Consider the following 144,179-nt stretch of genomic DNA (forward strand, 5'->3'; position numbering starts at 1 on the left):
AATATTAATTATTTTATCTGTATGTTTGTCTCTCCTATGAGTCGTCAGGTTTTAATTATTCGGTATCAGACGCTTGACAATGGCTTTTTCGTAAAGGCAATGTTACTCGTAGTTGACCGTGAAATAAAACTGAAATAATCGGACTTCGTAATTAAATCGTTTCCAAAGACTGCTGCGGTAGGTGCGGACTCATAATCTAAATCTCAATATTACAATAATTTGCCAGCCATGCCAAAACGTCGTACAGAGGTGATTGTATACTAAACAAAAAATTACACAGTTAGTTAAATCAGATATATTCAATGAATAAGCCTACAGTTCATAATCCTACTTACTTTTATAAATATAAATTCTTTACAGTATCGAGTGCCTAGTATGGTTGCAACTCGCAGTAATTTTTTATAACATGAAATATGGCGGTGTGCCAGACAATAAACTAAATACGTGCTTCTCGCACCACTTCAACCAGAGCTCTCCTATCTTAATCAAACATACGAGTAACGTAATTGTGCTTTTGTTTTATCAGCGACACAGCGCTGCAGTTGTGTGCCATAGGCTTTATTTATTTGTCACTGATTATTTATTTAATTAATATCTCGCGTTTCCGAGGAAACTCACGCTCGGCATGCAAATGTGCCTTTATATTGCCCCCTGAATTGCGAGGCGAAAGGACACACCTGCAGGCGAGCAATTCACCTAAAGGCACAAGAAAATCTAAGTTATCTACAACTATTTACATGACCTACATTATACACATTATATACAACTTTGAATGACGCGGGTGCGCCGTAAAAGTTCTTATGTTGGCAGATAGAGTGCGCGCATGCGCAGAAGCGTCTGTGTGACTGCCGTTATGTCGTACAGTTAGATCACGCGGCACAGTATTGCAGTTCATATTGTTCGTGTGCGCGCGTTTCTCAGTCGTTGCACAAAGAAAATTTTCAACCAAGATTACATATGAAGACTACATTCTATGACAGGTAACTTAGTTTTAAATTTACAATATTCGTTATAACACAATACAACTTAGATTGTTGAATGTTCTTAGTTACATAGTATTGTTTTGAAATACTTCAAAGAAAAATGTCCGTATTTTTCAGGTGCATTGACCTACACACATCGTGTCGTTTTACACTTCATATTCATCAGCTGCACAATAATTTTTTACAGGTTAGTATCGTCGTGGTAAAGTTTTTTGATCGCAGTAACATCGTTGTATAACAACGTGATTAATACATAAGCGTGTCCATTTCCTATTTCCATTATAGTCGTTGTGATGCAGTTCGTAGTGAGTAAAAGCATTGCTTATTACAGATCAGACGTGACCCGTCGAGTAATTGGTCCACGTGCAGTTCGTTTTTTACATTCCGTGGAAGCTTGGTTGCAGAACCTCGGACGGCACATAGCTGGCGTCGATCCTTGGACAGTCCAGGTAAGAGTGTCCGTTACATTTCGAGAACATTTCATTCCCTGAAGTTCCAACCAAAATTCTTCCACCCGTCGTGTTGATTTCTGGTCAGGCACTTTGTGTCCATTTAATCCAGTTAACATCTTGAAGTTAGGTACTGTAGTAATGTCACTAGACGATGCACGAATTATTCACTTCACATTTTCAGTTTTTTGCTGAATATAGCTCACCCAAATGTTCGTAGTTATTAATCAAGGAAATCGTTCATCGCGTTTACATAGGTACGATGCATAATGAATGGCATTAACCGTTTCCTTCACATAGGTTTCTGCGTAGTTGCAGAGTTAGTAATGTTCGTTAATGTCCGTGAACAGAGGTTCACTATGCAATGTCTTTTTGGCACTCGTTTTGTTCAAATCTTTACATGATACATCAGTTAAAAAAATAAGTAATTATACATACACACGTCACATATTTTCTTAGCATAAACATAATACAGTTGCACATAAACATGTTTACATCATCATTACATAGCTATAGGTTATTACATTGTGTCACATTTGATTACATGAATTGCAGATATTTACATCCTCTTTAGCGGTTTTGCTGGGATATTATCGATGTTTTTTGTGATGTCATCTGAAATTAAGATAGGTTAGACACAACATTCATTACATCAGTAGGCAAGACCAGGCGTTTTCACTACTCAATAAATATTCAAAATAGTAAGAGAGAGAAAATGTTCGATTCCTCGCGTTTTGTGCGTGTGTGTAGAGTGTCTGTGTGGCCTTGACTACTGATAGATGCTTTTCGTGTTGAGAGATGTGCGTCTAATCTATTTCTCAAAGTAAAAGATCGCTTCACAGATGACGTCTGTCAGTTCGTCAGGTGTCATACCAAGTCAGTGGTACCTACAATAACAAATGTTCCGTGAAAAATTAATATGTCATTCACTGCTACGTAATCATATATTTTACTTTAATATTCAGTCTTCTCGGTGGAGCCGCGGCGTTGAAAGAAAAGTTCTTCTGTCTTCAACTGCGACTCTGGAACGCTGAAATGAAAATTTCTATACTACTTATTATCTGTGTTGTAGCAACAGAGTTTTTCGAGTTGCTTAGCAATATTTTGATGGGTATGACTTTGACATTATTCAGCATGAAATGCTCTAAGATCTCGGTGTGCGTATAGCCCAATAATTTTGTTAGTTCTACGATGTTGTAACAGATACGCACCAGGGTGCGGTATGTTAACAATTATATAAGGTCCTTCATATAGCAGACGCCACTTAGCGTTGCGTCGTTTGAGTGCAACAGATTTATGATGAGTACGAAGTAGTACAAGCATTCCTACCTCGAATTTTTGTTTTCTTTTTATTATGTTTCTGTGATGTTTGTTTCGTATTTGTGCGTGATGTGTCAATGTAGTCAATACTTCTTTTATTTTCTGTTCAGGTGTGATTTCCTTGTCTGACAACTTAGGTAATGGTTCTATCCACTGATCGTTCTGTTTGCAATTGAACATGATCTCGTTAGGTGTGTAATTTGTATCGTAAATATTTAAGTTATTGTGTACATCTTCGAAAAGACTTAGGTAGGACACCCAATTAGTATGTTTTGATGAAATATAGGTCCTCATGAAACGGTTTAATTCTCGGAAAAGTCTCTCGGTCGCGTTACATTGTGGACTAAACCTCGAAATAAATATACTTTTAATGTTATTGTCCTTCAAGAAATTTCTCCATTTGTACCCAGAATAGTATGCTGCATTATCTGATAGAATTGCTTTAGGTTTTCCCACGTGCGTCAGGTAATCACTTGAGAATCTTCGTATTATAGCACTTGCAGTGGCGGATTTTAAAGCATAAAGTTTAACATGTTTAGAAAATATATCGTAAAAAGCTAAGATATATTTGACGCCTCCAGAGCTTGCTGGATGCGGTCCACTGATGTCAGTACACAGAATTTCCAGGGGTTTACTAGGTAAAATAGAATGTAAATCTGTTTTTGTGGATAAATTCTGAGGTTTTGATTTTTGACATATGACACATGTTTTCAGTTCCCTGTAAATTTTTCTTCTCATATTGCTAAAATAACAGTATGTACTGAGCTTCGATAAACACTTATTTGTCCCATAATGACCCCATACTAAGTGTGTGTGCCAAATTAGATTACGTTCAGACTCTTTGGGAATGCATACACACCAGTTAGTAGCATTTGGATGTCGGCGGTAAAATAACACATCATTGTGTAACTTGTAATACTTAGTCAAAGGATGATTGTGTTTTTCTACCAGTAATGTTATTATTTTATACCAGTGAGGATCAGATTTTTGTAATTCAGCCATGTTTCTGCACATATCAATATAATATTGGTGATACTGCTTGTCTTGCATTAAGAGAATCCTGTAGTCATTTATATTTTCTAAGTCACTGTTGGTATCATTCATACCTTGTGGAAGTCTAGACAAAGTGTCTGCAATGGTGTTGTCCTTACCTCTTATGTACTTAATTTCAAAAGAGTAGTTCTGAAGTGTAACTGCCCATCGTGATAGTCTAGGATGTACAAGTTTACAAGTTAACAAAAATGTCAGGGCCTGGTGATCGGTGTAAATTACTGTATGTTTTCCAAATAAATAATAATTGAATTTCTTGAATGCCCATACTATGGAAAGTGTTTCTAACTCAGTAGTAGAGTATGTACGCTCACATTCAGTTAGAGTGCGACTCGCAAACCCAATAATTCTTATCTGTTCCTCCTCTTTATTCTTTACAACTTGAAATAAGCAACAGCCCAAGCCAGTACGTGAAGCGTCACAAGTCATACAAAAATCTAAATTGAAATCTGGATGGCTCAATATGTTAGCATTCACTAAAGCATGTTTAATTGTATTAAAGTCATTCTGGCACTGTTCCGACCAGATCCAAACTTGATTCTTTCTGAGTAGATTTAGCAGATGTTTACTGTTCAAAAGTGGTTGTGGCAAAAAACGTCTGAAAAATGAACATAGCCCAAGGAATGATTTTAACTGCTTTTTAGTTCGAGGGCTAGGAAAGTTTCTGATAGCATCTAATTTACTGGGATCCGGACGTATGCCCTGTGAATTAATGATATGTCCTAAATACTTTATCTCACTGCAAACAAACTTTGATTTTCTAAGATTGGCTGTGACTCCAGCTTGTGCAAATTTTTCTAAAATTCCTTGAAGTGTGTCAACGTGTTCATTCCAAGATTGTGTAGCTATCAGTATATCATCTACATAGTGTGTGACTGTCTCAACTAAATCGTCGCCAAGCACGGTATCCAGGGCTGTAATGAATACCCCAGAGCTGACATTCAGTCCGAAGGGTAGAACACAAAACTGATAGGTTCGCCCCCCGAACATAAATGCAGTATATTTCCGAGAATCAGGAGTGATACCCACCTGCCAAAACGAATTAGCGAGATCTATTGTGGAAAAATATTTTGCATCTAGAAATTTCTGTAATTGCTCTTCTAAATTTTCAGGTTTTGTGTGAACCGGTAAAATTATTTCATTAATAGCTCGTGCGTCTAACACTAACCTAATGCTTCCATTTGATTTTTTGACAACAAGTAGAGGACTACAGTAAGGTGAGGTGGATGGTTCAATGACCTTCCAGTCTAACATTTGTTTTAATTCTTGCCACACAGCAGGTCGTTGAGATAACGGTACGTTATATGTCTTATGGTAGAAGATCTTGTGAGGCTTAACTTCAATCTTGTACACATACGTGTTGATAACACCTAATCGTTTGGTAAAAACTTGTAAATATTTGGATAACACTTGCTGTAGTTTTATACGTTCATGTACACTGAGAGCTGTAGCTTCACTTATCTTATGATCAAGCAATGTTTTCAAGTCCATTAGCTCTGCGTCAGATGAGTGTGTTTGCATGTCTTGAATGTCTTTGTCAAGTACTAACTGAACCTTGTACCCAGTACAGTGTTTGTCATGCTTTAGAGTTCTCCTGTCCAAATCAATAATAATTACCCTGCTTTTATCATTTAAAATACATTTACCTTTGGAGAAGTCTATAATGCAGTCCTTCTCGCTCATAATATCTATTCCTAATATGCAATTAGTCACAAGGTTTTGTACAACCAGGAATGGCCATTGTACGGTTCCATTACCTATTTTAACGTTTACAAAAACTTGCTTCGTAACCCTACATGACTTATTACCTAGTGCAGTAGTTATTTTACAGTTTTGGGCAGGAAACTCAGGCACAGGTTCCAATTCACACATCTTTTTATAAAAATTAAAAGATAAAACGCTCACAGCTGCACCTGTATCTAGGATAATAGTTGGAATCCCACCTACTACACCAGTAGTGGATGCTAAAACGATTTCATTTGTGTTTAAACGACATTGTGTACTGTCTTGTAAAAGTTCATCTGATATATTGTTATTGTGGTTGTATCTTATAAATAAAACAGGTAGTTTTTGTTTAGAATTACTCGGCATATCATTATTCCGTTGTTCAAGTGTGATGTCAAATAACTGATTAACATTGAAGCCGCCCCCCAAGGATTCTTCAGCCACGACCTGGGGCAAAGTAGTGACTGTTTCTAGTTTGTTGGATTAGCATTTGTACTAGGTACTGACACAGATTGAGGTTGTGCATCAGGTGTCATTTCTATTATATTCACATTCGGATATTGCCTATTATGATCTCTAAACTTTTGCGGTTGTTGTTGCTGTTGCGCATTATAACTTACCTGTCGGTCGTAAGGTATGCTCCAATTTTGACCTGGTGGCTGTTGTGGTAAAGTAGAGTTTGAATGAAAGTACTGATCGTTACGAGTCCAACCTTGATGCTGTCTTGGCTCGTAGTTATTATTATTTCTATTTCTGTTTGTGTTTTTGTTATTACCTTTGTATCCGTTGTTACCGTTGTAGTTATTACCGCGGTGCCTTTTGTATGGATTGCCGCATGAAATGTTATTACTGTTGTAACTATTGTTTGTATTGGAATACGCGTGTTGATTTTGATTTCCGTACTGAGACGGCATGTGAGTTTGCTGTTTTTGTCGTACCGCGTATCCAACTGTGGGCGCGCCAGAATTGTGTTGGCAAGCCTGCATGTTTTGCATACCACTAGTGTAAACATTGTGGCTGCTGTTTTGCCGCGCGAAGCGCTGATCTTCAAGTAACATGTCAACCGAATCTAAAGCTGTTAAAAAATAATCTGAATCGTCATCCGGGATATGTAGGAGTTTTTCTTTAATGTTGAAAGGCAATTTGGCCTTCAACGCACGGAGTATATCTCGCGTTGCGACTGGTTCGTCTAAAAAGTGTCCCATGTTCAAGTATTTTTCAAAATATCTGCGTAAGTTACCATTTTTACTGTTAAAAGTTTCAGGTTCTAAAATTTGTCTTCTGAGTCGCTCCTGAACGGATTGCGACCAGAATTTGTTCAGAAAAGCACGCTCAAACTCACTGTACGTGGTACATACGTCAGCTTGACTGTATGCCCAGACAGCTGCATCGCCTTGGATGTAACCGACAATATATGAAATCTTTTTTCGGTCACTCCAAGTGCGTGGAAATGCGTTACTAAAGGATTTGAGAAAAATCACCGGATGAATGGTTCGTTTTTCTGGGATAAAAATCTGAAATTGCCTGTGTTTCATTAAGCTTTCGTCTTCCTTTGCATTATGATATGGATTTGTCCCACTGTAATTACTGCCATGTCCAGCTGGCGAGTAATTACGATAATGTTGCTGTGGTTTACCATGATAATAGCTTGTGTTTGTGTTTGCACATCGTGGTATGTGTTGTAGTTGTGGTGTGTTTTGTTCTTGTGTGTTTGTCGTGTGCGGTATGTGTGCGTCATACTCGAATGTATATTGGTTCCTGAACTGTGCATTTTGACTGATATTTTCGTTACTTTCAGACTGTGGTCGATCGGTGAATTGTCCCATGGGTGCAGTGACGGATTGTACTGCGTCACTGATCAGCTGGTTGTTATTAGTAATGTATTGCGCTACGGAGTCGTGCACCATTGTTGGTAAATTTTCACGTAAGCATCTATCAAAATGTTTGTCTTTGTTGACTACCCAATCATGAAATTCTTTATTAATATTTTGAAAATGAGCTGTGGCATCAGATTGTAAGATGTCAGTCAGGTGTTGTTCAACATTGTCAAATTTATTCTGTACGTCAGTAATTCGTTTTTCAAGGTTGTCATGTACTGAAGGATATGTTTGAATTTGTTCAGTAAGAACTTCACACGTGACATTAAGGTTTTTTACTTGTGTCTGTAAAAGTGCTACGTCAGTTGTAGTCTTTTCTTGTCTCGTATTAAGCTGGGAAAATTTAGCACTGAGTTCAGTCATCTGTTTGGTCAGTGTGGCGTCTATAAGTTCCACACGCTTACATAAAGTGTCATTACCTGTCTTGAGTGCTATGAGATCAGATTTGATTCCGTCATTTTGTGTCTTTAACTGTTCATTTTGCGTCTGTAAGGTTGCCATGTTTTCCGCGTTCTGTTTCATTAGCATTTGTAACATGTTGACAATGTTTACTGTTTGCAAGGTCTCTGCCCCCGCCGCGTCATTAGACGTGACGTCATGTATTAACATGGGCTCTGACTGAGACTTTGAAATTTTTGTGGTGGACGGCCTATTGTCAAAATTTCCGTTAACACTTGGGTCAATATTTGATGAATCATCACTACCGGTTGCTGTCGTAAAGTCATTTTCTAACATTTGTCTCTCGTCCGAGTCGGATTGCGTCTGAATAGTATGGCTTTGCTGTTCCATCTTTGCGTATTGTTTTCTAGTTATGACCATGCCACACGTGATATATGTTTCAAGAAAATATTTGACACTGATTTTAAAATAAAATGCAGTTGAGCATGAATCGGTCGTAGCAACAATGGCTGTCTGTTAATTTAAAAATATAAACTGAATTTGAGATTATTGGTAATGGCTGCTGGCCATGTTACATGATATCGTACAGAAGTCGGCCATATTGTACACTCGTGTATTGGTATTGTTGCATACGTTATTGTTTAAGGAAAAATACTGAGAATGGAATTTATCACTGAAACTGTTATGCGGAAAAGAAACACTACAGAATTTTACTGAAAAGCTAATACACTGAATTATACGTCTGGTCAAGCCTGCTAATGCAAAGATGCTGGAAGCTTCTTTGCGTCTTCCCGCAAAATTTTATAATTGGCAAATATCTTTTGATTTTTGTTATTTCTCATATAGTGAAGTCCAGGTCCAGAAAGTTGATTTTTCACATGAAACAAAGAGAACAATGTAACAAATGACAAAATAACAAATCCGACACGCAGTCGCCAATATAAAATAAATAAAATAAAATAAAATAAAATATTAATTATTTTATCTGTATGTTTGTCTCTCCTATGAGTCGTCAGGTTTTAATTATTCGGTATCAGACGCTTGACAATGGCTTTTTCGTAAAGGCAATGTTACTCGTAGTTGACCGTGAAATAAAACTGAAATAATCGGACTTCGTAATTAAATCGTTTCCAAAGACTGCTGCGGTAGGTGCGGACTCATAATCTAAATCTCAATATTACAATAATTTGCCAGCCATGCCAAAACGTCGTACAGAGGTGATTGTCTACTAAACAAAAAATTACACAGTTAAATCAGATATATTCAATGAATAAGCCTACAGTTCATAATCCTACTTACTTTTATAAATATAAATTCTTTACAGTATCGAGTGCCTAGTATGGTTGCAACTCGCAGTAATTTTTTATAACATGAAATATGGCGGTGTGCCAGACAATAAACTAAATACGTGCTTCTCGCACCACTTCAACCAGAGCTCTCCTATCTTAATCAAACATACGAGTAACGTAATTGTGCTTTTGTTTTATCAGCGACACAGCGCTGCAGTTGTGTGCCATAGGCTTTATTTATTTGTCACTGATTATTTATTTAATTAATATCTCGCGTTTCCGAGGAAACTCACGCTTGGCATGCAAATGTGCCTTTATAAACAGGATACGGATGCGAACATCGCACACTGTACCCGGCTCTCACAACTGACGCGCTCAGACGGTGCCCTCTGCCTCGGACTCGTTCCCAGGGAGCGCCGGCAGGAAACCAGATCATCTGCCTGGGGAGCGCTGGAGCTGGAGTGGATGGGCGTCCCGGGACGCAGGTGGCGTAAACACGACTACTTTACGGCCGGCCGTCGCTGATTGTTTACGTAATGCCTCCGGGAGGGCGGGCAGTAGGAGGAAGTCTGGAGGGGGGGGGGGGGGGGGGGAGGCGAGGAAGGCCTGCAGGTGAGGAATGAATAATAGCGGCGGGACCCGCTCTGTCCCGGTCGCGATACGCGCCGGATACGCCTCTTGTATACGAAGTGTCTCGTAAGCCACAACAGTCGCATATTTTGCGATGGTAACGCACTACGACACGATTCCTCCGGTTACAAGTACATTCATTTTGACTGTATCACCAGCGTTCAATTTTGGTTGCTGTGAAACGCTTCCTTGCCATCGTATCAGGTTTTCACGATCGAGGTCTATTGGCACTTGACCGAACGGAACCGAAACGTTCCACAGTGGTTGGTGTTATTTCACCCATTAGAAAGTGTTCGTCAAAGCCTGCGACTATAAACACAACTGTTTTGTTTAATGCGAAATAAAAAAAAACTGATTATTATGCAAACTGGTTGTCACCACGAGTGGTATCCGTGTACCGGCCGGCACGGTAGCTCAGCACGTTCGGTCACAGGCCTGCTTACTCCCTGTAATAAAGAAACTGAGTAAAGGAATCAACGATTAAATTCAAGGGATGTCTTGTGATGTCCACCCAGACCAAACGCAAAAAAAAAGGTCGCTAGCGTTGCTGCCTCTGGATCAGGGGTTCGATTTCCGGTCGGGTTGGGGATTTTCTCTGCCCAGGGACTGGGTGTTTGTGTTGTTCTCATCTTTTAATCATCATCATCATTCGTGACAGTGGCTAGATTGGACTTTATACAAAGATTGGGCTGTGTAAAAATTGGGACTTTGTACGGGTGCTGATGAACCCGCAGTTGAGGGCCCCACAAACCAAACATCATCATCGTCAGCTGCTTACTTCAGTTACGATTTACCATAGAATTTAAAAAAGCTTCCGTTTTTTGCAACTCAAATTTATTCTTGAATAGCACGTATTTTTCATCTATTCATATTATGCATCACCAGTGTTCTATAATACATAAAAAATTATTTAATACTTGGCAGTTTATTTAAATGTAGCTACTTCTATTAACAATTAGTTGTGTGTCCTGTTGTGCAGCCATTTGTTGTTTTATATATGTTAAATGCACATAGTATAGGTTTTTTCCAGTAAATATTTATTTCTACATAACCCAACCTATAATAAACTGCACATGCTCACACTGCTCTTGACTTTATTTTGTGTTCGATAGATTTCGGGAAATAATTCACATTAGCAACTATGTTTCTCGCGTATTATTCTAGGAGCCTTAATGATAATATAAACACCTGCAGTTCTGTAATTACTGGTGTATCTTTCACTGGGGTTGTTGTGGTCTTCAGTCCAGAGACTGGTTTGATGCAACTCTACATGCATCTTTCACTATAGATAATGAAAAATTTGTAAATAGCTTTTACTAGCAGATTTCTAGTTGTCCTCTTATTCACAAAACTACACACATTATACATTAATTATACAGCTGACAGTCCGTAGAACACGTTACAAATATGCTCTGCACTTAAAGATAGTTGACGATCTGTAGTATCATATCTTTGTAGACAGTACCTAACATATTTTTCTGACTACATGTTACTGTTTATTTCCGTTTTTAACGTGTGTAGTGTACTGTCAGCTGTGTTAGTGATATATACATCAACTTACAAGCCAAATTCTTGTCATTTGCAGGAAGTTTTAATTTTCAGCTTTAAAATGAAGAAATCGGCGTCTGAGGCTCACAAAATGCTGGATAACACCTACTGTGAGGCACCTATTAATGACAGAACGTGGAGACAGTGGTTTCACTGCTTCAAGCACGGTCACTTTGGCGTAGAAGATTGACATGACGATGAAGAGAGATTATTTTCGAAGTTACTGAAACCGACGGATACAATCACAGGAAATTGTTATCAAAAACAACTGATGCATCTGAGAAGAACACTGAAAGACAAACGGGCACACTATAGTAATTGACATGAAAAGGTTATTTTCAGCATGATGGTGCTCGACCGCATGCCGCAAAACCCATCACAACATACTTGGAAACACTGAAATGAGAAGTTCTAACCCGACCACCGTATTCTCCAGACATAGCTCCCTCTTGTTACCACCCTTTTCGATCAATGGCACACGGCCTGGCTGACTAGCACTTCCGGCCATATGAACGAGTGCAAAATTGGATCGATTCATGGACCTTCTCGAAAGACGCCCATTTCTTCCACGGAGGGACTCGTATGTTGCCCGAAAGATGGGAGAACGTAGTCCCAGTGATGGCCAGTACTTTGAATCGTAAGGGTTTTGTACTTGTTTCACTATGAAGCCTCGAACTTCGAGGAAGAAACTGCATAAACAAAGCTGTAGACCAAATAAATAAACGTTATTATAACCAGTAATACAAATTGTGCGTGTTTATATTGCAGCAAAGGTGTGTGAAGATTTTATTGATTTAAAGAAAACACTTAACAATGTGGATTGGTATAATATGATACAAATTTGGATGTGCATTAAGTGTGATCACTGACGAAGGAAACCAATCAAAATGGTTCAAATGGTTCTGAGCACTATGGGACTTAACTGCTGAGGTCATCAGTCCCCTAGAACTTAGAACTACTTAAACGTAACTAACCTAAGGACGTCACACACATCCATGCCTGAGATAGGATTCGAACTTGCGACCGTAGCGGTCGCACCGTTCCAGACTGTAGCGCCTAGAACCGCTCGGCCACCCCGGCCGGCAAGGAAACCAATCCAGCAGTTTCACTGACATCAGATAGCGTTTTGTCAAAATAAGACACTGATGCAATATTTGAAAGCGTAAACAAAAGTGTTCGGTGGGGATGCAACGTTTCCCCATTCCACTTCAATATACATACTGAGGATGCAATTAACGAATTTAAAAATACGTATGTTGAAAAAATAAACATATATCGAGGAAAGGTAAAAATGCTCAGATTTGTAAATAGTATAGCAATGTCAGCTGAATCTGAAAATAGTTTGAAAAAGACTGTAGAATCCATGAACAAAGCACAAAATGGAAATAAATAAGAAGAAAACCAAAATCCATTTATCTGGCAACCGTCTAATATTGCAGATAAAAACCTACGCCAGGACGGAGAGAATCTGAAGCAAGTCAGCAGCTTTAAGCACGTGGATAGTACTATAACAGACGAAGGTAGATCACGTAAGAAAATTAAATACAGAGTTTCACAAGCTGAAACAGCATTCAGCTGAAAAAAGAAGCTAACGACACCGAAAAATTTTAATTTAAATATCAGAAAACAGTTTGTAAATACTTTTTGTTTGGAGCGATGCACTTTATGACTCTAGGGACAATAGAGGAGACAGAACGCAAAAAAAAAACACCGACTTGTAAAACCTAGTTTTGGAGAAGTCCTGAAGATTTCATGGATAGAAAGAATCACCAATGAAGGTGTGTTCAACAACATGCAATTTTTAACGATTATCAAGGAACTGAGTCTCTAGTGCATGGACAAACATTTAGCTACGGTTGGAGTGTTTTTCCTCTAGTTACATATAATTCCTGCGGAGACTGGTTCCCCGACAGTTAATCCAGAACTGTGGATTTATGTCATTCCGCGCTGCAGCAAGCTATCTCTCGTTCAAACAAGTTGTTTTTAATGGGCTATATACATTTAATCCATTGATTTATTGCTTGTCTTTTGAATGTTTGTGGCGTTCCCAGTGTCCCTTATTATATAACTTCTTCTGGCAGAAACAGCTGCTGTAGGGGTGATCTCCGATTTGTCACTGTGAAGGACAGAGATCTGCGAGTAAGGTATCTTAGTCTGCTGATAGGACTGTTGAAACAGATAGGGCATATAATTGTACGTAACTCTCCTCGTCTTCGACCTCATCAATTTTGTGCACGCTACAAGAAGTATCGGCGGAACGAGAGTTTTATAAGCAATCCCTTCCGAGAATAAATTACGTTTCCTTTTCCTTCTCGGACATCCAACTTTATACAGTTCTTCCATTTCACGTCGATGTGTTATCCGTGACTGATAACTAATCGCTTGATGGAATAATGATGGGCAACAACTAATGGCAAGGTAAACTAGTGGCTTAGAGTTACTAATTACCACTTGACTACAGTACGTTGCGTACCAACACCTTAATTTGCCATATTTTCCCGTTTAGCGAGAAAAATACTAATCGCTTCCATTGCAGCTCCTAAACTTCAACATTATTCTCAACAGTCAGAGCTACATGTTCTTTTTAAATGGTTGCGATGATCATACTTACTACAGACGTCATTTGTGTTGTAATAAATTGACACAGTAATTTTGAACGTCTTTACGTGTTCTGAGTTCATTAATGCCTGTCTGTAAGTTCCATCAAGGAGGATTTTCTGCTATTTACGAAAGGCAATGGACTTTGAGCGTTGCTTTAGAACACTTCACAACCGAAATCTCACAACTCCGTGTTCAATGCCTCGTTCTTGTAATATCATATGTTTTAAATTGTTACTTCCACGTTTATGATGTCTTATTGTGTTGCTTTGTATGGTAGAAATGAGATTTGAGCTATCAGTGGGAGAGTTGGTAGTTGATTAGGGGAAGAGGAAGAGGAGGGTACTTGGATGGTCCATTTGGTGGCTGTTTGGTTGTCATGGATTACCACATGTCATTATGCTCCAGAATGAAAAACTTGTAGCTGCTTCAAGTAACAGTTAGTTCTAGGGACCGTAATGTGACCCGACGGAGATCAGTGCCAACAATAACCTTAAGATACAGGGCGTTTCAACTACGATGAAATTGCATGCTGTAACGCCGCAAAGACAGAAAACCCCGATTAACAAACTTTGTGGAAATTAAAGTAAGGAAGTGAGTCATCCTGACGGTGACGGCAACTATTGACGATAAAATCTACACTGGTAATATTTTTATTAACAGCTATACCATTCAAATACTGAGAATAGCATACAAAAAGAGGAGATAAAAGGAAAGGATTATCATAGATTCTTTATCAAACATCAATAGAATAAATTCAAAATCATATGAACGAAGGTTAAATCCAAGAAAGTAATTCAAAGATAATATTTACCATGGAAGAGAGTTGTAGCAGCATCGAAAAGGAAATTCAATGCTACTACAATGAAACTCGGATATGGAAATGTTCAGTTAGTTAGTTGCTCTTGAGTCGCTCTAGAGTACTTTTGCAATAGTTGTCTGGACGCAAACGCTATTAGATTGTTTCAGTTTTGGAAGTTTGATAATTCGTGAGGTAGAAACTGAAGTATTGCTCAGTCATTCGACTGATGAACGTTAATCTTTACCGTACTCAACGCGTCGGTATAGTAAGACGAGTGTTAGAATTCGATTGAGTGATTTGGTTTATAGGACTTAGCCTTCGTACTGATGAACACTTACAAACCTTGACAGCAATGGATCAACGACAGAAAAACAATTCGTAGTCTTGAGTATGACACAATAAAACGAAGACACGAAGAAAGACAAGTACCCCGATTAGTAACAAGTTGTCGTCAGCCTCACGTTTACTGAACTGAAGTTAATCTTGAATGACATATCGGTGTGCGTGTGTTGTGGGGACAACCGATTAATTACAGAAAGAATAATAAAATCTGAGTCAAAAGGTAAATCTTACGTGTCGCCTAACTCTTTAAATATTTTAAGTGACTAAGTGAATACATGAATAATGGACGGAGAAGAGTGATTGGCTTAAACCAGTATTACGGTGTATAAAAAAAAAAAGAAAATTACTCCAACATAAGTTATCTCTGGAGTTACTTCGGACAGTTGTTAATAACTGGACGTAGCAACGGCATAGCAGAGGAATAGTAGACAGGAAATTTTCATCCTCGCTATGTATGATTTGAAAAACGACCGTAATGATTAAATCAAGACTCAAGATTTTATTTCATCACGGAACTAACCGGGCATAAAAATAAACGATTGCAGTTTACCAGTTCGCTCAAATTCAGAAGACTGTTGCGGACAGATAACAATGTTTCTAAACCACGTGATGAGTTGTGTTCTGATGAGAGTTATAGGTGCTGTTCCATGTCACTCCGATGGAGATGAACATCGGTACGAGTCGCGTCTCTTCCCGGCGAGTGAAGGAGGGAAGGGACGTCACAAAGCCCATGGTTCGCATGGGATGCACACCAGTAAATGCCCTCCGAAACTGTCGCACGACTAAATGCTCCCACATACCCATTTATAGGACACATGTTGGTTGTTGTTATTGTGGTCTTCAATCCTGAGACTGGTTTGATGCAGCTCTCCATGCTACTTTATCCTGTGCAAGCTTCTTCATCTCCCAGTACCTACTGCAACCTACATCCTTCTGAATCTGCTTAGTGTATTCATCTCTTGGTCTCCCCCTACGATTTTTACCCTCCACGCTGCCCTCCAATACTAAATTGGTGATCCCTTGATGCCTCAGAACATACCCTACCAACCGATCCCTTCTTCTGGTCAAGTTGTGCCACAAACTTCTCCCCAATCCCATTCAATACTTCCTCATTAGTTATGTGATCTACTCATCTGATCTTCAGCATTGTTCTGTAGCACCACATTTCGAAAGCTTCTATTCTCTTCTTGTCCAAACTATTTACCGTCCATGTTTCACTTTCATACATGGCTACACTCCATACAAAAACTTTCAGAAATGACTTCCTGACACTTAAATCTATACTCGATGTTAACAAATTTCTCTTCTTCAGAAACGCTTTCCTTGCCATTGCCAGTCAACATTTTATATCCTCTCTACTTCGACCATCATCAGTTATTTTGCTCCCCAAATAGCAGAACTCCTTTACTACTTTGTCTCATTTCCTAATCTAATACCCTCAACATCACCCGACTTAATTCGACTACATTCCATTATCCTCGTTTTGCTTTTGTTGATGTTCATCTTATATCCTCCCTTCAAGACACCATCCATTCCGTTCAACTGCTCTTCCAAGTTGTGGTGTCACCGCCGGACACCACACTTGGTAGGTGGTAGTCTTTAAATCGGCCGCGGTCCGCTAGTATACGTCGGACCCGCGTGTCGCCACTATCAGTGATTGCAGACCGAGCGCCGCCACACGGCAGGTCTAGAGAGACGTCCTAGCACTCGCCCCAGTTGTACAGCCGACTTTGATAGCGATGGTTCACTGACAAATTACGCTCTCAAGTGCCGAGACGATAGTTAGCAAAGCCTTCAGCTACGTCATTTGCTACGACCTAGCAAGGCGCCATTATCGTTTGCTATTAATCTTGTGATGCATGTACCGTCAGACCGATGTTCACCAATTATGGATTAAAGTTAAGTATTCCAGAAACTACGTACTTATTTTACTAGTCTCAATTCCTTTAACTGTTCCAGACATCACGCCAGCCTGCGTGAGTTTAAACGCGTGCCTTTCGGCTTCACCTCATAGTGGCTTGACTGTCTTGCCAAGTCACAACACAAGTCCTTTGCTGTCTAACAGAATTACAATGTCATCGGCGAACCTCAAAGTTTTTATTTCTTCTCCATGGATTTTAATACCTACTCCGAATTTTTCTTTTGTTTCCTTTACTGTTTGCTCAATATACAGATTGAATAACATCGGGGAGAGGCTATAACCCTGTCTTAGTCCCTTCCCAACCACTGCTTCCCTTTCACGTCCCTCGACTCTTATAACTGCCATCTGGTTTCTGTACAAATTGTAAATAGCCTTTCGCTCCCTGTATTTTACCCCTGCCACCTTTAGAATTTGAAAGAGAGTATTCCAGTCAACATTGTCAAAAGCTTTCTCTAAGTCTACAAATGCTAGAAACGTAGGTTAGCCTTTCCTTAAACTTTCTTCTAAGATAAGTCGTATGGTCAGTATTGCCTCACGTGTTCCAGTATTTCTACGGAATCCAAACTGATCTTCCCCGAGGTCGGCTTCTACTAGTTTTTCCATTCGTCTGTAAAGAAATCGTGTTAGTATTTTGCAGCTGTGGCTTATTAAACTGATTGTTCGGTAATTTTCACATCTGTCAACACCTGCTTTCTTTGGGATTAGAATTATTATACTCTTCTTGAAGTCTGAGGGTATTTCGCCTGTTTCATATATCTTGCTCACCAGATGTTAGAGTTTTGTCAGGACTGGCTCTCCCAAGGCCGTCAGTAGTTCCAATGGAATGTTGCCTACTCCGGGGGCCTTGTTTCCACTCAGGCCTTTCAGTGCTCTGTCAAACTCTTCACGCAGTATCGTATCTCCCATTTCATCTTCATCTACATCCTCTTCCATTTCCATAATATTGTCCTCAAGTACATCGCCCTTGTATAGACCCTCTATATACTCCTTCCACCTTTCTGCTTTCCCTTCTTTGCTTAGAACTGGGTTTCCATCTGAGCTCTTGATGTTCATACAAGTGGTTCTCTTATCTCCAAAGGTCTCTTTAATTGTCCTGTAGGCAGTAACTATCTTACCCCTAGTGAGATAAGCCTCTACATCCTTGCATTTGTCCTCTAGCCATCCCTGCTTAGCCATTTTGCACTTCCTGTCGATCGCATTTTTGAGACGTTTGTATTCCATTTTGCCTGCTTCATTTACTGCATTTTTATATTTTCTCCTTTCATCAATTAAATTCAATATTTCTTCTGTTACCCAAGAATTTCTACTAGCCCTCGTCTTTTTACCTACTTGATCCTCTGCTGCCTTCACTACTTCATCCCTCAAAGCTACCAATTCTACTTCTACTGTATTTCTTTCCTCCATTCCTGTCAATTGTTCCCTTATGCTCTCCCTGAAACTCTGTACAACCTCTAGTTCTTTCAGTTTATCCAGGTCCCATCTCCTTAAATTCCCACCTTTTTGCAGTTTCTTCAGTGGTCAGAGTCCGCATCTGCCCCTGGAAATGTCTTACAATTTAAAACCTGGTTCATAAATCTCTGTCTTACCATTTTATAATCTATCTGATACCTTGTAGTATCTCCAGGGTTCTTCCATGTATACAACCTTCTATCATGATTCTTAAACCAAGTGTTTGCTATGATTAAGTTGTGCTCTGTGCAAAATTCTACCAGGCGGCTTTCTCTTTCATTTCTTAGCCCCAATCCATATTCACTTACTATGTTTCCTTCTCTCCCTTTTCCTACACTCGAATTCCAGTCACCCGTGACTATTAAATTTTCGTCTCCCTTCACTATCTGAATAATTTCTTTTATTTCATCATACATTTCTTCAATTTCTTCGTCATCTGCAGAGCTAGTTGGCATATAAACTTGTACTACTGTAGCAGGTTTGGGCTTCGTATCTATCTTGGCCACAATAATGCGTTCACCATGCTGTTTGTAGTAGCTTAGCCGCATTCCTATTTTCCTATTCATTATTAAACCTACTCCTGCATTACCCCTATTTGACTTTGTGTTTATAACCCTGTATTCACCTGACCAGAAGTCTTGTTCCTCCTGCCACCGACCGTCACTAATTCGCACTATATCTAACTTTAACCTATCCATTTCCCTTTTTAAATTTTCTAACCTACCTGCCCGATTAAGGGATCTGACATTCCACGCTCCGGTCCGTAGAACGCCAGTTTTCTTTCCCCTGATAGCAACACCCTCTTGAGTAGTCTCCGCCCGAAGATCCGAATGGGGGACTATTTTACCTCCGGAATATTTTACCCAAGAGGACGCCATCATCATTTAATCATACAGTAAAGCTGCATGCCCTCGGGAAAAATTACGGCCGTAGTTTCCCCTTGCTTTCAGCCGTTCGCAGTAGCAGCACTGCAAGGCCGTTTTGGTTATTGTTACAAGGCCAGATCAGTCAATCATCCAGACTGTTGCCCTTGCAACTACTGAAAAGGCTGCTGCCCCTCTTCAGGAACCACACGTTTGTCTGGCCTCTCAACAGATACCCCTCCGTTGTGGTTGTACCTACGGTACGGCTATCTGTATCACTGAGGCACGCAAGCCTCCCCACCAACGGCAAGGTCCGTGGTTCATGGGGGGTAATATTCTAAAATAATTGCAATGCACAAGAAAATTTCTCCTCTTCGACCTCATCAGTTTCGTTCATGTTACAACAAGAATGTGTGCAACGAGAGTTTCATGAGCAGTCTCCTCCAAACGTGAATTACATTTGCTTTTCCTTCTCTAACAACTACCTTTCCTTAATTCGGTACACAAGTGATAGCACACAGCAGATTCATTACGTAAGAGACATGCAGATTCCAGACACAGTCCCTCTCCTCTCATTTGATCTACAGAACATTATTCTAATAAACCAATAACAGAAACGATGAACATGGATGAAAATCATAAGACACAGTACATTTCATGCTGTTAGAGTTTATAATAAAGCAGAACAACTTCCAGTTTAGTAATGAATTCTATTTACAAAGTGAAGGATTATCATGGGATCCCCTGTGTCAGAAACCATAACACACATAATTATGAACCGTTTTTAACATGTCATATTTATCAAAATAGTGCCAGACAGGTGAAACATCCTGTACTGGGCTAAATATATGGATAATATACTGTGCCTGGTAGGTGAACCAAGCGTAAAAATTGACCAGATTCTGTTCGTGATACAATAAATTTTACAATGAAAACAGAGCAAAGTGGGTAGTTTAATTTCTTTGAAATTACCGTAAAGATTCGAACAGCCAACACATCTTCTTTGTTAAAAAACATCGATCTTGTTGTATACCATGAGTTGTACACAACATATGTGACTGCTAGACCGGTACTGGACAAGCTGCCCATCATCAGTGGCATATATCATCTATGTCTCAATCAACTGATATGTGTGTTGAGGACGAAATCATTATGATGTTAAAATTGATATGGATTTCTGTGAGACAGTGTTATATGCGAATGTTATAGCTGTCAAACGCTGTATGTCCATACTTCTTGGTCATGGTGTCAAATTCTAACGATCACACTTCTTGGTCGCATTGTCCAATATGATCAAGAAGTGTGGCCATTTTACAGCTATAACATGTAAACATGACAGCCTCTAAACCACAGACATCCACATAAATTTCAACATTATGATCAGTTGATATAGACTTCGATGTAATGCAACTGATCAGTGATTTTCCTAAATCACCTCAGGCTAATGGCGGGGTGGTTCCTGTGATAAGGCAAGGCCAATTTCCTTCCCCATCCATCCCCAAATAGAGTTTGTGCTCCCTCTCTAATGATCTCGTTATCAATGAGACGTTAATCACTAACCTCCTCCTCCAACTAATGAATGGCTATTCACCCGAATACCGGTCTGGCAATTAAATATTTTACCTCAGCTAATGGTGTACTGTAATATGTTTTTTTAAGTCATACACGCTTCAGAGCAACAAATATGCAAGCTTTTCGCAACACATATTTGACCCGTGCCGAAAACCCACGAAAGCGGGCGCAGTAATACACCAGCTTTAAAACTCCCCAAACCTATACAAATAAGCAGCATTTAGAGGCACATTCCACAGAGTAAAAACAGTGACACTAAACACAGATAATTAGCAAAAAAAAGTACCATGGCACAAATAACCACAAACGAGGTTATAAAGAAAACTTAGTAACATAATTGAACAATAAACTCAAAAAACGCAAGAAATTCAACACCCAGCAATCACCAATGGAAGGACAGAACCCCACATAACGAAACAGACAGAGCTCAAGAGCAGGAACAACATCACAGAATATCTAATACTTTCAGAAAACAAGGCATAAAAATTTCTTACCTAACCAACAGCTCAATTTAAAAATATTTTCTAAGCGCAATATAAAACACAGATTAGTACCGACGAAAAGAAATTAGTATACCTGAAAGACGTCGATTTTGATCTGATGATGGCATATGCCACCTGGAGAGTAGTAGATACACTGATAAATGGTTTCAATGCCGCCCGCCAACAGATAGCGTAGTGGTGTAGCTTCCAGAGCGGCATCTGTGTCTACCCTTAAAGAGGGAACGCTCACAGCCAGGAGACTAATGTGGTCCAAAAGGCAGCATGATCCTTTCGGAGATTTTCCACTAAAGCTGGATACACTGTATCAGTTGTTCACCGATGCTCGTATCTGTGGTCACGTTAACATTCTCACACCTGCAGAAGAGTGGACATCCATGAAACACAGACACCCGCCAGAATCATGGTATTGTAAGGGCAGCAGTGGCAGATGGTACAAAAACAAATAAGAGGTCTTGTGAGCCCAGACGTCATAGCACGAATTGTTGCGAACTGGTTATTATCATCAGTAGCTGTGAGATTATGGGTACGCACACCTCTCGCACGTCTTTCACTCACGCCACGGAATCGGCGAGCGCGGCGGCGCGACCGGTGCTGTCGTCAATGGATCACCCGAAAGATGGAAGGGCGCGCCGTCGTCTTCAGCGGTGAAAGCAGACTCTGCCTGTACGCAAATGATGGTCCTTAGCGCGTGAGACGTAGACCTGGTGAGCACTGTCTGGTAGATGGTTCAGATGGCTCTAAGCACTACGGGACTTTAACATCTGAGGTCATCAGTCCCCTAGGCTTAGAACTACTTAAACCTAACTGACATAAGGACATCACACACATCCATGTCCGAGGCAGGATTCGAACCTGCGACCGTAGCAGCAGCATGGTTCCGGAATGAAGCGCCTAGAACCGCTCGGCCACAGCGGCCGGCTTGTCTGGTAGAGTGCACTCGACCAAGACTCACTGGCCCCACCCAAGCTTTATGGTCTGGATGCTAACCAGCGCTCCCTTCTTTCGCCACTCTTGAAACAGGAAGGTGATGTGTTGTTCCAACAGGATAATGCTCGCCTGTACACTGCTCGTGAAACTCAAAGTGCTCTGCAAGACGTGCAGCAGTATCCCTGTCCAACAAGATTTCCTGACTTGTCTGAAATTGAGCATGTGTGGGATGTGATGTGAAGGGAGTCATGTGTCTTACAGAACTACGTGAACAGGTCGAGTAGGCATGGTACAGGGTATCCCTGGACAATATTCGCCATCTATCCGTTCGACTGGATGCCAGAGTCAACCTCTGCATTGCCGCCTGTGAAGGCTACACCTCCCTTATCACCAATATGGGCGTTTCAGCATGGGTCGATAGCTGAGACCTCAGACCCGCTTATGCTATTGATCTGTAAACGTTCATGTACTCACTTTTGCAACAATAAATTGTGAGTGAATTGGAAACCTCTAAAAGGGTGTACTCATTTTTTCCCCTGCGGTTTCTATCAGAATTCAGGAATGTAGCAACTAAAACGTAATACACTACTGACATCGTCAGCTTGGGGCCGATGAACACTGAATAAATTCTCAACTACCAAGACCGCTAAAATCATTTATTCATATAGATGACCGGTTTCGGCGATTCTCTGTAGCCATATTCGGATCTATGTTTACATCACAGGGGTTAATGGTTCAAATGGCTCTGAACACTACGGGACTTAACTGCTGAGGTCATCAGTCCCCTAGTACTTAGAACTACTTAAACCTAACTAGCCTAAGGACATCACACACATCCATGCCCGAAGCAGGATTCGAACCTGCGACCGTAGCGGTCACGCGGTTCCAGACTGTAGCGCCTAGAACCGCTCGGCCACTCCGGCCGGCCCAGGGGATTATGTAATGATCTAAACATAGATCCGAATATGGCAACAGAGAATTGCCGAGACCGGACTTCTGCATGAATAAATCATTTTAGCAATCTTGGCAGCTGAGAATTTATTAAGTGTTCACAAAACGTGAAACATGAGATGGGTAAAATACAGGCAAACCAGAAAAAATTTGACACTTGATACAAAGAGGATGAAGAGCATAGTAATACAGGACAAACCATTTCACTTTTGCCGAACATTGACACTAGCACCAAAGCAAAATTACTGCCGGAGACACAGACTTGAAAATCTCAAAGATAAATAACAAAAAACACTTTCTTACTCTACGAGAAACTACCACATTCATAAAACCACAACAGAAAGGAAACAACTCGCAGACGAACAGACCAACGTGGGAAAGACACTTTTAGATTTAATAGACCTCTTAGTAATGAAAGGTGCCTGGTTTTTGTTCTTCTCTTTCATCTTTTTTAATAGCCCTAATATTTATTTTATAACTGTCTCGGAGATATCGACTTAACCAGCTTCATTGCACGCCGATTCTGGTACGTTTTTAAGCGTATACCATATACTTTTGGTTCGAAAAGGAAGTCAGACGTCATTATAGCGGCATTTCTTGTTGTTCATAGTCGGATTCCTTTATCTTGCAATGACGAAGTGCTTTGTATTTGAAGGAACAGAGTGGTGCGATGAAAGTAATTTTCCATATGGAGAGCTATGATGTTCGATTCCTGTATGATACATCAGCTTACCAGTAAGACAGTTCCAAGTTAATTTATTTTGGGTGGCCGGCCGCGGTGGCCGAGCGGTTCTAGGCGCTTCAGTCCGGAACAGCGCTTCTACTACGGTCGCAGGTTCGAATCCTGGCTCGGGCATGGATGTGTGTGATGTCCTTAGGTTAGTTAGGTTTGAGTAGTTCTAAGTTCTAGGGGACTGATGATCTCAGATGTAAAGTCACATCGCGCTCAGAGCCATTTGAACTTTTTTTTTTATTTTGGCGAATTCTGTGCCACACTGTGAGGTAAAAAGTAGTCTGAGGTTTGATATCTTTCCGCTTGGCAGTTCTCACATAAGCCTGTTCCACATGCTGTGGTCTAGACTACGACACAGTGCGAATAATCAAATATCGAGCAGCTGGTGGCTGCATCATTTTCCAAGTTTATTTAATTCTGTTTGTGTGTTCTATTTTTCCACCGTATGTTATATGAGAACGACAAGGTTGGCTTATACATGAAATGGGTTAATATGGTTGTCCGCCAGATTTGAAACGTTGTTTTACAAGGTTAAATATAATCACGATTCTCACTGCGGAACTATAATATTATCAAAATGAATTTTTCAATCTGCAGCGGAGTGTGTGCTGATATGTAGCTTCCTTACAGATTAAAACTGTGTGCCGGATCGAGAATCGAAATTTGGACCTTTGCTTTCTGCGGACAAGTGCTGTACCGACTCAGTCACCCAAGCACGACTCCCGATGCCTCCTAACAGCTTTACTTCGGCTAGCACCTCATCCACCTTCCTAACTTCACAGAACTTCTCCTTCGAAGGAAAACTTTTTTGAAGTTTGAAGGAGATGAGGTACTGAGGAAACTAAAACTATGGGGAGGCGTCGTGAATCGTGCTTGGGTAGCGCAGTCTGTACAGCAGAAAGCAAAGGTCCAAATTTCGAGTCTCGCTCAGGCAGACAGTTTTAATCTTTCGGGAAGTTTCGTTTCTGTAATATTATGTTTCGTTTCGTTTAAAATCAATATATTCATTTCAGTTATATGTGTTGAACAGTCATTTCTAGTTAGATGAGATGTAAATTACTTGTGATGATTAGAATAACATGTCATTAAACAAGGGTAGAAACGTACATTACAATGTGGAACAATTTATCCTCTTATGAGTTGGTCATTTTCAGCCATCTGTTAAGCCAAGGCTATAATGGTTGCTGTTGGTGGACACAGGACTGCTACATGTGGTAGCACTAAATCACAGTATCATATTCGTTTTACGTACTTGAAATGTGTAAGTGGAATTGATTCGTTCTTATGTAAATGCTTAATTATTGCATTGATTATAAGTAGATGAATACCTATTGGGGAGACAGCCCCAGTGTAGTACGTATCGCTAAAGCACGAAGCGTGTTGTTTTCATACATCTATTTATGCACATATTATGTTCTGTACCGTGAATTGTTGGCACTTAACTAACCCTTGCGACCAGTTTTATGAAAGTACTCGTATGTGCTGTGTGGCTACTCTTAAAGCTTTATTTCGAGTCAGATAGTGTTAATAATATTTTCATGGCCGTAATCATATTCTTTACGAACTTCACTATAAGATCAGTGCTTGATCGTCGTTACCTCTGAGAAGGATAGATACTTTCAAAAACACAAACGCATCTTTCCGTAAAGTATGAAATATGGCCACATCTCAATGTATGTCACCTTCTCACTACCGTTCTGACCCTCACATCCCAACTCACTTCTGATTCCCACCACTATCTCCTTCGTCAGAGGTCTGTTGAACATCTAGCCCACCTTCTCTAATTTACCTTCACTCAAACAAAACTGTATGCACAAAGTTGGCAATACTCACATTCTACAGAAAAAAACACATGAATCATCATAAACGCTGTGCTGAGCGCGGAACACATGAAAACTACAGTGCTGGTTCTCTTCAGAAGGTTAAGAAGTGCAAAAAAGCAGCATAAGAAAAACCGAGTTAATAAAAGCCGAAAAATTACAAAATGTCAATGTGCAACCACTTTTTCTTTATTTGAACCTGTGGTATCAACGTTCGATACGACACTTGTTACGGGTTGCAGATATCGACCGCGGTCCGTAATAGATATCGCTGGTTCCGCGAGTCGCGGCTACCGCCTCTCCGCGGCTTCTGACAAGTATCTGGCGAGCTCTCGTCCACTCTTGCTCGAGAAGTCAACTAGGGATGTAGCATAGCCTTCTGCTGATAGGAAGCAACCTCTAACAAGGCGCTTAGTTAAGTATGGCATAAGTAATGCCTCTCTAGAAATCTGTTTGTAATTACATTATGCAGCATATGAAGAAGCCTGTAACACAAGTTAAGTACAGTATATATTATTTTTTACCAACGACTACTAATCATTTTAGACGTTGCAGATACAGACTATGCAGCCAGCTCCTTATGTATTTCACTGCCAAACCTGCAGTATATGTTTCTATTTAGCATTGGCCACCAGTCATCATAACAACTGACGACGAGAATCATAACATAACCTACGCTGACAATGAAGGAGAAAGAGCAAGGCATTATAACATTTAACAAGAGTCAAAAACACCGTAATTACACGTAAGTTTTATAAACAAGTACTGTTTTTAATACAATATAAAAATACCAAAGAGAGAGACATATTATGTGTACGGTACTGTATTTCCAGAATGAGCACAGAAGCGAAACCCCTGTGGTTAAAAATATTGTTTAATTGCAGTAAGCTTAAGGCGGAGAAACCAATAATAGTTTATTTCGATAGCTGCTATAGAAGAGGGTCATGCAGACAAACATATCATACAGAGAAGTAGTTCTAAGTTCTAGAGGACTGATGACCTCAGAAGTTAAGTCCCATAGTGCTCAGAGCCATTTGAACCACTCCGCGCAGCATTCTCTCTCTCTCTCTGTCTCCGTCTACCTCTCCCTCCCTCCCTTTTTACTTAAATTCTGGTTTTCCCTAAGCTTCATAATGTTCTTTAGTGCTTAGCTGTACTGAGCTCACTAAGAATCCGAGGACCAAGACATCTGTCGACCAGGAGGGTGTCTTTCATCACCTCAAGGAAAATACTAAGAGGTTATGACTGTTTTATTAGTGATAGGTCTCTACTATTAAGAAGAACCGCAGTCTTAAAAGGAAAACTAGAACTTGGCGTTTAGTGTACATGGCTTGTGTGAACGAGATAACATGCCAATGTAGGTAAAAACTGTTACAGTACACACAATTTCTATAATTTAAGATCATCTGCAGAAACGGAACGGTTATTTGACTGTCAGTGGATACTCAGAATTTAAAAAAAAAAAAAAAAAATACTGTTTGATGACACATTCCTGAGGATGAATATATGAACTGAACTCGGTGGATATTACTCTGAAGTCTTAAATCAAAGCCGCGAGGGATTAGCCGAGCGGTTTAAGGCGCTGCAGTCATGGACTGTGCGGCTGGTCCCGGCGGAGGTTCGAGTCCTCCTTCGGGCATGGGTGTGTGTGTTTGTCCTTAGGATAATTTAGGTTAAGTAGTGTGTAAGCTTAGGGACTGATGACCTTAGCAGTTAAGTCCCATAAGATTTCACACACACGCATGTCTTAAATCAAACACCCCTTAGATTGCAGAAGTACTCTGCTGCTTTTGGCCTCTCTGCTTGAATAATTTTATAACAAATTATTGCCTCTCATTTTTAACGACATGTTGACACCGAATTTACAAATTTTGTTTCGTAAGCTACTGGCGCTGTTTTATCCGATACCACAAACAGGAATCAGGTTCAGCAAAGCGGACATGGATGTAGTATACCTTCCATGAAGTGTATCATAATGATTATCTTCTATCATAGAGAGGCCGATGATGGTGTAACAGAAAACAAACTGATTACAATAAAAATTAAACTTATAAATATAGCGGGAGGTGTCATACCTACTACATGAAAATGAGTCTGAATCTGCAGGCAGAACGGTTTGCCACCATGGACGTTTCCAGGGCTGTCAGCGATTATACTACACTAGGAACAGTTTTAATGATTTCTTTCGTGAGTGATAATGTGGATATGTATGCTGAAACGGGAAGCCGTCCAAGGGTGTTACTATCGGCTGTTTCGGAATGACAAAATCTGGCCAGCGTAGAGAGCTCGATGGACTACTAAAGATGATCGAAGTGAATAGAAGACATCATAATCATAGTCATCACCACCGTCATCATGACTGCCTGTAGACTTTTCCATGCATTTTCAGGTAAACGCATTCATGTAGCTCCTACTGTTTTTCAGACACCATTTACCCAGCTTCCAGATGTCTCCTTTTCTCACTTCGTGGAAACCACTGGAGAACTTTCCTTGTCCACCTACCGCCCATTCGCCTGACTACTAGCACCACCCACTTCCCTTTCATCATATTACCGTCATAATTACGTCTCGGACTCCAGTTCGTTTTTCTGACTGTTTTAGCACTTGCCAACATGGGTCCCTTCATTGTCCGCTCATCTATCCTCAGTTCTTGTCTGGTTCTCCTACAAACCACCCGTGTCACACTGTCGTTAAACTGAAACTGTTGTACAAATCGACTGTAAGCTTCTATTTTCAGACGCATCAGATGCTTAGTTTTGGAAACCCTACTAGCTTGACAAAAGCACACTTCATTTTAACTTCTGCATTATTTTGTACTCATTGTACATTATTTCAGTCTTATCATAATCTATATTCTGCCCAACGTTCAAACAGTCTATCTCACTTTTATGTTACCCAGTGTTGTTGGTCAGCACTTGAGGCAAACATTACTATGTCCTCAGCAAAACGGCAGGTGAGTCCCACTGAAACATGTTCGTTGTTTGGCTTCCCAATTAAAGAATTTGTGATTTTTCCCTTGCGACATCTGAGAATAGTTTTGGTGATATAAAGTTTTCTTGTTCGCCTCCTCTTCTGTTATTCATTTCATTCAACAGGTCTTGTAATTCTTTGTCACTTTCATTGAGGATAGACACGTCATCGGCGAATCTATTCACTGAGATTTCTGTTTTAATCTCAGTTATCAACATTTCTTTTATTCTCGTCATTCTTAATCACTCATGCAGGTTGGGCACCTAAGGAGAAACCCGGCATCCCTGCCTAACACATTTTCTAATCTGATCACTTTTCTTTCGGTCTTTCAATCTTATTTTTCCGTCTCGATTGTTGCACATATTGTAAACAACTAACCTTTTCCATTGCTTATACCCATTTTTATCACATTTCAATTTGGACAGTATAGCGAATGCATTGTCCATCGTCATAACTAAAATACATAAAAGTCAATAGCCATTACAGTAGTACACGCTTGTATGACTACCAGCACCACAAACGACGAAGAGATTGAAAGAATGTGTAATGGGATAAAATAAATTAAAGGAAAGGAATGGAAGATGAAACAGTAGCACAACATGGAATGGAGGAAAGAAATGAAAGGGCGGCCGCCTGGTAGAATATTATACAGTGCTCAGTTTAATCATTTGTAACACTTGGTTTAAGAATAATAAGACGGTTTTAAACGTGAGTGGGACGTGGAGACACCTAATGGTTTTAGACGAGTTACTTATTAGTAAGATACTGAGCTCTAAACCAGATTTATAAAGTGTAATGTTTTCAGGAGTATATGTGAGCTCTGGCCACAATTTATTCGTTCTGAACTGCAGATTTAAACCTGACAAACTATATAGATATCTTTGTAGACGTCTATAAAAGAAGGTACGGTTTAGAATTCACGACTTCTAGGAACATACGGCCCAGCACGCCAGTATCGTTTATTTTTGAGAGATGCATATGGGGCTTGTATATGGCATAATGGAATGCCGAAACTGGTAGTAAAAATAAAATAACATCTGAACTGCAGGTTTTTTGGCGAATTTTATTGTTAAAACATGACAAAATGTTATTGATTAGAGGAGAAACACAAAGCTGTTGCTGTGATATACGTACCGTCTGCAGGAAACACAAACAAATCTTTGGAGAAAAAGCAAGCAGATGAATGAATTTCAGGAGCTCAGATGGAAAACTAAAACTAAGGTGTGAAGAAAGGCTGAAAAATGAAATAAATGTATAGAAGGACTAGACAAACGAAACTAAATTGAGAACAATACTATAGGAAGGGAAGAGGAAGTAGATGAAGACGGTGAGGAAGCGGTATATCTCGAAAGCGAAAGCACGTACGTGATACCTCTTGCATTGATTTTTAATGCCAGAAAAACCTGGTGTTATCAGATTGATCCTATGAGTTAAAGTTGATACTTCCCTTTCGCATTAGCAGGAAACCGTGCTGCTGACGCCTTGTGAGTTAATAACTAAAAACCAACATTATACGTGGATAACATAGACAAAGCTGGAAACTGCAGCTGTGCGGTCTAATAATGACACCTATCTGTTTGTTGCTTTGAATGCAACTGTTCTTTTTTATTTTTGCCTATATTGCAAAGGGACGCATAAATACAAGTCAGCTACTACCTTTCACTTCGATGCCACAGACTGTTTAGAAATTAAGATGAACATATAACAGTTGAGGACATCAATACTGAATAGTGCTTAAGCTTGTAAGAATAAGTAAGTACTCTGAACCACTGAATCATGTGTCGGAAAGCGCATCAAGTAGCTACAAGGGTAAGGGAATTATCTTCGCCTAAACCTTGTGCAGAGACAACTACGAGGGAAGAGGAACTGGTAACCGCCCGTCATATTACCTCCTGAAGATTCGGATGTTGTGGCCAAAACTTGGCTTGCACTCCCTCGAGCAGCGCCCAGTGGAGTAAACGACGATGAATTAGAATTCATTCCGATTGAATGCCTTCGAATAGATCTGGATATTCCTAACTCTGCGGAACACCAAGAGCTGGGTGCTGTACTCCGTGCTAGCACGAAATCACATCTGCAGAATTCTTGTGATTGGCCCGTGAGAGAGACTTGAGGTAAGTCTAAGCTAACTAAACGAAACGAACTAAATAAGAATGGATCACGTCTGATTTGTTCTTTTATTAGATCAGTTTGGGAGGAGTGACGTAAGCAGTCATCCCTTTCACATAGTCCTGATGTCAGCACAACGGACGAATGGTAACAAGTGAGATCTTTTTGCTGGGGTAGGGGGCTGAGTCTACTTTCTAATGTTGGTAGGAACCAAAAACGTGTACCATGAGGCCTTGGAAGCATGTTTGTTAAGGGGACTCAGTCCACTTCTTTCTAACGGAATTCTGCCACAAACCTTCGCACGACCGTCATTGCAGCTTGTTCAAGGACGACAAGGTTTTTAAATGAGCTTTTCCGCGTCTCAGTAAATCTCTTAAATAGTAGGGTATAATAATTGCTCAAATAGCTCTACCTCTCCTAACCTATTAACAAGTAAGGGGCAGTCAAATGAAGAAGAGACATATAGAAGAAAGTAAATTAGCTACTTATTATTTCTGAAGTAATTGTCATAACTTTTACTACATTTATCCTACTGCGGGACGAACCAAGGTTGTACCCAGGCGTGCACATCTTCGAAGAAAACGACGGCCATGATTGTGTTTCTTGAGTGCTCCAAAAGTATGGAAATCGCATAGGCAGAGATCGGATCTGTATGGAGGATATGTAAGGGCTTCCCAGTGAAACTTCTGCAGCGTAGACGTGTGGACCGGTATTATCCTGAAACTGAATGGTGCCGTCTGTCAACATTCCTGGACGTCTGGACTATGCTGCTGAAGTTTCGCTGGAAAGCCTTTACACAACCTCCGTACAGTCCCCTTGTCTCCCCAAGCGATTTACATAGTTTTGGAGCCCTGAAGAAAGGCACTTGTGCCCGTCGATGTGCTTCGGGCGAAGAGCTATACTCTTAGGTACAATCATGGTTCAGTAGGCAACAGCAAACATTTTTCCATGAAGGAACTTACGATCTTGTCTCATCGTAGTATACTTTTGAAATAGTAAACAATTTACTTACCTTTTTTCCATGTCTCGTTTTCATTTCACGGCCCTTATACAGGGTGAGTCACGTAAGACGTAAAATCCCTTTTATTTCGTGAAGGAGTACACATATCGAAAGGCGGTTTCCAGAAAATGTTAGAGCGTCAGGGCCACGTGTCTTTTTGTTTGTTTAATGCTTTTAGCGCTCGTATCAACGAAAATACTGAAGCAAGTACGTTTTTTTAAAAATGAAACAGTATCCTTTTTATAACTGCATTCGATAAGTCTTCAGAAAACAATTATAGTCATTAGTGTTTGTTCATGTTGACGTTGAAACCTTTCGTAAAAAAATTCGAGAAATGTGATAGATTTCGAGAGCCCGGTGGCCGAAATCAGCATTAGCGGTGCAAAAACTACCAAGCAGAGAGCTCGTGCTACGCTGTGTCAGAATATCAACACATTTGCCTGTTTACTTGTCTGCACTTCGGGCGGCTTATTTCTGCTTAAGTATTCGTTCCATGCAGGCATTTACACCAAAGAGGAGTGGTTGGATATACTACTTTTATGTGGCGAACGATACAGGACCATCTATCCGGATCGCCAATGTCCGATGGGCCATGCAATTCACGAATTGTTAAGACGCTAGTGCGGACAGGCTGCTTGAAGACAGAAAGAATCAAAAAAGAAAACTGCAACCGTAGAGAAGACGAAGAAGTTATTCTGGCTGAGACGCTAATGAATCCACACAGTGGTACGAGGCATATTGCTAAGGAATGTGGAATCAGCCTACGAGTGTCATTCGCATCCTGCATCGACAGAAATTTCGTCTGTCAATACATCAGACACTCGGCAGCCACGATTTCGAACGTCGTACAGAATTTTGTCGGCTTGCCCTTCAGCAGCTGAGAGCCCTTGTTTTTCCAACGTCTGCTCTTTCCAGATGAAGCACTGTTTACTAATCACGCTAAAGTTAATTTCCATAACTTGCACTACTGGGCGGCCGAAAATCCACACTTGTTTCGACAGGTGCAACATTCACGGTCTTGGAGCGTAAACATATAGTGCGGCACCATAGCAAATTACATTGTGGGGACCTCAGGCATTCTAAATTGACATTCGTACGCATACTTTCTGACGAACATTCTGCCGGTTCTTCTAGAAGAGGTACCACTGGTTATTCGATAGTGTATGTGACTCCAATACGACTGCTCATCTACATCTACATCTACATCCATACTTCGCAAGCCACCTGACGGTGTGTGGCGGAGGGTACCCTGAGTACCTCTATCGGTTCTCCCTTCTATTCCAGTCTCCTATTGTTCGTGGAAAGAAGGATTATCTGTGTGATTCTCTGTGGGCTCTAATCTCTCTGATTTTATCCTCATGGTCTCTTCGCGAGATATACGTAGGAGGGAGCAATATACTGCTGGACTCTTCGGTGAAGGTATGTTCTCGAAACTTTAACAAAAGCCCGTACCGAGCTACTGAGCATCTCTCCTGCAGAGTCTTCCACTGGAGTTTATTCATCATCTCCGTAACGCTTTCGCGATTACTAAATGATCCTGTAACGAAGCGCGCTGCTCTCCGTTAGATCTTCCCTATCTCTTCTATCAACCCTATCTGGTACAGATCCCACACCGCTGTGCAGTATTCAAGCAGTGGGCGAACAAGCGTACTGTAACCTACTTCCTTTGTTTTCGGATTGCATTCCCTTAGGATTCTTCCAATGAATCTCAGTCTGGCATCTGCTTCACCGACCATCAACTTTATATGATCATTCCATTTTAAATCACTCCTAATGCGTACTCCCAGATAATTTATGGAATTAATTGCTTCCAGTTGCTGACCTGCTATTTTGTTGCTAAATGATAAGGGATCTATCTTTCTATGTATTCGCAGCACATTACATTTGTCTACATTGAGATTCAATTGCCATTCCCTGCAGATCCTCCTGCATTTCAGTACAATTATCCATTGTTACAACCTCTCGATACACCACAGCATCATCTGCAAAAAGCCTCAGTGAACTTCCGATGTCATCCACCAGGTCATTTATGTATATTGTGAACAGCAACGGTCCCATGACACTCCCCTGTGGCACACCTGAAATCACTCTTACTTCGGAAGACTTCTCTCCACTGAGAATGACATGCTGCGTTCTGTTATCTAGGAACTCCTCAATCCAATCACACAATTGTTCTGATAGTCCATATGCTCTTACTTTGTTCATTAAACGACTGTGGGGAACTGTATCAAACGCCTTGCGGAAGTCAAGAAACACGGCATCTACCTGTGAACCAGTGTCTATGGCCCTCTGAGTCTCGTGGACGAATAGCGCGAGATGGGTTTCACACGACCGTCTTTTTCGAAACTCATGCTGATTCCTACAGAGTAGGTTTCTAGTCTCCAGGAAAGTCATTATACTCGAACATAATACGTGTTCCAAAATTCTACAACTGATCGACGTTAGGTCTATAGTTCTGCACATCTGTTCGACGTCCCTTCTTGAAAACGGGGATGACCTGTGCCCTTTTCCAATCCATTGGAACGCTACGCTCTTCTAGAGACCTACGGTACACCGCTGCAAGAAGGGGGGCAAGTTCCTTCGCGTACTCTGTGTAAAATAGAACTGGTATCCCATCAGGTCCAGCGGCCTTTCCTCTTTTGAGCGATTTTAATTGTTTCTCTATCCCTCTGTCGTCTATTTCGATAGTATTTCGGCCTTTAGTCTGTCATCCTCTGTTTCAGTACCATTTTGGTCACAGAGTGTCTGGACATTTTGTTTTGATCCACCTACCGCTTTGACATAAGACCAGAATTTCTTAGGATTTTCTGCCAAGTCAATACGTAGAACTTTACTTTCGAATTCATTGAACGCCTCTCGCATAGCCCTCCTCACACTACATTTCGCTTCGCGTAATTTTTGTTTGTCTGCAAGGCTTTGGCTATGTTTATGTTTGCTGTAAAGTTCCCTTTGCTTCCGCAGCAATTTTCTAACTCGGTTGTTGTACCACGGTGGCTCTTTTCCATCTCTTACGATCTTGCTTGGCACATACTCGTCTAACGCAAATTGTACGATGGTTTTGAACTTTGTCCACTGATCCTCAGCACTATATGTACTTGAGACAAAACTTTTGTGTTGAGCCGTCAGGTACTCTGTAATCTGCTTTTTGTCACTTTTGCTAAATAGAAAAATCTTCCTACCTTTTTTTAATATTTCTATTTACGGCTGAAATCATCGATGCCGTAACCGCTTTATAATCGCTGATTCCCTGTTCTGCGTTAACTGTTTCAAATAGTTCGGGTCTGTTTGTCACCAGAAGGTCTAATATGTTATCTGCACGAGTCGGTTCTCTGCTTAACTGTTCAAGGTAGTTTTCAGATAAAGCACTTAAAAAAATTTCACTGGATACTTTGTCCCTGCCACCCGTTATGAACGTTTGAGTCTCCCAGTCTGTATCCGGCAAACTAAAATCTCCACCCAGAACTATAACATGGTGGGAAAAACTACTCGAAATATTTTCCAAATTATCCTTCAGGTGCTCAGCCACAACAGCTGCTGAGCCAGGGGGCCTATAAAGACATCCAATTACCATGTCTGAGCCTGCTTTAACCGTGACGTTCACCCAAATCATTTCACATTTCGGATCTCCGTCAATTTCCTTCGATACTATTGCACTTCTTATCGCTATAAACACGCCTCCCCCTTCACTGTCCAGCCTGTCTCTGCGGTATACATTCCAATCTGAGTTTAGGATTTCATTACTGTTTACGTCTGGTTTCAGCCAACTTTCTGTCCCTAGTACTATATGGGCATTGTGACCGTTTATTAATGAGAGCAGGTCTGGGACCTGTCCAGCTCACTCGTCCCGTGTAACGCAGATGCTGAATACGAACTTTCCTTGACCTTGGATAGGATAAAATTCTGTTGTCAAATGGCCTGCGAGGTCCCCCGATTTGACTCCTCGATTTCTTTCTTTGGTGAGCATTCAAAGGGGCAGTCTATGACGAAGCACCATGAACACCAGACGATAAGTGTCGTCTAATCGCCATTGCATTATCTTAACTTATCGTCCATTGTAATGACATCTGTTCATCGTCCATTAGAACGGCAATTGCAAATGTGCCTTTCAGTCTATGGTCAATAGTTCGAACACATGCTTAAATAAAGGATGAAGCTATTTTCCTAGCAGATTAAAACTGTACCGTACCGAGAGTCGAACTCGGGGCCTTTGCCGTTCGCGGGCAAGTGCTCTACCACTGAGCTACCCAAGCACAACTTACGACTTTTCCTCACAGCTTCACTTCCGACAAAACCTCGTCTCCTACCTTCCAAACATCACAGAAGCTCTCCTGCGAACCTTGCAAGACTAACGCTTCCGGAGGAAAGGATATTGCGGAGACATGGCTTAGCCACAGCGCGGTGGACGTCACCAGAACGAAATTTTCACTCTGCAGCGGAGTGTGCGCTGTTATGAATCTTTATGGCAGATTAAAACTGGAGGAGAGCTCTCGCAGGAGAACTTCTGTGGAGTCTGGAAGGTAGGGGGCGATGTACTGGCGGAAGTAAAACTGTTAGGAGTGGGCGTGAATCATGCTTGGGTAGCTCAGTGGAAGACTGAGAAAGACAAAGTTCCCGAGCTCGAGTCTCGGTCGGGCACACAGTTTTAATCTGCCAGGAAATTGCATATCAGCGCACACTCTGCTACAGAGTGAAAATTTCATTCTGGAAAAATTTATGTTTTATGATTTGTGTGGATAGCAAATCATTATTAGTAAATTGTTTATTTCATTTACGTGACTACTGCAACGTCATACAAGTCGACAACGTGTACTGCACGTAGCTGGCAGCACCGTCTTTACGCGCTAACGTTCAGCATGAAACGACGTTTCATTAACAAGAATATTTATTTTGAGGGGTACAGGTGGTCACCAAAGTATTTTTAATAAAATGTGTAGCTCAACGAATGTATCCCAAATGATATAATTTAGAGCAGCGAAGATAGAGACAGCTGTCCGACAGTATGCACTTTACCTCTAAAAAGCACACAGCCACGTGCAGGAGAAGATAGGTCAAATCTTCCTTCCAACATTTAATTTGATACAGTAGTTGCTTTTTGCAGCGTATAAGACCACTTTATTTTTGAAGAAGGAACATCATCAGATTTCTCTGTTTCGTCTCACGTAAATATGGCAGGATAAAAAGACCTTTGGAGAAAAGAGATCCACTTGTATGAACATCAAGAGCTCAGATGGAAAACCAATTCTAAGCAAAGAAGGGAAAGCAGAAAGGTGGAAGGAGTATACAGAGGGTCTATACAAGGGCGATGTTCTTGAGGACAATATTTTAGAAATGGAAGAGAATGTAGATGAAATGGGAGATATGATACTGCGTGAAAAGTTTGACAGAGCGCTGAAAGACTTAATTCGAAACAAGACCCCTGGAGTAGACAACATTCCATTAGAAGTACTCACAGCCTTGGGAGAGCCAGGCCTAACAAAACTCTACCATGTAGTGAGCAAGATGTATGAGACAGGCGAAATATCCTCAGACTTCAAGAAGAATATAATAATTCCAATCCCAAAGAAAGCAGGTGTTGACAGATGAGAAAATTACCGAACTATCAGTTTAATAAGTCACGGCTGCAAAATATTAACACGAATTCTTTACAGACGAATGGAAAAACTGGTAGAAGCCGACCTCGGGGAAGATCAGTTTGGATTCCGTAGAAATGTTGGAACACGTGAGGCAATACTGACCCTACGGCTTATCTTAGAAAATAGATTAAGGAAAGGCAAACCTACGTTTCTAGCATTTGTAGACTTAGAGAAAGCTTTTGACAATGTTGACTGGAATACTCTCTTTCAAATTCTGAAGGTGGCAGGGTTAAAATACAGGGAGCGAAAGGCTATTTACAATTTGTACAGAAAGCAGATGGCAGTTATAAGAGTCGAGGGGCATGAAAGGGAAGCAGTGGTTGGGAAGGGAGTGAGACAGGGTTGTAGCCTATTCCCGATGATATTCAATCTGTATATTGAGCAAGCAGTAAAGGAAACAAAAGAAAAATTCGGAGTAGGTATTAAAATCCACGGAGAAGAAATAAAAACTTTGAGGTTCGCCTATGACATTGTAATTCTGTCAGAGACAGCATATGGCCTGGAAGAGCAGCTGAACGGAATGGTCTGTGTCTTGAAAGGAGGATATAAGATGAACATCAACAAAAGCTAAACGAGAGTAATGGAATGTAGTCGAATTAAATCGGGTGATGCTGCGGGAATTAGATTAGGAAATGAGACGCTTAAAGTAGTAAATGAGTTTTGCTATTTTGGGAGCAAAATAACTGATGATGGTCGGAGTAGAGAGGACATTAAAAGTAGACTGGCAATGGCAAGGAAAGCGTTTCTGAAGAAGAGAAATTTGTTAACATCGAGTATAGATTTAAGTTTCAGGAAGTCGTTTCTGAAAGTATTTGTATGGAGTGTAGCCCTGTATGGAAATAAAGAGGGAAGGGAAATTTGTGGCACAACTTGACTAGAAGAAGGGATCAGTTGGTAGGGCATATTCTGAGGCATCAAGGGATCACAAATTTAGTATTGGAGGGCAGCGTGGAGGGTAAAAATCGTAGAGGGAGATCAAGAGATGAATACACTAAACAGTTTCAGAATGATGTAGGCTGCAGTGGATACTGGGAGATAAAGAAGCTTGCACAGGATAGAGTAGCATGGAAAGCTGCATCAAACCAGTCTCTGGACTGAAGACCACAACAACAACACGAATGTGAAATAGTTTTCCGAAGTCCTTTGTCATACGCTAGATTGTAACCTATGTCTTATTTCCATATGCAACATTCGCAGGTAATCCTGCATCTAGGTCGTAAAACGGTTCAAGGGGAAGTGAAACTTGATTTCGTAACTCAGGCCTACCCTAAGGTATACAACTACGCAGCCTGATCCGAGGCGTCTGCTTGGCAGTGTTTGCACCGCAAGTGCCGTTTCCAGCCACATTCTAGGACATTTCCCGAATTTTTTACGACAGGTTTCAAGGTCAACTTTAACAAACCCTATATCATTGTAACTGTCATCTCAAGAGCTATCGAAAGAGCAGTTGTAAAAAATATACGGTTCCGTAAGAAAAGTACTTTCTTTAATATTCCCGTTGATACCAGCGTTAAAAACACTAACCAAAGAAAAACATACGTGCCCCTCGACAATGATCTAACGTTTGTCGTATACCGCGTTTCGATATGTGTAACTGTTCACGAAATTAAAGGGATGTTACGTCTTACATGACGCAACCTGTATATGAATTACTAATTAAGAACACTATCAAAACTTTTGAAAAATGATCTCTTCCGCTTGAAAGACAATTTCATTTTCCATCTTATATGCTATGGAATCAATGTCATTTATCTCAGACGATCAACTGATTCCGGCGCTGTGGCATTTTCCAATTGGCGCTCCTCCATAGAGAGCAAATATATTATATTTTAAAAAGGGTGACGGGTTTCGGTCAATGTTTAGTCATCCTCTGGCTGTTACTATGTAAATGTTGAAAATTGTTAGAGAAGACATGAAGACGAACACAACACTAAAGGATGATATAACCACAGAATAAGTGGAAGAAGACGTAGCCTTGATGTCTGCTGTAGCAGGTGGTACGGAGCACGAACTGCTCGCTGCTGGTGTGAAAAGTAACCGCTGCATGAGGCGCAGTTGCCGTCGCACGAACAGAGAGAGCTCCACTCACCATCTCCAGCATTACGTCGACGATGGTCAATGGCCGTGAAATACAAATAAAATCAGTAAAAATATAATTGTGGAATGAAATATTTAGATCACGATAACATTCATGTAAAAATAAAAATAGATTTGCACGAACTAGAACAAAAGAATATGTAAAAGAAGCATAATAGAGAAATAAACCATTAACATTCGAACTAGATCTAAGGTGATTTGTGTGAAGACTCATGTGTAACCTATGTACAGCAAAGATGTCTCACAAGGATGCTACCAGTAACCGTAACAACGGTATGGAGATCGATACGTTACTATTTCAAGACAAAGATACAGAAAGATGGCTTACAATTTTTTACTCGGAACGTAATCAGAATTGTATACAGAAGAAACACAACAGAAACAGTGCCAATGATACTAAAAAAAATATACAAGAATGACCAAAGAAAATAAACCATTGACATTAAAATTAGGTGGTGTAGACTGTGTTTGTTATATTTTTAAAAGAATAGAGGCTTTTGAAATTCGGTGTTACGAAATAATGCAGAAGTTAAAATGGGTAGCTCGAATAACTACCGAAGAGGTAGACTTCAGTTAAGTAAGTGATTGCTTGATGAGAGACATCCTAGGGGGTTCAGTAAATTGGTAGCTTGGTAATGGAGCATAGTGGGTGTGAGGAGGGAGTACAAATTTTCGAGGGTGAGCAGGGCAATAAACAGGTTCAAATCTCTGTAGGTTGCATCCGTTGCGCAGAGATAAGGATACTTTGCACATGGTAGACCAACGGCGACAACTGCATCAAACCAGCCTTGGGAGTGAAAGCCATAACAAAACAACTCAGTTTTGAACAGTTTAAGGTCATAATAATATAGTTCAAAACATAGACTCGGCACTCGTTTGTGCAGCGTGGAGGATGCCCGTGGCTCCCCGGCCTCCGCAGCGCCAGCAGCAAGAAGCGGCTACCGCACGCCCAGCTTCTCCTCCTCCCAGCCATTAATCCAGATCACACGCGCTCCTGCGCTCCAGGCGTGAGCCGGTCTCTGATCTAATCGCGCGGTAGGTTATCCACGAATTTATGGCGTATCGCGGTGACGCGCCGTACTAACAGGTGTTTTTCATCGTCAGCGTTCGTGTGTTGACAGGAAAATTGATTATAAAAGGAAGTGTGTCAATCAATAGCAGCAGGTTAGCGGATCCTAGTTTGATTTCTGTGGTGGGAAGTGGGGAGTGGGGGAAAAGGGGGTCGGAGTCACTGATTCTTACTTCCCCTCTGCCTCCCTACCCCTTTCCGACAACTAAACCTTGCCTTGAACCGCACTTTCAATGTAACATAGTTGTCTAAGATTTAATAATAATTACGACAAAAAAGGAGAATTATCCAAATAGGACCATTACTCCCGATTGTCGGATTATATGGCGGGCGACAGACGGGCTCTACATCCAGGAATGACGGTCTGGGGTGCGATATCATATCGTAGCAGGACCTCTTTGATTATAATGGGAAGCACCCTTGCAGCACAGCGGTTCGTCGACAATGTTCTACGGTACGTTTTGTTGCCGAACAAGGCACGCCATACATTTCAGCAAGATAATGCCCGCCCGCACACGGAGAGAGCTTCTGCTGCTTGTCTTCGTTCTTGCCAAACCCTACCGTGGCCAGCAAGTTCCCCGGATCTCTCCCCACTTGAGTATGTCTCGAGCACTAACGGCAAGGATCTCCAACCATTTCAAGATTTTAACGATCTAACGCTCCAATTGGACAGAATTTAGCACGATATTCCTCAGGAGGACATCCAAAAACTCTATCAATTAACGCCAAGTCGAATAACTACTTGCATAAGGACCAGAGATGGACCAAAGCATTATTGACTTGCTCAATTCGTGGAGCTCTTTCTCCTGAATAAGTCATCTATTTTTTCTGAAATTGTAATTATTTGTTTGGACACGTACGCCACGTTTACCGATTTTCGTCCCATTCGGATAATTCACTCCTGGTGCATCGCCTTTTTTTTGTCTTACAATGTATAGTATTAATTGGTTTACGTTATTGCCTAGTAAATCACTTTAGCGTGTGTCGTGCTGTTGATTTATAAATTATAACTCACAACTTTGACAACACACGATGCAAAATTCAAGTGATCACTCACTGTTATCAATTTTGTTATCTCGAACACAGGTCTGCGTGTTGTGGCTGCGTTGAGCAAATACTATTTCCGACTTTAATATCCACACCCGTTTCGGTGAAGTTTCACCATCCCTTTAAATCCATTTCATTTTCTTAATATCACATCCTGATGTTTGTATAGCTGTCTGTCAGATGCAGTACGAGTGAGCACAATAACAGTTCTACTGCAAACAGCGGATCGCTACAAGAGTAATGGAATGTTGTCAGATTAAATAAAGTCATTTTGAGAGAATTACATCAGCAAATCTGACACTGCAAATAGTAGAAGAATTTTGCTATTCGGACAGCCAAATAACTGATGATAGCCGAAGTAGAGAAGATATAAAATGCAGACCTGGCAATAGCAAGAAAAACATTTCTGAGAAAGAAAAATTTGTGAGCATATAATACTATTTCAAGAGTGAGGAAGTTTTTTGTGAAGGTATCGGTCTGAAGTTCAGCCTTGTATGGATGTGAATCGTGGACAACAAGCAGTTCAAGAAAGAAGACAATAGAAGCTTTCGAAATGTGATTCTACATAAGGATACTGAAAATTAGACAGGTTGGCGAAGTAACTAACGGCGATATACGGAACTGAAATGGGGAAAAAAGAAATTTATGGTAAAAATTGACTAAAAGAAAGGATCGGATGATAAAATCCATCCTGAGGCTTAAAGAAATCGTCAATTTGATAATGGAGGAACTGGGGGGGGGGGGGGGGGGAAGGAGAGAGGAGGGAGGTAAGATTGCAGAGGGTGACCAAGAGAAAACTGCAATAAGCAGGTTCAAATGGGTGTAGCTTGTATTGGCTAATCAGAGATGAAGAGAATTGTACAGGATAGGCTAGCATGGAGAAGTCCACCATATCGGTCCTCGGACTGAACACCACCACTACCACCACCACCATCACCATAACGACAGCACGTGAATCAAAATACAGAAGATTTTACATATTCTGTGACGTTGAAATCACAACATATGCAGCAGAAATCAGAAAAAATTCACTGATTCTGTGACGTTGGCATCGCAACGGTCTTTCGAGCAAACAGAAGCTCTGAAGATGAATCAGTGCTACGGAATATACGTTCAAGAATAAAACTCGCTGTTGACACAGGACAGTTTTCAAAAATAGCCATCTGTTTAAGAGATTGCATTCTCTCCAGCAAATCGCACTGGCAGCCCGTTACGTATTTCACTTTAGTACCACGGCCACTTTTTTCTAGAACCATTCCCATTTCACTTTCTCTCGTCTAGATATCCTTGTTTAATGCCAATCCTATCGCAGCGTACACAGTATTCCTTACTCCGCCACCCCCTCCACTCGCTCCCCGTCATAATTACAGATTATCGCTTCCAATTATCCCAACTCCCAACGGTCAAACTGCATATGCTTGGGAAAAACTCACTTCCAACTCCCCACTCTGTCTAGTCCCCAAGCATATCTGGCATCTTTTTACGTCCCATAATTCCATTCAGTCAGAGGTTTTTTACTCATATCTGGTAATCAAGTTTACATCAGCAGCATTACAACACCAGCTCCATCACCATAGCAGATGCACATCTCCACATGACCATTATCTGATTTAATCGATTAAATTCGGAAACTTTTATCATCATTTTACGTTTTCGTATTCACCTTTATTGTAATCAATTCTTGCACGGTTTGTGAGTACACTACTGGCCATTAAAATTCCTACACCAAGAAGAAATGTAGATGATAAACGGGTATTCATTGGACAAATATATTATACTAGAACTGACATGTGATTACATTTTCACGCAGTTTGGGTGCATAGATCCTGAGAAATCAGTACCCCGAACAACTACCTCTGGCCGTAATAACGGCCATGATACGCCTGGGCATTGAGTCAAACAGAGCTTGTATGGCGTGTATGGCGTGTACAGGTACAGTTGCCCATGCACCTTCAACACCAGACCACAGTTCATCAAGAGTAGTGACTGGCGTATTGTGACGAGCCAGATGCTCGGCCACCATTGACCAGACGTTTTCAACTGGTGAGAGATCTGGAGAATGTGCTGGCCAGGGCAGCAGTCGAACATTTTCTGTATCCAGAAAGGCCCATACAGGACTTGCAACATGCGGTCGTGCATTATCCTGCTCAAATGTAGGGTTTCGTACGGATCGTATGAAGGGTAGAGCCACGGGTTGTAACACATCTGAAATGTGACGTCCACTGTTCAAAGTGCCGTCAGTGCGAACAAGTGGTGACCGAGACGTCTAACCAATGGCACACCATACCATCACGCCGGGTGATACGCCAGTATGGCGATGACGAATACACGCTTCCAATGTGCGTTCACCGCGATGTCGCCAAACACTGACGCGACCATCATGATGCTGTAAACAGAACCTGGATTCATCCGAAAAAATGACGTTTTGCCATTCGTGAACCCAGGTTCGTCGTTGAGTACACCATCGCAGGCGCTCCTGTCTGTGATGCAGCGTCAAGGGTAGCCGCAGCCATGGTCCCCGAGCTGATAGTCCATGCTGCTGCAAACGTGGTGGAACTGCTCATGTAGATAGTTGTTGTCTTGCAAACGTCCCCATCTGTTCAAATGGCTCTGAGCACTATGGGACTCAACTGCTGTGGTCATAAGTCCCCTAGAACTTAGAACTACTTAAACCTAACTAACCTAAGGACAGCACACAACACCCAGCCATCACGAGGCAGAGAAAATCCCTGACCCCGCCGGGAATCGAACCCGGGAACCCGGGCGTGGGAAGCGAGAACGCTACCGCACGACCCCCATCTGTTGACTCAGGGATCGAGACGTGGCTGCACGATCCTTTACAGCCATGCGGATTAGATGCCTGTCATCTCGACTGCTAGTGATACGAGGCCGTTTGGGATCCAGCACGGCGTTCTGTGTTACCCTCCTGAACCCACCGATTCCGTATTCTGCTAACAGTCATTGGATCTCGACCAATGCGATCAGCAATATCGCTATACGATAAACCGCTATCGCGATAGGCTACAATCCGACCTTTATCAAAGTCGGAAACGTGATGGTACGCATTTCTCCTCACACGAGGCATCACAACAACTTTTCACGAGGCAACGCTGGTCAACTGCCGTTTGTGTATGAGAAATCGGTTGGAAGCTTTCCTCATGTCAGCAAGTTGTAGGTGTCGCCACCGGCGCCAACCTGGTGTGAATGCTCTGAAAAGCTAATCATTTGCATATCACAGCATTTTCTTTCTGTCGGTTAAATTTCTCGTATGTAACACGCCATCTTCGTGGTGTAGCAATTTTAACTGCCAGTAGTGCAGATACTTATCTGCCGCCAGCCCGTTCCTCTTTGTGGGAATGGAACAAAAAATTAACTAAAAGCAACAGCAGCAGCGACAGGTGGTAGCAGAAAAATAGCTTATACACGGTGAGAATTGTAGAGAACGACCTGTATCAACGACAATGCCGGCACCCGACTACGAATCTACGAACCAAAGGTGCCGTATCATCGCCGGCCGCGGTGGCCGTGCGTTTCTGGCGCTGCAGTCCGGAACCGCGGGACTGCTACGGTCGCAGGTTCGAATCCTGCCTCGGGCATGGATGTGTGTGATGTCCTTAGGTTAGTTAGGTTTAAGTAGTTCTAAGTTCTAGGGGACTGATGACCTAAGATGTTAAGTCCCATAGTGCTCAGAGCCATTTTGCCATATCATCGTTGACCTCCGACGACGCTCCCTGTGACCGTTTAGCAAATGCGGATATCACACGATGCCAGCACCAACAACAGTATGTGAAACTGTAAGCATTGACACTTTAAACTGTTATGAAAATTATCAAGATTGACATTAATTCAGTTCATCTGATAATGAAACTAATTGTTCCAAAACTTGTTGCTCATTCAAGAAAATAAAAATGGGATGAGGTTGAGTAAATCGCGGCCGTTTGTAGAAAATTCAAATTCTCGGCTTTTTTTTTCGGAAACACCAATCGCACAAACCTAGCGAGGCTGTGCATCTACACTCCTGGAAATTGAAATAAGAACACTGTGAATTCATTGTCCCAGGAAGGGGAAACTTTATTGACACATTCCTGGGGTCAGATACATCACATGATCACACTGACAGAACCACAGGCACATAGACACAGGCAACAGAGCATGCACAATGTCGGCACTAGTACAGTGTATATCCACCTTTCGCAGCAATGCAAGCTGCTATTCTCCCATGGAGACGATTGTAGAGATGCTGGATGTAGTCTTGTGGAACGGCTTGCCATGCCATTTCCACCTGGCGCCTCAGTTGGACCAACGTTCGTGCTGGACGTGCAGACCGCGTGAGACGACGCTTCATCCAGTCCCAAACATGCTCAATGGGGGACAGATCCGGAGATCTTGCTGGCCAGGGTAGTTCACTTACACCTTCTAGAGCACGTTGGGTGGCACGGGATACATGCGGACGTGCACTGTCCTGTTGGAACAGCAAGTTCCCTTGCCGGTCTAGGAATGGTAGAACGATGGGTTCGATGACGGTTTGGATGTACCGTGCACTATTCAGTGTCCCCTCGACGATCACCAGTGGTGTACGGCCAGTGTAGGAGATCGCTCCCCACACCATGATGCCGGGTGTTGGCCCTGTGTGCCTCGGTCGTATGCAGTCCTGATTGTGGCGCTCACCTGCACGGCGCCAAACACGCATACGGCCATCATTGGCACCAAGGCAGAAGCGACTCTCATCGCTGAAGACGACACGTCTCCATTCGTCCCTCCATTCACGCCTGTCGCGACACCACTGGAGGCGGGCTGCACGATGTTGGGGCGTGAGCGGAAGACGGCCTAACGGTGTGCGGAACCGTAGCCCAGCTTCATGGAGACGGTTGCGAATGGTCCTCGCCGATACCCCAGGAGCAACAGTGTCCCTAATTTGCTGGGAAGTGGCGGTGCGGTCCCCTACGGCACTGCGTAGGATCCTACGGTCTTGGCGTGCATCCGTGCGTCGCTGCGGTCCGGTCCCAGGTCGACGGGCACGTGCACCTTCCGCCGACCACTGGCGACAACATCGATGTACTGTGGAGACCTCACGCCCCACGTGTTGAGCAATTCGGCGGTACGTCCACCCGGCCTCCCGCATGCCCACTATACGCCCTCGCTCAAAGTCCGTCAACTGCACATACGGTTCACGTCCACGCTGTCGCGGCATGCTACCAGTGTTAAAGACTGCGATGGAGCTCCGTATGCCACGGCAAACTGGCTGACACTGACGGCGGCAGTGCACAAATGCTGCGCAGCTAGCGCCATTCGACGGCCAACACCGCGGTTCTGGTGTGTCCGCTGTGCCGTGCGTGTGATCATTGCTTGTACAGCCCTCTCGCAGTGTCCGGAGCAAGTATGGTGGGTCTGACACACCGGTGTCAATGTGTTCTTTTTTCCATTTCCAGGAGTGTATCAAGGCAGAAGTTTAAATCCCTTTCTGACCATTCTACTGTGGGTTTTCCATGGTTTCCTTAAATCGCTCAAGGCAAATACCCGAATGGTTGGTTTGAAAAGAATACGGTTAATTTCTTTCCCCACCCCTCTCCAATACGAATTTTTGCTCCACCTTTTATTCCCTAAACCTTGACGTCTTCTTTTGCGTCTACAACACACAGGGAACAACTGAAGACAACAGAAAAGGTGACCAGTCTCAAAATTGGATGGTACATACACAACAAAAAAGTCCACAAATTAGACTACTTATGAAAATCAGAACCCTTGAGACAGCTAGTGATCAGTTCGCCAACTAATATGCAACTCCTGTCTGTTTCCGCATAGGCAGAAAGTTCAAAACGAAGCATTCTGAACGACTCAGATCCCTAGAAATAAACATGAGACACTACTTTGTTGTTGGAAATATAATAAACCCAAAATTGGGAAGGTGCGAATAGGACTCGCGCACTGAGGGTTCCGTACAAACGTACTTACGGATCAGGGTACATAGACTATAAGAGTAGGCCATTTCGGAGAGTATCTCAGACTGGTCAGTGACGTATTACGTCACTTAGCAACCAGCATTGACACGGTAGCGCAATCGTTCATTGGTAAGGCAAACTGCAAAATAATTTTTCGCGTCTCTTTTCATTCCATTTTTAGCATCTGACTTATGGGGTTCAAAGATGATTCGAAAGAATTAGTTTTTGAAATATTCGAAATGAAATGTTGAGCGGTAAAAGCACTGATGACGCACTTGTTAACACCCAAAGCTAGTTCTAGATGCTCGTCACTAAACCTTACCCTTAAAGAAAACGCTGAATATTTTACAGTCTTACGTGCAACTTTAGTTCAGACATATTTACAGAATATTATGAGAGTGATGCCGAAAGTTACCTAATGATGATGACGTGGAAAATGTAATTCGAAGTTGCTGAAGATGAGGCGGCTCAGAGAACACTTCTTATCGCCGAATAGGCCGGTTCATTGCATGCCATTTGGCTGTTTTATTCAAAAAACTAATGCTAATAAAAGTTTTCGATCTTACATAAAAATCAATAGTATTTTTCCGATGGCGAGAAATCCTGGTTGTACTAGTACTGTTACTGATACCATCAAGCGTCTGCAAGGTGAAATATTTGTTCCATGAAAAAACGCAAAAATAATTTTGAAATCTGACATGTGGAGACGTAAGCCCACCTTTCGAATTTGCACCTATCCAGTCTTGTTCAGCTGTTACTTTTGCGTCGACATGGCGTTTTGCTGTTGTAATTCCTAATGAGCTCTTGATGTTTTAGCACCCGAATGCGATGTATCCTGCCAAGTATTTTAAGGCATCGCGAGTAACATCTTCATTGGAGATCGCTGAATCACTGAGATCGCAATTTCGATGCAAATCTTTCTCATCTGATGTATCGTGACGTGACATGTCAGGTACTTTGAGGCAAAACTCAGTAGAAGAAAAAAATTATTCGGACACTATATCTTCTGCAGAAGTTTACTCTTTGTCCTCTGCAATGGAAGCACCAAGGGACAAAGGGATATTTGTCACACTGCCAGTCGGTATTAGTAGGCGAATTCTATTTTTAACCTCTGATGGCTTTGGATTGTTATAAAATGCAGCAAGACCAAGAAGTCTAGAAAAACAATTTTCGAGACTATTTTGATTTAGGCTGATAGTCAACATGTAGGTGCCCCTGAATTTTTCAAATCTGTGAAAAACCCAAAAAGTGCATTTATTGGTGTAACTAATATTTTTTGAAACGGTAGGAGGCTCTTTTCCCTACTCGCATATTAGAGCAAATTTCCAAAAACCTCTTCAGGCAATTTTCTTAAATTCTGAGGTTGTAACCAAGCGTCCTTCGAGATATTAGCGGAGAATGTATCTCACAGCTTGGGCAGTGTGACATGAAAATAACTGTGCAGGCGTCTAATGCTGTGACGTGCACGTCTACCCACTTTCACCTGAGCTTGCGATAAGTGTTAGGTGATCGAAAGATCACTTGTCTGATGCTGCTGAGACCTTCTGTTACAGTCATTGTACATAAGGTGTAAGTAGGCTGTTTAGGTTTTTTTTATTGGTAACGCCACGTAGCGCTCTGTATGAAAATCACTGGCTGTGCTGTGTGCAGTCTGTGGCTGGTTTGCATTGTTGTTTGCTATTGTAGTATTGGGCAGTTGGATGTGAACAGCGCGTAGCGTTCGCAGTTGGAGGTGAGCCGCCAGCAGTGATGGATGTGGGGAGAGAGATGGTGGAATTTTGAGAGCGGATGATCTGGACGTGTGTCCATTAGAGACAGTAAATTTGTAAGTTCATGACATCCAGTCTTACAAATTTACTGTCTCTAATGGACACACGTTCAGATCATCCGCTCTCAAAATTCCGCCATCTCTCTCCCCACATCCATCACTGCTGGCGGCTCACCTCCAACTGCGAACGCTACGCGCTGTTCACATCCAACTGCCCAATACTACAATAGCAAACAATATATATATATATATATATATATATATATATATATATATATATATATAAAGACCTTTGAACACTTTTAAGCTGTAGTGGCGTTGGCTGTATTGCAGTAGTTCGAGTAACGAAGATTTTTGTGAGGTAAGTGATTTGTGAAAGGTATAGGTTAATGTTAGTCAGGGCCATTCTTTTGTAGGTATTATTAAAAGTCAGATTGCGTTGCGCTAAAAATATTGTGTGCCAATTTAGTGATGATCAGAATAAGTGAAGTGAGAAATGTCTGAGTACGTTCAGTTTTGCTCAGCTGTTTGAAAAGCAAATAATGTAAGGAGTTTATCACCACAGTCACTCATAAATTTTTCTAAGGGGATGTTTCATATGTCGACCCTTAGCCGAGGATACCTCACTGGAATCTTCCGATTTTTTTTTGTAGTTTGTGTAATTAGTGTAGCTTTTGTTTATTGCTAGCGCGTAATTGTAGAGAGAATCTCCTTTGTAGTTGCAGTCTTTCATTGTTGTACAGTAAAACAGTTGAGGCATGCATGTAGATTTGCACCAAGTATTTCGCAGCTGCGCTTGCAATTAACTAGATATTATTTTCAGTGCTATGTTAATGTGTTTTCTTATTTTCCTCTTCAGATCGTGCTTTTCTGTGTTATCGTGTGAAATATTGTGACAATAATAGCGTGTGAAAAACGTAACACTAGGCTCCAAAGTAAACTGAGAAATAATAGAGACGACGAAAGCAGTGTGTTAGCGACACCGTGTAATGAATTAACTAATGTTCAAAGTAGTAATTTGGTAATTGTGCATAGGGAAATGGAGCGGGCTGCAAATAATAGTGTAGGCAGTGAAACAATTAGTGAACAGGGAAGCATTATCTATCGATCGGTCGGCCATAGCTTGCCTCAGGAATCCGAAATGACAGGACACAATCTTGCGAATACTGTAGATTCAGGTTTTGCGTCCTCGCCGTTTTCTCAAATAAGTCAAAACACATTTTCTGCTTTTCAAAATGCGAATATTGCCGGTTCAAATGCACTGCCGAATAGCACTGAGGAACATGTTTCAGACACCAGTGCATTGTTATTACAATTAATGCAACAAATGGGACAAAAAACTTCAAAACTTAGACACAATGGAACAAAATCTTCAAAAGTTAGACACAATGCAACAAAACCAGAGACAAACACAACAAAAGTTTGACACAATGGAACAAAATCTTCAAAAGTTAGACACAATGGAACGAAATCTTCAAAAGTTAGACACCACACTTGAACAAACACGTGAAGATTTCACTACTGAGTTACACAGCATCGAATAGAAATGTCTAAAAGTCTGTAGTGACGTAAAAACACAAATTTGTGAGCCTTTTCAACCTATCTTTTCGAGGCATGAAAATGCATTACAGAATCACGAAGCAGCCATAAAAGAACTGCAAACTATTGTTCATGAAATCACGACACTTTGCGGGCTAAAATTGTCGCAGTTGCATCTACCGATTCGGTTACGCTACTTGCAAAACTTAAAGGACACAGTAGATACTCTGAAAATTGGTTCAGCATGACGCATGGAGGAAATTAGTTCATTATCAGAGAAACTAGTCGAACATTCGGATCAGCTAAATAATTTATCTACGAAGGTAGATGATAATCTGAATGACACAAGACTGGTAGTCTTTAATGATACAGAAGAGTATGAGCACATTAGGAAATTCAAACAAAATCAGAATCAAATTAATACGCAACACCAAAGAAATCCGTGAAGTACAAGATCAGTTGACGCAGGTAATACAAGAATTACATATTTCAGAGGACACTCGCGCTCCAATACGGGGAGAGGGACATAGAAATATGAAACAGCTACAAAATAATAACACAGGGCACTTCGGAAAGTATGAAAGAAATTGGCAAGGTTCATTGAATTTTGAGATGGAGCCGCCGAAACGACGTAACAATGACCGACATGCGACTCGCCGACATGATGATTTTGACTATAAGCTGTTTATTACTACACGTAAATTCAAAACATTTAAGAATTCCGGCAACGACATTCATCCACAAGCGTGGCTTCATCAATTATCTCATTGTTTTCCTCCCAACTGGTCATTAGAGCACAGATTAGAATTTATGTGTGGCTACTTAGAGAATGAACCAGCTGTGAGAATGCGATCGGTCATTCACGATTGTCACAGTGAAGGAGAATTTTATCATGCCTTCCTCTCAGCATATTGGTCTCAAGCTACACAAGACCGAGTAAAACATAGCATCATAATGATGAAACATTTCCCACAATCTGAATTTTCCAGTCTTGTGAAATATTTTGAAGACATGTTGCACAAGAATCAGCACCTGTCAAACCCATACAGCCCTTCAGAACTCATCGGCATTTGCTTAATCAAATTGCCTGAACATTTACGACATATTATTTTAGCAGGACGTTGCAAAGACGACACTGATGTTTTTCAGGGACTCTTACAAGAATTGGAAATCGACACTGACAATCGTGGGATGCGAAAACAGGAACACAACAATTACAGGTCACATCCGTCACAATTCCGCAATGAAAGAAATAATAACTGGACACGACAAGGCTATTCTTACAACATAAATCGTGAGCAAAACAGACACCACTCATATGACAACCGTTGGCACAGTAGTAATAATTACAGAGAAAGATCGCATTTCCATAGTAGTGAATGTGACAGAGACAACCATAGGAACAGACAATATGGAAACCAAAACAATTATTATGAAGGGAGACAGAATAAGTTCAGACACAACGGTCCTCCGCTCAGTTACGACTCAGGGAGAAGTTCTCCACCACGTGATCGACAAGAAATTAATTACAGAAATTACCGACATGACGACAGACGATATAATCATAACGACAGACCTGAATTTCATGAGGACTGGCGAGATTGAAACAGGGCAGGGCCTTCTCGTCATGGTGAATTTGTAGAAGTTAGGTCTCCAAATCCCAATAACGACGCGCGCCAACAAAGAAACAGACAATGATTCACACCGCAGGCAGCCACGTGCGCCAGCTGGCTCAGAGAAAAATAACATAGAGCCTAACCTCGAGAAAAATTCCAGTATTCTTTACCGACGTATACCACATGATAATTCTGTTGAAGCTGGAGCTATGCATAGTAGGAAGAGTAAAGGATTGCACCACATTTCACATGTAAAACCGTTTATTGAAAAATAATCTGCTTTTTAATTTAGTCTTTGCCATAAAATTTTTCACTTCACGCTACTAGTACGCGGTGTCACACTTAGAAACTGTTATAATGCAACTATGTTTTGAAGTTAACTATCCAGTCTAGAAGCTAGGGAACATATTTAGACAGTAATTACCACTGCATTGTGTTAGTGAACAGAGGACACAGTGTTACTGTGTGTGTACATTCTTGCTTGTTAGTTGCATGATTACATAACGACTATAAGGCTTACATACTTAGAACATATACCAGTACTGCTAATGATATTTTACTGCAACAGTTTGGTTTACTTGAAAATACGTTATGGTTTTAAAGTGCTTTCTGAGAGATACCAGATGACACAGTGGTTAGTTTATTTGACAGCTACACAACTATATCATGATGCTACTAATGTGTGACACAATTTACATTATTGCTTTTGCGGTGTATCTGTTTTATATCTGGACAGTTTTTCTGAATGCTTTTGTAAAGGAAAACATGTTTTAGTAGTAACTTTTGTGGTATAGCTACAATGAGACAGCCTTTTCTGTAGCACAACAATACATTAATTACTTTATCATGGCAATAAGCGTAATAACTATGATATCTATAGGCAAAGCAATTCGCTTTGTTTATTACGAGGTAAGTACATTGACTTCTACTTAACTTTGCTTACGGACGACGATAATTATGGTACTTGGCAAATTTTTTACCCTTAAGTAATGACAGAGATTATCTTACAACAAGACGCACATTTAGCGCTACGGGACACGTATTTGAGTGATTAATTTTGTACTTAAAACATTTAGTTTTTAAAGATTTTTGAATTACAGTAATACAAAGGTTTTCCGTAACACATTTCATTCGATTGCTGTAATCTGTAACACCTGATGGTATAATTACATTAATCCTCAGGGGGGTACACACTTATTTTGTGTACCATGTGTTTGGCAAGCACAAGGAGCCCTACTAATATGGTATTTGCTTATACAACTTTACACATCGGTAACATATTTCTCTATCACATAAATTACACAGCTATCTGATCATTTAACTGAGAGAGACAAACATACATTTTACTACATAAGTGACAGATGTTTACGTAATTACAGAGTTGGATAACTTCACACTTATTAAATTGTATTTTGTATGTACTTTGTGAACTGTTCATATATTTTTCGGGACCATTGTGATACTATGAGAGCTTTGAATGATGTATTTGGTATGGGATCATGATTTTTGAAGTACGTTTGAGGTAGATGACTTTATTGAAGGTTTTGAAATTATTGCAGAAAGCTATGACGTTTTTGAGATTTGACTGAGGTGTTATGATGTTATTATTACGATGACGATATGTATTATGCTGTTGAGGTATGTTTATGATCAATAAGCTGTTGCTATATGAGGAATTTATTATGGTGAAATATTGAAGAAGTGTCAACGAATATGTATATGTGTAATAAGGTAAGGAATAATGAGTAGAGGTTAGGGACTTAGATTTGTGAAAACGAATGTTGGAAACCAAGAATCGTACTTTAAGAATTATGAAATGTGTGTACATGCGTGAATGCTTCACAATACCGGCGAAAATTTTTTGGACACTGTTATATTAATAGTATTTTGTTTCTACACATTTGTAATGCAAATTCTTGACCTGTGAAATTTTTTGATATGAGACTGTCACTGTAGTGCAAACTGCTGTCATAAATATTTCGGTAAGAAAGCCAAGTGACCTTGACGTAATGCGTTGTGAGTGGCCAGCTGTGCCAGCTGCCTGGAGAAAAAGCCATTAGGTGGAGAAAAAAAGAGGCCATTAACCTCGCTATTGACATTCCTTTGTAGAAAGCATCGCAAATATGACATGCTATTACTTGGAAACATATGATTATACTGTGGAGTACATGCTTTGCGCTACTTGCTGAAATGCTTATGGATTGATGGGACATATTCTTACACCTGCACACATGATTATGACAAGTGTCTTTCTACGAGACTTGAGAGAATTTCTATTGACTTATAAAATTCCACATGGCTATTGAATGATGTTTTTAGGCTTTGCTTTACATAGTTGCCTATTTCATTTGATATCTGGTTTCCAGCTGTGTTGCAACATTGGTTATATAAAATAAAATTAAATGCATTTGCTAATGTGAACACTTTCTGTCAACAGATCTATTAAATAATAATTTTATGATCCACAATCTTCGAAAAGGGAGCACTTGGAAAAGAAACACCAATAAGAAGGGACTAATAACAGTAACTGCATACATAATTTTCTTTTCAACTATTTGGTAATTTTTTTGGTAGAATAACTTGTTGTGGTGCACCACTTTAATTACATAGACATTGAGATGTGAATAGACATTTCCCTTATCTGCATTGTTGTCTTTAGTGTAATATTTTTTCTGCTAGAGCTTTGCCATGATTAGGTATAAGTTATAGAATTTGCTGCTGCTGTTTGCCAGGCATAGTGTTACTGAATTTGACTTTGTATTACTCTGTTAAGCTAGTTTTGCTACTGATTTATTTTTCTTGTTGCTGCACATTGGCTCATATTCGTTGTAATGTTGCATTTGCTCTGCTAATTTAGATATACTGTTGCTTGCTTTGCCAATTTGCATTTTTTGTCATTGCTGCTTGTGTTAATTGTTTTGTTCTGCTGCATTGCCTCGTCCCTTAGTATATATATCTGAACTCTGTAGATTTAAGTTAGCTTAAGAGGGGATAGACTACATAAAAAACTGACTATTGAGAATAGGGAAAGAGTGCATTGAGAACTTATTTGAAAAAGATTTGGTCCAAAATGAGTATTATACAATGAGAAATAATTATTTTGAAAGAAATATGAATAGAATACAGAAAGGAGGTGTAGATAGGACTTTTTGGGAATAATGATGAATGAAGGGAGATCTCCAAGAAGTAAAGAAAGTTTTGTTTGCAAAATAATGCAGTAAAACAAACCCTGTCCTTTCCTTTTGTATTATTCCGCTATGTGTTTGTGTACCCTTGCGCATTTGTGTTCTTCCTGTCTTTATGTGTTTATCTGATAAGACTTACTTTGTAGAATTTTTCTAATTCTCAGCTACATTGACTATGATGAGGCATACTGTTATCCTCAAATATAATTTGCATTAATAATATGTTATTTACTTTGTAAAGATGTTAAACATTATTTATTCTGTTCTGTTTCAATCCTCTTCTGTAAAATTAATGTTTTGAAAACTATTCTCATTATTTTATTTATTTTCTTATGTCATAATTCCTGTTGCACTGATGCACATGTTTATTTCCATTCTTTTGTAAAGCTTGTATTACTACAAATGTTATCTGTACTATTATGTTCTTTAATGATGTATTTTGTACATTTGTAATTGTATTCTTATGTTGTAAATTTATAATTGGACTTGCTACATTATCCACAAGACTCTTCGATGGTGATTGTGCACCTGCACAGTCGCAACAGATGGCTGCTGGCCATCTCTACAAGGACTGCAGTGGGTCTGCACTTTTGATGGCCCACCAACAGCATTATCTCTACAAGGACTGCAGTGGGTCTGCACCTCTGGTGACCCACCAATACCATTATTTCTACAAGGACTGTACCAGAACTACAGTGGGTCTACTCTGTGATGACCTACCTACCAATATTCTTCAAAACTTCGACTGACTCTGCTGTGGGTTTGCTCTGTTGTGGCCCATTACCTGTCTGCATGTCAAGAGTGAGCACTGTCTTTCCGTTGGAAGGACAACACTACCTCTTCAAGACTTCAAAACTGCATGGAAATCCACTACTTCCGTGTGCATTCTGTTTTACTGCTCAGACTTTGAGAAAAACGCTGCAATTTTACTGTGATGACTGATCAGGACTGTCTTTATGGACTGTGAGAAAATTTTAGCTTTTGACCAACATTGTATCAAGAAGTGTGTGCATTTGATATCTTTGTTACTGTAACTATGAAATTTTTTTCAAATCCGTATTGGCCGTTGCCCAAGACAATTTGTAAAATTTTTTGTGGGGAGCATGGGGACTATGTAAGTAGGCTGTTTAGGTTTTTTCATTGGTAACGCCACGTAGCGCTCTGTATGAAAATCGCTGGCGGTGTTGTGTGCGGTCTGTGGCTGGTTTCCATTGTTGTTTGCTATTGTAGTGTTGGGCAGCTGGATGTGAACAGCGCGTAGCGTTCGCAGTTGGAGGTGAGCCGCCAGCAGTGGTGGATGTGGGGAGAGAGATGGCGGAATTTTGAGAGCGGATGATCTGGACGTGTGTCCATTAAAGACAGTAAATTTGTAAGACTGGATGTCATGAACTGATTATATATAGACCTTTGGACACTATTAAGCTGGCAGTAGTGGCGCTGGCTGTATTGCAGTAGTTCGAGTAACGAAGATTTTTGTGAGGTAAATGATTTGTGAGATGTTAATGTTAGTCAGGGCCATTCTTTTGTAGGTATTATTAAAAGTCAGATTGCGTTGCGCTAAAAATATTGTGTGTCAATTTAGTGATGATCAGAATAAGTAAAGTGAGAAATGTCTGAGTACGTTCAGTTTTGCTCAGCTGTTTGAAAAGCAAATAACGTAAGAGGTTTATCAGCACAGTCATTCATAAATTTTTCTAAGGGGACGTTTCAAAGGGACCGTTGGACCAGCTGATTCCGTCGTCAACAAGGTGATCTCTTAATAATTTTAGGAAATGCGATAAGTCGTAAAAACAACCCTTATGTTATCCGCAGGGTTCAAAAAATAGGTCTTAGCTGTAGATACACAAAGTTGTTTCCAAACGTTTGAATCTTTCGCTCCCATATCAAATTTTCATATAACCACTACAACACGAACCCCCACTACTTCAATGACTGTCTGCAACAAATTGCTTAAGGGGCCTAGTTGACACACAAAATACTCTGTACGTTTTTGGAGTGTTGGTCGGTAGGGCAATGGATAGTTCTTTCTTCTTAGATAAGCATACCCTTTTGAAGACAAAGGTGGCAAAGTAAGAGAGTTTGTAGCGTCTTCCGAACTCCACTTCACATCCTTTTCTTCCCTTCATTACGCACCGAATTTGTTGGTGGGTGAACCACTGAGACAGTACATTTTTAACCTCTTCTCTTACTCTTCCTATATTCTTACTAGCAGGAACAGAAGTTTCTAGAGGTACATTCTATTCCTTACCTTCCTTTATAGCTGCAATTTTTTGCTCCAGTAAAGCGTTTCAGATAGTAAAGCGTTTCAGATCTTCAAAACATCGAACTCTTTCTTCAAGTCCTTAAATTCTTACTCTTTGATTATAACGATAGGAGCAAAAGCAGTTTCTGTGTTAAATGACTTCACCAGTTTTGTTTTCGTGGAAGACAAAACTTCCAGTGTTCTGAGAGCCCTCTTTGACACTGCTTAAAGCTACTATGGCGTTCTCTACCTGTTACGTTGTCTTCTGTGTTGTCATAACCTGCAGCAGTAAGTTTATTTCTATACTAGTTACTTATTTTATGCGATGGAATTACAATTGACTTCAGCGTCTTTCTTGTAGGTAAATCCAATGACTCATTTGGATGTCCCGCTTGTAATCCTGAGGACGAAAGTGTTCAGAACATATCCTTGAATTTTTAATATAGACCTTGTCCTCTTATTTACAGCGAGACAGTCATTCACATTGGGGTTCTAAGTCTTTAGGAAATCAATCAATGATAAAAATGTTCTGGGTTCTACGCCCAGAGTTACTGCCCTTAGTAACAGCACAGTACGACGTGCTTTTGCTCATTCCACTCGAAAAACATTGTGATTACAAAAGATAACGTAGGGCAATAGCTACCTCTTGACGTCACTCGCCGCCCAAGCCGGGTGACGGGAACACGGAATACACCTCCCCTGGTTAGGTGTATAGTCAGTTCATCCATTCCGAGAATAGAGAATCTCGACAATTTTTTCCTCTTATCGACATTGATACTGCAAGCTGTCAGGCCCAGGGTTTCCAACACTTTCCAGAAAGTTTTAATTTCAAGTTTTACGATGATAGGCACGTGACGTGTATCCACAGGACATGTGGCCTGTAATTGAAGAAGTGTCATGATGATCTCTCCATTGGCAAAAGATTCCGGAATAGTCCCCCTATTCGGATCTCCGGGAGGGGACTGCCAAGGGGGAGGTTACCATGAGAAAAAGACTGAATAATCAACGAAAGGATAACGTTCTACGAGTCGGGGCGTGGAATGTCAGAAGCTTGAACGTGGTAGGGAAACTAGAAACTCTGAAAAGGGAAATGCAAAGGCTCAATCTAGATATAGTAGGGGTCAGTGAAGTGAAGTGGAAGGAAGACAAGGATTTCTGGTCAGATGAGTATCGGGTAATATCAACAGCAGCAGAAAATGGTATAACAGGTGTAGGATTCGTTATGAATAGGAAGGTAGGGCAGAGGGTGTGTTACTGTGAACAGTTGAGTGACTGGGTTGTTCTAATCAGAATCGACAGCAGACCAACACCGACAACGATAGTTCAGGTATACATGCCGACGTCGCAAGCTGAAGATGAACAGATAGAGAAAGTGTATGAGGATATTGAAAGGGTAATGCAGTATGTAAAGGGGGACGAAAATTTAATAGTCATGGGCGACTGGAATACAGTTGTAGAGGAAGGAGTAGAAGAAAAGGTTACAGGAGAATATGGGCTTGGGACAAGGAATGAAAGAGGAGAAAGACTAATTGAGTTCTGTAACAAGTTTCAGCTAGTAATAGCGAATACCCCGTTCAAGAATCACAAGAGGTATACTTGGAAAAGGCCGGGAGATACGGGAAGATTTCAATTAGATTACATCATGGTCAGACAGAGATTCCGAAATAAGATACTGGATTGTAAGGCGTACCCAGGAGCAGATATAGACTCAGATCACAATATAGTAGTGATGAAGAGTAGGCTGAAGTTCAAGACATTAGTCAGGAAGAATCAATATGCAAAGAAGTGGGATACGGAAGTACTAAGGAATGACGAGATACGTTTGAAGTTCTCTAACGCTATAGATACAGCAATAAGGAATAGCGCAGTAGGCAGTACAGTTGAAGAGGAATGGACATCTCTAAAAAGGGCCAACACAGAAGTTGGGCAGGAAAACATAGGTACAAAGAAGGTAGCTGCGAAGAAACCATGGGTAACAGAAGAAATACTTCAGTTGATTGATGAAAGGAGGAAGTACAAACATGTTCCGGGAAAATCAGGAATACAGAAATACAAGTCGCTAAGGAATGAAATAAATAGGAAGTGCAGGGAAGCTAAGACGAAATGGCTGCAGGAAAAATGTGAAGACATCGAAAAAGATATGATTGTCGGAAGGACAGACTCAGCATACAGGAAAGTCAAAACAACCTTTGGTGACATTAAAAGCAACGGTTGTAACATTAAGAGTGCAACGGGAATTCCACAGTTAAATGCAGAGGAGAGAGAGCAGATAGGTGGAAAGAATACATTGAAAGCCTCTATGAGGGTGAAGATTTGTCTGATGTGATAGAAGAAGAAATAGGAGTCGAGTTAGAAGAGATAAGGGATCCAGTATTAGAATGGGAATTTAAAAGAGCTTTGGAGGACTTACGGTCAAATAAGGCAGAAGGGATAGATAACATTCCATCAGAATTTCTAAAATCATTGGGGGAAGTGGCAACAAAACGACTATTCACGTTGGTGTGTAGAATATATGAGTCTGGCGATATACCATCTGACTTTCGGAAAAGCATCATCCACATAATTCCGAAGACAGCAAGAGCTGACAAGTGCGAGAATTATCGCACAATCAGCTTAACAGCTCATGCATCGAAGCTGCTTACAAGAATAATATACAGAAGAATGGAAAAGAAAATTGAGAATGCGCTAGGTGACCATCAGTTTGGCTTTAGGAAAATTAAAGGGACGAGAGAGGCAATTCTGACGTTACGGCTAATAATGGAAGCAAGGCTAAAGAAAAATCAAGACACTTTCATAGGATTTGTCGACCTGGAAAAAGCGTTCGACAACATAAAATGGTGCAAGGTGTTCGAGATTCTGAAAAAAGTAGGGGTAAGCTATAGGGAGAGACGGGCCATATACAATATGTACAACAACCAAGAGGGAATAATAAGAGTGGACGATCAAGAACGAAGTGCTCGTATTAAGAAGGGTGTAAGACAAGGCTGTAGCCTTTCGCCCCTACTCTTCGATCTGTACATCGAGGAAGCAATGATGGAAATAAAAGAAAGGTTTAGGAGTGGAATTAAAATACAAGATGAAAGGCTATCAATGATACGATTCGCTGATGACATTGCTATCCTGAGTGAAAGTGAAGAAGAATTAAATGGTCTGCTGAACGGAATGAACAGTCTAATGAGTACGCAGTATGGTTTGAGAGTAAATCGGAGAAAGACGAAGGTAATGAGAAGTAGTAGAAATGAGAACAGCGAGAAACTTAACATCAGGACTGATGGTCACGAAGTCAATGAAGTTAAGGAATTCTGCTACCTAGGCAGTAAAATAACCAATGACGGACGGAGCAAGGAGGACGTCAAAAGCAGACTCGCTATGGCAAAAAAGGCATTTCTGGCCAAGAGAAGTCTACTAATATCAAATACCGGCCTTAATTTGAGGAAGAAATTTCTGAGGATGTACGTCTGGAGTACAGCATTGTATGGTAGTGAAACATGGACAGTGGGAAAACCGAAACAGAAGAGAATCGAAGCATTTGAGATGTGGTGCTATAGACGAATGTTGAAAATTAGGTGGACTGATAAGGTAAGGAATAAGGAGGTTCTACGCAGAATTGAAGCGGAAAGGAATACGTGGAAAACACTGATAAGGAGAAGGGACAGGATGATAGGACATCTGCTAAGACATGAGGGAATGACTTCCATGGTACTAGAGGGAGCTGCGGATGGCAAAAACTGTAGAGGAAGACAAAGATTGGAATACGCCAAGCAAATAATTGAGGACGTAGGTTGCAAGTGATACTCTGAGATGAAGAGGTTAGCACAGGAAAGGAATTCGTGGCGGGCCGCATCAAACCAGTCAGCAGACTTATGACCAAAAAAAAAAAAGCCACGCATTTCTGTTCGCAGTGCTAGACGACGCCTGAGGCTTGAGGTGGTGTAAAGATTGATGCACTGGGCAGTGGATGATTGGAAACGAGTGATATGGAACGATGAATTGACTCATACCCTGTGACAGGAACGGTTTGTGTTTCGCGAATGCCCTGGAGAATGTTACCTGTCGTCATGCGCAGTGCCAACTTTACTCTGAGGTATTTTGGGGTGTCACAATGGGTCAGCTGGTGACTTCTCCAGGTAATTCTCAGTTTCCTCCGAGCCTCTCTGCTCCGTAAGTGGAATGCACACACTTATATTTTTGAAGGGTTTGGTGTCAGGTAGTTACTATCATAATAGTTAGAGTGCCTTAAGACCTGTTGTGAGTTTTTCTTCCACCTTCTCAAAAGTTCTGCCTTGCGCAGCAAGTGCTGTTTCATCTGCGTAAATGAACGATCTTGTCACAGGACTAACTGGCTGGTCATTAATGTAAGTATTGTACATCAGAGGGGCTAGCACACTTCCTTGGGCGATACCATTTCTCTGTCCCCTCCATCGCCTCCTCTTGTTTTTCAGAGTAACAAAGAAACGTCTGTTTTGTAGCAGACATCTCGTAAACTGTGTTAGATGGAAGTCTTTCGTGGTGGAATAGATCTTTGTTAACAGTTTCCTGTTACTGATGGTGTCATATGTGGCATTAAGATCAACAAAAGTGACACCGGTGATCTACCCACGTTCATGTCCGTCTTCTATGTGTTGTGTCAGGTGCAAGATCTGTCAACAACACGACCTCCCGGTGCGGAAACGCAACTGTTCTCTAATCATTGTTTGGTCAACTTGGTCCGAGATTCGATTGAGGATCATTCTCTCTAAAACTTTATATAGATGGCACAGGACTGATATCGGTCGTAATTTTTTTGCAGCTGTTAGCTGTTTACCAGGTTTCAGTTGGGTCACAACTTTGGTTTTCCTCCAGATCTTTGGTATCTGCAATCTTGAGAATAAAGTTGGACCGTTCCCTCACCTTCTAAGACCATTGTACACGTACAAAAATAAAAGTTGTGCCAGGAATAACTTTATTAGAAATCTGACCAGCAACAACTGGGGAGCACATCCACATGTCCTCCGCACATCTGCCCTTTTTTTGAATTTCTCCGCTGCTGAAATGCTACACCTATATGACAGAACTCCATCCATGCCCAACACGTAAATATTGCCATAAGTGAAACAGGACAAATTGTAAGCGGCTGCTTGCGGGCAACCCCTTTTAACAAAATCAACTACCAAATGGGCGTAGCACCTCCAGACATCCGAAGGGGAACGGCAGCTGAAGTAGAAAGAAGGAAGCAGGAGACGGACCGAAGACACCCCCTGTTTGGAAAAGAACATCAGCCACCAAGACTCAGATTGAGAATAAGTTTCCTCCAGACAACGCAACCAATCCAGACAACACCTGCAAACCATACGAAACAACTCTGGCATAGTTCATCATCAAAGAAATATTGGGACAGCCCCAAAGAAACTGATGCAGGTCATCACCTCCCTAGCACAGATGGTTCAAATGGCTCTGAGCACTATGGGATTCAACATCCTAGGTCATAGGTCCCCTAGAACTTAGAACTACTTAAACCTAACTAACCTAAGGACATCACACACACCCATGTCCGAGGCAGGATTCGAACCTGCGACCGTAGCAGTCCCGCAGTTCCGGACTGCAGCGCCAGAACCGCACGGCCACCGCGGCCGGCCCCTAGCACAGACGTGGAAGATTCTCAATAGACTGAGAACTGGAGTATCTCGATTTAAGACGAACATGAAGAAATGGAGATACTTCTCAGGGACGAACTGTATGTTTGTGTGTGTGTGTGTGTGTGTGTGTGTGTGTGTGTGTGTGTGTGTGTGTGTGGTGAACCTCAAGACCCCCAGCACCTACGCAACTGCAGGAAACTTATCAGAACCTGTTTCCATGGACGATCTGGTTGTCGCCAATGACAAGGCAATCAGTGCAGCGGAATTCTGGGCAGCACATGGAATATAAATATGCACACTTACTATGTAAGCCTATGTTCTGTTCTGGACACGTATAAATAAATAAATGTGTAGTGCCAACAGGAAGTACAGAGGACGAGGTGTTACGGTATGGCGATGTTTTTCGTGGTGAGTCTCTGGTGCCTTTATTGCACTTACGGAAAATACGGAAGCTTATTAACACTTTTAACGTTGTATAAACTTTTTACGTCATTAAGTACTGGGTGCAGAGGCGGAACAGTTCGGAGATGATGATTTTTGTATCAGTTCGATATTGCACTGGTCATAAAGCAGCATCTGTGAGCAAATGGTTTGTCGACGGTAGTATTCCTGCAATGGACTGGCTTGCCAAGAGGCCAAACCCGAACCAAACAGAAGACCTTTGGGATGAGTTAGAACGTCGTCACGGTTCCAGAACTCAGCTTCCATCATCATTAACTTCTAGGATCAGTGAGCTGCTGAATTATTATTTTAAAAAAGAAAGTTTTTTCTATTTTGTGTGGCACTCTTTAGTGGTAATTGAAAAATAAATATTGATAAGAGGAAATTAACTGGAGTTCCGTTAGTTAAAAGAAGCAGTCAAGTAAAAACAAAAATTAAATTACCACGCGGCACAGATAAATTTACCACTAAGCGAGAGAAAATTAATAATTCGAGATTTTGTATAATCTACTTTGATACCGTGGAGTGGACTGACCGCACACATCGTTTGTTGGCCGTATGCCGATCATTAATATTACGCGTAACGCACAGAAATGCCACCCGGAAACTGCATTAACAGATCGGCTCAACAGATCTCAGGGACGCACGAGTGGCATCTACAAATCCCAACGTCAATGATGTTAGGCAGTCTTGCAGTTCTCCTAACTAAAAAAAGTTGGCACGCAAGGTTAATGTTATTGGAATGAAAGACTGGTAAACAATAAGAGTTAGTCATATATTGACGTTACTTTTACATGGATGAATACTTTACTCACACAGAAAATATCTTTCAAGTATAAATGGCTGTTACAAAATCATTCGAAAGAGCGATTTATTTACGCATAAAAAGGACCGCTTCACTGCCTTTACTCCACAGAGATTCGGACACGCCACTGAAAGTGACCGCAGCACAGTTCAGACCGTCATAAAGGCGTAGGATGGACATATCCCTCATCAATGTCCAGTAATAGGTGCTGGAAATGAGAGAGATCTACTGTCATATCCTTTGCCTTTTATAAACTATTCGTTACCTTTTGCCATTTGCTAATTGTTTGAAAATATCATCAGTTTGCAAATATCATCAACTCTCATAGAGATGTGCGTGTCATTGTTTTCTTTAGCTTTTACAGTATTTAATAAATTACAGTCTAGGTCCGCACTCCTCATTTCCTCCCTAATCCAACGAATACGTAGATCTAGCCTGACACCAAACGACAAAAAAGGTAAATTAATCAAAAGAGCATGGGAAGATACTGGCGTGCATTTAACTGAATGCAACGTGACTGGGATCTGCTATGGTTCAAATGGCTCTGAGCACTATGGGACTTAACTTCTGAGGTCATCAGTCCCCTAGAACTTAGAACTGCTTAAACCTAACTAACCTAAGGACATCACACACATCCATGCCCGAGGCAGGATTCGAACCTGACCGGAGCGGTCGCGTGGTTCCAGATTGTAGCGCCTAGAGCCGCCCGGCCACTCCGGCCGGCGAATCTGCCTATGATTAAAAGTCAGTTGAGATTGGTTTGCAGTGACTAAAAGTCAGTTATAATTGGTTTCCACCAGCGATTACAACGTGAACAGAGCAGAAAAAATTTCAGCCACCCCCGTAATTAGCTCCTTTTAATAAAATCTAGTTAGACAATTTGATAACACTCACAGCAGGTCGAGAATAAGCAAGTCAGATCTAACTGAAACAACAGTTTTTCGTCTGTATGAACTAGTGTTCGTGCGGGAAACTTTCACATCTATGTCACGCATCCTTCCTCCAAGGCGCCATCGTGGGTCCCTGATGGATAACAGATCTTCAAGTAAAGCAGTCAACGCTGCGCGGAGTGGCCGCACGGTCTAGGACGTCCTGCCACGGGCTGCACGGCCCCTCCCGCAGGAGGTTCGAGTCCTCCCTCGGGCATGGGTGTGTGTGTTGATCTAAGCTTTAGTTACTTTAAGAAGCGTGTAAGTCTAGGGACCGATGACTTATGCTGTTTGGTCCCTTAGGAATTCACACACATTTGAACATTCAACAGTACCGTTGCTTGGAGAGTCATTTTTGAAGTTCGTCAGGTGTTTTTGACGACGTGTTTCAGGCGATATGCATCGCAAACAACACTTTACTGAATGACGGTGGATGCGCACCCTGTGCAAACTTGCTGGCCCCAGCCCCGAAAGACATATCCCAAACTATTGCCCGTTCACAGCCCCATGCATTTACTGACTCTAAGGGTGCTTACAAAAACTGTGGGAAGAGTTTAGACGCTTTCCAAAAATATGCAGGAGAAATGACAATTTGCTCATGTCACATAGGCTAAGGCCGTGCCCAAAAATCTCACTGATACGTAATGTAATTCGACCTGACGCTCATAAGACCAGAGGCGTGACTCTTGTGGAAAATATTCTCTTCTCACGAGCCGTGGTAGGCTCGCATGAGTTTTGGAGGCAGTTATTTTTGTTGAGAACAGGAATTAGGAAAGCGAACGGGAAAGAGGTTTCATAGAGTGGTTGAGTATGGCCGATGTTACTCCGGAGAAAGAGACTGTTTGAGAGTTGTTGGAGTTCCGAGAAGGCAGCTAAGAGCGGTGAGTGTCCTCGCTGACGCACTACGAATTTAATCAAGTTTAATGTTTAGTGAAATTTAGAAACGCTGTTATCCAGTGAGAGCTGGCTCACAATGAAGACATAGTTTTTAACTTTTTATTAATTTGGGATTTAACATTTTTGTTACAGAAAATTTTTAGTGATCATTGACTTGCTCGTTAACTTTTTCAGTGCATGTATTAATTCTGGTGGATCCAACCTACTTTAATGCAGATAGTAGGGCAAAGTGTCTCCTGCCCGAGACTGCACTGTTGCCAAACTTCTGCCCATCCCCCTACCCTCCCCCACCCACTGGAATAGATATGGCAACCCACGTGACATTATGGGTTTTCCGTCTCCCTCACCCCCTGGGAATTCCTCACACATCCCCTTCTCCCACTTCAAACCATCCTCATCACCCACCTGTAATTTGATGGGAAATGCTCAGCCAGCCTCAGTTTAAATGAGATGTGTTCAACTGATGAGATCCTGATGCTGAAAATGGAGGACTTCAAAACTGTTTTACCTGTAAGCATTCAGTTGAGGATTGTATCCATAGCTTTCTACATGGAGAGTGGAAGGAAATGATAAATGAAGTGCATAAGAATTAATCCCCTCCTTCTGGGATCCCCTCAGTCCTCCCCTCCCACGCTTCCCCTCCCCTCCCCATATGGAAACAGACTCAATCTATGTTGGACAGGAAGGACATCACACACAACACAAAATACTAATAAATGTCAGTAGTAGCAATAATAATAATAATAATAAATATATGAATATTCTTTATTTAATCAGTTTGTGGGAGACAGGGCTCCCCCACTTTGAGACAGCTGATGTCTGCCCCAAATTCCCATGACATTACAGCTGTAAGCAAGGAAGAATAGGATGAAGATCGGTATATTAGCCTAGTGTCATAATTACAGATTACAAAACTAAACACCACTGACTATGGACCAGATGTTGGCCTCCTGTGATTTTGTGGCCCAGGAAAGAGCATCAGGTCATGGCATTCAGTTGATCAGGAAATTCCACACTTCCGGTCTCTGTCTCTCTCAAATGGCTACTTCTTGTTTGTGTCTTAACCAACAGCTCCAAACACACAGATGGAGGTTTTCATTCCTCCTCAGGATACTTGTACTGGCTAACGCTGGGGGCAAAGGGAGTGCTGGCAGAAATGGAGTAACAAAAAGGGCAGGAAATAGTTCATTTGCACTGTCCCATAAAATTAGTTGTTTCACAATTTACAGGAGTCAGACATATCTCTTAAAACACTCACCAACGCCTTACGATGATTCTTCTTCATAATAAAACATATTTCCAAATTTTGAGAAGCACACACAGACATTTTGCAAACTAAGTAATTAAATTTTCGGCACAAAGAGATAGTAGCGCTAAATGTATCTGAGTTCTTGTATGCACCAACGTTTGACAACACAAGCACCCTCCTCCACCACCACAATCCATATCTGGCGAAAAAACCATTCCAAGAGCGACTTCACACTGATTGCAGGGCGGATGTGTTGGGAACCACAGCCATGATGTCCGTATCGCATATTCCCACACATGCATGTCGGGAGAGAGGCTCGCACACAGGAAATTTGTAAATTTGTGGTAAGTTATGAGAGCAAACAGTTGAGGTCATTGGCCCCTAGGCTTACACGCTACTTAATGTGACTTAAGCTAACTTACGCTAGGGACAACACACACCCCCATTCCCGAGGGAAGTCTCGAACCTCCGATGTGGAGAGCCATGCGAACCGTGGCAAGGCGCCCCTGACCGCTTGACTACCCCGCACGGCTCCACACACAGGACCAACTCATGTGGCGTGCAGTCCGACAGTCATGCTAATGCCTCAAAAAAGCATCAGGTGTCGGCAAGCCTTTCCGCGGTTGCACTGACAGGTAAGAGATGGCAGGCAGCACTAGCTTTCTGCTGACAAAACATTAGATGTGATGTCCTTCTCTGGTTACAGAGCTACAGAGTGGCGGTGAGAATAAAATATCACAAAAATACATCGCTACTAAGGACCCATCCATCCTATAAAGGTCGTGAAAACCCCATCTAACACTTATACCACAAACAGACTCTATAAAATACGCATCACTAACAGCACTGAGCAGATGCTTGGTGCTAGAAAAATAACTACCTTACTGCACTTCTCTGGGACAGTCGTGACAACACATCTGCTTACCATGGTGTCCAGTAGCCATGTGACAACTAGTCAGTGGTCGCAGTGCCCCAAGTGACATCCGTGGAACTACAGACTGGTAATTGCATCACAAAGACTGGTGTGGTCCATCCTCATGTGTATAGACAGACAAAAGCAAATCAAGTAATTAAATTTCAATAATACTCGCCGAATATGGGGTGGTCTTGCATGCAGAAATGTTTGAGAACACAAGTATACTCAGCTACACTTTACCCATAACCCATGCAATCACAAAGTGAACCAAATGCATGCAGAGCAGCAGGAAATTCGAGACTAATATGAAGATGTTTACCGAGAGACAAGTAGCAGCAGAAGCTCCATCTTTTGTTTATTCTAAAAATAAGAAACAAAATTTCTCTGTAAGCTTTGTTTGCATATAAATGGATGGAGTGTCGTCTTAATAGGTAGACTGAATTTACTTTTACATCTACAGTGTGGGAAAAATAAAAGCGGCCCAGTCGAGTGGACATGATTGGATGTGAATGTATGCGTATAACCACACCCTATGACATGCACACCACGTGTACCCTTGCCACGTCATCCACACTAGTTCAGGGCATAGCGTGGGAACATTTACACAATCTTCACACTGACTGAATTTACTTTACATCTACAGTGTGGGAAAAATAAAAGCGGCCCAGTCGAGTGGACATGATTGGATGTGAATGTATGCGTATAACCACACCCTATGACATGCACACCACGTGTACCCTTGCCACGTCATCCACACTAGTTCAGGGCAGAGCGTGGGAACATTTACACAATCTTCACACCCGACAGAGTTGTTATCGGATATCAGTCTGGTCGTGGCCCTAGCTGGCCACTCAGGTTACTTGATCTGTCAGTGTGTGATTACTTTGTATGGGGAGCTCTCAACTCTAAGGTGTATCGCAAGAACCCTCATAATACTCTATGACTGCAGCAGAACAATTTTGAAGAGCCTGCAGCAATTCCAGCTGGCCAGCGTCGATACGTCCAAGCTGCACCTGCTTGTGTTGCACTGTCTGTGGTCTGCAGCTGACTGGAAGCAGTGGCTTGGTAGCCACTTGAGAGATAGTGGAGGTGGTTTCCCAGAACTAAATATCAAAGGACGCTGACTTTTGCTCTGCAGTCATTAGACTGTCCAAGTGGCAACGCTCGAGATGTGCTCTGGGGTGGTGAATACTGAACTGCTGCTCAGTACACATTTGTTTGACTTTCTGATTCCATGAGTTATGGGCAATGTGTGGATGAGGATTTCTGTGTTCTCAAACGTCTCTGCATACAAGACCTACAATATATGACCAGTGTTATTGAAATTCAATTACTTGATTTGCTTTTGTCTGTGAATGGGGATGGATCACATCAGTCTCTGTGATGAGACCTGAGTCATTAGACTGTCCAAGTGAGTAACATCGGCGCTCCGACATATCGTGTATCCAAGCATCTTGCTTCTCTGTTGAGTCCACAAGTAGGACGGTGTGAACATCATATCAGGAACTCAGCTGATTTTTTACGTCGTTTGGAGGGACTGAGGCTGAATGACTCTGATATTTTAGTGAGTTTCGATGTGGTCTCTCTCTTCACTCGTGTTCCTCTGTCTGATTCGTTGCGGTTAATTGAAGCCAGGTTTGGTGCTGATTTAACTAATCTCTTTAGGCATGTGTTGACATCCACTTACTTTTTATTTAATGACCAGTATTACGAGCAGACAGATGGAGTTGCGATGGGTAGTCCGTTGTCTCCTGTGATCGCAAATTTATTTATGGAAGACTTCGAGGAACGTGCATTGGAGTCGGCGCCTTTAAAACCCGCCTGTTTCTTTAGATACGTTGACGATACCTTCGTTGTTTGGCCTCACGGTAAGGAGAATTTGAATGTCTTTCTAGAACATCTGAACTCGATCCACCCGAACATTCGTTTTACGATGGAGGTGGAAGAGGATGGTTGCCTTCCCTTTCTCGACGTGTTGGTTAGGAGGAAGGATGATGGATCATTGGGACATGCAGTCTACAGGAAACGTACTTACACCGACTTGTACTTACAAGCTAATAGTTATCACCATTCGGCTCAGCGTGAAGGGGTACTTCGTACCTTGGTACACAGGGCACATGTCGTTTCTGACGCCGAGACTTTGCCAGCTGAGCTGTCCCATCTTGAAGTTACATTCCGTCAAAATGGTTATAGTGATAGAGAGATTGAACGTGCGTTGCGCTATCGACCAACTGTACATCGGGTGATTGATGATAATTCTGAGTCAACACCTAAGTCTACTGCCTTTTTGCCTTACGTAGGGAACACGTTCAATGAGATCGGTCGTATTTTACGGAAATACGATGTGAAATGTGTTTTCCGACCTCCATCTAAAATTAGAGCACTTTTGAGTTCCGTTAAGGGTGATCTTGGACTGCGCAAGGGGGGTGTATATCGTATTCCTTGTAGCTGCGGCATGGCATATATTGGTCAAACTATCAGCACCGTGGAGGACAGATGTACTGAGCATAAACGGCACACACGATTACAGCAGCCAAGTAGATCTGCTATTGCCGAACATTGCTTGGATACTGGTCACCCCATGTTATATAATAACACCGAGATATTGGCATGCACGTCCAGCTATTGGGACAGTGTCATTAGGGAGGCAGTTGAGATTAAATTAGCGAGCAACCTCGTTAACAGGGATGGAGGTTTCTGTTTAAACTCTGTTTGGAATCCGGCTCTCTCCCTTGTCAAAAAACAGAGGAACAGAGTCAATGCTGCCTCACCTGCGAATTCATAGTCTCACTATCGATAGCTCTGACTTTGGTCATCTTTGGTGGCACTAGTGTTCAGTGTGTGTGTGTGTGTGTGTGTGTTATCTTTCCTGCTTCTGTCGGAGAACCGAGGTATTAAATTTGCATGAACGCCGCCTGTCCGTTGCAGTTTGCCTTGAAAATGGCGGGGTGTTCTCCCGCCGAAATATCGGCGGTCGCTGAAAGTGTTACCTGGCTGAATTCCCGGAAGTTATTTGAAAGTCTCTGTGATGTCATTACCGGTTGTAGTTCCACCGATGTTGCTTGGGGTGCTGGGACCATTCAGTGGTTGTCTACAGGTCTGGCACATGGCTACTGGACACCAGAGAAGTGCAGTAAGGCAGTCATTTTTCTAGCACCACGCATCTGCTCAGAGCTGTTAGTGACGCATATTTTATGAGTCTATATGAGGTATACGCGTTAGGTGGGGTTTTATGACCTTTTTGGTATGGTTAGGTCCTTATTAGCGATGTTTTATATATATATGATATTCCCATCGCCGGCCTGTACCACTGTAATCAGAGCAGGGCATCATGTCTGATGTTTGTGTCAGCAGAAAGCTAGCACCTCCTACCACTGATGTGATAGAACCGCACAAAGGCTTGCCATCACCTGATGCTTTGTTGAGGCATTAGCATGACTTTTGGACTGCACGCCAAATGAGCCAGCCCTATGTGCAAAACTTTCTCCTGGCCTACATGAGTGGGAATATGTGAGGCGGACATCATGGCTGCGATTCCCAGCTCATCTGCCCTGCAGTCAGAGCAAATTAATGATCGGAAGGTTGTTTTTTTTTCGCCGGATATGGATTGTGGAGGTGGAGGATGGTGCTTGTGTTGTCAAACGTTGGGGCATACAGGAACTCAGATATAATTAGCGCTACAAAATACTTGTGGCAAAAATTTAATTACTTGGTTTGCAAAAGGTCTGTGTGTGGTTCTCAAACGCTGAAAATACGTTTTATTATGAAGAAGAATCATCGTAAGGTGGTGGTGAGTGTAAATTGTGACTCCTGTAAATAGTGAAACAAATTTATGTGACAGTGCAAATGAACTATTTCCTGCCATTTTTGATAACACAATCCACCAGCACTCCCTTTGTCCCTAGCATAAACCAGTAGGAACATAGTATCCTGAGGAGGGGTGAAAACCACCAACTGTGTGTTTGGGGATGTTGGTTCACACACAAATAGGCCATAGCTACTTGACAGAGATAGAGAATTTCCTGATCAACAGAATGCCACCCAATGCTTTGTTCTGGTGTGAGAGATCGAAGTAGGCCGACATCTGGTCCTTGGTCGATGGTATTTAAAGTATCGTGTACTTTAATTATGACATTGGGCGGTCTTTGACCTAAAGCCATGTGCCAACACCTTGTAGATAGAGGATGCCGAAATGCACGCTATCTAACGCAGACGGGCGTGAATTCTGGAACAGGATAAGTAGTGAATGTTAATAAGAAAAGTATGCAGATCCTCGAATACTTAACTTTTATTCCTTCATGTGACTACAGCATTCTTGATGAGACATTTCATACGATAACTATCAAACTATGTAAGGCTAATGGCGCCTTGCTAGGTCGTAGCCATGGACTTAGCTGAAGGCTATTCTGACTGTCTCTCGGCAAATGAGAGAAGGCTTCGTCAGTGTAGTCGCTAGCAAAGTCGTCGTACAACTGGGGCGAGTGCTAGTCCCGTATCTCGAGACCTGCCTTGTGGTGGCGCTCGGTCTGCGATCACACAGTGGCGACACGCGGGTCCGACATGTACTAAATGGACCGCGGCCGATTTAAGCTACCACCTAGCAAGTGTGGTGTCTGGCGGTGACACCACATCGTAGATTGCGTAGCCCCTCCCACAGGAGGTTCGAGTCCTCCCTCACACATGGGTGTGTGTATCGTTCTTAGCGTAAGTTAGTTTAAGTAGTGTGTACGTCTAGGGACCGATGACCTCAGCAGTTTAGTGCATTGGGAATTCACATACATTCGAACATGTTTTTTACCTAAATGGCGGACCCGAATAACAGACATATGTGAGGGCAGCCCTAAACAACGGCTAACATAGCACAGTTAATCACATTCCTAGATGCTTACAGTTATTACATCATAGTAAGTGGGAAATTGAGGATGTGTTGGATGAGGAATAGGGCGGCCTTTGAAAATTTAAAGTCACCGGAGAGGCATTTCTGATGTTGCAGCTGATAATGGAAGCAAGGCTAAACGGAAATCTGTATACATTCATAGGATATGTCGGCCTGGAGAAACTGTTTGACGGTGTCAAATTGTGCAAGATGTTCGAAATTCTGAGAAAAATTGGAGTAAGCTAGGGGGAAAGGTGGGTAATATTCATTACATAAAGAACCAAGAGGCAAAATAAGAGTGGAAGACCAATAATGATGCAGTTGGATTAAGATACATCGAAGAAGCAATGCCGGAAACAAAGGAAAGGTTCAAGAGTGGAGTTAAAATTCAAGGTGAAAGGATACTAATGATAAGATTCACTGTCGATGTAGCTTACGCCAGTGAAAGTGAAGAAGAATTAAAGGATTTGCTGAATGGAATGAACAGTCTAATGAGTGCAGAATATGGTTGAGAGTAAATCGAATTAAGTCGAAGGTAACGAGAAGTAACAGAAATAGAACTGCGAGAAACTTAACATCAGGGTAGATGGTGACGAAGTAGATGAAGTTAAGGAATTCTGCTACCTACACAGCAAAATAATCCATATAAGACGTTGAAGGAGGAAATCAAAAGCAGACTAGCACAGGGAAAGTAGGTCTTAATTTGGGGAAGAAATTTCTGAGTATGAATGTTTGGAGCAGAGCATTGTATAGTAGTGAGACATGGACTGTGGGAGCAGAAGAGAATCGAAGTATTTGAGATGTGGTGCTACAGAAGAATGTTGAAAATTAGGTGGACTGATAAAGTAAGGAATGAGGAGTTTCTCTGCAGAATTGTAGAGGAAAGGAATACACGAAAACACTGGCAAGAAGAAGGGACACAAAGATAGGACATGTGTTAAGACATCAGGGAATAACTTCCGTGGTACTAGAGGGAACTAAGGAGTGTAAAATCTGTTGGTTAAAACAGATACTGGAATACACGCAACAAATAATTGAAGATGTAGGTTGCAAGAGTTACTCTGAGATGGAAAGCTTGTTATATGTGAGAAATTCATGGCAGCCCACACCAAACAAGTCAGAAAACTGACGACCATAAAAAAAAGTCAGATCTACTGAAGTGAGGGAGACCTGTGTCCTGCAGAATGATTAAATAAAAAATATGCACCAGTATATTTTTATTATGATATTAATTTGAATTTCGTGTTGTGAGGTCCTTCCTCTTGAGCACAGACTACATTTTTTACCCACAAACTTTCAGATGCAGGAGTGGAGGGGAAGTGGGATGGAGGAGGGTAGGTTGAGGAATTTCTGAGCAGGGGAGGGGTTAATTCTTACACTCCTCCACTACCATTTCCTTCCTCGACCTATGTAGAAAGCTATGGATACAGTCCTTAACTGAATCAGTGGGGGACATCTGTATTCCCATTATCCCACTGAAACTTGAAGTTCTGACCACCACTAATTGGGCAAGGGGAGTGAAGGATAGGAAGAAGGAGAGGAGAGGTGTGGGGAATTCCCAGGGAATGGGTTTAGGGAAAACCTATGACGTCATCAGTGCGACATCACAACATCTACATCATGGGTTGAGGAGGAGGCTGGGGTGGAAGTTTGGCAACATAGCAGAGTGGGGCAGGAGGCAGCTTGCCTTGCTACTAATGTGGTGTGTGGTGTAATTTTTTTTGCCGAATAATGCACATTACATTCTGTCATTCAGTCACGATCTTTGGAAGTAATGCCTCTTTTCCGCAGTGTTTCCTATTACCTTGTAGAGCCAACATTATAAGCATTAATTGTAACTGAAACTGTTTTTAATGAAGACTATCGCCTTGTTTAGTTAATCCATATTCGTGTATTAATCGAATTCTGTTGAATATCATTTCAGTTACTAGTTGATCCCATATCATTTCAATACACATTGACCACGACCATCAGCCATAAATATGAGTGAAGTCTTTCCTATGACGACTAAGTGGTGCTTATTTCCTTATAAAATTACAGATATCTTTTGATCAGCCTGCAGGCCATGTGAAATATTACTTCATTTTTGTTCTGATCATTGATGCTCGGCATGTGGCGACCCTTGAACTGAATAATCAGAAAAAGCACGTAGCAACAGCTCTCATGGTTCCACTTCCTCCCTCCCCCCCCCCCCCCCTCCCCATCTCGCCCTGACATGTGGTAATTCTCAGGTTTCTTTTAGCTCAACCTACTTAGTTTTCCTTTACATACATGCTATTAGTACAGACATTTAATTCGCCCCCATTCGGGTTGTCCACATAGCCCACCCCCCCCCCCCCCATCCCCCCATTAGCCCCCCACATAGTAGTAGACTCCTGTCAGATACAGTAAAAGATGATGGATACTTTTGATCAGATCCTATATTTGAACATTCCAGTGGCACTGTTCAGATAACTTGTAGGTGTTTGATTTGTATCTTTCTGAGTACTTCGTATATTTCTGTTATTTTCTAAGATAAATAGTATTTAGTTTGAACATGTCTAACTTTCGCGAATCACATCAGCGTCTTGAATTTAGTATTTATTCTTAATTTGTCGCACAACAATGCTTTGACCAGTAACATAAAGTTTTCATCCCTAAAATGGATGCCCAGGACTGAGGAATAACACATAAACATTAGACTTTGAAGGCACTAAGACTTCAGTTTTTTTTATCTAGAGCTCTTTGGTCCATGCTTCAATAAAAAAAAATAGGTTCTACTCACCAGTTTTGACCACAGCTTTCAGGAAATCATCTCTTATGCATTCCCAACTGTGACTTTCTCTGTTCTACTACAACCTTGCACCGATATTGTCTGAAAAGACCCTCACTCTACAATGCTTCACAAATCAGACAAGCTGCTCTGCATGTATGGGTAAAGAATAAAAAATATGAGAAAAATTTAGAAAGGAACAGTATCTGGAACTCGAGGAGATTAGGGACTGTACACAAAGGTACACAGTGAATTTAGAACAATTCAGCGAAAGAAATGGGTTAAGGCAGTAAACTCACTTTAAACAATACGTAAAGAGTGGTAGCTGTAACGATGCGTGACAATACATACACTGAGGTGACGAAAGCCATGCGATACCCCCTAATGTCGTGTCGGACCCCCTTTTGCCCGGTGTAGTGCAGCAAGTCGACGTGACATGGATTCAACAAGTCGTCTGAAGTCCCCAGCAAAATTACTGAGCCATGCTATCTGTATAGCCGTCCACAGCTGCGAAAGTATTGCTGGTGCAGGATTTCGTGCACGAAGTGACTTCTCGATTATGGCTCACAAATGGTCGACGCGATTCATGTAGGACGATCTTGCTGGCAAAATAATTCATTCGGACTGTCCACAACGTTCTTCGAACTGTTCGCCTGATGACATGGCGTATTCCCATCTATAAAAATTCCATAGTTCTTTGGGAACATGAAGTCCTTGAATGGCTGCAAATGGTCTCCAAACTGACCAACTAAAAGCAGGACTTATCGGACCTGGTCAAGCTTTCCCCTTCATCTACGGTCCAACCGATGTCAGAATGCCAGGAGATGCGCTTCAAGTGTTGTCGTGCTGTTAGCAAAGGCAATCGGGTCGGTCGTGTGCTGCCATAGCCCATTAATGGCACATTTCGCAGCACTGCTCTTACAGATGTGTTTGTCCTACATCCGCTTCAGTCCGGAACCGCGCTGCTGCTACGGTCGCAGGTTCGAATCCTGCCTCGGGTTTGGATGTGTGTGATGTCGTTAGGTTAGTTAGGTTTAAGTTCTAAGTCTAGGGGACTGATGACCTCAGATGTAGGTCCCATAGTGCTCAAAGCCATTTGTCCTACATCCCACAATGATATCTGCTGTTATTTCACTCACTGTTGCTTGTCTGTTAGCACTGACAACTTAAGGCGAACGCTACTGCTCTTGGTCATTAAGTGACGGTCCTCGGCCACTGCGTTGTCCATGGTGAGAGGTAATGCCCGAAATTGCGTATTCTCGGCACACTCTTGGCATTGTGAATATGGAAATACTTAATTCCGTAACGATATCTGAAATGGAATGTCCCATGCGTCTAGCACCATCTACAGTTCTCGTTGAAAGAGTGTTAATTCCCATTGTGTTGCCACAATCATGTCAGAAACCTTTTCACATGAATCACCTGAGTACAAATGACAGCTCTAATACTGCACTACCTTTTTATACTTTGTGTACGAAATGCTGTATATGTGCATATCGCTATCCCATTATTTTTGTCAATTCAGTGAATTACTTTAAAAGGGAATTAAGGTTTTTGTTCGTAACATTCGCACTTCACCAATTATTCCGTAGTGTATTAAATTGTGGTAGCTTTATTCCAAGCACTACTCTTCCGTAAGCTTCATCAGTAAGTAGAGTTTCTTTCAAGAACACCTTTCTTTAACGATAGCTATCGTCGATGTAACGGTGAGTTACGGAAGCAGCAGGAGCATTTCGTAACTGCAGATCAGACTGTTTACACACGTCCATCATAAATCTCAGCCGTAATGTACCGAGATTGTGATAGCCGTGGCAATTTACTCGGCTGCCTCGGCAGCTGGCAGAAGCTCCTCGAGCGATAACTGCAGGAAGTGGAGAGGCCTTCTTAGCCTCCTGCTACAAGTGTCACGCGCCCCATCTCGATACTCCCAGCGGGAATTGCGTGCTAATGCCCCTCTGTAAATGGTGCGTTAGCACGCAGCAAAACTGGCATAAAGCACGCACTGTACGGCTGCGGCCGGAAATAAACTCGTCTAATCTTGATGGCTGTCTCTGTCCGCCATCGCTTTCCACAGTAATTAAATGGTAGCATTATTGTCCCAACTGGATGTAGCTTATCGGATTTTGGCAGTACCCCCGTACCTCTACTTGATAGGACAGTGTAATGACGGGCGCAGTAACAGGGACTGCATTGTTAACAAACTTTCAAGTGAGTGCTTCCTGTGCGGTTACCCTTATGACAAATGCTGTAGCGTGAGCATACCATTCATCACGCCTTTCTCCAGACACGTAAGTAGTAAGAGCGGTACTTGGTCTGATGTTAGCTGCTGTCGCTCGCTATTGATTTCAAACACTGAATAAAAATATGAGGAAAATGTTACTTTTCAGGACTGTGGCGTGATCTAATTGTACACTGAAGTGGGATTCCTTCTACAACCGTGTCGGACCTCCTTTTTCTCGGCACAGTGCAGCAACTCGACTTGGCATGGACTCGACAAGTCGTTAGAAGTCCCCTGCAGAAATATTGAGCCATTCTGCATCTATGGCTGTCCATAATTGCGAAAAGTAGCCAATACAGGTTTTTGCACATACATAGATCTTTCGGTTATGTCCTATAAATGTTCGATGACATTAATGTCGGACGATCTGGGTGGCCAAACCATTCGCTCGAGTTGTCCAGAATGTTCTTCAAACCAGTCTCGAATATTTACTAACATTTCAGATTATCACTAACAGGCAGCTCTGTAGGACAGTGAGGTGAGCTTGATATGCCTATTTTCCTGATGGTCGCTATAGTAATTTTAGAAGGCTCTATGGATCTATTATTCGTTTCCACGGCAACACCTCTCGTAGCTACACCACCTGCGAGCACTTATTTCAGCTTTACACTTCTCGTGTAGTTGCTGTATCTGCTCTAGACTATATTTGATGTGTTCGTTGCGCTAAACTTTAGTGTGTAGTATAGCCTCGCTGCTTGTGCAATAGACCAAGTTCCGGCGTCGAAGCGCCAACTGTGGTGCATCAACATGTTTCTATTTTTTTGTGGTCTCTGTTAATTCGTATGCTAATTCGTAGACATTGTTTCAGCTAGTAGAAGTATTAAAATTTTCAGTGGTGGGTGAAGTAGCTCAAATGTTTCAGACGCTGAAACGCAGCGGTTCAGAAACGAAGCGCTGCACGCAGGCGACCTCGGCGCGTGAAAGCTGCGCAAATATTTACTGCCTGTTATGCAGCGCGTGGACCGCTGGGAGCTATCGATGAGCCAACAAGGCCGAGAGTCGCAGCGCTGCAGCACGGCCGGCTTGCGAAAGCGGAACTGCGTAGCGGTAGCGAGCGCGTCTGACAATCCAACGGCGCTGTGTGGGCGGAATTATGTCGGTGAAACCAGGAAATAGCGACAGAAATGACGAGGGTCCCCTAGACTCTTCTTTGTCGGCTTTCCGGACGTACCCATACAGCCATCTCAATAGTGAAATGTCAGGTGAGACAATACGAACGTCACAATAACACAAAACCCAGTCCACAAGTGGAGAAAATCTCCGAACCGGCCGGGAATCGAACCCGGTCCCCTTCGATTAGCAATCCACCACACTGACCGCGCAGCTGCCGAGGGAGCCCGGAAAATTGTTGAGTGAGACATACCGGATAAAATTTTTGGTAAGGACTATGGGACCAAACTGCAGAGGTCATCGGCCTCTAGGTTTACGCACTACTTAATCTAACCTACGCTAAGGACAACACACACACCCATGTCCGAGGGAGGACTCGAACCTCCGACGGGGAGAGCCGCGCGAACCGTGACAAGACGCTTTAGACTGCACGGCTACCCAGAGTGACATACCGGATAACGTGTGAGTTGCCCTAAGCCCAGGTCGCTAATATAGGCTAGTATGATCGAGACCATTCCGATTCCTCGTGCTGTAAGAGATTTTCACTAGCAGTATTTGTCTAGTGAAGGAATGAGCGCTAGATGTGTGCACCTACAGATGAAATACCGAGGCAGACAGAAGTATTCAAATATCAACTGAATGCTACTAAAAGAGAATGTTTAACCACCAAAATATAGTTAAATTAATAACTGTTTTCTATTTCTTCATTTCATTTTTGATTTCACTTGTATTTACTTAAACATTAGACGAAAAAAAGCTCCTATCATAACAAAAACAATGCCAATATGTCCTGCGTAGAGTAACGGATGTGAAACTTATCTGGCAGATTCAATAGCATTTAAATCAAAACATCTTGACATATTCGCGCTTTTTTACTTATTAGTATTCGTATGAATGTCATGTAATTATATGCATCGTGTCACGTAACAAGATACATGACGTTATATCGTATAACATGACACATGCCATCACGTCATCCAACATGGCATTTGTCTATTGTGCAATATGACACAACATGTCATTAAAGTTTACGATGCACACGTCCCCATCCTGGGATACTTCCTATTATAGGGGCATCCCCACTCTCGGATATCTCTTACTGTGTCTACTTGTTCTTACACCCCTCACCACATATTTGAAAGAGTGTTGGTCCCAGATAGCGCACTGTGGTGGGGAAGTAGGGTTAATTTGTAAAAACACGCGAATATGTGATGATCTTTTGATCTACAACTAACTGTCTTTGAAGCCGCCAGGTAAGTCGAAAAGCTAGTTCCGTTCTTTTACCTCCATGACTCTAACCAGGACATATTCGCCTTTTGTTTGCCACAATAAGAATGTTTTTCAATCTGGTTCAAAAATGGCTCTGAGCACTATGGGACTCAACTGCTGAGGTCATTAGTCCCCTAGAACTTAGAACTAGTTAAACCTAACTAACCTAAGGACATCACACACAGCCACGCCCGAGGCAGGATTCGAACCTGCGACCGAAGCGGTCTCGCGGTTCCAGACTGCAGCGCCAGAACCGCGCGGCCACTTCGGCCGGCTTTCAATGTGGTTCCTAACTTTTACTGAACCATGATTTTGACATTGGACCGCCGTAACTTGTAGCACGATGTAGATTTTTGTAGACTCGGACGACGACTCATCTGGTACAGGTTTTTTTTATTATATTTCGAACCATGTTGCTTATATCCTGACAAAGGACAAAGCTTTCACAGAACAACAGGACGCTCATTAAATACATGTATTTGTCTACCTTGCTACAAAATCGGCATCAAATGGCACAAGTATGAAACATAGACGTTATGCGCAAAAGAAAACTCACAAAAAAATATATTTTTTTGCGAGTGAACTCTGAATGAATCTAGATTTATGAAAGTGAGTTTTCAATCTTATTGTAAGAATACATTTGTTATTTATTTGTTTCGCTTTAAACCGTTTCCGCGCCTTAAATTCACGTAAGGACGAATTTTACATGTTACATTTGGCCCGAATTTAAATCATTGTATCTCGACAAATGATAAATATTACTGGATAAAACAATTATTATGACTTTATCCTCTTATCTGCCCTCGTTAAACCCTTGAACCGACTCTTACAAGTTAAATGTATGGAAGTGGTGCACTTCAGAAACCTTCCAGCAAAACTTTTTTTGCACGCAAAATCCAAACGAAGCCAAATTTTTCAAACGAATATAACTTAAGTTAGACTAAGGTCCGAAACATCAATGGACCAAATTTGAACCATCAGTCTCGCTCCAGTTCGGAGTTATTTAAGAGTAACTGTTTTTCCACACAAAATACGAGCGAAGATTGTTTCTGTACGCAAACTTCCAACGGTGCACATACAAATAATGCCACAAAAGGGATCTATGGACCCTCCAGAAAATGTCTAAACCCCCTTCGATCTAAAGACGGAACACAAGTTTTTAAAAACTCGGCATCTATCGGCTCTTATTGGAAAGAGCATTTTGAATAACTTCTGAACAGAGATTCAGAGGTGCGCGAGGACGTTTTTACAAAAATACCACAAAAACCCATTCAAGACCTCCCCTTCAAGAGATTGAAGAAGCTCTCCACCAACTAACGAATGACCAATCCCGTGGACTGGATGGAATCCCGGCTGAACAGTTTAAAAATGGCAGCACGGAATGTTCGAAAAACTTTCACGTCCTTATTACCAAAATATGGAACACTGAGACAATATCTGCAGATCTGCATGACACTGCAGATACGTCCTATTGCGGAAACTACCGAGGAATATCACTACTCTCAACAGCTGGAAAGATCATTGCTAGAAGTTTCTCCAACTGACTACTTCCTCTGGCTGAAAAAACCCTGAAGAACGGAACCAATCCTTGTACATTGTATTCATAGACCTTGTTAAAGCCTTTGAATCTGTTAATCGAGAAGCACTCCGGAAAATTCAGGCATCAAATGGAAGTTCTGGAAAATATATCAAAATACTTAGGCTTCTACATGACAACATGAATGCCACTGTTCTTGCCAACAATGGACCCGGAGAAAGGTTTGAGTTTACCACGGGAGTCAAGCAGGGATGTGTTATTGCACCTGGCCTATTCTCGATGTTTGTGGGAACCATACTTCACCTTGTTAAGGCAAACCTACCGTTGAATGTTGAAATAGCTTATAGGACTAATAGTAAGCTATTCAACCTTCGTAGACTCCGAGCTAAAAGCAAAATAACCACAACAGCTGCCATCGAGCTTCAGTACACTGATGATAAGTTATCTTGGCAGACACAGAGGAGGATCTACAAACTACCCTAAATGCATTCAGTCTGGCATACAAATCCACTGCTCTAGAGATTAACACAGACAAAACGAAAGTCCTCTATCAGCTAGCCGTAAATTCCACTGCTGCAGCTCCAGTTATCACAGTTGATGGAACTCATCTAGAGATTGCAGAGTATTTTCCATACCTTGGAAGCCAGCTTTTGGCAAATTCAAACTTGGATGCACAAATTCAACACCGACTGAAGTGTGCAAGTACTGCATATGGTCGTCTTTTGAAAAGAGTGTTGGATAACCATGGTTCGAGTGTTAAAACTGAGCCTTCAGTCTAGGGGCGTCAGTTCAAGTCCTTAGAAAAATAGCACAAACGCTGCCTAAGGAGAATATTGAAAGTAAAATGGCAGGATCGGTGAACAAAGAACAGCATTTTGGAAGAAACCAACGCCACCAGCATGAAGAAAAAATTGTCATACACCAACTTCGCTGGGCTGGTCATATCATCCACACGCCTAAGCAAATAATGTTCTCCCAATTGAAGGATTGCCAACGCAATCAGGGAGGGCAAACAAAATGATATAAAGATGTCTTCAAGTCAAATATGACAAAATGTCAAATAAACGCAAATGATTGGGGAACTGCAGCCCTATATAGATCCAAATGGAGACAAATTTTTCACAAGGGACACTTAATTTTGAAAAGCAGAGAAAACTGCAGGAGAAAAGGCAGAAAAATCGCAGAAGAGAACAAGAGCTCTTGAGAGGGACAAATCTGTTACACCATTCAGTGAACACCAACTGGGTATGCCATTACTGCTAGGGAATCTGTGGCTCCAGAATAGGACTATTTAGCCACCAAAGAATCCACAGGTAACACTACCAAAAGACATGTATACTCCTCAGTGAGTGAATGCCTATGACGATGATATGAGTGGTGTGTTTTGTCGGACATCTGTGACAAACACACACCATACATTGTAACAATGTATATGTGCCTTGACGGTACTGATAACTTCAGTGCATGTGCACATTATGTCCGAAATCTTGTGCCAATCCGGTAAAGCTGCGAGAAATGAGGATAATGGACAGTGAATGCTATATATATAGTTTGCGAGAAGTTGAGAGTTTCGTTTAGCAGAGAAACATCTCCGCATAGCCGGAGCACGTAAGGCGACTGCTCGCGTTAAACGGGTAATCCATGTTAGCGTCCCGGTTGAGGAACAAATCCTTACTTGTCACCATTGAATTTAATTCAATGCGCAATTGCGGTTGAGTCCTGTATTTCTCTTAAAACGCTTGGAATGCTATATTTCACCCTATTCTGATGACATTTCATTGTAGGACACTTTTCTCAAACATAAATGTAAGTGAATCAAGACAAAATACGCACAGATGAGCCAAAACCTCACCACCGCTGCCCACCGCGAGATTGGTGGCTATACGGGCGCGTCATGCGATAAGGGAAGTGTATAGGCGGAGCAGAGGCAAATGGGGATACATCCTAGCTATAATACGGATAGCAAGAGGAGAAATTCACTGACGTAACTGACTCTGAATAAGTCTGCACTTTTATGGCCTGAAGCTTGGGTAAAACATCTCGGCGAAACTTGTAGGCTATTCATGCGCTACTGTCAGAAATGTCTAAAAAAACTGGTTCAACCACAGTGAACAACAGCCTCTGAAAGACTACACTGGTGCAAATCTGCAACACACCAGATAACTTTAAACTAAGAGTTTTAACAATTTACACAAGCACACAAACTATGCACCCCTCGTAGGAGGGATGGAAATGGTACAAAACACTAACAATTAAAATATTAACCTTGCACCGAAGGTGCCACTTGATTTTAACTTCTAAGAAAAGTCTTATGGTGAAAGGGTGGCAACTTTATATACTAAAATGATCATTTAAATAAAAGCCCATAAAATGCAATCTTATATAAAATTCTACAAGTTTGGCCAAACAATAGTTAAGATGCTCTACAGTACACACATACCGCCTTTCAAGATCATAGGCAATAATATCAAGTTTCCAAAGATCAAAACATATTTCAGGTATTGGGCCGTTACACTCCAAGTAATAAATTCGTTAACACACCAAATCCGACAAACATGACAGAGGCAGATTGATAGGGAGATTACCGAACAACCCGAACCGCACGTTGCTCAACGGGCCCCTACTCCACAAGGGAAAAACGGACCACCCAATTTATAAACAACCACCTTCCCGCGGGTGGGCAAACGGAGAAGAATGGTGGGACGACCCCAAAGCAAAACGGGTGGTGACCTCACCAAAAAAAAAGTAGAATTTAACAAGAATAAATCAAACCACATATCACCAGTCACATAACTTCTAATAAACTGCGATTGCACGAGAAGACCTGGCGCAGCACTCCCAAATCGCTCTCCCGAACCGTCCGCTGCCAGCCGCTTCAACGGACGCAGGAAGGCGCGCCGATCTCCCGTCTCACGGCGTCGCAGCTCGCACCGGCCGGACTGATGTCGTGGGTTGACTCCTGTAGCTCTCGTGTCTACCGCGAAGTCACTGTCGCGGCCCACTGGACTCACGTGGCGACTTCACATGCGCCAACACTCAAGACGGACAAGTTATCTTGTGTGTCAGTGCGCGACCGACCAACCGATCGATCCAACCGGCAACGACCATTGCCTGAGCAAACTCGAGCAGACTGGCGGCCTAAGGCGCAGACTCAGATGCAGGAACTAAGCCCCGACCTGGCGACCACTCGCTAAGCTCTCTTATTGGCGGAGTGGAAAGACTCTCATTTTGCCGGCTTTAAAGGTTGATCCGAACGACAGACATACTGGCACTCCGAACGACAGACAGACATTAACTGCCTAACAAATGCGGACGAGAGACTGACCCAGACTCACCGACTGGCGAGCTCATAGCGCCCCTCAAATGCACGTGAACAGGCAACCTTTCTCACCAGAAGGAAGACACCAAAGCTGCGATTGCCATAGCGGCGCCACCGTCAGAAACGGAGGGCGATTGCTTCACACTACGCGCTGCGGTGCGCTCTTCAAAACAGCAATTTTTACCACGGCTCAGACAGAATCGCACTATAGTGGTTTTAAGTGCATCATAGAGAACTCATCTTATCTTGGCCACCAAATTCCTCTGATATGAACCGCTCGAACACGATACCACAAACCAACGGCCCATAATTTACAATATTTGCGTGATCTGCGCTTAGATGACTGGTGACATGTACATCCAGATCCCTACCAAGGACTTGTTAAATCTATACCACGTAGGGTCACTGTTGCATTGCTTTCCAAAGGTGAACCAGCAATTAAGCAAGTGATCGTATTGTTTGGCATATCAGTGTGTGTGTGTGTGTGTGTGTGTGTGTGTGTGTGTGTGTGTGTGTCTGTGCTTATTTGCATATACAGAAAGCCAAAGCTACTTACAGAACATGGCAAACGGCGCTGTCGAGAGACGGAACCAAAGACAGTCTTGCACTTCATCAATAAAATGAACTGCTGAGGTGTGACAGAAAGGTACACCTTACTTGGTCATCATGTCAACATTTATGTAAAATCTAGAGAATATCAGCGCACAACTCAGATGAAGAAAGTATCCACTTGAGACCAGAGTAACACGGGGGGACAGAAGTGATTTGCCTACAACGGAGAAAGCCAAACATTTTGAGATAAGAGTGCCAGCTGCTGAATCTAATAAACGTTTACTCTGGCGTTTGTCCAGCACTGCAGCAGAGCAGAAATAGAATGCTCCAGTCCCAGTGTGGTTCCTAGGGCGACACAGGGGTGTACGAAAAGGACGGCAATGCTCCACACGTGACAGGCTACAGACGATAATGTGGTCAGTAAAATCTGCTTCTTTGTCAAAGGATTGATGGTTTCGGAAGTTTAATCGTCCGTCTTCAGGTATCTGACAAGGAAAATATATTTCCAGAAAAACAAATTACGAAATGAAAAAAGTACAAGCTGAGTATTTCCCATTCAACAGAAATTTCTTTAATATATTTAGAAAGTTAGTTCGAAACGAAGAGAACTGTACGCATTTTCCACACTAACTAAAACTGACCTTTAATTAAATTTCGTAAGTCCGGGAACTTGTGTACAATTTTCCTTACTTTTCGTCTTTAAAAAGGAATTTTCAGGAATTTCGGAAGAATGGGGATCAGTTTCTATTTTTCGTTACATAGTTTGCCGTTTTTCTAGGAGTAACGGTTCCATGGCTCAAATAATTTAATGGAAGCTCGTAATACATCTTATTGAATTATCCACGGTCAAATTTGTCACCCACCATAAAATGCATTATAGCGGCGTTGAATTTTATTTATTTCGACCAAAGGGCGGGTCACGAATGAATTATCTATAGCCAACGATTTAGTGGAACATATCATATGCAGTGCTACTCAGTTCTGAAAAACTAAGAACGATACCGGTTTTTCGGTATTTCGGAATGCATCTTCTTGTGCATCGAATCCAGACTATGCTGGGTAAATATATTCAGGAGCAGTAGGAACCTGACTGTGAGTGTAGTTGGTCAGGCTGACTGATGTAATGTAGATTAACATCTACTTAAACTAATATGATGTCTTGTTTGTTCAGGTTCTAGTATAAATTATCTGTTTGCAACTCACTTGTGTTACAATACAAGAAAACTATATTCTACACTATTATTGACCTAACAGAGTCTTCACTGAAATTTCCTGACGTATTATGAAGCTTTCGCTCTGTTGTGAGCATCTCGAGCAACATTCTCATGGACAGAGTTAGCCACATCTTCAGTTTTCCCTTACAATCCAAAAAGTATTGGAGGTCTTCTGTACGACAAATAAAACTTAGTGATTCAGTAGCGCACACTTCATTGGGCACTGACATGTACCGCAGCTGGCTGAATGTATTAGCTCTCGCTTTGCGACAACGACGAAGTTGTTAGAGATTTGTGACTAAATGACCGTCCTGTAGTTGGTTGGTGAAGACTTTAATAATTACGTCAAAGGATCTGTGCTTTCTGTTATAACACAAGTATCGGGTATGGTAATTTTTAAAACACATTGTGAAAACTACACTAAATAATTTTTAACTTCTGTTATTCGGGTTCCGCGCTTGTTTGAAAACTATTTTTCTCATTGGAACTTCCTTTCCTCTTAAAGCCTACCCTCAACTGCTCATAGGCTTAAGGACGAAAGTAACTTTCGCGTGATGTGTTACTACCATGTAACGTAGCTAGATGAAACTTGCATTTTACGATCGCTCGACGGCAAGGTTACCAGCGCCATGAAACTTGGAGCATACATAGAAAGAACTGCTACAGTCTAGTACAGATGGTAACTGTAAAAAATGCACAATGAGATATATGTAAATGACATCTTTATTCAAATATAATAATCATACTGAAATCATCGCCATTTATGATGGTCCCCTGAATATTACAAATGGCTGTACATGGTTCTTAAGGGGACCACACCGTGGTTCAGGTCGAAAAAAAAACAATTTTCGGTTTCCATCATATATCGATAGATTAAGGTTTTATTCAAGTACTCTTAAAAGGATTTTGCTGAAAAATTTTTTTTCGAGCATTTGAAGAGCATTTTCCTACCACGTGTGTTTATGTGCCACGCCAACGTTTCTGTCACCCACTTTTCTGCATTTATTTTAGATCTTTATATCCCCTACATTGCACGTTAGGGATTTTTTTACTCCCTAGTGTGTTGGATATCCTTGGAATGCAACGGTCGGTATTCTTTTGTTTCTGCTGTTTGTAAACAACACGCTTTCAAACACGCGGTTAGTTTTGTTCAAATGTGATTGCGAGTAGTTGTTACACTTACGTTTGCAGTACATGTTTACAAATGTACTCACCTGTTTCACAGCTATTTATATAGAAGCTCCTGCAAGTTAAGCCTATACCTAATGTCCTGTACTGATGATAAGCCATGTCATGGATTGTGTCCGTCAGAAGAAAATTCGTGGTGCAAATACAATATGGTTCAGGCATCTGGAGAGCCTTATTCTCACCAGCACTCTCTTCCTGCTGTTCTTATCACAGCAATTAAACCTATTTTCAGAGACTTGGCTCATCTTGACCTTCTAAGGAAATGTCTGCATGGGCAGACACAGAACCCAAATGAATGTCTCAACAGCATAATTTGGAACCGCCTTCCTAAAACTGTATTTGTAGGCATGCATACGATGAAAATAGGAGTTCATGATGCTGTTATTACATTCAAGTGTGGTAATGTTGGCTACTGAAAAAGCTGGGAATTAATCCTGGTGAAAATATGATCACTGGGCTGCAACATTGCGATAAAATGAGGATAGCCGATGCAGACAGATCTGCATCTAATATGGCCAAGAAAGCGAGACAAACTTCCAGTAAGGTGAAAAAGAAGCTGGAAGACCGCCTAGAGGCCAAAGAAGGGCCATCATATGCAGCAGGACAGTTTTAATTACCTGTAAGTAACAAATTTCAAAAGTTTTTTCTTTAAAGTCAATTTCCTATAAACTGAAATTTTCGTTACATATGCCCCATTATATGAGAAACTATCGTAGATAAATAAATGAAATTTTCAGAGACTCTGCATAACATAAAAAACCACCTCCGGTACTACATTCATTAGTAGTCCCCCATTAGGAAGTTCACAAAAAAATATTTTCTGCAGAAAAAACTTAATAGTTTTTGTCAATAAATTTTAAACAAGTATTTCTTAAAAACTGTAAAATGGATAAAGTAGATTTTAGTACAGTTGACTCTATTAGCTTCATATAACATACAGTAAGGATATTAAGGTCCTGCATCAAGTAGTTTTTTCAGAAATGGTCAAATACTTGTCTAAATTAACGTGGGTTATATAGGCAGAGTGTGGTCCCCTTAAGAGATAGTGAGGTCACCACAGACGGCAATGCTTGCTCTGCAACGTACTCCCACAGGGGTGGCCAAAATTTCTTCTGTAGGACTTTCCATTTCATTTCAAAAGAAGAAAATGCTTGGTGGTCATTGTTGTACGTGGACGCGCTGCAGTGCGCCTCCCGCAACGCACCGCATGCATATTCGATAGGATTTAAGTTGGGGGAGCAGAAAGGCCAGTCCGTTCACCGAATATCCCTTGTTAACTCAGGGCCGAATGCACCCCTGAAGAGACGTCCACGGGGAATGAGTTCAGTGTCACAGTAACGTTGACTGGTGAGCGTACCGTGTTCAGAGATTTGGAGGTCAGTACGTCTGTGCAACATCATGACTTCCCACATCATAGCAACCGGACTACCAACACAACAATGTTGTTGGGTTCCTGTTCCTACCTCTCGTCATATGGGGCTATGTCCAGAATCCGTGACCAGCCAGACATGGCGATCATGTGTTTGTGAGGTGTGCTTGCTTGTGCTTGCGTGCGCATGTTTCTGATGAAGCCTTGACCGAAAGCTTAACGTTGAACAAACTTTTCATTGTGCCTCTCTGTAACTCAACGTGTCATCTTTACGGTGAGCAGCAGTCTATTCTTTCCACAATTGTTGATGTTCCAACCTAGGCTTTCCATTGTTCAAATAAGAGCATAGATCTTTCCGTTTGAAATGCGAATAAAGTACCGTACAACTCACGTACACTGTCGACAAACCATTGTGTTTAATCGCCACCACATCTTCCGCGTATGTTGATACAAGCGTCACACTACGCACGATTACATTCCACAAATTAAAATTAAGTCACACACACACACACACACACACACTCAACGATGTGCGACACGGGAGACAAATTACGCGACGCTTGCACTGCTCCGTTTCCCGGAGCAGTCTCCGAAATTATGTTGGTGGACTTTGGAAAGGTCATTCCACTGTGAACAGAAGCGCAAGAAAACTGCAGCTTGACAATCTAGGAAATGACTTAGGAATTATCTTGTAGATGTGCATAAATAACGAATGGACACAGAGCTTGTAATACTATATTTATGTTATTAGAGAGTTGAGCTATAAATTAAAATAAAAAATAAAATTTGCCTCCCAATTTTCTGTATGTACTCGAGACGAGAATGAGACGGAAATTACTTAGCATTATTCCCGTTGTACAGGAGTAATACTGAACCAGAATAATATGAACGCTACTCCTTCGAACTGTAATTATTAGTGGTCACCAAGACGGCGGTGACCGTTACACAAGCTCCATGATTTGAAGAAAGAGCGAGGAGCCTAGCGAAACATTCCTGGAGGTAACTGACGGTGAGGACTACGAAGGAATGGCATCTAAGGATCTAAAGTGTTCCGTCAGAACTCGCTAGTAAGACAAATATAGCGTTTAGCATTTTGTAGAAACGACCGTTCAGGGTGCCAATAGAAAATAGTAACCACCCTGACACTCTGCAGGTTTTTTTTAAAAAATATTCATGATACGTGAAGATCAGAACCCAACTATTAATCATCCAAATCACTTTGACGCCACTCAAAAATTCTGGAAAGAAAACGACTTTGCAGTTTTCACAGTGTCTCTAATGACTTCAAGCAAGGTTGCTATTTCTATGTTTCTTATCTAAAGTCTTCATTAACAATTAATTTTTAAAAGATTGGTAATTAAAAATTTATGTTTGCAATGAAAACTGGATTTTTGTGTGCAGTATGTAATTAGAATAAGAGGGAGTGCATTTTTCATAAAAATGGTAATCAGATATGTGTTAATTAGCATATAGTATTTGATTACTTTCATTTTTAAATGGCATAGTTATTCAAACTGTTCGAACAACAAACGAAAAAAAACAACGATCAAAACGATATTGGTTCAAAATGGCTCTGAGCACTATGGGACTTAACTTCTGAGGTCATCAGTCCCCTAGAACTTAGAACTACTTAAACCTAACTAACCTAAGGAGATAACACACATCCACGCCCGAGGCAGGATTCGAACCTGCGACCGTAGCGTTCGCGCGGTTCAACATTGTAGTGCCTAGAACCGCTCGGACACTCCGGCCGGCAAAACGATATTCTATCCAGAGATTATCCTATGAGCCAGGAATCAAACCCAGGTCCTCTGCCTGCCGAATAAATCAACCTTATTTTAGGGTCTTAAAGCTGCCAGAAAAATTTCAAAGCCGATTTCTGAGTCTTGCAACGCACATTTCTGGGTGGCTGATATTTGAGTTCTGAACTTCACGCCCCATAAATATAAAAAATTACAAAAATCCGATTGCCGTCTGGCCTCCTTGTCACCTTCAGATTTGTTGGTGTTCAAGAGCACTCAACACGCAGCATCCGTGTTCCTCAAAGGGGACGTCGTGCATAGCCACTAGCCAGCGTCAGCTGAAGACGAGATGCTGCGGCCTACAAGAGTGGTTCCCAGCCTGGGGGCAACTACCCTCAAAGGGGTAAAACAAGTAACGAAAGTAAATTAAATTATTTTTAAAACGTCGTTACTGCCGTCAGAGTTTCGTAAGACTGTAATACTGATTATGTAAGTCACTAATAATAACATTTTTTTCAAATGTAGTAGATACTTCAGTTCTCAGAATTACGAGGGTCCCATAAATCCGACCCTCGCAAAAAAAAAAAGGAAAAGAAAATGGAAAGGCACGACTGTACAGAATATCGAACCTCTATCCGTTTCCTCCAGCCGCTAATGCCATAACACCTGTTCAACGACACCACACATATGCTTCTCCCGGTTTTTAATTGTTTACAAGGGCACGGGCACACCTTTTGTTGAAGGTGGTGTATTAGGTATGTGATTATCAGTAGAATACAGTGTTGTGTTTCAGTTTCTTTCTTGGCTGGTTTGCTTGTATAGCTAAAAATGACTGCTGCAACAAAGAAAAGCGAATTAATATGCTGTCGACGAAGTTACTGTTCGTGACTGGCCAAAGAGCCGACTTAAATTTGAAAAAAACTATAAAGACGTCGCAGTTTAGAAAAAAAAATCAAGTGAGGAGTTGTACATGAGATTTATTCTTATAATGGGGAGGGGTTACTAGGTAATATCCGATTGCATGCGGGGTAACTGTTTCTGAAACGTTGTGAACCACTGGCCTAAAGGCTAGGTTACTCGCCGTCGTGCTCCATTGTTGTCTCTCATTGCTATCATTTCTCTCTCTCTTTCGTCAACCTTAAATGGATTCTATTGATTACGTTTTTGTACACTTTATTTCAACTGATACGTGGTAAAACACTTTATTTTAACTGATACTTGGTAAAACACGAAGCCAGAGACGTTGCCCCAGTGATAACACCAGTTCCCGTAAGGGCACTGGAGCTATGCGCTGTTGGGCTCTGCTGGCACTTGTGATGGTGGCCGTCCGGTTTTGCCGAGCGCTGTTGGCAATTGGGGTGTACTCAGCCCTTGTGAGGCCGGTTGAGGAGCTACTTGACTGAGAAGTAGCGGCTCCGGTCACGAAAACTGAGAACGGGTTCTTGTGGGACGATCTTGCTGGTCAGATCATTCAGTCGAATTGTGCATAACGTTCTTCAAAGCAATAACGAACAATTGTTACCTGGTGATACGGCACATTGTTATGCTTAAAAATTCCATCGTTGTTTGGGAACATGGAGACCATGAAAGGCTGCAAACAGTCACCAAGTAGCCGAACATAAAGAGGGCCCAGGACATCCATGTCAACACAGCCAACACAATTATGGAGCCACCATCAAGTTACACAATGCCTTGTTGACAACTTATGTCCACAATTCCATGGGGTCTGGGCCACACGAGAATCCTATCATCAGCTCTTACCAACTGAAATCGGAAATCATCCGAGCAGGCCACAGCTCTCCAGTCGCCTAGGATACAACCGATATCGTCATGAGACCAGGAGAGACGCTGCAGTCTTTTGCTACCATAGCCAATTAAGGCCAGTTTTCGCAGCACTGTCCTGTTGGATATGTTCGTCATACGTGCCACACTGATTTATGCGGTTATTTCACGCAACGTTGCTTGTCTGTTAGCACTGACAACTTCACGCAAACGCCGCTGCTCCTGGACGTTAAATGAAGGCCGTCGGCTACTGCGTTGCCCGTGTTGAGAGGCAGCACCTTAAATTTGGTATTCTCGACGCACTCCCGCACTCTTGGCGCTGTGGGTCCCGCAATAATGAATTACCTGATGATTTACGAAATGGAATATCCCATGCTTCTAACTCCAACTAACACTTTGCGTTCAAAGTCGTGCGGCCACAGTCATGTCCGAAATCTTTTCACATGAGTGAGTGGAGTACAAATGACAGCTCCGCCAGTGGACTGCCCTATTACACCTTCTGTACGCGACACTACCGCCATCTGTATATGTGCATACTGCTATTCCCATGACTTTCTGTCACTTCAGTGTAGAACAGTAGAGCACTCTTCACCGCTATCCCTCCACTTCGTTGCTTAATTTCTTTTTCTGATGCCTTGCAGATATTGAACGCAGAATATATTACAATTAAGGAGTCTAGTTTGGTTTCTTTCCGTTGTCACGATTGGGGTTCTGCCCTTCCTGTTCACCTACATCCCCATAATTACCTTCGATTTTCAGTGTTACACAAGATTCTTGAAGTCACTATAAAACCTTTCGGACTGCCGTCGAAACCATCAGGCAGTTTCTCATCCTAGAACCACACTGTGTGAAAACGCATGCTCAAGAAACAAAACGAGGAACGAAAAATGAAATTTCCTTGTAGCGAAGGAGACGTTGCGCGAAATATGTTTCATGACGACTCTCTTGAAATTTCGCAATATCTCGTTTGTGTTTTCACGGTATCGTGAAGCGCTTTGTCATGTAAGAACAAAGTGATATTCATGAGGATTCCTCATCAGGTTGTAGGTATTGAAAAGTATGACTTATTTTATCTAGACTAGCAGATTAATAATTCATTCAGCCACCGCCATTTTGTAACCGCTATTCCGCAGAATATCAGTCAACAAAGTGCATCACTTATCTCCATCACAAACACAGGACAGATATACTTGAAAAGAACAGTTACTCTAGGAGAGTTCATACACTCATGAGGTAAAATATAATGACCATCTTCTTAATAGCTTATCTGTCCGTCTTTGGAATGAAGTACATCACTGATCCTGCGTATCTGGGATCCGACAGTTTGTTGGTCGATTTATGGAGGTACATGGCGTTAGATGGCTATGTGCAGATCATGTAATTTGAGTGAATAACGGGTCGCTGATTTGCCTACTCGATGATGGCGCCCGACAATAACCCGGATGGGTTCCATATGATTTTTATGAGGCGAATTTGGTCGCCGAGACATCAACGTGAGTTCACTATGACGGTCCTCAAACCACTGTAGCATGGTTCTGGCACAGAGACAGCGACAGTTATACTCCTGAAAGAATACTGCTGGAAGATGACACTGGTGTCGGTGAAGACATCAAGCTTGAAGGGACGGTGGTGGTTTGCAGCGGTCAGCGTTATCTTCGATCACTACCAAGGTCCCATGCGAGCGCAAGAGAATATCTCCCATAGCATAATACTGCTCCCACCAGCCGGTCTCGAGTCGCCATCAACCTCGATGACGGCGTCTGTGAAGACGACCATCGACCTAGTGTAGCACTTCACACAGATCATGATAAAAACCCTTATTAGCGATTCTTCTGCGTCGAAATTCCCCGCTTCATTACCATCCCGCACTTTCACAAACATGACTTCACTACAAACATGTTTTGAACTTCATTCAGTCACAACAACACATACAAAAGCTGGCAATAAAAAGCACCGCAGCAGTTGGCAATATTACAGACAGTAATCAAACATTTTAAAAACAGTATGCTATAAGCAAGAGACAACATTCAAACTGAAAATACAGAAATATGCACGTAAATTTCCAGGATGGCCAAACACTTTTCTTTTGCCTCAAGTATTGAAAAGTCCCCTTAGAAAAATTAATGTGCTGGTAAACCCCTTACGTTATTTGATTTTCAAACAGCTGAGCAAAACCGAACGTATTCAGATATTTCTCTCTTTACTTATTCTGATCATCACTAAACTGACACACAATATTTTTAGCGCAACGCAATTTGACTTTCAATAGTCCCTACAAAATAATATCCTCGACTAACAATAACCTATACCTTTCATGAATCACTTACCTCACAAAAATCTTCGTTACTCGAACTACTGCAATACAGCGAGCGCCAATACTGCCAGCTAAATAAAGGATTCTAACTACTGAAGGCACTAACTATTGATAAGCATAGTTAGCAAATGAAACATTTTGACAGAGAACAAACAATGTATTTACCTTAATTATCTTCAAAAGTCATAATATGTATATCAGTTCATGATATCCAGTACTACAAATTTACTCTTTCTGGTGGAGACACGTCCAGATCGTCCTCTCTTAAAATTCTGCCATCTCTCTCCCCACATCCACCACTACTGGCGGCTCACCTCCAACTGTGCAACGCTACACGCTGTTCACATCCAACTGCCCAACACTGCAATAGCGAATATTCCAACAATGCCAACCAGCCACCGACTGCACACAGCACAGCCAGTGATTTTCGTACACAGCGCTACGTGGCATTACCAATATAGAAACCGAAACAGCCTACTTACAGTATGTTAAAATTTTGAGTAAGTCGTGCGCCAAAATGTTGCTCCTAACCTAACACTAGGAGGCTAATTAGAAAAAAAGAAAAAAGAAAAACAAGTTCGCAACCGTTTTATCACCTATCGAGCAAATGCATATGTGTTACAGACGACTAAGTGTGCTTCAGAACTAAAAGAAGCAATACGCTTATGGCAGCCTAACAAATCGCTTTATTTAATCACAGAGACGGATCTTATATACTAAGAACACAGGATACATAATATTTCCTGTTACAAGTTCGTTCCCAACAGCTGCTTACCGGGAACTGAGAGAAGTGGCACAGTTATTACATGTGCGAAGATCTGTACTCAAATATTGAAACCTACTACTGTCTCTTCCCTTGAGTGCTCAGAGGATCGTTCTTTTCGACACATTTTTCCATCGAGACCTAAAGTAGTAACTGAAAAATATGTCTCAGCTGAATAAAGTCAACTGTGTGGTGTGATGACAACAAATTAGAATGATTGCCTTCCTTAGAGAAACATGATGACGTCTCAAGACACGTGGAAGCACATTTAATCTCCTTCAGCTGTCAATAAACTTAAAATGTTTAACAATAGTGCTTGTCGTAGATAGTAACTACAAGATTTTTTCTGTCATTTCAATGTTCATTACTGAAGGCACGCCATATATTTAGCGCAATAAGACGGCGTTTCTTTTCCTTTAATCCTTGGCTTTTCTTCAGCGTATTCTCTCGTCTTATAAATTTTTCATAATAACTGGCCCAATTGCACAAATTAGGTGATTATATTCCAGTGTAAGTTTGCTGTTATTCTCTTTCATTTTATACTGTAGAAATAATGGGACCACAGGAATAAAATTACATGACTTGTGAAACATCCCCATTGAAAAATTAATGAATTACTGCGCTGATAAACCTCTACGTTATTTGAGTTTCAAACAGCTGAGCAAAACTTAACGTACTCATACATTACTGTCTTTACTTATTCTGAACAACACTAAACTGACACACAATATTTTTAGTGAAACGCAATCTGACTTTCAATAATCCCTACAAAAGAGTGGCCCTGACTGACAATAACCTATACCTTTCATGAATCACTTACCTCACAAAAATCTTCGTTACTCTAACTACTGCAATACAGCGAGCGCCAATACTGCCAGCTAAATAAAAGATTCTAACTACTGATAGGCATAGTTAGCAAATGAAAGATTTTGATAGAGAATAAACAATGTATTTACCTTAATAATGTTCAAAAGTCATTATATATATATATATATATATATATATATATATATATATATATATATATATATATATATAACGTTCTGTTGCTGTGTGTTTCCATTCCATGATAAATGTGATTTGAAGAGAAGTAATAAAATGAGCTCTGACATGGAAATTAAGCGTTTCCGGACACATGTCCACATAACATGTTTTCTTTATTTGTGTGTGAGGAATGTTTCCTGAAAGTTTGGCCGTACCTTTTTGTAACACCCTGTATATATACATATCAGTTCATGACATCCAGTCTTACAAATTTACTCTCTCTGATGGACACACGTCCAGATCATCCGCTGTCAAAACTCCGCCACCTCACTCCCCACATTCACCACTGCTGGCGGCTCACTTCCAACTACGCAACGCTACGGACTGTTCACATCCAACTGCCCAACACTACAATAGTGAATATTCCAACAATGCAAACCAGTCACAGACTTCACACAGCACAGTCAGTGATTTTCATATTGAGCGCTACGTGGCGTTACCAACATAAAAACCTAAACAGCCTACTTACACTAGGACAAAATGATAAACGTATTTCACATTATTTTCAGCACAGAAATAAAAGAAATGCTCAATCAGAATTTGTTGTCAAAAATCTCGATAGTAAAATCGCATCATATGCTTGCATCTGTTTTGCTCTGCAAGCACGTTAACTGTTTCGTGCTTAATTTTTGTTACTGCTCACTTATCACTTCCAGCCAATTTAAGTTTGGCTTTCTTCCTTGTCTTCCTTTTTCCAGATATCTATGTAAGTGTTCGACATCTCGCTAGAAGTGCTTTAAGATGTGTTAGATACATTGATAAGACAAAACACTACGACCACGGCTCACTGCGACATTGGATGCCAGTTGGTGACGATGTGGGCACGTGACGCGGTAACAAAAGTGTGTAAGCGAAGCAGACGCGGACGGGGGACCACGCTAGCGAAGATTAGGGCTGCAAATGGGGAAATCCTCTGAGATAAGTGACTTTGACAAAGGGCAAATTATTATTACGCAAAGCTTGTGAACGAGTATCTCAAAAACGGCGAAGAAGGTTGAAAGGTCTCTGATGGATTCCTTTCATGTTAATTTCTTAAATCTGTTGTCATTTACGGCAGACATTCCACTTCTAAATTTACTGTGGTGTTTCTGACTCTATCTGGGAGGAGACTGAGCAGTGGAACGTGTTACTTTTACACATAATCAAGAACGATGTGTCACACTACTACACTTTAAAACACAGTTTATATGCAATTCATGTCACACAGTCTCATACGGAACCTACATCCACTTTCTTTTATATACCGTACATGGTAAGATACTGTCATCCCCCTTCCCTTCTGTGTGAAAGAATAAATGAGCAAATGTACTTCTAGTTGCATGCTTGATGGTAGCAGAGATGCCTGTCTGCTAGAGAACAGTAGGACCAACGTCGGAACAGTTAGCTACGTTTTCTAAAAGCAAAGAGGTTTCTATTCTTAGTATGGTCCTGTCCGTCCCTTGTCATGTTGGTATAGGAAGCTGCCTCTCTGGTCACTTCCGTTTTGTATCTGGAAGCACCCTTTGTAGGGGCCCAGGCCAGTCGGCGGCGAGCATCTGAAGTGGTAAGATCTCCAGCTAAGCGCGTCTCTGCTAAGTCCGTAGGGCAATGGATTGCTTAAGTTCAGCCTAACTGATAATTTAATCACCTTTATTTCAGGTTTAGATCTAAAATATCTAATGTTATCTTAAATTGCAGCGCAGTGTAATTCGAGTGTAAAGTTCAGAATATCTTCCAGTAGTTGCTTTGTCACTACTTTGTGAGTAAAGTGGAACCATGTGTGGATGATCCGTAACTCTAACTAAGATCATCAATCTTAAATACGAATGTGCGTGAGATTATAACGTCTCGTCTTGACAATTTTTTCAATATAGCAACTTTTCTTTATGTTCAACCCACGTGGTGTGTACTTTGTGAGACCAGTACCACATGCTTATACAATTGTTTGACCCATCAGGTTAATAGTAAGGCGATAGTAACCAGTTCGAGGTTTTTCTTTTGTAATTTGTGTTTCGATGTAATTTATTTTAATTATCAAAATTATCGTGGAGTTACACTCTTTGTGTAAACCAAGTTGACCACGTGAAGCATGTAGTGTAATCATCAAAGTAGCCCCCAGCTATTCTTTTCGGGAAGATTTCACAGAGAGTTAGTATGAATTTAGTATACCAGTGTGTGGTAATTTCATGACGGACAGGATTGCGCTACGAACGTAACTTCTTTGGGTGAAAATTGAATCGGTTGGTTGTGGTTAATTTCCCTTTGCATATGTTTCAACGTTCTTCGTGTGTTATTTTATGAATGCAGTGTTGTATGCAGTCTCCCAATCTTGGCTCCATATTTGATGTGTTCCGTAAGATTACAAACTCACATTTTCATAATCCTAAATAAGGCACCAGTTTAGTTATGAATCATGTTTAATATGCTGAAATTTTAACGGAACAATGATCAATGTTAAAATAAATGTTCAAATATAAATTGATTTATTTCTTTTTATTAAAATTCTCTTTATATATATATATATATTACCGGTTGTCGTAAGATGACTATTAAAAGATTATAATTAATGTTAGTCTGGTTGGGAATTTGGTAGGCTAGACTGGATATCTGGTGAAACAGTTGCTCAGTAACGCAAGGTTAACTTTCCCAAATAGCTCACATCTTTTAACCCGCTTTTATTGTCTTGAATATCAGCACCGCTTTCAGAACAAACTAATGCATCAACATTACAAGGTTGATTGTTCACGTGCTACTGTTGTAAACATCTATGGAAAGATGCAGAAGGACAGTGAAACTACCACTAGGCCCAAAAATGGTTGGAGGTCCACGACTCTTGAGAGACTGTGGAATTCAGCGGCTTGTCTGTTCCGTATAGTAGGGTATATGGCGATCTGTGGCATCTTTGCTGAAATTGCACAATGCTGGTGGCCACACATGCGTTTCGGAGCACAATGGTCATCGTACATTGTTCAACATGGAGCTCCGCAGCAGGCCACACTTGCGTATTCACATGTCGATTGCAGTGGGTACGGGACCATCGGAATTCGAACGTTGATCGATGGAAACGTATCGGTTCTTCAGGTGAATCATATTTTTGTTACACTGGGTCGACGGTCGTCTCCACAGACGCCGCCATCGAGGTAAACGGTGGCTCGAAATGTGCAGTGCGCCACGGACGCCAGCTGGTGGGAACAGTATTACGTTATGGGATACATTCTCCTGCGCTTGCGTGGGATCTGTGGTAGTAGTCGTAGACAGCTGCGAACCACCTGCTTCCCTTCATGTTTGATCTCTTCCCCGACGCAATGTCATCTTTCAGCAGTATATTTGCCCGTGTCTTGGTGGAATAACCATGCTAAAGCGGTTTCAGGAGCGTTACAGTGATCTCACGTTGATGTCTCGGAGACCAAATTCGCCTGATGTAAATCCCATGGAACCTATCCGGGTCGCTATCGAGCGCCATCGTCGCGTACTCAAATCAGCGGCCTGTTATTTACGAGAATTACATTACCTGTGTGTAGACATCTAATGCTACATACCTCCACAAACCGACCAACAAAATGTCGGATCCGTGATGCGTAGAATCGATGACGTATTTCGTTCTAAAGACGGACAGACAAGCTATTAAGCAGATGGTCATAATGTTTTGGCTCATCAATGTAACAGATCTTTTCTGTAAATGTTAGTAAGTGGGAGTATGAAGATGTTAATAGTTCAGTTATTGAGTTAGGAATGACATGTAAAATTATAGGATATATTTTTGATATGCTTAGTTTTTTCATTCCGTTTTACTGTATGCAAATCATGGTCAGGAAATCTGATGTTTTTGAAGTTGGTTGCACTTCGTGAAACCACGCCATCACCTTAATGGGAAGCGGGAACGTTTGTTACTCAAAATTTCCCTTCACAAAGACTTTTGCGATGATATATTTGGTGTACCGATCTGCAACAGGTAGTCCTACTGCCATTGAAAAGTGATTGAATTACTAAACCTCGACAATGGCCACACGGCATAACAGGGTCCCTACTGTACTATACAAAGAAATTTTGAATAAATTATCTCCATTAGTGACCACACTTTACATCGATACCTTAAGGAAGATAACAATGGTAATTAAATGCGAGAACTGCCGTACAATCAGCTTGACAGTTACCTCATCCAAGCTGCTGAAGGCTGCAGGGTATTGTATACACGGGATAATGGGGAAGAGAGACAACATCTGTTCGGTGGGTACAAGCCTGACTTCACGAAGGGCACATAAAGGGGCATATTTGAAGCTACGCTTGAGCGTTAAGAGACGACTTATGAAATATCAAAACCAGGGGCGATTCGTATGTAGAAAGCGGGGTTGCTGCTCCATAAGATTTTCACCCTTTGTTTTAAAATTGTGTAAAAGGAAACAAACGCGTATAAAACGAAGAATTATACAGAAACTTAATAAAATCCAGCAAGTAGAGAGCCAAATATTTTTCATTTACTTGAACGTAAATTGTTTCAGTTCAAGCTTGATCTATTCATTTAGAAAAGGAATTCCACTCTTGTTTTAATTTGCGCAAAACAATAATTTTCTCCTTGGGTCTAGATGACATCTGGGTAAATATTTCTCCATTGAAAGCACTGCAAGCGCATTTAGTCCTTCCAAAATTATAAGGCTTTTTAGAAAAGTTTTCATTCTTTTCAATGTTGCAGAGCCTCTCATGTAGTTATGCGAGTTGACAAGAAGATTTTTATGTTTCCTAATTTCACTAAGAACATTGTCCAGATTTTTTCCTAGATAAATTTCAGCAGCTCGGTTAATTTGCAATATTCATGAACATCAGCACTACACTATTATTTTAGTAAAGTTTCAAACTTTTCTTTGTCAGTCATGGGATATGTGTCAGTGGTTAGTACTATCTCTGGAATAGGATGTTCCTTCTTAAAAGTAACGAAGAATTTCTTGTCGAACAATTTTGCAGCTATTAAATGTTTAGTTGAAGTATGTCTGTCCATTATATCAATATATATGTATATACAGTCACACGCTTCCTTAGTTGCTGCGGTAAGTGTGTTTGGAGAATTCTAACAACGCTATATCCTTATATATACATTAACTTTAACACACTAATTTCTCGAGACTGCAGAACATGAAATTAACATCAGCCGGATATTTTAAAATTCTTATTGCATCTGTAATGGTTTGATCTGCATTTTATGCTCGCTGAATCTCAATAAGGCTATTGTTTAAATGTTAGAAATTCTCGTTAACTCTCTTTGTCGTACGTATGTTGAAGTTCCACCTTGCAGAATATGGACGTGGAATGCTGGCGTCCATTCGCTTCTTGAGAATGGACACTCGTTGCCCATGAACTTGCGAAGAACATTGCGACTGCCAGCCTGTTCTTTCGTGTAATATTTGCTGTATCCATCATTATTAAATTGAGCTGATATGCATATCAGTGAATGAAATCTGCATTACTATAGACTGCTTTGATTTTTGCTTGAACTTCTGCTTTTTTGTCTTTCATGACATTTTCACCTTCAAATGTCTGAAATGAGTGTTCGCCATTTTCTTGAAGGATTATGTCGTACGATTTTGGAACATGTTTTGACACGCAATCTGTAGTTTAATTTCCTGGAATAATAAATCGTCGAAAACGCTAAAATATTTCTCCACTCAACACGGCATGTACCATAGAACAAAAACCATTTAAGTGTGTTCCGAAACGTGTGTTGTGTCATGAGAGCTGCAAAGGAAGCTTTTCTGATTTCCGTTTTTATCTCCTGTGTACCAGGGAATCAAGTACCTCATTCTGAATTGTCTTAGAAACACCTCTGGAGACTACGCTGGTTTCTAAGTGGTTCTTCAAATTTGAATCTAATTTGGATGTAGAAGTTACTAAACTTCGAAATACCGTGGGATGTGCTAAACCTCTTTTACATAGTGTCCATGTAAGGGAGTTTCAGAGTTTCCGCAACAGAAAATACAGTCAATTATTTTGGACAATATTTCACGGCTCTTTTTAACCTTTATATTATGCTAATTGACTGGAAGTCTGTATGCCACACTAAGTTTCTCTTCAGTACTAAGGGTCCGGCACACAATTTTAATCTTCCAGGAAGTTTCATATCAGCGCACACTCGGCTGCAGAGTGAAAATCTCATTCTGGAAACATCCCTCAGGCTGTGGTTAAGCCATGTCTCCGCAATATCCTTTCTTCCAGGAGTGCTAGTTCTGCAAGGTTCGCAGGAGTGCTTCTGTGAAGTTTGGAAGGTAGGAGACGAGGTACTGGCAGATGTAAAGCTGTGAGGACGGGGCATGAGTCGTGATGGCTAGCTCAGATGGTAGAGCAATTGCCCGCGAAAGGCAAAGGTACGAGTCCGAGTCTCGCTCCAGCACACAGTTTTAATTTGCCAGGAAGTTTCGAAAAGCGCCATTTGCTCAGAACTAAAATATCAGCGTCAAGTGAAAGAAACAGAAAGAAGGTTCAGATCTGGGGTGAATATTCACGATAGAAGGAAATATGGTAAGATGCGTTGATGATACTGCTATCCTTGTGTGAAAGTGAGGCGGCAATGGGACTGTTGGAGTTGTGTCAGGGCAATCTGCGTATGACGTTTTTCGCAGCCTATATTGGTGTGGCACAGCTACAGTTTTTCTGCTGCTGCCAAAAACTAAGTAGTGCTGATAACCACACAGTTAAAAGGGGTGTAAGAATGGGATGTAGTATTTCATCTCTAGTGTTCAATCTATACATTGAAGAAGCAACGTGGGAAATAAAAGAAATGTTCAAGAGTAGGATTAAAATTCTATGTGAAAGATGGTTCAAATGACTCCGAGCACTATGGGACTTAACATCTCAGGTCATCAGTCCCCTAGAACGTAGAACTACTTAAGGCTAACTAACCTAAGGACACCACACTCATCCATGTCCGAGGCAAGATTTAAACTTGCTACCGTAGCGGTTCAAAAATGGCTCTGAGCACTATGGGACTTAACATCTATGGTCATCAGTCCCCTAGAACTTAGAACTACTTAAACCTAACTAACCTAAGGACAGCACACAACACCCAGCCATCACGAGGCAGAGAAAATCCCTGACCCCGGCGGGAATCGAACCCGGGAACCCGGGCGTGGGAAGCGAGAACGCTACCGCACGACCACGAGATGCGGGCTACCGTAGCGGTCGCGCGGTTCCAGACTGAAGCGCCTAGAACCACTCGGGCACAGCGGCTGGCCCTAAGTGAAAAGATATCGGTGATAGGATTCGCTGATAACATCGCCATCCTCAGTGAAAGAAGAATTACAGAATAAGTTGAATAAAATGAATAGCCTAATGAGTGCAGAATATGGATTGAGAGTAAACCGAAGAAAGACAAAAAAAAAATATCCACGACACACTAAGCAACGAGGGTGTAAACAGCAAACTAAGACTGGCAAAAAGGACATTCGGCCAAGAGAAGTCTGCAAGCGTCAAAGATAGGTCTTAATTTGAGGCAGATATTTCTCAGCACAGCATTGTATGATAGTGAAACATGAACTGTGGGAAAACAGGAACAGAAATAAATCGAAGAATTTGTGATGTAGTGCACCAGACGAATATTGAAATTTAAATGGAATGATAAGGAACGAGGAGGTTCTTTGCAGAATGTTGAAGAAAAGAATATGTGGAAAACACTGAGAAGAAGGGACAGAACGACAGGGTACCTGTTAAGACATCAAGGATTAACTTCCGTAGTATTAGAGGGATCTAAAGAGGGTATAAAGAGCAGAGGAACACGCAGTTGGAATACATCCAACAAATAATTGAGGAGGTAGGTTGCAATTGCTACTCTGAGATGAAAAGGTTGGCACAGGAGATGAATTCATGGTGGGCCATGTCAAACCAGTTAGAAGACTGATGATACAAATAAAAGACACCTGGTACTCCACATTTTCAGTTTGCTTTGTCATTTTGTTTTACGTCGTCTGACGGCGGGCTGCCGTACTGTGGGGTGCGAATTTCAGTGTGTACTGGAACTTCAGACGTGTCCCTAAAAACAAAGGAAACTTTATTTATAAAATTTCGTTTTCAAAGTGACAGTTAAAATTTTATGAAGCCCTTATAGTGCACGTTATGGTAGTAGAGACGAGGTAAGACTTAAATCGATGAAAAAAAATATTCTCGGGCGTTGCATCTGAAAATGGATGTCTCACAGATGTAAAATATGGGGGCAACAAACATAGTTGGAAGAGACTATTCGTTGCCGGCGTGCGTGAATGACATTATCAGTGAACTGTAAAATTCTTTCAGTTCCGTTTCGACCAAGACTGCTACATTCGCTCTCTAATGTCTGCTTCTGAGAAAACGCACACCGCAGCACGATTCGGCAGGACATGATGTTTTTGGAATGTTAGCACCCTGGGAAATGTTTTCGGAACGGTCTTGTCACCTGTCATCGTAAACAAGCGTCTCCGCTCCAGCGCTAGTAAGCGAACTCTCTATAGGCTCAACTGAAATGAGGAACAAAAAAAGTGAGTTGTGAGGAAAGAGCAACGGACAGACAGGCAAAAGCAGGGACACGAAAATGTTACGTTTCCCCTTGGATGCGGAGAAGCCTCATACGTCGCCATCTTCCTGTTGCGAGCAGAGCAGACTGCGGCCGTTGGTGCAGCCTACGACCAGTGGTGGCGCTGACTGCGCACTGCGTAACTGCGCAGCTGATGCGGCAGACGCGTGCCGTCTTTATTATGCTGCGATTGCGTCTCTCGCCGTGTCGAGCGCCTGCGAGCGGCTGCGTTGACGTATAGCTAATCACAGACAGCGATTATTGCGACAGCCGTAGCAGTGGGTAACGACAGCTACCGTCTCTCTTCTACCTGTGGCAATGGGCGTAGCATCTGCTCTCAGCCATGACGGAAGAAGATAAACGCCTTCACTTGATGCCGCCACTTTGCTCTTTAAGATCGCTGCCTGTTGTCTTTCACGATTTGCAGTGCGTTCCATGTGTAAAGTCACTTTTACTCTACTTCTCTCAGTCGAGTGCTCCTGAAAATTAAGTCAATTGCAGCTCCCCTGTGTATTAGTCCTATACTAATACTTCCTTGTCACATATCGCACCACGGCAAGAAGATAGAGACAACTAAAGCAGTACTTGAGAGAAATGAAGTTAAAGAATTCCATAAATAGTATAAGTGTCCTTTAAATTTCAAGTAATTAATTTTAGCAGTAAATTCCCATGTAGCCTACACAACAAATTAATCGTCGGTAAAGCAGATGCCAGACTGAGGTTCATTGGAAGAATCCTAAGGAAATGCAGTCCGAAAACAAAGGAAGTAGGGTACAGTACACCTATTCGCCCATTGCTTGAATACTGCTCACCGGTGTGGGATCCTTACCAAGTAGGGGTTGATATGAGAGATAGAGAAGATTCAACGGAGAGCAGCGCGCTTCATTACAGGATCATTTAGTAATTGGGAAAGCGTTACGGAGATGATAGATGAACTCCAGTGGAAGACTCTGCAAGAGAGACGCTCAGTAGCTCGGTACGTGCTTTTGTTGAAGTTTCGAGAACATACCTTCACCGGGGAGTCAAGCAGTATATTGCTCCCTCCTACGTATATCTCACGAAGAGACCATTAGGATAAAATCAGAGAGATTAGAGCCTACACAGAGGCATACCGACAATCTTTGTTTCCACGAACAATACGAGACTGGAATAGAAGGGAGAACCGATAGAGGTACTCAAGGTACCCTCCGCCACACAGGGTGGGAGGGAGGGATGCGAGGGAAGCATAGTTTTTGTTGTGGAAAACAAAGCTAAAAACTGCGGAAACTACGTATTTTAATAGAAGGACATAAGCTGCTGGTAAGAAGAGTGCAAGTGACAGGATGTACTAACGAGACGGACGTACATTGGGTCTACTCCAGATCAGAAAAGTACGCCCCTTTCTAAACACGTTTTCATGAATACCGTTCCGTCAACATTGCAACTGTGATTGAGTTGACAAGGTAAACATTTTACCTCGTCTCATTTCTTTAGTGCGCTAATACTTCCTGAATAATGTCGGTCAGACCCAGCGTCAATGTCCACAAGGTATCAGTGCTGTATAAATGGATGACTAATAGCTGATGTGCAAATGGATGACTAACACCCGTACTGTGTATGCACCTACTGAAATCGTTTTCTCTTCGTCACAATACACGTCCAGATTAGGCAGTTAAAAAAATTACCAAGGTCAGGTTTTTCTTGCCCTTTTCTTACTGAACTGCCAGTGTACGTAACCAAGAATGTACAGTTTATATGAGAGTTGTACATATCAATTTGCTGTCAGACGACTGCGTGTTATATACAGAGTGTTCGGAAATTGCCGTTACAAACTTCTAGGACTTCTGTAGAGGGGAGTGAGTAGGAACCCATGTCCGGAAACGTCAGCCAAAGTGATACAGAGCACCAAAGCTATAGGCGTCGGCGCCTATAAGTGTATGTATGCACAGGACGATTCCGTGATAATGTAACAAAATTTGTAGGATGATGGAGAAGGATAAACGTATTAATTTGTCGTAAGGATCCCTACAGGAAACGAACGAGTCGAAAGTTAGTAGCAAAAACCGTTCTGATACCTCTGACCGTGGAATACATGTATCGATACTGTTGTTGTTAAGGTTATAGGCAGGAAACTTTCAGAGATGCCTATATGGACCAAACCAAGAAAATATGTCTGATAAACACACAGTTCATGTTTCTCTACTATACAATGCTGTGCTCCAAACGGACATTCTGAGAATTTTTTCCCTCAAATTAAGGTCTAGGTCTGATACTAGTAGACTTCTCTTGGACGGGAATGTCCTCTTTGCCACTGCTAGTGTTCTATTTACGTCCTCCTTGGTCAGTGAGTAATGGGTTATTTTGCTGCCTAGGTAGCAGAATTTCCGTAACTTCATATAATTCATGATCACCAGTCCTGATTTCTAGTTTCTCACTGTTCGTTTCTGCTAAGTCTCATTACTTTCGACTTTCTTCGATTTACTCACAAGCCATATTTTGTTCTCATTAGACTGTTAATTCTATTCAGCACATCCTGTATTTCATGTACACTTTCAGTGAGGATAGCAATGTCATCAGAAAATCTTGCCATTGATATCCTTTCATCTTGAATTTTAATTCCATTGTTGAACCTTTCTCTTATGTGCGTCTTTGCTTCTTCGATGTATAGATTGAACAGTCTGGGCTAAAGACTACATCCCTGTCTTACCCCCTTTTGAATCCGAGCACTTTGTACTTGCTCTTCCATTATTATTATTCTCTCTTGATTCTTGTGCATTTTGTATATTCCCCGTCTTTTCCTACGGCTAACCTTTATTTTACTCAGAATTTCGAACATCTTGCATCATTTACATCGTCGAACGCTTTTTCCAGGTCGACAAATCTTAAGGACATTTCTTGATTTCTTTTCTTAGTCTTATTTCCATCATCAACCGCAGCGTGAGAATTGCCTCTCTGATGCCTCAACCTTTCCTAAAGGAATTAATGATCGTCATGTAACACATTCTCAATTTTTTCCAGTCTTCTGTATATTATTATTGTCAGCAACTTGGATACATGAACTGTTAAGCTCATCGTGCGACAGTTCTCGCACTTGTCGGCTCTTGCAATCTTTGAACTGTGTGGATAATGTTTTTCCGAAGGTCGTATGATGTATCGCCAGACTCATACATACTACACACAAACGTGAATAGTCGTTTTATTGCCAGATCCCCCAATGATTTTAGAAATCCTAATGGAGTGTTATCTATCCCTTGTGCCTTATTTCATTTTGAACCTTCCAGAGCTCTCTTAAATTCTGATTCTAATACTGAATCCCCTATCGCTTCTGTATCGACTCCTGTTTCTGTTGTTCATCAGACAAATTATCTCCCTCGCACAGGCTTTCAATGTATTCTTTCAAACTATCCGCTCTCTCCTCTGCATTTAACAGTGGTATTCCCATTGCACTCTTAATGTTACAATGTTACCACCCTTGCTTTTAGTTTCAGCGAAGGTTGTTTTGACTTTCCTGTATCCTGAGTCAGTTCTTCCGACATCCATTTCGTTTCCCATTACTTCACATTTCACCAGCAGCCAATTCGTTATAGCTTCCCTGCACTACGTATTTATTTCGTTGACGGCCGGAGTGGCCGAGCGGTTCTAGGCGCTACAGACTGGAACCGCGCGACCGCTACGGTCGCAGGTTCGAATCCTGCCTCGGGCATGGATGTGTGTGGTGTCCTTAGGTTAGTCAGGTTTAAGTAGTTCTAAGTTCTAGGCGACTGATGACCTCAGAAGTTAAGTCCCATAGGGCTCAGAGCCATTTGTACCATTTATTTCGTTCCTAAGTGACTTGTATTTCTGTTTTCCTGTATTTCCCTGAATATTTTTGTATTTCCTTGTTTCATCGATCAATTGAAGTATTTGTTCAGTTACCCATGGTATTATCACAGTTACCTTCTTTTTATCTGCTCCTGGTTACTCGTTACAGTTCAGTATCTGATTTCGAAATCTGTACCTGACCATGATGTCATCTAACTGAAATCTTCCGTACCTCCCGGCTTTTTCCAAGTATACCTCCTCCTCTTGTGATTCTTGAACAGAATATTCGCTATTACTAGCTGAAATGTACTAGATAACTCCATCAGTCTTTCTTCTCTCTCCTATGTAGAACCAAGCCCGTCTTCTCCCGTAACCCTTTCTTCTGATGCTTCCCCTGCAACCGCATTCCAATCCCGCATCACTATTAGGTTTTCATCTAGATTTACGTAATGAATTACTCGTTCAGTATGATCGTATACCTTTTCTATCTCTTAATCTTCGGCTTGCGACGTCGGCTTGTATGAGTGAACTATCGTTGTCAGTGTTGGTTTACTCTATTCTTACGTGAGCAACGCTATCACCGAACTGTTCATAGTAACTCACTCTCTCCCCTTCCTTCCTATTTATAACGAATCCTACTCTCGTTATACCATTTTCTGACCAGAAATTCTTGTCTTATTTCCATTTCACTTCACTGATCCCCACTATATCTACATTGAGCCTTAGCATTTCTCTTTTCAGATTTTTTAGCTTCTCTACCACGTTCAAACTTCAGACGTTCCACGCCACGACTCGTAGAAGTTATCCTTTTAGAACGTTATACTTTCGTTGGTTATTCTGTCTTTTTCTCATGGTCAGCTCCCCCTTAGCGGACCCCTGCCGGAGATCCGAATGGTGGACTACTCCGGTATCTTTTTCAATTATAGGCCACATGTCCTGTGGATACACATTATGTGTCTTGGGTGCAGTTGCCTTTTGCATCAGGTTCTGATGACTTTTGTTCAAAATTTAAACCGTGACGGAGCTCGAATTCAGGACGCTTTAATTGCTAATCAAAGACGCTACCCCTACTCCGCTTTAGAAAATTTCCGATCAAATAAGTAAGAAGGGTTAGGTAAAATACTTTCGGAATTAGTTAAATCGTTAGGGGAAGTGGAAACCAAACGGCTCCTTTAGTTGGTGGGCAAAATGAATGGTGTAAAGAAAGGTTGTACGACAGGGATCCAGTCTTTATCCACTACTGTTCAAGTTTGACATCGAAGAAGCAATGACGGAACAAAGAGGAATGTTCAGGACCGGCATTGAAACATCTGTGATGCGTTTCGCTGATGACATTTCTGTCCTCAGTGAAAATGAAGAAGAATTACAGTACCTGTTGGAAGGAAAGATTAGTGTAATGTGTGCAGAATATAGACTGAGAGTAAAGAAATTAATAAACAAGAAAATAAATTTAAATAGGGGACATGAGATTAGCGATAAGATAAACATAAAAAATGATGACCACGAAGTAGACCAAATTACTGTTACCATAGAAGAAAAATGACAAATGTCTGACGGATGACGCGATAAGGGTGTAAAAAATAGACTGGGAGAGACAGAGGGAGCTTCCCTCACCAAAAAAGTCTACTAGTATGAATCATAGGTCTTAGTTTTAGGAAGAAACTTCTGAATTTTTGAGCACAGCATTGCGTGGTAGTGAAAAATGGACTATGGGAACAGGGCACAGAAGAGAATGGAAGCGTTTGAGGTGTGGCGCTGTAGAAGAATCTTGAAAATTAGGTAGCCTGATAAGATATGGGATGATGAGGTTCGTCGCAGAATCGGCGAAGAAGGGACTATGTCGGAAACCCAGACAAGGAAAAGGACTGGACGATAGGACCTGTATTAAGACACTAGGGGATAACTTCCGTGGTACAAGAGGGAGCTGCAGGGGGTAAAAATTATGTGGAAAGTCAGAGATTGGAATACACCCAACAAATGGTAGAGGATGTATGGTACAATTGCTACTTTCAGATGAATAGGTTGGCATAAGAAAGGAGGGCTTTATCATAGTTCAGCAGTGTGAATGCTGGATTATGACGAATTAAACGATTCCATTGAAACATCCCCTTCTGTAAATTATAAATTGCTGTACTGATAAACCTCCTATGTTATTTGATTTTCAAACAGATGAGCAAAACTGGACGTACTCAGACATTTCTCTCTTTACTTATTCTGATCAACAGTAAACTGACACACAATATATTTTTTAGCGCAACGCAATCTGACTTTCAATAATCCCTGCAAAATAATGGCCTCGACTAACAATAACCTATACCTTTCATGAATATATATATATATATATATATATATATATATATATATATATATATATATATATATATATCAGTCCATGATATCCAGTATCTCTTTCTGGTGGACACACGTCCAGATCGCCCGCTCTCGAAATTCTGCCATCTCTCTCCCCACATCCACCACTGCTGGCGGCTCACCTCCAACCGCGCAACGCTAAGTGCTGTTCACATCCAATTGCCCAACACTACAATAGCAAATATTCCAACAATGCCAACCAGCCATAGACTGCACACAGCACAGCCAGTGATTTTCATACAGAGCGCTACGTGGCGTTACGAACATAAAAACCTAAACAGCCTACTTATACCCTAAATATTTAAGGTGAAATTCCTAACTAAATCATCCAGTATGTTGTAGACAGTAGCGACCTGTAACACACCGCTAACGTGATTCTAAAACTTCGTTAAAATCAGTCTACTTTTTTTCCCGTTAAGAACGACTTGTTGAGTACAGTCTGCTAGGTGGTCCTGAATCCAGTCAGAAATCTAGTACAATACTCGGTTAAAGTCTTATCTTTTTTTTTTTCATTACGTCACAGCACGGAACGGTATCGAATGTATTTGTGAAGCCAAGGAACTCGTCTGCATTCTGGGCGCCTTCGTGTACGATCAGATGGAGCTGGGTTTCGCAGGATCTCTGTTCGTGGAACCAAAGATGATTCTGACAGAGGAGATTTTCGTTTTCCACCCACCTCTTATGCGTGGGCGTAAAACGTCTGTGGAGTCGCAAACCTTGCACGATTCCTCAGAAAGATGAATTAAGTGCGAGCGATGGCTTGCGTCAGCTGGTCTTTGTTCGACCACTGAATCCTTGTCTCGAGGTGCCGCAAGCCGGGCATTGCTCACACGCACTCGGCTGCGACCACACGCACGCGCCCGTTTGGGAAGCCAGCCGCCGTGCTGTTAGGAAACTCGCCCATACAGGGAGAGCAGAGCGACGCAGGACGGCCGCCGGCGTGAGGCAACTCCGGTGCCGGAAGCGAGAGCCGCAGCTGCACGCAGCCACCGGGCCAGCTGCATAGCTGAGCAAGCCGCGCGGGGAACGCATACCGACGTGACGCAGACGACACGAGCGTATCGGCTATGTGGCGCTGCGTCGTGCTGCGGGAGTTGGACCTCGTATGAGCGAACGAGGCCGCAGCGTGCGTACAAGAAACAGGGAGTAACCCATTGTTGCTCCCATTCCCATAAAGCCAATGGTCTACAGGACCAACTCTTGGATGCAGTGTACAGTGTAAAATTAATTATGTGTATGTACACTACCCGGACAGGACTGTCGTAGCAAGCCTAGATTTACTAGTTAGGCTGTGGTGTGCAGGGGGGTGTGGTACACTCCACACAACGAATTTCTTTTGCTAATCGCTAGATGGCACGTTGCACTGCTTTGTACACTACTGGCCATTAAAATTGCTACACCACGAGGATGACGTGCTACAGACGCGAAATTTAACCGACAGGAAGAAGATGCTGTGATATGCAAATGATTAGCATTCACACAAGGTTGGCGCCGGTGGCGACACCTACAACGTGCTGACATGAGGAAAGCTTCACACCGATTTCTCATACACAAACAGCAGTTGACCGACGTTGCCTGGTGAAACGTTGTTGTGATGCCTCGTGTAAGGAGGTGAAATGCGTACCATCACGTTTCCGACTTTGATAAAGGTCAGAACGTCATTTTTTCGGATGAATCCAGGTTCTGTTTACAGCATCATGATGGTCGCATCCGTGTTTGCCGACATCGCTGTGAACGCACATTGGAAGCGTGAATTCGTCGTCGCTATAGTGGCGTATCACCCAGCGTGATGGTATGAGGTGCCATTGGTTACACGTCTCGGTCACCTCTTGTTCGCATTGACGGCACTTTGAACAGTGGACGTTACATTTCAGATGTGTTACGACACGTGGCTCTACCCTTGATTCGATCACTGCGAAACCCTACATTTCAGCAGGATAATGCACGACCGCATGTTGCAGGTTCTGTACGAGCCTTTCTGGACACAGAAAATGTTCGACCGCTGCCCCGGCCAGCGCATTCTCACAGATCTCTCACCAACTGTAAACGTCTGATCAATGGTGACCGAGCAACTGGCTCGTCACAGTACGCCAACATGAACTGTGGTATCGTGTTGAAGCTGCATGGGCAGCTGTACCTGTACATGCCGTCCAAGCTCTGTTTGACTCAATGCCCAGGCGTATCAAGGCCGTTATTACGGCCAGAGGTGGTTGTTCTGGGTACTGATTTCTCATGATCTATGCACCCAAATTGCGTGAAAATGTAATGACATATCAGTTCTAGTATAATATATTTGTCCAATTAATACCCGTTTATCATCTGCATTTCTTCTTGGTGTAGCAATTTTAATGGCCAATAGTGTAGTTTCAGACAACTGCCACGAGATGACCGTAGAGCGGTAGAAGTCAGTTTCCATAGCCTTACTTGTGAACAGGTCTTCGTGAGGTGGGGTGGTGTTGAAACAAGTTGGAGCACGCTGAGGTTCGTGAAATCCCCAACACACTCTTGTGTGTCAAGGTAAAAACAATTTGATGAGGGCAAAAGTTTGGTTTTATATGTTCCCCTCACAAAAATTAAAGTGGTATTATTGATGTCGACAATGCTCCATCATACGCCGTTGATGATTTCACAGGTCATACGGCTAAATCGAAGATCAATACTTTCTACAACACTACAAAATGTGGTGCTGATGTTGTAGGTGAACTTTCTGCCTCATATGACTTATCAAGGATCATTAGACGGTGGCCACTGTCCTTGTTCTTTACTTTAAGGAATGTGGCAGGAATTAATGCTAAAATAATTCATGATCATAGTACAAAAACGAAATAAATACGTCGGAAGTCCTCGGACAATTTGTCTCTTCAGCTTATTAGGAGCCAAGTAAATCAGAGACAAAATTTGAATCACCTTAGAGAATTCGCTCCAAGTGTCCAACGACATTCAGTAGAATCTTTACCTCAACGACCTCCCAACAAAGTTCTGAAAAATCCAACTCGTTGTGTAAAAAGTCCAAGGAATAACGACTGCAGAACAAAATATACTTGCAAGAGATCTGACAGACATTTATGTATGGACCATTTCATAGTAACGTGTGTTGATTTTCAGTAAGGAGAAATTATGTGAGTTAGGAAAATGTTTTTTGCATAATGGGGGTGTTATGGTACTGTCTACATGTAAAACAGGTATTGTTGACTGTAATATACAACAAATACATGTGTATCATACAGAGTTTTTACGTTCTCCTACATTATAATGATCTTTTTTTGGTAATCTCAGGTATTAAGATATTTCAGTATAATAGCTTTGCACATAAAAAATTGTTGGTACTGTATGACCCATATCCATAACTCATACGTGACTAGTAATTAATAAATAAATTCAGTTTTATTAATGTAACTGTATAATAAGAATATACAATTACATTAGTAGATAGTTATAAGTGACAATTGATTAAACAACTGATTTCAGTGTTAAAATATTCAAAATACATAAAAAATTTCTTGGGGTATACTACAGTCCATACACCAATAACATAAGAATTCCACGACATACCACTGCCAGGTTAGCGAGGAGGTTGAGTGGGTATTACAAACACATAAACTTTTAGTTCATTTTACTACAACAGTTTAATATAGAATTCTTAAATGCATTCCATATCGACTTGAATGACAATATACACTCTCTGGGACAAAAAACAAAAAACTTCACACCACGAAGGAAATATCCGATTGGGACAGGAACCCTTAGACGTAAAATACAGTACATGTGCAGACAACCAAATGACTACAAAAGCAGAGGAATAGGATGATTTATTCAAGAGAAAGAGCTTCACGAATTGAGGAAGTCAATAACGCGTTGCGGCATCTCTGGCGCTTATGCAAGCAGTTATTCGGCTTTGCATTAATTGACAGAGTTGTTGGAGGTCCTCCTGAGAGATATCGTGCCAAATTCTGTTCAATTGGAGCGTTAGGTAGTCAAAATCCCGAAATAGTTGGACGGCCCTCCCCAGAATGCTCCAAACGTTCTCAAACGTTGAGGAGGGATCCGGAGACCTTCCTGACCAAGTCAGGTTTGCAAGCACAAATACAAGCAGTAGAAACTCTCGCAGTGATCATGTGGGTTAATATCTTGGTGAAATGTAGGCCCGTGATGGTTGCCATGAAAGGCAGGAAAATGGAGCACAGAATAACGTCGACGTACTAGTCTGCCGTAAGGGTACCGCGGATGGCGGGACCGTAAGGCTGGCGACACTCAAACTGGTATCCCACTTCTGCCCAGGGCGCCTCCACACGTGTCTCCGGCCTGGAATCTCATTTACTCGAGTAGAATTGTCTTTAGTGATGAGTCCCGCTTCATACTGAGCGTCGATGGCTAGTGAAGACGCTGGGCAAGAATACATCGGCTTGTTGGTGTAAACGGAGTGTTATTACAGAAGCATAGCTCTGGAATGTCTTGAGCACTTTCGATCAAATTCTGTATGTAATTAGTTGCGTTGTTTGTGTAATTATTGATATGGAAATTGTGGACATAGTACTACGCTTATGGGTGATGATGGTGATGAGAAGGAGTGACGTAAAGCACCACCGAGGAACGCCTGTAGCAGTTTCAGCCAAACGTGGTGTTTACATGACCTGTTATTTGTGTAAAAATACTATGTGAGTAGGATACCATCACTTTCCCGGGCTGGGGGTGAGGATGAAACACTTACCCTATAATAAACGTAAAAAGTGTTTATTCCATTTCCACACCTTAAAAGTTGTCCATCCATTTTTTGCAGACTTTTTACCCTGGCTTGCTGTTACAATGACATGTTATACTTTTCAGACCTAAAGCTAGTCGGGATTCATCCACGTCGAAGTGTTAAACGGAATGAACTTGTCAGCGACGTTTCTATATCTAAATCGAACACAGGTATTGTTTGTGATGCATTGTTGAGAAGAAGTGCAGCTCATCAAATGCCTCCAAAACCCCTACTAACTTGTGCTCAGCTGTTTAAGAGTTTTTTTTAAAATTTCTGACACAGTTGTTATGCTTACTACATTCTCCATAGGAAATTCTCTGATTTTAGGATTATGCTCATTTTTTACACAATAATGTAACCTGATTGGGTGTATTAAAAGCCTGCTTTATTTCTTTTGGTTTATTTTATTCTGTGCCTAGCAGCACTAGGGATAAATTAACGCAGTTGTATAGTCTTAGGTTATCAGCACCAAAGTTATCTTTTCCAGGAGCAGCATCATTAAGCCACTGACGAGTGGGACAGGGTGTGTCGACTTACTACAATAGATGGAAACATCTGCGGGTGCTGCTGTGAACTGAACTGTAATTTTACTTTCCACAAATTCAGCAGTTGAAATATAAAAGTAGTGGGCCAGCAAAGCCAATTATAATTCTATTTCCAAATTAGCTACGTCAATTATAACGTTTTTATACCACAAAATCTCCATATTTTGTTGTGTATCAAACAGTGTCAAATAAAACATGGAACGAGAATGATTAGAAGTGCATTTTTAGTGTATTAAGCAACTAGTTTTGCATTTTTTGTTTATTTGTGGGAAATAAAATCTACAAGTGTCTTTTAAGATATTTATCTTTATTTCAAGGTCGGTATATCCATTTGCAGTCGAACTAAAGTTTTCTTGTCCATTTGTGGCAAGTTTTACCAAATTTACACCAAAATTTCTCTGTCATTGAAAAGTTATTATTTATTTTTTTCCTTATTGTTCTTACAGACCTGACCGAAAGAATAAAATTTTACAAAACTCATTTCAATAAAACAGAGTGTCAAAAATATCTCAATGCATTGCCACACGACATCTGAACCGAAGAGAAGGAAAGCCTTGCTGAAGGTAAGTAAGATAGCTGAAGGTAACAAAAGTACTGAAACAGTATTATTCCCACCAATTCAGCCTATGAAATATAAAAATCTCGTATGAGAAAATCAATTGTAGTATTAATTCAAAAAATTGGCTACATTTCGTTCTCCAAAATCATCAGTTATTGCTGTGTGGCCAAATGGTGTTCAATAAAAAAATGCAACTTGGAAATAATGTCTAACTTCATTTTTTGCGTTATTAACAGCGTATTTTGACTTGTACATTTCCTTCTGGAAAGTAATAATTGAAAATAATAAATAAGTGAACTTTCTTTTCACATTGTGTCTTAATCTGCAGATTATAACAGGCATAATCGTCTGATGAGCAGGGATTACATTCATTAAGACTGAAAAACCATATGTCCTTTTCAAGTTTTTCTATTGAAAAACATGTCTGAAGACTTGGACTCAAAATTACATACCACAAATACCAATCTTTTACGAAACTCGTTTTACCAAAATCATGATCCAAAGCAACTGAACACATCATCCCATGATGTCTGAACGGACTGAGAACAAAAACCTTTTGAATCTGCAGTTCATACTCTATGTGTCTATTCATTATTTTAGTGTTTGGCACCATAAAGTTGTAGAACAATATGTTTTTCTAATTATACTTTGTAATTAAGATGCGAAATTCCACAAAAGTACACATTTTGGGAATCCAATCCTTCAATGCTTTTCAATGCTTTTTATTATTTAATTTAATTGGAAATTTGTGTTTGCAGTTTCTAGATTTTTCAGTTTTGTTTCATAATGTCGCTTTTGAAAAAGCTGTTTTGTGATTAATATACATTACTTCCATAATTAACATTTAAACATGTTTTCAATAAAGTAAGTACTAATTGATTTAATTAACATTTGGCTGTTTAGATATGTTATGCAATTTTTAACCACTGTTTACAATGCAATTCCTTGTTAATGTTCCTTAAATCACTTGCTTACACTAAAACTAAGTAGGTTCCATTGTACACGTAACAGGCATCTACATTTTGAAGTATGAATCTAAATCTAATTTGTTTCAAATGTTTTTTTGTAATTTCATATATTTGTCTATGCTTAATCAAAAATACAGTAAATTTTGCACTACAAATGTGTTGCATCAGACAGATAGCTGTCACCAAGTTCATGTCTCTAATTGCTTTCTCAGATCAAAATGGTCAATGTAACAATTAGCCTTTATTGTAAAATATTATACTTATGTATTGTGTATAACAATACCCCAAAAGACGGGTTTCTGTTCGTTTCGATCCATAATAACAGAAATTATTATTTCTGTGCTGAGTAGCATCAGTAACACATCTACAAACTCATACTGGACAGTCAATATTACACCTGCTACAGACTACCTCAATAACAGAATTTTACCTGTCCATAGATACATGCATAAAATATGCATCAACTTTTGGTAACCTACAGAAATGTTTGTTTCCAAGGTTAGTCAAGCTATGTTTATAATATCTTACATAATACGAAACATACATATAATCAAATGTGCAGTTTAATATTATTTTTTTCTATTATAATAAAATGAAAGTGCGAATAGATTTTTTGTCTTTGTTTAGAATATTTTAGATATTCAGGAAAAAATCTTATACAGTACTACATATGCAGTCTCTTCCACTTGCTGTCTGCAGTATGGGATCCTCTTGTTACTGAACTGTCAGTACTGTGTCTTCAAAACTCTGTGCATACCATGCTTGACTCCTCCATTTCAGCTCACTTCCTCTGAAAAATTTCACACTTTTATTAGAATTGAGAACTGGCTTAACACTTCAGTACGTCTACAGTACATCTCCCTATCAGCAGAGGCAAGTTTTTTCCAGAGCAGATACCACATAACACAAAAATAATTATTATCATTGCTGTGGATACAATTACATTCTAAACAGCAAAAAGAATAATAATTTACACAAAATATTTGTATACCCAATTACAAAAATTAAAATTATTTCAGTGTCACTGACACTATTTCTACTATATTGTTTCATCTTGACAATGGTGTTCCATCTGCAAAATTTTAGACGTGCTTCATAAGAAAAAAGATAATTACTACATTACCAACACTTGAAGAAGCATGAAATAAAATGACAAAAATACTGATTTACTAATAACTCAGTAAATTTGTAAAGAACATATCAGACAATACTTTTTACATTATCAATGGCACAAAAGCCAACGACCTTGCCACAGTGGTAACTCCAGTTCCCATCAGATCACCAAAGTTAAGTGCTCTCGGGGTGGGCTAGCACATGGATGGGTGACCATCCGATCTGCTGACCCCTGTTGGCAAGCGTGGTGCACTCAACCCTTGTGAGGAGAACTGAGGAACTACTTGACTGAGAAGCAGCGGCTCTGTTATCGTAAGTTGACATAAGGCTGGGAGAGCAGTGTGCTGATCACATGCCTCTCAATATCCGCATCCGGTGTCGCCTGTAGGCTGAGGATGATAAGGCGGCCGGTCGGTACCGTTGAGCCTTCATGCCGTGTTTGGGCGGAGTTTAGTGCTGTTTTTTAATGACAGAAAAGTTTAAGAAAATGTCGCATTAATCGAAATTTCTGCCACATAATGTGTTATTCAAAAATAATGTTTTATAAACAATGTGAACTTTTCATTCATATCAAAACAGTCACCAAAACATGTTTATTAATAATTTTACGTTCAAAACATATTGGCTTATTGAGTTTTTCCCTGTTGTGTCTGCGACTGTGTTATGAATATTATAAAATAGCACTTTCTCAACTTCAGTTATAATTATTTTCTGTTACTTATTAGCGTCCCTCATTTCGGCAGCATCCTGCAATCATCAGGTCTCTGTTACTTATGCATCATTTATTAATTTCAAATTCCTGTGAAATGTGAAAAGATACTTTGCTGTGTTTTCCAGTGCCTTTGTCTTGTGAAATATTGTTACCTCTGTCCACAAAGGTTAAATTACATTAGTGTGCACCACCGGTATGTGAATATTGGAAGGGGTATGTATAATGTAGTGTGGATAGCGCTCGTGGAGTGTAGTGTTGTCTATATCTTGGTAAGGAGAATGCAAAACATTGCCTTGGTAAGTCATCAACAGTTGCTGAAGTAGCTTCAGGTGTTCCCTTCAGGGAAGTCTGTTGGCAATCCAGCTGTCGATGTTGTACACTGTATTATTTAGTTGGAAGAGAACATCAAAACTAACTTCAGGCAGTCTACAAATGATTATCTTTTAAAGTACTAGATGGAGAAAGGTGCACTAATATTGCCCGATCTTGATAAAATTTCAAAGTGGTGCAAGGACAGGCACTTTGTTTTAAGTTTTCAGATGGCTAAATTCATGCATTTCTCAAAATGAAAAAATTAGTGCAGTGTACTACGACTAGAATATCAATGAGTCGCAACTGGATTCAGTCAACTCATAAAAACTTCTGAGGATTTGAAATGGGGTGGTAGCACAGGTTCAGTGACTGGTAAAGCAGGAGGTAGACTTCAGAGCGTGGAAAGACACGGGGAAAATCCAATCTCCAAAGGAGACTGCTTACCAAACAATCATGCGGCCCCTTTGTAGAATATTGTCCAAATGTGTGGGTCGCATGCCAGATATAACTAACAGGGAATATTGAATATATACAAAGAAGGGTACCACGAATGCTCACAGGGTTGTATCACTTAAAGTCGAAAAAACTTAAAACTGGCAGAAGCTTGTAGAATAACGCCAACTGTCTTGCGAGAGACTATTTATAAATGTTCAAGTATGATTACTAACTGAAGAGCGTCGGGGCTATAGTTGTTTATAGAGGGTCGCATAGCAAGTTGCAGTTGTAGAACTGTGGTTTAGTTCTGAGACTCAGATCAAGCCTGAGTTTAGTAAGACACTTATTTACTCTTAGATCTCGACACAATCCGCACTAAAATGACAGAGAGTAAGTTTCAAACGAAAGGAGCATGAAGTCTCGTAATGTTGACTGAAATCACGAGCACAAAGTCAGTGAAACACAAAACTCCCTAGAAGCTCGTTTAATCTTGAATGCCCCACTCTGGGAAGGTGCCACGTCTATATGGATAACTGCTTGAGAAAAGCTATAAGCTTTCTTAATCTGCGCAGCTTACAAATGCAAAGTAAACGAGTCCAGACCCCATAAAACAATACTATTAATCATGCAACACGAGTCGCTTAGCAATTCCCAATAATTGTGAGTTGCTCATAAAGTGGATAGCGCTAATACCACGTGTTGCACTTACTCAAAAGTCGGCAAACGTGTGGCCTTATCAGCGCCAGGACCAGAAATCTCCGCAGCAGCAACACAGGTTTCTCTCCCTCCACAGTAGACCCGCCACTCTCACTAAGCGTCCTCGTCTAAGCCTAATTCCCCATCTTTTGAGAAACACAGAGTGGTGAGGAAGAGGGGAGGGGGCGGCGGGCGGCACCAACCCGTAGTCACAGTGACGATGGGGAATTTCGCATTATGTACGTGAATAGGGAAACCTTGCAGAAATATCTCGGTCTTGGCTTACGAAACACATCTTAACATGCAGATGGTTGGTATCTACGCTAGACATGTTCCACTCATTGGTCGAGCCCTTGGCACATGAGCACGGTTGTGGGCAAGATTATCTGATTTGATAACAAGATCTGGAGGGAAAGGTAACTAAATATCTCATAGTGGCCGAGCAGTGCAGAGGCGTCCCATTCTTAGATCTAGATACAGGGAGATGAATTCGTCATGCGCATTTATAGGGACTTGCAGTGGCTAAAGGCGCCCATTTACAAATCGACCAGCCGCCCAAACGCCCCTGGCGAGCTGGTCTGCCCCGGCACGTTCGCCTTTGAGGTGTACGATTTTATAGCGCTCGTGTCCAGGGCCCGGGTGCGTCGGCTCACCCGGCACGCCGCTGCCTGCTAGCCCTGACCTCTACCTGTCATCCAACACTTTGGCCTCTCTCCTTCTGTTTTGACACGGTAAAAACTACCATGCGACTGGGGCGCAGGTAGGGCCCACCTCGCAGTTACAGTATGTCCATTCACACTCAAACGGATCGGCGACCTGCTCGTTTAGCCAAAGTTGTTAAGGTGACAGCTAGCAGTAAACAGGAAATGCGGGTTCGAGTCCTCGTTCGGCAGAAATTTTCTTTTGTTACAATGAGATGACGGCAATCCAGATTCGCAGAATGCGAATCCGTTTCGTAATAATTACTGTATTATAGCAGTAATCGCCACAATGGTGTGAAATTACAGATACTGTATAAACATAGACGTTCGAACCGTAAATAATTATTCCATATTTGCACAGGAATAGACGGCTAAAACACAGAAGATATATTTCTATACAGAAGTCATTAGGTCACAGTATATTGAATTGTGTAAGCAGGAAGGTGGCGCGCTTGGTAACTGTGGGCCACAAATTTTGAAAGAAAGACGTTCGGCTTATTTATTTATCTTTTTAAGCTGATGCATGATCTCAAGGACTTCTGGCACCGTTATGTGATTGCACGGATCCACCATTTCCACTATTTCAGCCCAGAGGTAATACACCATACTGTAAAGCCGTGAATCAAAAACAGTAAAGGAAGCTTGAGGTTTAACATCCAGTCGACGACGAAATCATCAAAGACGGAGCAGAACGGCGGAAGAGGTAAGCACAGGGAAAAAAGTCGGTCGTGTTCTTTCGAAGCAACGTGTGATATTCCTGGTTGCGGCCATCAGTATTTTAGTTGGTTAGAAGCTCGCATTGATACAGCTTGATACACGCGAAGTAGCATATGGTACAAAAGTGGAGTGAGGTACAAGCGACAGATAGTACAGTCAGTCCCGTGGGAGAGTCCGCCCATTCTACTGAACTTGCTTCTGATTGGTCGACACATTCGGGTGGTAGGCGCCAAAGCGCCTAACTTCTATTATTTATTGTTTATATACTGTTCATTGTATTTAATCCTTTTTTCAGTATGACAATCTCTCATGGTTACCCTAAGAGTCTACCGTTTTCTTTATTAAATTTCACTAGTTCTGAGAAACATAAGAATAATGGTATTACAACCGAAGTGCTTCGGACACCTTTGGGTCGCTTTGGCATGTCTGGGAGATGAAGTACTTCGGCTGCGCCCGTCAGACTGTTCCGGACGTTCTTTAGAGTCGGACTTGTATCTCTGTTTCGGACGGACATCTGCTCTATATCGGAAATTGTCAGAAAAGTTACCGTACTACTAATAAAGCTATGTTGAGTGTTGTAGAAGACACTGCAAAAAGTGATATTTTAAAATATAAAGAAATAGGATACGTTATTGAGAGGTGTCGCCTATCATCATTGTCAGTACTACAGATCTTGCCCTCTGTAGATACAGAAACTAACCTGGGCAATTGGCATTCCACAAAAAAGCACAAACACAGGTTGAAGTTCGAGATGACAGCACAGCAGCCTCGCCGAAGAAGATCCCACGACCGATGAGCCGTCTTCTACGCTGTGGACACAACTTTAGAAGACGACAGGTTGGTGGAAAGAACGGTTAGGGACTCCTATTAAATCTCTTCAGATCTGACTTCCAACATGACTACGTATAATTTTACAAAATTTCTCCGAATTTGGCTTGAGAGAAGTACGAGAACGCGGGAAAACGAAGGCTGAATGGGGATCTGAACCACCATCCTCTGGAATAGGACACCAGTGTCTGAACACAGAGCACCTTCGTTCTGTAAAATTTCGTTGACGGTGAGATACAGAAGATCGGACAGGACGAGGGCAGAGTAAATTGGATATGTCCATTTCAAATTAATCATCACGATTAAGAGAACCACAGCATACCGGATGACTGAACGACCAGACAGGCATTTTGAACGTTGCTGCTCCTGAACGCGACTCCCGCCGTCAGGAGGCTCGTATCACACTGTCCATAATCAGCCTTAGGGATACAATGCTGTTATAATGTAGAACAGTAATTTAAAGCAAGGAATGTAGAAAATGATACGGTGCCAACACCATATTTTTGTGATTTAAGAAAAGTCATAGCACAACAAGAATGGCATCAGGAACATTTTGAAAGAAGTGTAAATATAGAAGTAATACTAGCATATGGGCTGAAATGTGCATGCCTATTTCTTCATTTGAACAGCTCCTTCCCCGCATTGAGTTATGCCAATATCTACTGTAATTGCGCAAGTTTCTTTAGCGAAGTGGAAGCCACTCTGTGGTAACGCAATGTGACTAACACAACGTGAAGGAACATTCTTGCCTGTCTCCTGGAGCCAGAATCATCTGAGGGTCGATGAGTCACGGTGGTGGCCTAAGTTGGCAAGTATCCTCCAATAAATTGATGTAGCCAGTCTAATTATCTATGATGCCTCTTGTGTCATCGATTTCATCCAAATTTATTAATTTATCTCAATCACGTGTGTATGCTGTTTAACTTATAACAGTTTGTTCGTATATGAATATGAACTACTCAGAATCATACATGGGGAGAGAAAGCTGATGTCCACAAATCAGCACGAATTTAGAAAGCATCGTTCGTGCACACCTCTGCTTGCCCTTTTCTCGCACGATATCCTGCGAACCGTTCATGCAGGGCATCGGGTACATTCTATATTCCTAGGTTTCTGGGTACCACTTGACATAGTGCCACAGTTCAGCCTATTAACGAAAATCCGAGCATACGAAATCGTTTCTCAGATATGTTAGTTGTTCGTAGATTTTTAAGCAATATAAACAATCACACTGTTCTGGAGTGCTAGTGTCCGTCAAAGACAGCTATCGTCAAGAGTGTCAACGGAACTGTTATGGGACAGTTGTTGTTCTCTATTACATTAACGATCTGACTGACACGGTGAGCACAAATCCGCCACTGTTTTCGGGAAAGTGTCGTCTTTGACTGACTGTAGAAAGATGACTTGAACAGAATTTCTATTTCGTTTCACAAATGACTGTTAACTCTAAATGAGAAAAAATGCAAGTTAATGCAAGTGAGTAGCAGAAAGAATCCTATGATGTTCGAATGCAATATCACTGCTGTGCTGCTCGACAGAGTCACTTAGATTAAATATCTGGCCGTAACGTTGCAAAGCCATAATTCGAGGAGCGACCCATTCTCAAGTTAAACTTCCTGGTAAATTAAAACTGGGTGCCGGACCGAGACTCGAACTCGGGACCTTTACCTTTCGCGGGCAAGTGCTCTACCATCTGAGCTATCCAAGCATGACTTACGCCCGTCCTCACAGCTTTACTTCTGCCAGTACCTCGTCTCTACCTTCCAAACTTTACAGAAGCTCTCCTGAGAACCTTGCAGAACTAGCTCTCCTGAAAGGAGCTTGGGGGATGTTTCCAGAATGAGATTTTCACTCTGCAGCGGAGTGTGCGCTGATGTGAAACTTCCTGGCAGATTAAAACTATGTGCCGGACCGAGACTCGAACTCGAGACCTTTGTCTTTCGCGGGCAAGTGCTCTAGTGTTGCGAAAGGCAAAGGTGCCGAGTTCGAGTCTCGGTCCGGCACACAGTTTTAAACTGCCAGGAAGTTTCACATCAGCGAACACCCCGCTGCAGAATGAAAATCTCATTCTAGAACCATTCTCGAGTGTTTGGGATCCCCACCAGGTCGGATTAACGAATCACGTCAAACGAATTCAAAGGCGGGCTGCTAGATTTGTTGTGGTACGTATACGGTCAACATACGTGTATTACAGAATGCATCATGAGCTCGAATGGGAGTCCACATCTCGTGGTCTGGTGGCTAGCGTTGCCGTCTCTGTATCACGGGGTCTAGGGTTCGATTCCCGGCTGCCTGCAACCAACATACCACAAGCGAGAGGACACGAACACAATATTGGAGAAATCAAGCATCGCACGTAAGCATAAAAATAATTGTTTTTCCCTCCCTCCGTTTGCAAGTGGAACAGGAAAGAAAATGACTAACACTGAGAAACGGTACGCCCCGCCATACCCCGTATGTTGGCTTGAAAGATATGTGTGTAGATGTGTGGGTATTTTGTGGCAGAAACGATTTCGTTTCGTTTTATCTCTTGATTAACAAGGGTGTGACTCTGTTCTCTACTAGGAGACCTAATGAGATGAATGAACTTGCTGGAGACTGACGCATCTATGACTAAGGGCTATAAGAATGATGCAAATGTCAACACTTTTGGCGAAAAATATATGCTCTACGGTATATAAGGGGCGCGAAAAGCGTCAGATGTTGAGTGATCAACGTGAAGGAGACGGAGATGCCGCGTATTTATGTGACACATTTTTATCAGCACCTGACAAAGTTTGAAAGGTATCTCACAGTAGGTCTCCAACTGACCGGCAGGTCAAATCGTGCTTTATCCCCATTTTTGGGACAATTGGATGTGACAATAATCAGTTGTTGGCCTGTATGTCAAAGTGAGGCCAGACATACTCGTCATCAAAGTTCCTTTCGAACACATCTGACCAACACAAGGGAAGATCGCCGTAGTGGGCACCAAGCTCATCGTAACAGCCTAACATCCGCGCATGCCAACTGAGGACTAGCAATGGACTCCCTACAACATTCTGTGTTAACCAATACCACTGGTAGGAGACCAGGAGCAGCCGAAGTAGGGAATTACCGTCCTATGCTTGGGCTACCGTTAACACCACAACACAAACGGCTGCGTTTGAAGTGCTGCCGTGACCAGGAAGTGTGAACGGTATGAATCGTAATTCTGCACTACCGCGAGCATGGCGACGAACTGTGCAGAGGTCCCATTCTTTGAATGCTTTGGAGAGGCACAGAGGTTTTACGCCTGGCGTCACGGTATGGGGAGCCATCAGGCTACTGCTGGTAGTGACTGAGAACACACTGAGGGGATAACGTCGCGTCACGGACATCCTGTATCCTCACGTGCTAACTTTCACGCGACAGTATTATGGCACCATTTTTCAGCAAGACAGTGCTTATCGACACATGTCACGTTGTAAAGTATATTGAGGGTTTAATGCATCTTATTAAAATTAAGCGCTGTTTAAAGGTATTTTCTCCCACACAAGGGATGCGATGTGTAAAGTGAAATGAGGGCTACGCAAGAACATGTCCAAAATGTAGTATGCCTTTTAAGTCACACATTCACGCACTGGGATGACAAGTGTAAAGTATTCATGTGGGTACGTTAAGTATAATTCCCAAAAAGCTGCAAATCTTACCATCAAATACTACGCAATGGGTTCCTGAATCTAACACTTCCCACGAAAAAGATGTGACAGGATTAACAAAGACGGTGGATTTCAGTAAATAATGTCTGCTCTCAAAAAATGGCTCTGAGTACTATGGGACTTAACTTCTGAGGTCAACAGTGCCCTAGAACTTAGAACTACTTAAATCTAACTAACCTAAAGACATCACAGACATCCATGCCCGAGACAGGATTCGAACCTACGACCGTAGCGGTCGCGCGGATCCAGACTGTAGCGCCTAGAACCGCTCAGCCACCCAGGCCGGCTCTGCGCTCGCTATCCCTAGCATAACTGGAGGCAACTTGCTTATCTCTCGTCTTGTAAAGATGTAGCTGCCGCCCAACTGGTTTCTTTTCCGCTGGCCGTAGGCCCTGACATGCGTGCAGTAAACAGCACATCACGAAGTGGCAAATAGGAAAGAGTTCAGCGCTATTGAAATTGAAATTACGGAGTACTGGGACACCACTGGATTTTATTTCTATTTATAGAACCCAAAAAAAAATCAAGAAAAAAATTCTGCGAGCAAGTCTACCATTAATATTCATAACAAGATTCCCGGTCATTAATCCTTAGTTCCCGACCACCGCAAAAGACGCAGCAATACATCATATGGTCTTAGAATCAATGTGAGACCCCACAGACATCTTTTCCGAAGGAGATTTTACAATTAATTAGTCTTTACGCGGAGTTGCACTTCACACACTAGTTTGCGTGTTGCCACCTCGAAAACCAATCGTAGACTGAACTGGATTAACACAACATCGCACAATTACGCCCTTCGAAGAAATTTTTCAACAAATCGTTCCGTCTTTACATGAGATCAGATTCATGTATACTGAACCGCCAAAGAAACTGATATAGGCATGCGTATTCAAAAACAGATACGTAAACGGGCAGAATACGGCGCTGCGGTCGGCAACGCCAATGTAAGACAACAAGTGTCTGGCGCAGTTGTTAGACAGGTTACTGCTGCTACAACAGCAGGTTATCAAGATTTAAGTGTTTGAACGTTGTGTTACAGTCAGCGCACGAGCGATGGGACGCAGCAGCTCCGAGGTAGCGTTGAAGTTGGGATTTTCCCGTGTGACCGACCATTTCACGAGTGCACCGTGAATATCAGAAATCCAGTAAAACATCAGATCTCCGACATCACTGATGCCGGCAAAAGATCCTGCAAGAATGGGATCAACGACGACTGAAGAGAATCGTTCAACGTGACAGAGGTGTAACCCTCCCGCAAATTGCTGCAGACTTCAATGTTGGGTCATCAACAAGTGACACTGTGCGAGCCATTTAACGAAATATTATCGATATGGGCTTTCGGAGCCTAAGGAACACTCGTGCACCCTTGCTGACTGCACGACACAAAGCTTTCCGCCTCGCCAGGGCCCGTCAATACCGACATTGGACTGTTGATGACTGGAAACATGTTCCTCGTCGGTCGAGTATCGTTTAAAATTTTGTCGAGCGGATGAACGTGTACGGGTAAGGAGACAACCTCATGAATTCATGAACCCTGCATGTCAGCACGGGACTGTTCAAGCTGGTGGTGTCTCTGTAATGGTGAAGGGCGTGTGCAGTTGAAGCGATATGGGACCCCTGGTATGTCAATATACGACTCTGGCAGGTGACACATACGTAAGCATCCTGTCTGATCACCTGCATCCATTCATGTCCACTGTGCATTCCGACGGACTTGGGCAATTCCAGCAGGACAAAGCGAGACCCCATAGGTCCAGAATTGCTGAAGAGGAGCTCCAGGAACACTCTTCTGATTTTAAGTACCTCCACTGGCCACAAAACTCCCCAGACATGAACATTATTGAGCGTATCTGGGATGCCGAGCAATGTGCTGTTCAGAAGAGATTCGCCCCCCCCCCCCCCTCGTACTCTTACGGATTTATGGACAGCCCTGCAGGATTTATGGTGTAATTTCCCCCCAGCACTACTTCAGACATTGGTCGAGTCCATGCCAGGTCGTGTTGCGGCACTTCTGCGTGCTCGCGGGGGCCCTAGGCAGGTGTTCCAGTTTCTTTGGCTCGTTAGTGTATTACCTCCTTGGAAGCGATCGTAGACTACTACCGAGCTAGCTTAGCAGTTTGACACCTGCTCTCTCAGGGTGCACTTGTGATTGTTGCATCCTTTCCATCAATAAGCACTGACAGCAGCTAAACTGTGTAGTTATGAATTGTGTAACATTGAAATTATTGTTAACAAGTTTTGGGGGCAAGTAACGGCATCAGGGCGGTTCAAGCTGTATATTAACATATAGACAGTAAATGTAAATAATAAAAGATTGGCTTCTTGGCGCCCATCATGGTGAGTGAATCCGCACTGTCTCTCTCTGCTCCAGCACGATACGACATTTGCTCGCCCGGCCATTCTCACGCCATCTGGCACTTCGTTCGATTGAGGCTGCCTTGTTATTCTACCTACTCGCTAGCCTCCCGTAACAAAATCTTTCTATATTGATCGTTAAAACATTGGAACAAAATGTAATACATGTGGGAAGGGATGTGACATAAGCGTCACAATATGTCTCCACGAACTGTCTGCTTAATGTTGAGGAACTCACATAGTCAGCAAGATCCCCAGTCTGTCACTGACAGAGCGAGTGTAGGACCAGTTCGAACGTCAACTACGTCCCAGTTCCAGTATCGAACCGAGCGAGGTGGCGCAGTGGTTAGCACACTGGACTCGCATTCGGGAGGACGACGGTTCAATCCCGTCTCCGGCCGTCCTGATTTAGGTTTTCCGTGATTTCCCTAAATCGTTTCAGGCGAATGTCGAGATGGTTCCTTTGAAAGGGCACGGCCGATTTCCTTCCCAATCCTTCCCTAACCCGAGCTTGCGCTTCGTCTCTAATGACCTCGTTGTCGACGGGACGTTAAACACTAACCACCACCACTCCAGTATCGAAGGTATCAAGGACGAGTTATGGGCCAGCATGCCTCAGGAGAGAATACAACGACTATGTAACACTCTCCCACACGAATCTGTGCGTGCATCCATGCCAGAGGAGGTACTTATATTTATAAGTGGTCCGACACCATCAAGTTCTTAGTAAATTTACTAGATCTTGTATTTACATCACATATTCTCTCAACAAGTGAAGTTTCATTTCGTTTCCTCATCCCCTTCTGGATGCTCCACTTTTTTTGTCAATACGTGAGCAATGACTGTGAACCTTTCTAGTGTATAAGAGTAAGTGTTTGAAACTACACGATCCAGTCACAGCAATACAACTGTCACACGAGTAGTGGAGGGAGGAGTGGGGGAGGCACGGAAAACAGTGCAGTCGTTGTCGCAATTTGGAAACGAAGCGATTTATCTAAAGTCCAAAAGGGCAGCATCATTTTCTTTTGGGACAAGGGTGGTAGGATTTTAGAAACAGCTAACAAGGGAACCTCCCCATCGCACCCCCCTCAGATTTAGTTATGAGTTGGCACAGTGGATAGGCCTTGAAAAACTGAACACAGATCAATCGAGAAAACCGGTAGAAGTTGTGTGGAACTGAAAAAAATTAGTAAAATATACAAACTGAGTAGTCCATGCGAAGATAGGCAACATCAAGGACAATGGGTGTCACGGAGAGCCGTGGTTCCGTAGCGAGAGCAGCTACCAAACAGCCGGCACGGTAGCTCAGCGTATTCGGTCGGAGGGTTAGCTGCCCTCTGTAATAAAAAAACTGAGGTAATCGATCAAAAACGAACTTAAATGGATCTCTTACGACGTCCGCCCCGAGCAGATGCAACGAACGAAACCGAACGAAATGAGATTAAAAAAAAAAAAAACGAGAGGTCCTAGGTTCAAGTCTTCCCTCGAGTGAAAAGTTTAAATTTTTATTTTCAGTTTATGTGACAAACTCTTATGTTTTCATCACTTTTTTCGGAGTGATAATCACATCCACAAGAAAACCTAAATCGGGCAAGGTAGAAAAATCTTTCTACCCATTCGCTAAGTGTACAAGTTAGGTGGGTCGACAACATATTCCTGTCATGTGACGCACATGCCGTCACCAGTGCCGTATATAATATATCAGATGTTTTCCTGTGGAGGAATCGGTTGAACTATGACCTTGCGATCAAATGTTTTCGGTTCCCATTGGAGAGGCACGTCCTTTCGTCTACTAATCGCACTGTTTTGCGGTGCGGTCGCAAAACAGAGATACTAAACTTCTTACAGTGAACAGAGACGTCAATGAACGAACGGACAGATCATAACTTTGCGAAAATAAAGAAAGTAAAATTTTCAGTTGAGGCAAAGCTTGAACTAAGGAGCTCTCGTTCCGCAGCTACTCACGCTAACCACGGGACCACGGCGCTCCTTACGCTAGAATCTCCTTGATGTGGCATATGTTACGCAAGGACTACTCAGTTTGTATATTTTATTAATTTTTTTCATAGTTCCACACAAATTCTTCCTGTTTTCTCGATTGATCTGTGTCCAGTTTTTCAAGGCCTATCCTCTGTTCCAACTTATAACTAAATCTGAGGTGGTGCGATGGGGAGGTTCCCTTGTAAGTTTCGAAATTACTCGCGTGCCGCCGCGATTACAGTATACCGCACATGGCAAAATGGGGCTCTGCGGAGCAGTGCGCCAACTGAAGTGCAACTTTTCAGCTACAGAAGGCCCGCATGAAAAAAGGGGCTACCAACAGTGGCTCGTCAACGACCGTACTCGAGCGTTGCTGCATATAGGTCTCCGCAGCAGGCGTCTGGTTCATGCACGCATGCCGACTGCTGTGCATCGGTGACAAATGCTGCAAATTGCACGCCAGTGCCGTAACTGGAAGTCTACTGGGTGGATACAGGTCGTCTTTTCAGGGGACTCATCTTTTATGCTCCATCGGTCAGATGGTCGTTGAGGTGTACAGAGTGAAACGTCTGAAAGCAAACACCCCGTAACAATCGTCGTAAGGGGAGTTTTCTCGTGTTATTCCCTGGGTGGTTTCGTCATTCTGTAAGGCACAATGGATCAACACAAGTATGCGTCTATTCTTGGGGACAACATCCACCCCTACATACAGATTGTTTTTCCCCGGCATGGTGGCATCTACCAGGGGAACAAGGCCACGTGCCACACAGCTTGCTGTGTACGTGCGTGGCCCCAAAAGCACCAGGACGACTTTACCATACTCCTCTAGCCATCAAACTCCTTGTTCTTCGTCCCAGTAGAGAATTTGTGGGACCATCTAGATTGGGCTGTTCGCGCCATTAATTCTCAGCCGAGAAAACTAGCGCAGATGGGCACGGAACTGAAGTCGGAATGACTCCATATCCCCGTCGACAACCTCACTGACTCTCTTGCTCCACGTCTCGCAGCTGTCCGCATTGCAAAATGTGGTTATTCAGGCCTTTGACATGTGATCACATTAATGTGACTGTACAGTGTTGAAGAAGAGATCAAAAAGTTTCCTTTGAAAAGACTTATAGACCAGAATCATTACGCCAATAGAGCAAAATCGGTGTGAGCAATGAGACACCCATGTGGTAAAACATTATGTCCTGCTGCATGGAGAAGTCTGTAACGTCCTGCTGTACACCGTCGTCCAATAGGAATCGTCAATCCTTCAAGGCCTTCTTTAAGGACCGAAGGCGTGGTAATCGCATGGGAGCGACCAGGAGTATAGGGCGAATATTCGAGTATCTCCCACTTTAGACGGCGGAACTTCTGCGAAACGACTGCCGCGATATGGGGACGTGCGTCATATGAGGCAGCAGCGAACTACTCGTATTCAACAACGGTGGTTTTCAGAAGACATGCTAACCCAGTACATATTTTTCATTCTTCGATGGATGTCTAACGGTGTTTGTTCCGTTTGAACGCATTTGGTAATAACATCGCCACAGCTCACGTTTCCGCATTTACCGCCTGTATGTCGGAAAGACACGAATGTTATACACTTATCTCTTGCCTACATGCCTACATGTCGGTGCGCCCCCGTCGGAGTCGCGCTACAGTGAATATACGCTGCAGCAATGTGCTCCAAATTAAACGTTATTAATCGCTCCTTGCATCTTGGTTAGGGATAAGTCTCCATAAGATCGGTGTGACGTGACCAGGCAGGCATCACAACAAGAAAAGAGAACCGTGCGCACTTCCTCGGCGACTTTTCCTCGTGGATAGCCAGCGAGGAAGTATCAGATAGGCAGCTCGAAAGCGGGAGACGGCGTGGGCTGCGCTAACTGCAGGAATGCTCTGAATTCCTGGCCTCGTGGGCGGCGAGTGGGCCACCGCGCAGGAAGCTGCCGCCCCCGGCCATTCTGCCACCAAAAGACGTGGATCTGCAGGAAGTGTCCTCTGCACCACATATTCTGCAGCAGTTCACGCAATCATTACGCTTAACTGGGGCCTAACACAGCCCAGTGGCACAGTCGTATGAGGACTAGTCGTATAAAGTTTTAAAAGAGTGCACGGCGGTAAAATTTAATAAAATGTACTCCGGTTTCCAGCCGCGTTGAATCTTTAAGATGCCACGAGCTTTCGAGCTTTCAGCATTGGCCATTGTCAAGTGGTATGTCTGAAGATGGGCTGCTGGTACGCCATTATATACACAAGGTCTGACGTCACTTGTGCTTACGGCGTCGCATACGTTGTCTCGGCTTTCCATGCGCCCGCTTCACTGTTGCGATTCCATGATACCTTGCGATTGTGGCCAGTCTCTCTCTCTCTCTCTCTCTTTTTTTTTTCTTTTTTTTTTTTATATATAAGCAGTCCTCTGTTTGATGCGGCCCGCCACGAATCCCTCTCCTGTGCCAACCTCTTCATCTTGGAGTAGCACTTGCGACCTACGCTCTGAATCATTTGCTGGACGTATTCCATTCTCTGTCTTCCTCTACAGTTTTTGCCCTCTACAGCTCTCTCCAGTACCATGGAAGTTTTTCCCTGGTGTCGTAACAGATGTCTTATCATCCTTCTCTTCCTCTTGTCAGTGTTTTCCATACGTTTCTTTTCTTGCCGACTCTACGAAGAACCTTCTCATTCCTTACCTTATCAGCCTAACTAATTTTTAACATTATTCTGTAGCACCACATCTCAAATGCTTCGATTCTCTTCTTTTTTGGTCTTCCCACAGTCCGTGTTTCACTACCATACAATCCTGTGCCCCAAAAGTATATTCTCAGAAATTTCTTCCTCAAATTAAGGTCTGTGTTTGACATCAGTAGACTTCTCTTGCCAAGAACGCCATTTTTGCCAGTGTTGTTCTGCTATTTACCCCTCCTTACTTCGTCCGTCGTGGGTCATTTCGCTGCCCCGATAGCAGCACTCCTTAACTTCATCACTGATCCTGATGTAGTTTCTTGTTGTTCTCATTTCTACTACTTCCCACTACTTTCGTCTTTCTTCGACTTATTCTCAATCCATATTTTGTACTCTTTAGACTGTTCATTCCATTCAGCAGATCCTGTAATTCTTCTTCGCGTTCACTAAAGTAGCAATGTCACCAGCGAATCGTATCATTGACATCCATTCACCTTGAATTTTAATTCCACTCTTGAAACTTTCTTTTGTTTCCATCACTGCTTCTTCGATGTATAGGTTGAACAGTTAACCCAGTCTTCTGTCGGATAAACATTGCATACTGTAGAACAAAGCAAGAAGGAGTATGATAGTTTTATCACCTACGCTAACCCGAAAAATCCTTTTTAGCTGAGCGAGTTCTGGAGAACAGTATCCGGATAAAGACTGACGAAACCTCTGTCATCGCTCGCACAAACGGCTTCTGTGATTGTGTCATTAAAGAAACCATCGAAATAAAAAACACCAGGAACATCCTTAATAACAGACGGCAGCATGCAGCTGAGTGCAGCATGGGATCCAGCGATTGGGAGCTTGAAGCGGGCGCATCGAACGTTGAGTCAACTTATGTCCATATGTAGCTATGCGGTGAGCATCAGTGACGTCACAGCAGGCAGCTAGTGTACGCAAGGGGCGTATCAGCAGTCCACTAGTAGTCAGACCACTTAACGATGGCCAGGGAGTGCACGACTGAAAGTTCTTGGCATTTTATCACTTGACGTGGATTAGAACACGAGAACTTTTATTCATATACTGTTTTTATTATCATCTCGTTAAACTCGTGATGGGACCGGCATGGTGTCATTCGTTATCTGAACAGGACATTTCACAATTCCTACTATAGGATTTTAAGGGTTGTAGAGGGGGTCTCGCACAAAAACTATTGATAGCGAAACCATAACCGAAAATGTACAGTTTGAGTGAAGTTCGAAGGTCCGTTCACCTTCAAATCTTCCGCTTCGCGGTACGCACACAGCGAGGCAATAAGCTCTCACATGTGGACTCCACAGAAGCAAATGGCATGCTCGGTGTTATGAGTACTCGTCGTCGGATTTTTGAAAGAGGAGACTACATTGTTACCATGGAACATCACAGACATCCCTCATAATTGCAAACGTACCAGTATTGCGCATGCGTTGCTATTAGTTGACGAAAATTGTATGGGCTGTCATAACCACAACAGGCATTGACAACACCGCTCTCTTCTCAATTTGTATGCTTACCGTGAAGCTGGAGATATGAAAGTGAACCGATCTTCAAACTTATTTTACGAGGGTGAGTCAAATGAAAACCTTAAATATTATTTATTGTGCAGAAGTGGTACAAAGCTGTATCACTTTTCAACATAATCTCCCCCACGCTCAATGCAAATCCTCCAGCGCTTACAAAGTGCATAAATTCCTTTAGAAAAAAATTCTTTTGGTAGTCTGCGCAACCACTCATGCACCGCGTGGCGTACCTCTTCATCAGAACGGAACTTCTTTCCTCCAACTGCGTCTTTGAGTGGTCCAAACATATGGAAATCACTTGGGCAAGGTCTGGTGACTATGGTGGATGAGGAAGACACTCAAAATGCAGCTCTATGATTGTTGCAACTGTTGTACGGGCAGTGTGGGGCCTTGCATTGTCATGTTGCAAAAGGACACCTGCTGACAGCAATCCACGTCACTTTGATTTGATTGCAGGCCGCAGATAATTTTTTACTAGATCTGTGTATGATGCACTGGTGACAGTGGTCCCTCTAGGCATGTAATGCTCCGAAATGACGCCTTTTTCGTCCCAAAAGAGTGTCAGCATAACCTTCCCTGCTGATGGTTCTGTTCGAAACTTCTTTGGTTTTGGTGATGAGGATTGGCGGCATTCCTTGCTCGCTCTCTTCGTTTCCGGTTGATGGAAGTGAACCCAGGTTTCGTCCCCAGTAATGATTCTTGCAAGGAAGCCATCACCTTCTCGTTCAAAGGGCCGAAGAAGTTCTTCACAAGCATCAACACGTTCTCTCATTTCAGGAGTCAGCTGCCGTAGCACCCATCTCGCAGACACTGTGAAATTGGGGCATATCATGCACAACGTGGCGTGCTGACCCATGACTAATCTGTAAACATGCTGCAATGACACTCAGTGTCACTCGGCGGTTATCCTTCACTATGGCTTCAACTGCTGCAATGTTCTGTGGAGTCACAACCCATTCTGCCTGACCTGGACGAGGAGCATCTTCCGCTGAAGTCACACCATTTGCGAACTTCCTACTCCATTCGTAGACTTGCTGCTGTGACAAACATGCATCACTGTACTGAATCTTCATTCGTCAATGAATTTCAATAGATTTCACACCTTCACTACGCAAAAACCGAATAACAGATCGCTGTTCTTCCCTGGTGCAAGTCGCAAGTGGGACGGCCATCTTTATACTGAAAGTGCGACGGTATGTGTGCATCTGCACTATGCTGCCTCCTACAGGCCATTCTGCAAGCTGTTTGTAGCACGCTTCCCAAATTACAGGATAACGGCGCGATATTTTGATTTGTTATTACAAATTTAAGGTTTTCATTTGACTCACCCTCGTACATCCAAACGGTTCCTAATCAAAGTGTTATCCAATAGATCCTCTTTACAATCTCTTTAAGCCTTGCAATGGGAATTGTGAAATTCCCTCTACAGTCACACTTCAATCCCACACATTTTTGCCAATGAAAAGAGGAAGGAAGATCTCAACCTTGTGCACAAATTTATAATTACATTTTTGATAGACCCCTGTTGAACAGAATGTAGGTATTGTATGAGGAGTGCACAAGAGTGGCTCGGATTATAGGGAAACTTTCCTGTTACCAACTGCAGCAAAAATATTCTCAAAAATCTTTTTACTAGGTTTGCACCATGCGAGGTGCCGGGGCTAGCAGTGTATTTAACACTAAATTCTTCTCGAATCTTCATATGGAAATGATGCTCTAAGCCCTCCCTTTTCTAGCTCCTACTTTTGCTGTTGCACATGGATTAAGAAGAAACCCGAACTGACTGTAATCGACCCTACAAGTGGAGTAGAAAAGAGTTTGGCACCTGCAATAATTTAATTTGATAGACATTAATTAAATAAAGGAAAGTTTCAGTAACATAGAAATGAAAGGGTTGCTCTACCGATTAACAGACTGAAAGTTCTGTCCAAAATAACAATTTGATTTATTATGACTAAACTCAAAATCATAAACAAAACACATGAAACATTTACAATACATCAAATTGGATACTCAAATAAATGCTGTGAAGGCAAAGTTGTCCATAAACTAGATTGTGACATTTATGACGAAGTTGTATGTGGAGCCAATTCCTTGCAACTCAAATCTTAAGAGAAACACCCAGCCAACTCAACATTAATTGCTGCTACGGTAGTGATAACTCAGACAATGAACACCCAGGACAGAACAAAGTTAGAACAGACGAACAGGCGCGCTCTGATGAGCTCTGATTATCACCTAGCAAAATTGCCTGCTTTGCCAGTGCTGCGGACGTACATTACCAAGCTGTCTTCTTAACTGCAAGGACACGATCTGGCGTACCGGAAGCGATGGCTGGTTGCTTCGACGTCCCGTCGTGGTGATGATAATGTCGCGAGTATAGCCTGAAACAAATTGTCCTGGTCTGGTTGTTCCAGACTAAAGACTTCCCATCAATACAAATGCGCCTCTGAGGGAGGCGAAGAAGCCTCGCCACACAATCATTGACGGTACAGTGATTGATTTTAACAAGCAAAGTCACAAAGTAACTCCGTTACAGTCAACTTTAGCCAAAACTGCCCAAGACAGACAACATAGGCCGCTTGTATGCAGAACGCTCAATTGCCAACTATACTCGGAAAGTTATGTTGAAGTCGAAACTTCAGCAACTTCGATAAACAGTTACAATCAAATAAAAGTATACTAGACAGCCAATGGAAAGTAGGCTGTCCAGAGCAGTGAGAGCTCAGTCTTGTAACCTACTCCGACCGAAAGGCGAGAGCCGACTACCACAGGAGCACCCATACAAACCGAACACAGAACATTCCCGCCCCCACGACTGTGGCCGTGGTTAAACGTTCCAATCAGCAACTACAAAACCAGCGGAAAATTCCACTCTATTGCTGAAGCACTACCATTCCACCAATGGAGATTCTTGGTGCCGATTTTGCTACGTCACGGAGCTATGCCCTGAGCAAGCCAATCACAGTTACGATTTTGCAGAAAACGTGGGAATTTGCCCACCACAACTGCCTGGGAACACAAGTCATTCCCACGCCTAGCTGGTAGCCGGCCAGAAAGTCTTTTCACTACGTTTCTGCAAAGTAACGGAATCTCTAGCCCAGCCGCTCCTTCAGGCCCCTGCGGGCGTGTCTCCGCCGCTATCATGACAATGTCGGCGTCTGGAAAGCATTCACTCGACTCCCTCACACCCGTCGGCTTAACCCTTTCAAGATCAGCAGAGCCCGCCTGTCACCGGACCACCAGGTGACGAGAGACACTGCGTGGGAAGTCCGCATGTGAAGGAATAGCAACTTTTCTCCGCATGCAATTAGAGAGGAAAATCGAATTACTCAGAGTAAGATAGAAATATAGAGGGGGGCTTCTGCCACCTCTCAACCTTACGCTGAATATGCTGTTGGTGACTATCATTTAGAATTCAGTCAAGGTAAATATGATGACCAGATGTTCACGTTACCACAAATACCAGAAAAAATTAAATAATACGGAGTTGATATGCATCACCTCTTCAGATAAGCCAATGACAGTATTGACAGAAGGGGATTGTACATAGCGATGGAATTACTGGAGGCTCCTAATAAATTGGTAGAAGCTACACTGAAAAATGGCCAGAATCAAATTAAGATCAAGCGCTGCCCCCGCAAAGAAATGAAGTAAGAGAGGAAGATTCATTATCCTACCATTTGTTTAATATAGACTTTGGAAAGGTTACAAGAGATGATTCAAGGCAAGGTGGAATACCCAGAGCAAATAAGTTACATCCTCGTAAATGCTAAATGATATTGATATAATTACTAAAAACCCAAGACAAATGGAAGAAGTCTGTACAGCTCTTGAAAGAGTTGCTAGAAATATGAATGTACGGATATTTGAAGGGAAAACTATGTATATGCATATAAATATGTAAGATTAACTTGATGAACCGCCACTCATAGAAACTGATTTTTGTAAGTTTGATGTCCTGTGTAGTTTACACTGAGGCGACACAAGTTATGGGATACCTCCTAATATCGTGTTGGACCTCTTTGTGCCTGGCGTAGTGCAACCTGACGTCAACAAGTCGTAGGAAGTACTCTGCAGGAATATTGAGCCATGCTGCCCCTACAGCCGTCCATAATTGCGGAAGCGTTGCCATTGGAGGATTTTGTGCATGAACTGACCTCGCGAATATGTACGATAAATGTTCTTTAAACTGTGGCCCAGTGACATGGTGCACCTTTGTTTGGGAACGTGAAGTTCATGAATTGTTGCAGATGGTCTCTAGACAGACGAATTTAAGCATTTCTAGTCAATGATCGATTCGGTTGGACTAGAGGACCCAGTCGATTCCATGTAAACACAGCCTCCATCATTATGGAGCCATCACCGGCTTGCACAGCGCGTTGTTGACAACTGGGATCCATGGCTTCGTGGGGTCTGCGCCAGCCTCCAACCATACCATCAGCACTTAACAACTAAAATCTCGTTTCATCTGACCATGCCACGGCTCTCCAGTCGTCCAGGATCCAACCGACATTGCTACGAGCCCATGAGAGGCCCTGCAGGCGATGTCGTGCTGTTAGCAAAGGCATCTACTGCCATACCCACTAACGCCAAATTTCACTACAATGTGCTACAGGATACGTTCGTCGTATGTCCCACATTACCTTCTGCAGTTATTTCACGCAATGTTGCTTATCTATTAGTTCGACATTGAAAATAGGTACAACATTCTTCGTTATTCTTGTCAGTACAACATATTTTTTCTAATAATAACTCAATTTCAATTAATACAGCGAAGCCGGATATCAGTGTGGGTAAGAATGACAATTTATTTATTTAATTGATCACATGTGCACCCCCACAAAATAAATCCCTACATCCAGTTTGGTGAGATCTGTGAAATGAATGAATGTATGGTCATCTGCTAACTGCAGATAGTGAATGTGAATATATGATCATCTTTGAGGCGATCCTTTGGTCACCTTTGGTGGAACCAAAGAGATGAAACTTACCGGAGCTTTGAGCGTCTGAAATGTGGCTGACCAATACAGTAGCATTGTCTTCCCCCACCTCGACAGAGGTGCGAGATGATCTGAAGAATGGCCATGTTTCTGCACTCTGCCGCTGGATCTAGTGTTGGTAAGACCTGTCTTAGGTGTGCTCCGTGAAGACAAAAGAATGGAGACATGGTATGCAGAATAATAATTTCTCAATTTCAGGAACTTTTGTAGGGAGAATTAAATGTCACGCTGGTAATACTAAGGGGATCGTAGTAATCTTCGGAAGTGACCAACGGTCACAATGAAACCACGTGTAGCAATAAGTTGAAATACTTCCGAGTGCTTAAGTTAAGCTGAATTACTAGCGTGTGTGCTATAAGTTGAAATATTTAAGAAATGGCGTGTGCAGGACTTGAAATTAGAGACGAGTACTTCCACGTGGTGAGTTCTGTGTGAGTCTTAATCTGTGTATGAGACAAAGGATAAAGAGAAGTACTCATCCATGGTATCAGTTGAGGACTCGCGTGTGTGATGAATATGTTCTTAATATTACTTTACATGTTATGTTTCCGTGTGACGCTTGATTCAAACTATAATACTCTGAGAGAGAAGCAAGGTGAGTCAGCCGTCTATCCAGCAACGCCACTTGGCTTGCATTGCACAGGAAGATGTGCATATATCCTCCAGAGTTCATACTAGGAAAGAAAAGTTACGAAGTGGGGCAGTGTTGTGTGAAACTGGGATAAATACTAATTGAAGTGGGAAAGCTGAAAGTGATGTGATTATAACGTTGTGACTATTCATTGTATTGTATGTTGGCAGTGTGATGTATTTCTTGAAATTTAAGTATGTGTGGTTGGCATGGGAGAGTAACAACATAGCTTCAGAGGCAGTGGGTTATGCATGTTCCTTTTTGTACCACTGTCTGGAGGAAATTTTCGTGATGATGGGTGTGTGAGTCGAAGTGTGAGATATAGCAAAAAATCCACCATCCTATCCTGAAAGTGCACTGTAGCGTTAAATAATTACGAGACCATAAGATAGAGAATCACCAATGTAAAGCCATGCCCACTGGGCGGAATTTCTTATGTGTTATTGTTGTAGGTTATAGAATCTGTGTGTTTAGGTTATAGAATTTATCGGAATAAATAAGATAGTGAAAAGAAAAAGATTGGTGGCATTTTCCTTCGAATAGTATGTTGTCATGATACCCAGAATTTATAATGTGTGCGCCATTCATATTCAGTGAGATGGCCACGTGTTGATCAAAGCCGTTAAATAAGAAAGAAAATGTAGTATTGCCAGTGCATAGTGAACAGTCAGAGTTGTGTAAATTACTGATAGTCAGATGTGCGTTTCCGTTTCTGTTGCGTAATATTCAAACAGGAGAATAATTTGTAACTTAATTGTGAGTACTAGAGCTCATGTTACTTGATAAATAAGAATGAATCCACTCGCTTGGCCGATCACTCATCTTGCAGGCCTGACTGCTTGATGCCACAGTATGAGCAAGTCATGTGGGTGCCTCTCATAATTTCGACCCTGCCAGGATTGTGCTGTTAGGGTTTGCTGTTAGGATTTTTTTTTTTTTTTTTTTTGATGGGATATATTGTGATAGCGCTAAGAAGTAAAATTTTTTGTTTCCAATTTCTTTCTGGATTGGTGAGGATCTTTTATTTTTTTATGTAATTCATTGCTACGTCGTCCAAGGCTGGAAGATCGTTGTATAAATTTTTTTTGCTTAATGTCCGTAATAACTAGGTCGCAGTTGAAAAGTGCAGTCACCATGGAGGAGAGTGATTCTGGGGTGAACGTAGCAGGCGGCATAGTGCAGCAGGAAGTAGGTGTCGACCTTGGGTTAATGAGCGAGAACGGCAAACACTCGGAAGGGGCTGAATTGGTCAGCAGACCGCGGCTAGGTGATCCTTTAGGCGGCGGGCTTTGTCCAAAAACTGGGGCTTTTCCCGACGACGCGGGCGAGCAGGGACTAGGTCAGGTATGCAATGAAAGTGTAGCTATCCTTAGCGAAGCTACGGTTTCTCCAGCGAACGAG

At 41.9% G+C, this 144,179-nt stretch overlaps 1 protein-coding gene across 8 annotated transcripts; it reads left to right on the top strand.

Moving 5' to 3' along the window:
• The first annotated feature begins 747 nt into the window (after nt 1-747).
• LOC126474978 (uncharacterized) lies at nt 748-118,084 on the top strand. Of its 8 annotated transcripts, none has more exons than XM_050102508.1 (5): nt 748-980; nt 1,101-1,170; nt 1,315-1,432; nt 7,326-7,451; nt 117,814-118,084. In XM_050102508.1, exons 1-5 carry the CDS (start codon nt 958-960, stop codon nt 117,834-117,836), a joined length of 360 nt encoding a protein of 119 aa, XP_049958465.1. In that variant the 5' UTR covers nt 748-957; the 3' UTR covers nt 117,837-118,084. The 8 variants fall into 8 exon arrangements, with proteins under 8 accessions (XP_049958465.1, XP_049958463.1, XP_049958464.1 ...); XM_050102506.1 differs by lacking the exon at nt 117,814-118,084 and adding an exon at nt 26,374-26,495; XM_050102507.1 differs by lacking the exon at nt 117,814-118,084 and adding an exon at nt 11,308-11,978.
• Nucleotides 118,085-144,179: the final 26,095 nt, after the last annotated feature.

Source organism: Schistocerca serialis, chromosome 4 (assembly GCF_023864345.2).
Source record: "Schistocerca serialis cubense isolate TAMUIC-IGC-003099 chromosome 4, iqSchSeri2.2, whole genome shotgun sequence".
In the NCBI taxonomy this organism is placed as follows: domain Eukaryota; kingdom Metazoa; phylum Arthropoda; class Insecta; order Orthoptera; family Acrididae; genus Schistocerca; species Schistocerca serialis.

Excerpts from the sequence above, each read along its gene's own strand:
- LOC126474978 (XM_050102503.1), top strand. The coding sequence starts at position 958 with ATGAAGACTACATTCTATGACAG. Across the intron at positions 1,171-1,314 it reads TGCACAATAATTTTTTACAG|ATCAGACGTGACCCGTCGAG; the intron begins GTTAGTATCGTC and ends TGCTTATTACAG. Across the intron at positions 7,452-9,416 it reads CATTGTTGGTAAATTTTCAC|GATACGGATGCGAACATCGC; the intron begins GTAAGCATCTAT and ends CTTTATAAACAG.